The sequence below is a fragment of the Talpa europaea genome (genome assembly GCF_964194135.1).
Source record: "Talpa europaea genome assembly, chromosome: 6".
NCBI lineage: Eukaryota > Metazoa > Chordata > Mammalia > Eulipotyphla > Talpidae > Talpa > Talpa europaea.
In genome coordinates, this window is record NC_140072.1 from 54,229,120 (window position 1) to 54,351,960 (window position 122,841).

The 122,841-nt window shown below is 43.4% G+C and overlaps 2 protein-coding genes across 3 annotated transcripts; one reads left to right on the top strand and one right to left on the bottom strand.

Moving 5' to 3' along the window:
- Positions 1-14,467: 14,467 nt before the first annotated feature.
- SLC4A5 (solute carrier family 4 member 5) lies at positions 14,468-88,550 on the top strand (the record flags this gene model as incomplete). 2 transcript variants are annotated; one of them, XM_084234440.1, is made up of 25 exons in its annotated part: positions 14,468-14,546; positions 18,909-19,100; positions 31,642-31,771; positions 43,871-44,031; positions 44,587-44,742; positions 46,149-46,244; positions 47,123-47,178; positions 50,296-50,453; positions 50,851-50,938; positions 51,803-51,957; positions 52,310-52,501; positions 54,114-54,288; positions 56,202-56,335; positions 56,950-57,221; positions 61,889-61,947; positions 62,979-63,179; positions 67,556-67,669; positions 69,234-69,395; positions 70,214-70,392; positions 71,540-71,612; positions 80,835-80,903; positions 81,574-81,747; positions 83,830-83,985; positions 86,447-86,514; positions 88,388-88,550. In XM_084234440.1, 25 exons carry the CDS (start codon positions 14,468-14,470, stop codon positions 88,548-88,550), a joined length of 3,462 nt encoding a protein of 1,153 aa, XP_084090566.1. The 2 variants fall into 2 exon arrangements, with proteins under 2 accessions (XP_084090566.1, XP_084090567.1); XM_084234441.1 differs by lacking the exon at positions 88,388-88,550 and adding an exon at positions 85,413-85,497 and having other exon boundaries at positions 86,447-86,481.
- Positions 88,551-91,858: 3,308 nt separating this feature from the next.
- Positions 91,859-105,203, bottom strand: MTHFD2 (methylenetetrahydrofolate dehydrogenase (NADP+ dependent) 2, methenyltetrahydrofolate cyclohydrolase; the record flags this gene model as incomplete). Its single annotated transcript, XM_084234600.1, has 8 exons — positions 91,859-92,022; positions 92,764-92,889; positions 94,136-94,228; positions 96,270-96,377; positions 96,822-96,974; positions 97,228-97,350; positions 98,482-98,666; positions 105,103-105,203. 8 exons carry the CDS (start codon positions 105,201-105,203, stop codon positions 91,859-91,861), a joined length of 1,053 nt encoding a protein of 350 aa, XP_084090726.1.
- Between the last annotated feature and the right edge of the window lie 17,638 nt (positions 105,204-122,841).

Consider the following 122,841-nt stretch of genomic DNA (forward strand, 5'->3'; position numbering starts at 1 on the left):
CACAAAAATCTGCAAAGAGCTGATGAGACTCAACAACAACAAAGAAAATAACCCAGTCAAAAAATGGGCAGAAGAGCTAAAAAGAAACTTCTCTGAAGAGGAAATGCAAATGGCCAACAGACATATGAAAAAATGTTCAACATCACTTGTCATCAGGGAAATGCAAATCAAAACTACCATGAGATACCATCTTACACCAGTGAGAATGGCACATATTAAAAAAACTAGCAACAACAAATGTTGGTGAGGTTGTGGAGAAAAAGGAACTCTTCTGCACTGTTGGTGGGAATGCAAACTGGTCCAACCACTATGGAGAGCTGTGTGGAGATTTCTGGACCTACTAAACATAGAGCTTCCATATGATCCAGCAATTCCACTCCTAGGTATTTACCCAAAGGACACAGAAACATCAATTCCAAAGAACACCTGCACCCCTATGTTTATAGCAGCACTATTTACAATAGCTAAGCTTTGGAAACAGCCCAAATGCCCAAAAATAGATGACTGGATCAAGAAGATGTGGTACATATATACCATGGAATATTACTCAGCATTCAAAAAAGATAAACACATGCAATTTGCAGCAACATGGATGGCGCTGGAAGGGATCATGCTCAGCGAAATAAGCCAAAAAGAAAAAGAAAAATACCGGATGGTCTCACTCATAGCAGGAATCTAGAAAACTTAAATAAGGGATCAGGAAAATGAATAACTATAAGAATGTGAAAATCAAAATCAACAAAAAACTATGAACCAGAGACACTTTTTGGGGGGTGGGGGCCAGGAGGGGAGGGATTGGGGTCAGAATGGGGCATGTGCAGTTGTATGGGGGAATATAAAAATAAAATTTATTATTTTTTAAAAAAATAAATAAAATAAAATATAACATTGCCATAAAAAGATCACCAAGTCACTTTCAGTAAATAGTGATAAGCTGAAAGCAGGAGGAAAAAGAAGTGCTATATTTTTAGGTTAAGAGCTTTACATTTAATGCCAGACTTATGAGTAGCAAAGTAAGAGAATTAGTATGTATAAGATACCAACAATAAAATCATCACCATTCTTTGATTTACATATTGCATTACAACTTGCAATCTCCTACATATATAAGCTCATTTGGATTTTTCAATATTTCCTAGATATAGTTGTTGGTCTGCTCCTATTCATTTACAGTTAAAAACTTAAAGGCGGGGCCTCCCCGGTGGCGCAGCGGTTGAGCGCTGGGCTGTGAGGCTGCCCGCAGCCTCTGCAGCGCCAGTTCGATCCCCGGCTGCTCCCCTGCCACCGGAGGAGGGTCCCACATGGCGCGCAGACCTCTCCTGCCGCCCGCTGCCCCCCTCAGCAGTGTACTTCGGTCCTTCTGCCTGCTCTGCTCCCCGCTCCGGCTCTGGTGAATTCTCTCACCCCCCTGCGCTTCTGACTGTACCCAGTGCTTGTATAAATAAATAAACAAATCTTTAAAAAAAAAAAAAAAAAAACTTAAAGGCTCAGGGGCCTCCCTGGTGGCGCAGGCGGTTGAGCGCCGCACTGTGAAGCTGTCCACAGTCTCTGTAGTGCAGGTTCCATCCCCGCCAGCCGGCGAGAATCCCACATGGTACCGCAAACCTCTCCTTTCTCTCCCACTTCTCCCCTCAGCAGTGTATTTCATCAGTCTGCCTGTTCTGTTCCCCACTCTGTCTGTGGTGAATCCTCTCACCCTCCTGTGCATCTGGCCTGTACCCCAGTTCTTATATAAATAAATAAATCTTTAAAATAAAATAAAATAATAAAAAAAAGAAGTGATTCAGAGATGGAGATCATCCAACACATCAACAAAAAGAAAAATAAAAACCATATGATCATATCAATAGATGCTGAGAAAGCATTTGACAAACTCCAACATCCATTTATGATGAAGGCCCTTGAAATTCTCCGGTTAGAAGGAACATACCTTAACATGATAAAAGCCATATACGACAAACCCACTGCCAATATTATTCTCAATGGTGAAAAGCTGAAAGCCTTTCCTTTAAGATCAGGAACAAGACAAGGATGTCCTATCTCACCACTGCTCTTCAATATAATACTGGAGGTCCTAGCCAGGGCAATAAGACAAGAGAAAGACATACAAGGAATCCAGATAGAGAAAGAAGAAGTAAAACTATCACTATTTGCAGACAATATGATAATATACATAAAGAATCCTAAAACTTCACAGAAAAACTACTCAAAATAATCAACCAGTTCAATAAAGTAACAGGATACAAAATTAACACATAAAAATTAGTAGCCTTCCTATACACAACACTCAATCTGAAGAAGAAGAAATCAAGAAAACTATCTCTTTTATAATTTAAGCAAAAGAATCAAATTCTTGGGAATAAACCTAACAAAAGAGGTGAAAAACCTATACAAAGAAAATTATAAAACACTGTTAAAAGAAATAGAAGACACAAAGAAATGGAAAGACATCCCCTGTGCATGCATTGGAAGAATTAACATTATTAAAATTTCCATCCTACCAAAAGCAATATACAGATTCAATGCTATTCCAATAAAAATCTCAATGACATTCTTCAAAGAACTAGAACAATACTGATGAAATTCATATGGAACCACAAAAAAAAAAAAAAAAAACACGAAAAGCCAAAGCCCTACTGATAAAAACAAGGAGAAAGGAGGTATCATACTTCCAAACTTCAAGCTATACTACAAAGCCATAATAATTGAAACAATTTGGTATTGGAACAAAAACAGACACACAGATCAATGGAACCAAATAGCCCAGAAATAAAACCACACTTATATGGACAACTGATCTTTGACAAGGGAGCAAAGAATATGCAATGGAACATGGACAGTTTGTTCAATAAATGGTGCTGGGAAAACTGGACCACCACATGCAAAAAAATGAAACTAGTTTCATTTGCACCAAAATCAACTCAAAATGGATAAAAGAACTGGACATAAGACCTGAAACCATAAAATATATAGAAGAAAATATAGGTAAAACACTACAAGACATACATCGCAATAACATCTTTAAAGACTCATCACCCAAAGCAAAGAAAGTCAAGGAAAACAAATACCTGGGACTACCTCAAACTGAAAAGCTTCTGCACAGCAAAAAAGACATTAACCAAAACAGAGAGACACCCCACTGATAGGGAAAAAAATCTTTGCAATCCAGTCAACTGATAAGGGACTGATCACAAAGATATACAAAGAACTCACACAATTCAACAAAAACAAAATAAACAATCCAGTCAAGAAATGGGCAGAAGAACTTGAAAGATATTTCTCCAAAGAGGAAATGCAAATGGCCCACAGGCTTATGAAAAAATGTTCAGCATCCCTTATAATAAGGGAAATGCAAATTGAAACCACATTGAGATACCACCTTACACCAGTAAGAATGGCACATATCAAAAAAACAAGCAACAACAAATGTTGGCGAGGATGTGGTGAAAAAGGAACTCTCCTACATTGCTGGTGGGAGTGCAAACTTGTCCAACCACTATGGAAAGCTGTCTGAAGGTTTTTCAGTCTACTAAAAATGGAGCTACCATACGACCCAGAAATTCCACTACTAAGGATCTATCCAAAGGACACAAAAACACAAAAACAAAGATTCAAAAGAACACCTGTACACCTATATTTATTGTGGCACTATTTACAATAGGTAAAACCTGGAAACAACCCAAATGCCCAAAAATAGATGACTAGATCAAGAAGACATGGCATATATACACAATGGAATATTATTCAGCAATCAAAAGAGATAAACTCATGCCATTCGCAGCAATGTGGATGGAACTAGAAGGAATTATGCTCAGTGAAATAAGCCAGAAGGAAAAAGGAAAATACCGGATGGTTTTACTTATAGCAGGGATATAGGGGAACCAAATAAGACATCAGTGTAAAAAAAATAGTAACAGTATACAACACAACAAAGCAAAAACAGTTATAAATCAGAGACATCCTGCAGGGGAGGAGGCGGGAGAGGGATCAGAGGGAGGGAGGGAGGAGCACAGGGGACTGAGGTGATGGTGTCTGGGTGCATTGGTGAAGGAAACTCCATGGGGACTACACCTGAGGGGGTGGGGGGAAGCAAATATTGTTTAAAAATGAACAATGATGTAAAAAATAAAAAAAAATATATTAAAAAAATCACCAAGTTAAAAATCCAAGAAATTTAGAACAAAGATATCTTATGATGGTGGCCTGCTCTGACAGATCTGGCACTACCCTGGTCTGTCAGCTAGCCAGCCCTCTGTCCCTTCCCCTGCAGCAGTGTCCCTCCCCCTCCCTGGTCACAAGGCTGGCCACCACTGAGCCCAAGTCAATCTCCAATGCCCCAAATACATTCAGCTTGGAAATCACAGAGGGTCCTTCTTACTACCCAACAGCAACTGTCCTTCCTGAGCTTTGGATCCTGTTTTCCAGTGCTAAGAGCGTAAAGGTAAGCTTGGAGCTTCAGAGATAGCAGGCAAAACTGCAGATGAAGGAAAACATGCCTGTTGACCATATGAACACTGAGTGTTTGGGAGTGAGCCTCACACACACTGAGACGAATACTATGAAAACTGGATAAATCCTCCAAATAAGCACTGGATATTTTATTTGCCTTTAAAAAAATTATACTGAATTAACACCCTCATGCTGGGGTCACAAAATCTCCAAATTAACAGAAATGACAGGAGACTCACTCTCTGACACCCTGGTAAGTTAGTTCTTTTTTGTTCTTGTCTGATGCAATTGAAAGGCTTTTCCTTCTAGGCACATGAATTTCTGCCATCTTAGCCAAATTTGAAAGACTGTCTGAAATATTAATGAAGTAAGCAAAAACCCTGACTTGCCTCTTCCCCAGAAATCTATAGGAAATATATTATATGGGAATAGATTATATTTGGTAATGTAACATCTTGGAATAGAAATTAAGTAGTAGTTATCCTACTTTCATTTCACACTTCTGTTAGATTTTGGTAGGTACCTAGTTTTGTTGGTGGTGGTTTGCTTAGAGATATTTTATTGGCTTGTTTGGTCTTTCCTCTCTGGGCATGCGTGGGTGTGGTCTGAAGGACTCAGAAAATATGGTTAAGACATTGGTTACTTGAGTAACCTTTCTTTGGCTTCTAATTTAACTTTTTTTTTTTAAAGATTTATTTTATTTATTTATACAAGCACTGGGTACAGTCAGAAGCGTGGGAGGGTGAGAGAATTCACCAGAGCCAGAGCGGGGAGCAGAGTAGGCAGAAGGACCGAAGTACACTGCTGAGGGGAGCAGCGGGCGGCAGGAGAGGTCTGCGCGCCATGTGGGACCCTCCTCCAGTGGCCGGGGAGCAGCCGGGGATCGAACCGGCGCTGCAGAGGCAGCGGGCAGCATCGCAACCCAGCGTTCAACCGCTGCGCCACCGGGGAGGCCCTAATTTAACTTTTTAAAAGCAAGCATCACCCCATGTCGTTCTTGCCAGTTCAGTTCTCAAAATAATCCCAGATGAGCCATCAGGGATGTCCTTTTCTGAAATACTTTGGATACCATGTTGGGCTGGTCCCATGTTGAGTAGAATAAGGCCAAATGTCTTAAGAAATGGGGTAAAAGAAAAGGCTGACCAGTGAATGTGGTACCACCTATTTCCTACTGAGTTGTCCTCCAGGGATAGCATGTCTTTTCTTCATGTTTTGCCCTTCTTCCCTAATAATTAAATTTTAGTTATGTTTCCAATGTCTAGTGCAAATATCTGGAACAAACTGAATTTGTTGGATTGAATTTGTTGGACTGATATGCTATTGTGGATGGTGTGTGTGTGTGTGTTTGTGTATGTGTGTGTAAAATGACAGGTGATTAAATCACCAGTTCTAATGGCCAAAATGTGCTGTCCACCCCTATCCCCACCTCCTTGCTGCAGTGAACATGAAGGCTGTTTGGACAAGGTCCCTGAATGACTGCTCACTTACATGCACTCTGTTCCTTAGCCTTACATGCTTAGGGACTTATTTTGTAAGTAAGGTTTAGATTTTCAGGGATCCCAGATGTCGTTCGAGGCTGGTATTGCAGGGGCAGGAAGTGGAAAGGAAACCTGAAGTGACTCAGAACAGAAAAGAGCCTCACGATAAGGCCATACCCACTACCAAGACAATCTGTAATCTAAAGGTGAATGGGAGAATAGTGAGTTATTTGGGCAGAGGAGGTGCTGTGTGACTGCTGTTGCAAGTTCTTGTGTTAGAACAAGAACTGGTCTGTTGCTAAAACAATTTCTTTGTAGTGCGTGGTTAATATCTTTCAGATGAAAGTAATTCAAACAAACTGAAGTTAGCTGGAGAGAAAGGGACTGCTTATATTAAGGGACTGTTTATATTGGGAATTTTTGCTGACGGGAATTCAGCTAGACCTCAGGATGGGCCTAAAGCTCAGAAATGTAAGCTGTCAGAAACACCCACCAGATCCCCTCTATCTCTCACTTCTTCCTTTTATCTCCTTGTTTTTCTCCTTGCTGTCTTCCTTCCTTTCTTCCTTGGGTCTGGTAATCTGAGAGAATCCATTTAGAATCTTGGCTCCACCATGCCTGATTTGTGAATCAGGAAAAATCACTTGACTTTCTGACCCTCCATTTCCTCATTTGTAAAAGGGGAGTGAAATTATATACCTCACTGAACTTTAGTGAGGATTAAAAGAGATTATAAGAGCAAAATACCTGACATTCTATTAATACACATTATATGAAATGATGAAGATAAAATTCTGTCTCATGGGTTCAGTAATTTTTATGATGGGCTGGGCAGATGCCAGTCAGAGCTATAGCTAATCTAAACACTTTCTGTATGGCCAACACTCTGCATCTCATGGACAACTTCTTTTGAAGATGAGCTGGGGCATGCTGAGGTCTTCTACTGCTCTTACTCCTGGAAAGGAACTTCTCTCAAGCTGTGAGGAAGGAGACCTATCACAGAGGATGTGGAGGGACTGGTCTCAATTAATGCAGGACTGAGAGAAGAGCATCCACCTGCATATTAGCTACATTATATCCCAATTCTTCTGTAGTTTTGTAGAGATTTCATCCTTTGCATTTGTATTGTCAATTTTTATTTACTTTTTTAAAATTTCCAATCTGAACTTCAAAACAGTACTTCAGATATGAATAACACATTCCCTTTTTTTTTAAGCTAGCAAATCCTTTATTTATTCTTTTGTTATTTTTGCATAGAAGAACTGGGGTGTAGGCCAGAGGATTCACCAGAGACAGAATGGGGAGTAGAATAGGAGGATTGCTGAAATACACTGCTAAGGGGAGCAGAGGGTGAGACAGGAGAGGTCTGCTGTGCCATATGTGGGTTAGCTTCCTGGCTGGAATTTAGTCTGTTGTGATAGCGCTGAGACTTAACCCCTAAGCCACCAGGGAGGCCCAAAGAAGAACACATTTCTAAAGCATGCTAGAAAATTATTTCATTTGTATCAGTCAGGAACTGTTGACTTCAAGTGTCAGAATCCCAACTCAAACATGAGAAAAAATAGGGCGAATTTATTAACTCAACACAACTGTGAAGGTCAGTTCAGGGGAGTGGAGTGTTACTGTTACTCTTTCTCATCCTTCTTGGATGCGCTCCTCCACTTAGCAGGCAAGATAATAGCTCCAAAGCTTCTCAGCTTACAGGAGCAGAGGCAGTATTTTTGGATGGACCAGGTAGAAATGTCTTAGGAAGAATTCTTATGGGTACAACTTTGAGTATGGGATCTTCCTAGTCTCTGTGACTGGGAAGTGAGGAGTGTGTGATATTGATCGGGGTAGATCACATGGCCTTTCCTTTTTGGGGTTGGGTCCAAGTATCAGCCCCACCGAAATCAGCCCCACCTAAACCATGTGGAGATAGTTCTCTGTAAGAAAGAGGATCTGCTTCCCAGCTTCTCTTTACTCCTTACAACATGAGAGAAGAGGAAGATAACAATTCTCAAAAAAAAAAAAAAAAAGAAAGAAAAAGAAAATCACCAACCTATTTGACACTTCCAGTGAGTTCTTGCTAAGCATACCAATCCACAGTGCCCAAATCTGTGTGAAGAGATGTGATATTGCTGTGTGTGTAAAGTTCACCTGAAGCAAACTCTGTGTATGTTGATTTAGCTTAATAGAAACATAATTTAGCAGTTATTTCCTTAAAACAACAGTTCTCAAAGCGTGGTCCCTGAATCATCAAGAGCAGCATCAACTAGAAACTTGTCAGAAATGCAAAATCCTTGACCCACCCCGGCTACTGAATCAGAAACTGTGAGGTGGCCATCTAGGTTTTAACCAGCACTCTAGGTGATGCTGATGCCAACTCAAGTTTGAGAACCACTGTCTTAAAGGTTCTTTGTTTTCTAGTTCTTTCGCAGTTCTGAGTATTTTATTTTTTTTTTATTTTTTTTTTTTTTTAAATTTTCTAGAGGCATGTCATATTTATTTATTTATTATTTGTTTGTTTGTTTGGTTTATACATGCACTGGGTACAGTCAGAAGCGCGGGAGGGTGAGAGAACTCACCAGAGCCAGAGCAGGGAGCAGAGCAGGCAGAAGGACCGAAGCACACTGCTGAGGGGAGCAGCGGGCGGCAGGAGAGGTCTGCACACCATGTGGGACCCTCCTCCGGTGGCCGGGGAGCAGCCGGGGATCGAACCGGCGCCGCAGAGGCCGCAGGCAGCTTCGCAACCCAGCGCTCAACCGCTGCGCCACCGGGGAGGCCCAGTTCTGAGTATTTTAAACGTGAATTCACTTTGAACAAATGATTAATCCTGGGTTTTCAGGGGATTCAAACCATCACAGAAAATGATATACAATACACATGGGAACATGTGTCGTATTAAATTATTTGCCTTAAAATATTTTAAATAAAAACAACAGTCATTATTTAAAAATCAATTCACACCATTTAAGAGCTTATAATAAAAAGTAAGATAGGTGAGTATTTAATTAAGTCATACCATACCCATATCCTCTTCTTTATCTTCCCAATATAGATATATCATCACTGTTTTCAGTTCATGAAAAAAATCAATGTGTAGTTTGGTGGAGGGTGAATGGAGCATGTGCACATAATGATGGAGCAAAATGTAACCTCCAAAATTAAAAGAAAAATTATAAATAAAATCAGTGTACATACTTGTCACATTGTGTTACAAGATGGCTGCTTCACCCAGAAGTCTTGTGCCCAAGGTCTGTTCAGGAAAAGAGTGAGGGTAAAGGGTAAAATGTGCATTCCAACTATCTCTGGCACTTTTTATTAGGCAAGTGAGAAAATTTTCTGGAAGCCCAATTCAGTGGACTTTCATTTAAATCTCATTGACACCTATCTACATGATTACTCCGCAGATCTGTTACTGACCAAGGACCTAAGATTAAAGTTAATGCTTTAGACAGATCACAACTCATGCCTGGAGTTGGGAAAGGTGTCTGTGATAATCAAAGATCCTGTGACTGTCTAAACAAAATGGGGGTCTATAAGCAGGCAAAAAGAAGGAATGGATGTTGGTCGGAAAGTGTTGCAGAGTCTACTAGATGAACACTCAATGCTCATTCTCCCTGTTTTCTTTACTTACAGAACCCAATATCACTTGCCTGGTAAACAGTTCCCCAGTGTTTTGTCTCAGGTATGGTTTTGAGTAATAGAAAAATTATAATAGTTTTAAATAAATTAATGATTTGTTCTCCACAATAAAAAGCCAAAGTGCGGGCTATCCAATGGTGGTAGAATGGCTTAGTAAAGTCATTAAGAAAAGGTTCTTCTGGCCTCCCTGGTGGCTCAGGGGTTAAAGTCTCAGCGCTATGGCATGGGTTTGATCCCTGGCCAAGGAGCTAGCCCACATGGCATAGCAGACCTCTCCTGTCTCGCTTGCTGCTCCCCTCAGCAGTGTATTTCAGTCAGTCTACCTGTTCTGTTCCCCACTCTGTCTCTGGTGAATCCTTTCAACCTCCCACACCTCTGGCCAATTCTTGTATGCATAAATAAATCTTAAACAAAGAAAGAGAGGAAGGAAGGAAGGAAAAGAAAAACAGTCCTTCTTCACCCTTGTATCCATAGTTAGCAGTGGATTTCACACCCATGATGACAGTATGACTGCTACACTTCCAGGCACCATGTCACTGCTCAAGATAAAAAAGCAGTTTGGGGCCTCCGCCGGTGGCGCAGTTGTTGAGTGCTGAACTGCAAAGCTGCCTGCAGCCTCTGCAGCGCCGGTTGGATCCCCGGCCACCAGCGAGGGTCCCACATGGTGCGCAGACCTCTCCTGCCGCGCCCGCTGCTCCCCTCAGCAGTGTATTTCGTCGGTCTTCCTGTTCTGTTCCCTGCTCTGGCTCTGGTGAATCCTCTCACCCTCCCACGTTTCTGACTGTACCCAGTGCTTGTATAAATAAATAAATAAATCTTTAAAAAAAAAAAAAGCAGTTTGCCCAGTTAAATTCAAATTTCAGATTAACAGTGAATTTTATTTTTTTAGTTTAAGTATATTCCAAATATGACATGGGATATATTTATACTAAAAATATCTGTTTTGCATATGATACTCAAATTTAACTGAGAAAACTATATTTTTATTTGCTAAACCTGATGATCCTTTCTAAAGAGAAATAAGAAGGAAAATGGAAGGACTTTTCTTCTGCAGAGGCTTTATCCTCACATCTATTCCTATATCTCTTTGGCCAGAAATTGCTGAATAGCATCTGGGTAAAGTGATTATTTTTAGTTGGGCACACTGCTGCCCTGAACAAAATCAGAGCAGAAAGGGGAATGGACTGAGATGCTCTAAGATGCATCAGTGGCTATTTGAGCTCTGCAAGTTCTCCTCCTCTAGGGACTCCCTATATCAGTCTCTTACAGTAAATCTCTTTTTCTGGATGCCATATTCCTTTCTTAGCTGCTCATCTTGCTGATTTCTTCCTTCAATTACTTTCTAAGGAAGGGTGCATAGGAAGTAAAATTTTGAAATATTTCCTGTCTGAAAATGCCTTATTATATCCTCACAGTTGATTGATGGCTTGTTAGGACTGAACTTCTAGGCTGGAAATAATTTTCCTCACTTTTGGATGTTTGACTCTACTGTCTTATAGCTTCCAGTGTGGCTATTCAGAAATCTGTTACCAGTTCTCATGTATGATTATTTGTTGGTTTTATTTTCCTCTTCTGGAAGCTTTGAAGGTCTTCTCTTTAGAAGAGAGGGGCATTGTAGGAGAATAAAGCCTAGGAGATAGAAGGAGAGAGATCTGAGGATTTAATAAATTCATTACTGAAATTTTCAACCAAGTCTATTTTCCGCCCCAACTTACAGCCTGGTCTTCAAATATACCTAGTGTTTAGAATTTCCCTTTTTTTCTATTTTTTTAAAGATTTGTTTATACAAGAACTGGAGTATAGGTCAGAGGCACAGGAGGGTGAGAGGATTCACCAGAGACAGAGCGGGGAGCAGAACAGGCAGATGGACCGAAGAAATACACTGCTGAGGAGTGCAGCGGGCGAGACAGGAGAGGTCTGCCATGCCATGTGGGAATCTCCCTAGGCAGCGGGAATCGAACCTATGCTTCAGAGGCTGAGGGACAGATTCGCAGCACTGCGCTCAACCCACTGCACCACCGGGGAGGCCCCTATTTTTCCATTTTTGAGGACCATTCTGCATAAGTTAGAGATTATCTAATCTTTGGAAATTCAGATAAACTAGGGAAAACTATTTGTTGCTGGTGCTTATTTTTCTTTTCACTGTAGAAAAATTTCAAACACAACAAAAGTAGAAAAAAATAATATGAGGGTAGGGAGGCAGTTAGGATATTGGTTGGTATGGGTGGTTTGGTGGAGGGTGAATGGAACATGTGCTTATATAGAAAGACAAAAATGTAACCCCCAAAAAAATTAAAACAAAAATTTAAAAAATAATGATATAATGACCATTTTTTTGTATCTATAACCCAACTTCCATAATAATCAACATAAGTCATTGTGATGCCTTTTCCATAGCCATTTCAATTGGCTATGGTTATTAATTCAGGTTTTCTAATTCTTTTAACTTTTTTTTAATTTTATTTTTATATTCCCCATACAATTGCAACCCCCTTATTTTGGCCCCAATACCTCCTTTCCCCGCCCCCCCCCCCAATCGTGTGTCTCTGGTTCATAGTTGTTTGTTGATTTTGATTTTTTCTTTCTTATATTCTTTTTCCTGGCCCCTTATTTAGGTTTTCTAGATTCCTGCTATGAATGAGGCCATCGGTATTTTTCTTTTTCTTTCTGGCTTATTTCGCTGAGCATGATCCCTTCCAGCTCCATCCATGTTGCTGCCAATTGCATGTGTTTATCTTTTTTGATTGCTGAGTAATATTCCATTGTGTATATGTACCACATCTTCTTGATCCAGTCATCTATTTTTGGGCATTTGGATTGTTTCCATAGCTTAGCTATTGTAAACAGTGCTGCTATAAACATAGGGGTGCAGGTGCTCTTTAGAATTAATGCTTCTGTGTCCTTTGGGTAAATACCTAGGAGTGGAATTGCTGGATCATATGGAAGCTCTATCTTTAGTAGGTTGAGGAATCTCCACACAGCTTTCCATAGTGGTTGGACTAGTTTGCACTCCCACCAGCAGTGCAGGAGAGTTTCTTTTTCTCCACACCCTCCCCACCATTTGTTGTTGCTAGTTTTTTTAATATGTGCCATATTCACTAGTGTGAGATGGTATCTCATTGTAGTTTTGATTTGCATTTCCCTGATTGCAAGTGATGTTGAATATTTTTTCATATACCTGTTGGCCATTTGTATTTCCTCTTTGGAGAAGTTTCTTTTTAGCTCTTCTGCCCATTTTTTGACTGGTAATTCCTTTAACTTTAATTTTAATCATTTCTATAATTTTTTAATAAGATTTTCATTTATTAACCTTGTGGCTAAGAGCTATGGTTTGAGAAATAGACTGTCTGGGTTTGAATCTCTGTTCTTCCATTTGAGCAGTCATTTAAGCTCTCTCTGCCTCAGTTTCTTCATCTGCAAAATAGTAATGATAATGTTATTTATTTCGTATGGTTGTGGAGAAGAGTAAGTTAAGTCATATATACAAAGACTTTAAAATTTTGCCTGGCTATTATTATTGTCTATGCTTAAATGTCTTAGCACAAAGTGTTCCAACACTTGTAATTTCTTAATTCTCTACTATATTTTCAGTTGTGTGCCATTTTTTAAAAAGATTTATTTTATTTATTTATGCATACAAAAGCTGAGGTGTAGGCCAGAGGTGCAGGGGAAGAGGTGAGAGGCAGAGACAGAGTGGGAAGAGACAGAGTGGGGAACAGAGCAGATGGATCTATTGAAATACACTGCTGAGGAGAGCAGCTGGTGAGCTAGGAGAGGTCTGCTGTGCCATGTGGGTTAGCTCCCTGGCTGGGAATGGAACTCGTGCTGCAGTGGCTGCCCATAGTGTCATAGTGCTGAGATTTAACCCTTTGCACAACCAGGGAGGCCCCAGTTGTGTGCCTTTTTTTTTTTTAAGATTTATTTATTTATTTATACAAGCACTGGGTACAGTCAGAAGCGCTGGAGGGTAAGAGAATTCACCAGAGTCAGAACGGAGAGCAGAGCAGGCAGACTGATGAAGAACACTGCTGAGGGGAGCAGCAGGCTGCAGGAGAGGTGTGCGCACCATGTGGGACCCTCACCCGGTGGCCGGGGATTGAACCCGCGCTACAGAGGCTGCGGGCAGCTTTGCAACCCAGCGCTCAACCACTGTGCCACCAGGGAGGCCCTGTGTGCCATTTTTATTCCTAAAGTTTTCACTTTTGAAAATCCTTTCTTCCTTATGATTTCATGCATGGTTTGCCTATTTTAATAAACATTTCAAATAACTGCCTTTTGGATTTCACCATTTCTATGCTTGTATTCTATTTTTTTCCCTTTTTATCTTTTATATTATCCTACTTTCTTTGGATTTTCTCTTTTGCTCTTTTTCTAATTTCTTTAGTTAAATGTTTATTGCTTTTATGTTTTTTCTTCTTCCCTTTTTCCTTCCTCTAAGTATGTTTCATCCCACAAGTTTCAATATGTAGATTTTTTTCATTTTTTTTACATAATTTTTCATTTTTGCACAATGTATGCATTTTCATCTTGGTTATATAACTTAACAGTTAAAAAATTACTAATTTTCACTTTGATTTCCTATTAAGCCCATGACTATAAATTAATTTTCAATCACACACACACACACACACGCACACACACATACACTATAGAAGTATGATATAGATTCTTTGAAATTTACTAAGGCTTTTCTGGGACTTAGTACATGTGCTCTTTTTTAAAATGTTTCACTTGTACTGAAAAAGAATTGTCTATATGTGGGAGCTTTTCCAATTTGTACATTCCCCTGCCTTAATTTTTTGATTACATTAATGTCTCCCACCATGAATGGGGATTTGACTATTTCTCCTTGAAGTCCTACCCTTTGGCATAGTATATAATTTGAAGCTGTGTTCATCTTTTACCCTATAGTTATGAAGGTGGAAGAGGAAAAGGCTGGAGTAGAGAAGCTGGACCCTGCTAACTACAGAAGACCATGTCAGGATCAGGAAGGTAAGGTCACCTTGAAAATTTGATGCACATCCCAGGAGGGACTGAGGATTCCTTCAATGTCTTTATAATTGCCCTTCCATCTGGAGAAATTTAGAGTGGCTCCTTTTCCCTGACATGTGTCTAGATGTGTCTAGATCAGTAGGACCAGCTTTCACTGTGTTTTAAAGAAGCCACATGATCAGACTGGAGAAAAGAAACTGGCACTTTGCCTGTATGAATTAGGGCATAGCTTCCCAAAGTTAAAGTCATCTAATTTTACATGATCTAAAACTCATGATAAATGCCAAATATTGACATCTTATAGATTTTTAAAATAGCAGCTCAGTTAAAACCAATGCAAGAGGCTGCTGAGAGGAGTTGTTCCTGTTGCTCCAGAATTGAAGATTCAGAAGTCCTAAATATACTGCAGACTAGAGAGAGGCAGCCATAGGGTTTATGAAGAGGCAACCAGGCAAGCTGCTGTCCTGCCACTGTCCCAGCCCCACTTGGAGTGAAATACTAGTATCACTGCCCTCTGGATGCTTGCTGGGCTGCAGAATGAGTAGAGTCACTGTTTCTGTTGATGGATACAAATGCCATGAGAAGTTCCTAGAACTTGGCATTGTACTGAGCCAAACTGCAAGAACAAAGAAGGAAGCTTGGGGGAGTTCTAGCCATTCCCCACAGTTTACCAGCTACAAAACCAAACTCTGATGATTACAATAGGAAAAAATGGGACAAATTAGATCTACATCAGAAAGTGAACTTTTCCCTGACAGCTATCTCCCCTGATTCCTTGAAAGAATGTATATAGCCCTTTACAATTCATGTTACCATACATAATCCCATTCTGTCTTCTCAAAAACCTTGCCCAGCCAGTAGAGAAAAGACTTTCATTCCTATACTGTGGATGAGGACACTGAGTCCCAAGGAGGCAGATGTGCATGGCCAGAGTAAGTGAAGGACGAGTTAGGGAGCACCCAGAGCAACTGACTCTTGAGTCTAGAGACTTTTCTGATATATCTGGTGCTTCTCGCTCCCATTCCTGGTCTCAAAGGTAGAGAACAGAGATTTGTTGTTGCAGGATCCAGGAATGCTAAGCCCTTAGACTAGAACTACTTACAACTAACTTACTTAAAAAATCAGTGCAGAGCAAGGGAAGTCACACCATGAAGGAGGAAGAAGAGAGAAAAAAGGAGGAGAAACAGTAATTTTGGTACTGGTCCACTAGAGAGAGAGACTGCTCTTCATAAAAACCTTCACCTTACATTCCTTACTCCCAAGAGAGACTAAGGTTCAGAAGAGCAATCAGAGGAGTGAAGTGGGGTGAGCTGGGGCTCTAAAGAGATTTGGATCCTGGCATTTGGGCAATCTGACCCTGCAGTGCCTAGGAGTACACCAACCACTCAATGTGTCTCTTAAAAGGCTTACACATGCTTTTCCAAGGTTCAACTTGATGTGGTTTCGATGTCATATCTGTAGTCAGTGAATGTATCTTAAACTTGAATTTCAGGAGTTTGAGCCAAGAAGTCCTCTCTTCAGGGAAAATAAATCAAGTTAATGTTGACCTACATGTAAAAACACAAAGTATTTCCCCAGTGTGCTATAGACTTTCAAATTTTAGGTGCTGTTTTGGGGCTTCAAAAATAATAATGATAATATTGGTTGACCAGCCTGCCCTTGGAAAAATTGTCAACCTGAGATTCCAGACTAAAATGTATTTATTAAGATTTATTCCATTTATGCATACAAGAGCTGGGGTACAGGCCAGAGGTGTGGGGGGTGAGGGGATTCACCAGAGACAGAGTGGGGAGCACAACAGGTGGATCTACTGAAATACACTGCTGAGGGGAGCAGTGGGTAAGACAGGAGAGGTCTGCTGGGCCATGTGGGTAGCTCCCTGGCCAGGGATCAAACCGATAGCTTCATAGTGCTCAAACTCAACCCCTTACACCACCAGCGAGGCCCTCTAAAATGTATTTTAAATCAGTTGTTCTTTTTTTTTTTTTTAAGATTTATTTATTTATACAAGCATTGGGTACAGTCAGAAGCATGGGAGGGTGAGAGAATTCACCAGAGCCAGAGCAGGGAGCTGGGCAGGTAGAGGGACCGAAGTACACTGCTGAGGGGAGCAGCAGGCAGCAGGAGAGGTCTGCGCGCCATGTGGGACCCTCCTCCGTTGGCCGGGGATCGAACTGGCACTGTAGAGGCCGCGCACAGCTTCGCAGCCCGGCACTCGACCACTGTGCCACCAGGGAGGCCCTAAATCAGTTGTTCTTAAACAATTTTACTGCAGTCCACTTTATGTAAAAGAAAAGGTCTTTCCACTCACCTCATCCATTCTCATGAAACAAAGTGTAAAGGTCCAAGAGAGGAAAGTAGCTTTCATATTCAGCAGGTGAATGAGTCACGTTATAACGGTGACACCAAAAAAATTATAAATGAAAGATATCGTTGGTGCCAATTGTCATTACTATGCATTGTAGATTAACTAGTCAATCCACAACAACAATAACAAAAAAGTGGTCCTTCCTGTGGCTAAATGAACATAAATTTTTAGAAGAGAGAGTAGTAACAAATAAATCTTAACACCAAGAGTTCTGGTATCCACTTTGACACATAAAGAGCTTCAGAGTCAACACACCATCCTCACAGCAACAAAAATAACTGGACAAACTGAAAAAAGAATTCCACATCATAACCAAATGGAATTTGTTCCAAATATGTAATGTTGGTTCATCATTTGAAAATCCATGTAATCCATCACATTAGCAGATTAAAAAAGAACATACATGCCAATGGGTTATTTTTCAGTCATGATAAAGAAGGAACTTCTGCCATTTGAGACAATATAGATGGACTTTGAGGGCATGATGAATTAAGTCAAAGACAAATACTATATGAGGGGCCTCCCCGGTGGCGCAGCGGTTGAGCGCTGGGTTGCGAAGCTGCCCGCGGCCTCTGCGGGCCCGGTTCGATCCTCGGCTGCTCCCCGGCCACCCGAGGAGGGTCCCACATGGTGCGCAGATCTCTCCTGCCGCCCGCTGCTCCCCTCAGCAGTGTACTTCGGTCCTTCTGCCTGCTCTGCTCCCCGCTCTGGCTCTGGTGAATTCTCTCACCCTCCCGCGCTTCTGACTGTACCCAGTGCATGTATAAACCAAACAAACAAACAAATAATAAATAAATAAATAAATAAGACATGCCTCTAGAAAATTAAAAAAAAAAAAATAGTATAAAAAAAAAAAGACAAATACTATATGAGCCCACTATATGTGGGGTACAAAAAACCAAACTCACAGAAACAACAGATTGGTGGTTGCCAGAGGCAGGGGGTGAGGCAAGTAGGGAAAACGGGTGAAGATGGTCAAAGTTACAAAGTTCTTGGTGACTATCAGAAACAATACTGTATTATATATTTGAAAGTTACTAAGAGAGATCTTAGAAGTTCTCATTAGAAGAAAAAATTGTAACTATGTGAGGTGCTGAATGTTAACTAAATTTGTGATAGTTGTTTGCAATATGTAAATATATAAAATCATTATGTCATCTACCTTAAATTCTTCCATGTTATATGTCAATTATATCTCAATTAAAAATAACAGGAAAAACAGTGGAGTTAGGGGTTGGGGGGAGTTAGTGGTTGGGGGACATACATGGATGTCTATGTACTATTTATTCAATTATTCTGTAAATCTAAAACTGTACTAAAAAAATCTGTTAATTACTTTTTAAATTGTTGACTAACTCAAGACAACCCTTGTAAGAAACTAATAGTAGGATTTCTACCTGAGAGCTGAGGGAATTCTAGCTGCTTCTATGTTCATAGCCTTTGTGGAGACTTTACTTAGTAGTCAGACTTAAGAAGAATTCTGAATTAGGGTTCTTGGTAACCGCAGTTCTTAAAAATTCTGGTTTACTAAAATACCTTTGAGAAACCCTTAACTCACTTTTCTGACAAGTACTTCACATAGTCCTTGGTTATTAGTGAAAAATGACCCTTATGGAAATGCTTAATGACCAAAGGGAAACCTTGGCGTTTTGGACAAAATCTATGACCTACAAGGGCCTCTCTTTTGTTCCAGGTGTCATAAGCCATATGTGATCATCTCTGCTCTGGACAGACAAGAAAGGGGAGAAGGGAGTTCTCTGTTCATTCTAATGGAATTCTAACTATAACACCAAGGGTCTCCCTTCTAACAACTGTTGAATAGTTCAGATATGGAATTGTGTTAAAACCAAGCCTTGGGACCAGTGAGTTTCCCCAGGAATCCTAGCCTTCTGTTCTGCTTTGGTGTACCCAGTTCTTTCTAATTGGGAGGATATTAAGGGAAACTGCCAGTTTTCAGTAAATCTGCTTCCCTGTTTTTTCATGCTATGCCACAGATTGCAGATCCATCCACATTGGACTTTCAGTCCCCAGCTACCCTCAAAGGAAAAGAGACCAGAAGGGATGTCTTCCCAGCTTTCAAAAGGTCCACTGGGGCCTGCATCTGGATAAGCCACAGTCAGAACTGACTGGAGCAGGAAGCAGGGGAAGCAGCAGGGATGGCTGCGTGGATCATGTCAACAGGACACGTGAGTTCTTGAGGAGCACTTGCTGGGGAGCCACTGCTGTTGGGTCCAGATGGGGCATGTCAAGAGTGTTGGGGAGAGTCTGTGGAAAATGTATCAGCCCACATGGTTCAGCCTTGCCTCTTAGGCCATCCTCTGCTCTGCTGCCACTGTGGGCCACCCTCTCTACTCAGCGACACATTTAGTCAGGTTGAGTCCCCATCTCTCTCTGGTGACCTTGAGACATCTGTTATGATGCATTCTGTACTGATTTCATGGTTTAATTCTCAGAATAATTTCTGTCATTTCCAAATTCCATATCCTATAAGGGGTACTCATCATTAAGAAGGTAATTTTATCACAAGGGTCAGAACCCTACTTGAGCTGAGTTGAGCAGGGAGGGGAGTGTGTGTGTGTACGTGTGTGTTTACCCAGGCTCAGTAGATAGACATGGCACCCTTTCAGGCCCTCTCAGACTCAGGCCTCATGCCCCTGCTTCTCCTATAGGTCTGCTTCATTCTCTCTCTGCAGTCTCTTCTACCTCTCTGAACCCTTGGCTTCCAGTTTATGTGTTCTTTCTCCCAGAAAACACTCAGCTATCTCAGAGATCCAATTCAAAATTTCCACACTCAGGTTGGATGCTCAACAAACTGTCCAATTGGTTATGGCCAAGGGACTCAGGCCATACATTAAGATAAACATGACTGTCAGAGGGCCATCCTTTTGGGGAGTGGCATGAGCTGGCAGACAGCCCCGAAACCATCTACAACAGGAGGGATTCCCATAAACACTACAGGTGGGCAGATTCTCTCCTCTTCCTCCCTCCATCCCTCCCTCCCTCCCTTCCTTCCTTCCTTCTTTTCGCACATTTGGAGTTTATGAACAGTTTTCTAGAAAAAGAAGTTTATTGGCCATGAAACTAGGACTTGGGTCCACCAAGCGTTCTCTCAAAGACCCATCTCACACAATGGCAAGCATGACTTTAAAACACTCATGATGTCTCCTGCTCCCCTGTACTCTGTGGCCTTGAGCTACCCAAAGCACACCCCACCCCCAAGTTTGCCCCTAGGGTGCTAGTTCACTGTTTTGGCTCCTTTCTTGCTGAGGTTAATCCCAGTTGATATGCTCATGAGTGTTAATCAGTGAAACTCATTCACCCAGCAAATATTTATTGAATGCCCCTGCTGTGTGAGTCCTGCATTGGGAGCCAGCAGCACGATAAGAAACACAGTCCCTGACCTGGAAAAGCTGTCTAGAGATTCCTGTGGAGCCTAAACGAAAGGGAACCTCTGAAAAGAGGGCAGAGCCAGGATCCTGAGACCAAATCTTCATGCTTTTCCCAATGGTCCTCAGCACCTCCCAGGTCTTTACTAGGAGTGGAAGGCTTGCTGTCCACTAGATAATTTTGTGCTTTGCTCACTTAATGTCTAGCTTATCCCCACCCAGTAAAAGCATTTTTATTTATTTATTTTTGAATATATTTTTTTATACAAGAACTGGGGTACAGGCCAGAGGCATGGGAGGGTGAGAGGATTCACCAGAGACAGAGCAGGGAACAGAATAGGCAGACAGACCGAAATACACTGCTGAGGGGAGCAGTGGCCACAACAGAAGAGATCTGTTGCTCCATGTGGGAATCTCCCTGGCCAGAAATTGAACCCGCGCTGCAGAGGCTGCAGAGCTTCACAGCGCTGAGCTCAACCCACTGTGCCACTGGGGAAGCCCAGTAAAGGCACTTTTAGTGTGGCCTTCTTTTAGTGTGCCTCCCGAAGCTTGTTCCTGCTGAGAAACTTTTCTCCCAGCAACTGCTGGTTGAGTCCATTCGTACAGTTGGACTCTGAGCTATCCACCAGAGGGGCCACTACCTGTGGCATTTCTCATTATGTGGATTAACTTCTGATGGTGCTGCATCTGTGTGGGGCCCTCAGTGCCTTACAGTCACCCTGATCCATAGCCCAGCATGTGGTATGCTAAACCTCCCAGGGGTGGGGGAGGGGCAATCAGAGGGAGGGCTTTCAGGGTGAAGGGGCAAAGGGGTATCATAGGAGTAGTATGAGTATTTAGAAGCAGAAAAGGACTGAGCCCTTTAAATGTCTAAAAGGGCCAGGTTAGTGGCTGGTTGAAGGCACAGAGCAGGTTTTCTATGATCCAGGCAGATGGGTAAAGGAGAGTCCTGGAGCCCTCAGTGGATTTTCAGGCTTTTATTGAGCTTTTACCAGGTACTGGGCAGGCAGGGGTATGAGGGGGGGAGGGGGCCTGGAGGTTGGCAGGCCTCCCAGCCCCCAGCGAAATCTTCACTCTTCCTTGGCTCTCTGGTGTTCTCTCGTGGGCTCTGCTGTTCTGCTGGTTCTGCTCTCTTCTCCTGGTTCCTCTCGTTCTCACTCATCTCATTACTCTGGCATCCCGTGTCGCCGCCCTTATAAACCCAGTCTCAACCCAGATGTGCCCACCTATGCATGCCCACACCTTACTCCAGGTGTCCACCATCAAGCATGCATTTAGGACCACAGGGATTCATCATTAATCCTAATGTCAGGAGGGCAGAAAAGCCTGATACTTTTTCACTTAGCCTACACTGGTAACAGGGAAGAAGGTGTCAGACTTGTTGGCAACAATAATAGCGATAGCATTTACTGGGTGACCAGTATCCATGAAGCACTGTGACAACCACATCTCATCTATGATCCCACGTAATCTTCACCACAGTCTGTGAGGTAGGGGTGATTATTCCACTTTATAGATGGGAACATTAAGTCTCAGAGAGCTTAATGCCTTGCCAGCCTCCTACTGGTAGAAATTAGCAGTCAGGATTTGAACCCAGATCTGGGCTCTGAAAGCACCACATGAATAGAGAATCCTCTGGCATCCTTGGATCTCTCTCTTTGGGCATTTTTCTAGGGTGTCAGTGTCACCCACAGATCCTGACTCAGTATAACACACAATGACTGCCTAACAGTGTCCAGGAGGACAAGATAGGCTGACTTCAGCCACAGTATGCTGTTTGCTCTGGAGCCTGGGACCCTGGGGGAGGGGGGTGCCCAACCCCTCACATCTGGCCCTGCTCAGAAATCCAGAAAAGCAGAAACTCCTGTGAATCTGGCATTCACTTGGCGTCCAGCATCTAAGCACAAGATCCTGACCCTTTGCTTCTGTTTTCTCAGCTTTAAAGTGGGCATACTTGGTCCTCATGCCTCAGGTATGAAAACGTGGTAAGTGGAGCCAGCCAAAAGGATACATGTGGTGTGGAGAATATCAGCTGATTTCACTCTGCTCCAGGCTCCCCTAACCTGGGGTCTGAGGCCAGGGGGGACCTGCCTTATGTGAACTGGGTCTCAGTTTTCTCATCCATGAAATGAAGGGTTTGGCCTCAATGATCGCTAAGCTCCCTCCCGGCTCTAAGTCCAGGCAAATTCAGGATTCAGAACTCTGGAGCAGCAGCCACTCAGTGACCTCTAATCAACCTTGGCACATTCTAAGTCCTCAGTAAGCACTTGTTGAACCAAACCCAGGAGATTAGGAGTTTCTCAGCAGAGCAAAAATAATTCCCCAGGGGAGTTCACCACACACCCTGAAGTGGCCAGTTCCCACTGTCTATGGGCTCTCAGAAACACCAACTGAGTAAAGACATTTGGCACTTTGTCTTAGAAGTGGATGAAGAGGGAGCGAATCAGGAGTTTGGGTTTAAAGGATCAGGAATTGGGGAAGGAGGGAAAACAGCTACATGGAACATTACTAACCAAGTGTTGGGTGCTTGAAACCCTCCCCCCAACAACTCCACCTCCATCCCTGGGCTGTGTGGCTGAGAAAACCACTCACCTGCCAGGCACTCTCCAGCCAACTCACCTGTGGCCAAGGCTCTTAAGGGGCCCCTGGGAGTCTCATGGCAATTCCTACCTTGCCTTTATAAGGAGACCTTACCCTGAGGTGCCTGGGGCTCCTAGAGCCCCCAGGCAGGACTGGGAGGGCTCATGGAGGAGGGAAAAAGGGGCAGTTCTTCCAGTGCTCTCACAGGCCAACAGCTGCCACCGCCCCTGCTGCTGTGGAGACCTGCTGCCTGTCTGAGTTCAGCAGCTCAGCTGCAGCCACTGAGCCCTCTCTCTGAAGGCAACTGAGGTAGCTCCTCTCGCCGCCCCCCCCCACCCCCCAACACACACACACACACACACACTTCACACATTTCTCTCACACTCACTGTCTTTAGTTCACTCAGTAGTTTTTCTTTTTCTCACACAAAATTTCTCTCATGTATCACATCTCTTTTCTCTCTCATATATAACCCTTTCTCTCCACCTCCCCAGCCTTTCACACATTCCTCCTCTCTCTCACACTGCCTTCATCTCCCCCTCCCTTCTCTCCACTCCCACCCCTCCCCTGGTGCTTAACTGGAAACAAAAGTGAGTTTATTGTGCTGGTGGGAAAGAGGACTGTGGAGCAGCATTTCAGGTGGCAGCAGCAGAAACAGGCTGGGGCCAGAGGCAGTGCCAGCAGCCGGAGACCCCTGCACTCAGCTGTTCCAGGAGGCAGGTAATGCCCCAGACAGGGCTGCTTCAGGTGTCTTGCTTTCTGCCCGGTCATATCTCTCCGTGATTATTCCATTTCTTTGTCTTCTCATCTGCCTTATCAGGAGAAGGGGGTTGCAGACTTAGGGGATGGTGGGCACAAAGGTCCAAGGAGTGGTGTGCCTTCCTCTTCACAGAACTGCGTGTGGTCTGATGTGGCTGGGGCCTGGGACGCCTGGGTGAGTGACATGATGGAACCTAGAAAGGCAGGCTAGAGCCAGATCCATCACAAGGGATATTCTGAGCCATGTCACAGGCGCTGGGCTTTCGGTGTTCGAAAGCCATTCAAGATGCTTCACTTGGAGAGCAGAACTCTGATCCCTTGGAGAATTAGTGTACCCCCTCAGAATCAAGCAGTCATAGTCTTCTAATTTCAAGAAAAAAATAAGGATATCTATTCAATTGTTGTTCTTCTCTGCAAATTCTTTAAAGTTTCAGTGTCTGCTAGTGAGTGTCAGAAATCAATAAGCCAATGAAAAGGATATTAGCTTAAAGTAATAGAAAAATTCAGAAATAAAATTAATTTAAATAAGATCTATTAAGCTATATGCTATATTATATTAATAGTATTTTTCTTAGTAAAATTATCTCTAACTTATGAGCACAATATTTCATGGCATTGTCCTAAGAGCACCATGACTCTTAGGAGTAGACCACGAGAACATGTTTGAAATGTTTTAAAAGCAGACTCTGCTGCTACCTAGGGAATGCATAGATGGAGCAACCAGAGCCAGGGGAGCTATCAGCAGGTACTGTAGTGATGGGAGCCTGGACTAAGATGGTGACCATGGATAGGGGGAAAAGGGAGAGAGTTAAAAACATTTTTTTTAAGTAGTTAGTGTCTAATTGGATATAGATGGTGAGAGAAAAAAAGGCTCAGGAGGGAGTCCATTGTTTCTTATTTGAATGCTTGGGTAACTACAAGGGTTATCAAAACAGGAGGGCTGGGTTGGGATGTGGCAAGAAGGGCCACAGAACTTTTTTTTTTTAATATATGAGGTTGATTTGAGAAGTCTGGAAACCATTTGGATGGAGCAGTCCAGTTGGAAGTTGCTCAACACAGGCAGGACCTAGAGACATGGGTAACCTGATCTATAAGGGGACACCATAAAAACACGATATGGCCAGAAAGAGTGTGGAAAGAGAAGAGAAAGGAAGGTCATAGACGGATTTAAGTGAGTCAGGGAAGAATATCCAGGTGGAATCCTCAAAGAAATAGGAAAAATTTCAAAAAAGTGTTGAGTTATCAGAGCCAAGAGTAGCATTTCAGTTTAGAGGGAATAGGCAACAACACAGATGTCCCAGAGAAATAAGCCAGACCACTGCTTTGCAGTTCTATTGGTTTCATTGGATTTTATTAAATTATTGATTTGACAATAATAAAAGAAACCTGAGGGCAGGAGTTATGATCTCAGGTGCAAAACACAAGTGAGATTGGCAGTAGGGACTATAGCAACCTAAAATGCATATGCCCAGCTAAAGAAGGTAGCCAACACTCTAATTGCCAGACAGGAATGTGAGCACAGTCATGAGAGGAGCTGCATTTTCAAGAGAAACCAGAAATCTAGATTTTTATATAAATACCACAATTTTTTATGTGAAAAAAAATTTCAAGGAAATTTATGCTTTGAGGGCTGCATTAAAATCACCTTTGAGCTGTGAGTTTGAATGTTCTGCCTTAGTCAACATCACTAGTGTGTTAGGGCAGAACCAGTTGCAGTTTGGGAAGTGACTGGCTAAAGAGGAAGTTGAGGCAGTGAGTGTGGAGCGCTCCATCAAGAAGTTGGGAGTGGAAGAAGGGAAAAAGAGCACAGGAGGGCTTGGAAGGCAGGCAAGATGGGGGGAGTGTTTTAGTGTGTTTATAGGCTGAGAGAAAGAGGGTGGAGAGAAGTCAAAAAACTTTCTTGGTAAGGAAAGGCTAGGTGAAGAAATGTGTCTGACAGAAGTGGTTGATGGATGGGACCTGAAATCAGGCTGAGGAAGTACTTCTTTGTTCAGAGAATGAGTGCAACAATGGTAAAAGACACAAAAACAATAGAATGGAAGAAGTTGATGCATTTCATGCCTGGAGGCTCTTGTTTTCTTGGTAAAGTGAGGTAAGAAATGAATCAAGAGGCTTGAAGAGAAGAGCAAATTCAAGGAATGCAGGAAAAGGAGACTGACAAGGATAGGTAGAAAGTGGCTGCGCTTCTGAGAAATGCTGAGTGGAAACCTTCCATATGCACGTTTGGGAGACTGACAAGGATAGGTAGAAAGTGGCTGCGCTTCTGAGAAATGCTGAGTGGAAACCTTCCATATGCATGTTTGGGTGGTTCTCTCCAGAGGGACTGATGAGCCTGGGTGCTGGGGTTGGTGGTGAGGGGGATTAGCACTGTTACATTCCAGGCCCTATGTCACATGTGTTATTTTCCTTATCTGATTTATTCCTTCCAACTACCCAGGTCAATCAGACTGAGTTCACTCATAAGTGGAAATTCTAAGATTCACACCCAGTCTGGCTGGATTGAAAGCCCTTATACACCCTGCCTCTACCATGCCACTATACTACACTGTATCACCAGGACACACCCCAGAGATGAAGACTGGGTCAATGAATTCTTGTTTGGGCATTATCTAGCTGGTGTTATTAGTAAGTTAAGGAGTAGGAGTGTGGAGATTGTGATGGAAAAGCTGTTGAAATGATCACCCAGGGAGTCCAGGGAGAAATAAGTGAGGGCCTGAGGGGATAATAAACTGTGAAGACAGACTAGAGGAAAGGAAAGATTTTTGAAGCCCAGAAGACAACACTCAATAAAAGACTGAACCAGGGCAGGGACAATGGGATAGGTGAGGAGGAAATGTATTCTTAAAAGCTTTCAATATGGAAGTAGAAGTGAGGTGAAGGTGACTGAAGGGTGTCTAGTCTGTACAGTTGGATGGACAGTTATGCCTTTATTTTTATTTATTTAATGAAACACCCACCACCATCCCTTAGATCCCTTCCACCCTTGCTCCTCCTCCCCACAATTTTTCCCTCTGAGAACATCAGTGTTGTCTGTATCTACTGGTTTATTTTTGTTTTGTCTGTTCATCTGCTTTGTTTCCTTTTATTGCACATACAGGTGTAATCATTCAATATATGTCTTTCCCCTCCTGACTTATTTTGCTTCACATAATCCTTGCAGATTCCTTCCATTTTGCTACAAGTGGCAAAAGCTCATCTTTTTTAATAGCTGAAAGTATTCTATTGTGTGGTCATACCACATCTTTATCCAATCATCTATTAATAGATACTTAAATTGTTCTCATATCTTAGCTATTATAAATAATGCTGCAATAAATGTTTTGGTGCCTATTACTCTGAGTAGACAATTTCATATTATTTGGATAGATACCTAGAAATGGGATTGTTGGATCATATGATAGCTCTATTTTTAGTTTTTTGAGGAAGCTCTGTACCATTTTCCAAAATGGTTTTATCAATTTACTTCCCCCAATTTGATGTAGTCTCAATTTTGCTTTCATTTTTCTTGTCATTGGAGTTGAATTATCAAAGACATCTCTAGCAGTGATATCTTGGAAAGTGTCATCATGTTTTCTTCTATGTGTTTTCTGGTTTTGGGTATTACATTCATGTCTTTAATCCATTTTGAATTTATTTTTGTGTGTGGAGTTAAATAGTGCTCCAATTTAATTACTTTGCATATGACTATTCAATATTCCCAACACCATTTTGTTTGAGGTTTTCCTTTTTCCATTGTATGGTTGGGTGGACAGTTATTCACGGCTCCTTTGTCCTAGATTAAGTATTGCTATTTGTGGGGGTTTATTTCTGGGCTTTCCATCATTTCCCATGGATCTCTGTGCCTATTTCGATTCCAATACCATAGTTTTAATTAATGTTTCTTTATAATATATTTTGTAGTCAGGTAACACGATTCCTCTATTTTTCATTTTCTCAGGATTGCTTTAGCGATTCAGGTTCTCTTATGACTCCATATAAATTTCAGTACTTTTGTCCTATTTCCTTAAAAAGTCAGAATTTTTATAGGGATTGCTATATTTTAATCTGTGTATTGCTCTTGCTAAGATAAGCATTTTGATTGTATTCTTTCCATCCATGACTATGGACTGTTTCCATTGTTTCATGTCTTTTTCTATATCTTTTAATAGTGTCTTATAGTTTTTGTTGTATATATGTTTCATTTCTCTGTTAAATTTACTCCTAGAGGGCCTCCCCTGGTGGTGTAGGTGGTTGAGCGCCGCGCTGTGAAGCTGTCCACAGCCTCTGTAGCACAGTTTCCATCCTGGCCAGCCGTAGAGGGTCCCACATGGTGCAGCAGACCTCTCCTGTCGCACCTGCTACTCCCCTCAGCAGTGTATTTAGTCAGTCTGCCTGTTCTGTTCCCAGCTCTGTCTCTGTTGAAATCTTCTCACCCTCCCACACATCTGGCCTGTACCCCAGTTCTTATATAAAATAAATAAATAAATCTTAAAAATAAATTTACTCCTAGGTATTGTATTTTTTTTGATGTGATGATAAATGGGATGGTTTTCTTAAATTCTTTTTCTTCTTGTTCATTATTTGCATATAGGAATACAATAGATTTTTGTTGCCTGCCACTTTATTGTATTCATTTATTGTTTCTAATAATTTTTAGTGGTCATCATATCATACTAAAATAATCATAGTTTTACTCCTCTCTAATATGGATTCCCTTTATTTCTTGTTATGTAATTGCTCTGACTAAAATCTCTAATACTAAGTTATTAATATTAGATCTTGAAGGAAAAAAACATTCAGTTCTTTGCTGTTGAATATATTAGTTGTGGGTTTGTCATAAACGGCCTTTATTATGTCGAGGTAGCTTCCTTCTATTCTTTTATTCTATTCTTCCTTCTAGCTTCATTTCTTCAAATCTATTGATAAGATCATTTGATTTTTGTCATTCTTCTTATTGATGTAATGTCTGATATTAATTGATTTGTGTATATTAAACAATTCTTGTATTCCTGGAATAAATCTCAATTGGTTATGGTGTAAGGTTCTATTAATGTGTTGTTGAATTCAATTTGCTAGTATTCTGTTGAGAATTTTTGTATCTATGTTCATCAGAGATAATGGTCTGTAGTTTCTTTTTGTGCAATATCATTGCTTGGTTTTGGTATCAGGGTAACATTGGTCTATAAAATGTGTTTGGGATTATTTCCTCTTAAATTTTTTTGAAGAGGGCCTCCCCAGTGGCGCAGCGGTTGAGCGCTGGGTTGCGAAGCTGCCTGCAGCCTCTGTAGTGCTGGTTCGATCCCCGGCTGCTCCCTGGCCACCAGAGGAGGGTCCCACATGGCGCGCAGACCTCTCCTGCCGCCCGCTGCTCCCCTCAGCAGTGTACTTCGGTCCTTCTGCCTGCTCTGCTCCCCGCTCTGGTTCTGGTGAATTCTCTCACCCTCCCGCGCTTCTGACTGTGCCCAGTGCTTGTATAAAACAAACAAACAAATAAATAAATAAATCTTTAAAAAAAAAAAAATTTTTTTGAAGAGCATGAAAAGAATAAGCATAAGTTCTTTGAAGTTTTGGTAGAATTCACTAGTAAAGCTGTGTGGTCCTGGACTTTTGGTTTTTGGGAAATTTTTGATTACTGTTTCAATTTCCATACTTGTAATCTGTTCGCATTTTCTCATTTCTTTCTGGTTCAGTTTTGCTGGGCTGTATTGTTCTAAAAATTTATCCATTTTTTTCTAGACTATCAAATTTATTGGCATATAGTTTTTCATAGCAGTCTCATCCTTTGTATACCTATGGATATGCTATTTCTCTTCTTTCATTTCTGATTCTTTTTATTAGAGTTTTTGCTCCTCAAACCTAGTTAAAGTTTTGTTGAGTTTCTTTATCATTTTTGGAGAATCAGCTCAAACTCACTAGTGTTTTAAATTGTCTTCCTGATCGGTTTCATTTATGTCCACTCTGATTTTTATTGTTTCCTTCCTTCCACTAACTTTTGGTTTTCTTCTTTCCAAGTTGACTTTGTGTATAAGGATAAATTGTTTGAACCGGCGCTGCAGAGGCTGTGGCCAGCTTCGTAAGCCAGCGCTCAACCACTGCGCCACCGGGGAGGCCCTAGCTTCTCTCTTAATACCACTTTTGCTGTATCCCATAGGTTCTGATGACTCGTGTCTTCATTTTCATTCATCTCCTACTGCTTTTTAATTTCTGTTTTAATTTTCTCCGACTCTATGATTGAGAAGCATGTTGCTTAATCTCTACCTGTTTGAAGTTTTTCCAGTTTTCTTTTTGTGGTTGATTTCTAGTTTTATAACTTTGTGATTCTCTTAGTATCCTAGTGTTCTCCAGAGAAACTGATTGTGTATGCCCATCTCCAATGCAGTCCCCAAGTACTAGGGTCCCCAGTGTGGCATGAGCCCTTCAGTCACAAAAAATAAGAGCCTCTATATTGCAGCCATCCCTCCCTCTTTTGGGTCATGTACTCTGGTGGCAGTCCAAGTGAAATTAAGTTATAGCTTTCCTTCCCTCTCTAATGTTAAAATTTTCTCTTGTAAAAATGCTGATCCTCGAGTGTTCTGTCTTTTTCAGGAACTATTGTTTTTTTATCTACATGTTATTTTGTTGCTTATGTGGGGAGAAGATGAGCCTGATTCTTCACTCTCCTGCTGTCTTGCTGGAATTGCTCCCCAATAATTCATTAACCAAGGCAGCCAGCATCATGTCACATTTTTCTTGCTCACCATTCTCTAGACAATGACCAGCACATTCCCACCTTGGGTTCTTTGGAACACATGGTGCGTTCTTCTTCCAGAAGTGGCTCATTCTTATCTTTCAAGTCACAATTCTAATGCCTTCTACCCTCTCCAGAGATCTTGACCATGCTTTCTAATGTAACTCCTCAGTCACTTTAACTTTTTTTCCAGAACATTTGTCATTACCTGAAATAACTGTTTATGTATTTACTTGGATTTTTTCTCTGTCTCTGCCACTAGAACACATGTTCAGTAAAGCAAGTTTTCCAATACCTAGAACAATGCCTGGCACATAGGAGACATTCATTAAATATTCAAAAACAGAGGAGAGAACAAACACAGAAGAAGCATGTTTGGAGAAGGGTACATGTTCAATGTTGAAATATTGACTTTTGCGGTAACCGAGAGATCTCACCCAGGTCCCAGATATCACTGGGAGGGAATATCCAGGAGGCAGTTGGAAAGTAGACTGGGAGTCCAAGAAAAAGGTTGCACCTGGCCCACAAAGAAGGTGGGCCCAGGTGACAAATCAGTGCAAGCTCATCTTTTCATATAGCTGACTATTCCTTCAAGGCCAATGTGGGGAGTTGACTGGTTTGGGGCCCAGTGTAAAAAGGGATCCCTGTGGGTTTGTTATGCTGAAGTTTAGTGAGAGTTTTTCTGATTCTGCTTTTTTAAAAAAAAAAAAAAGATTTATTTGTTTTATTTTATACAAGCACTGGGTACAGTCAGAAGTGCGGGAGGGTGAGAGAATTCACCAGAGCCAGAGCAGGGAGCAGAGCAGGCAGAAGGACCGAAGCACACTGCTGAGGGGAGCAGCAGGCAGCAGGCAGCAGGCAGCAGGCAGCAGGCAGCAGGAGAGGTCTGCGTGCCATGTGGGACCCTCCTCCGGTGGCCAGGTTGCAGCCAGGGATCAAACCGGCGCTCAGCTTCGCAACCCAGCGCTCAACCGCTGCACCACCGGGGAGGCCCTGATTCTGCTTTTTTATTCTAATCCCTATTCTTGCTGCCACCCTGGCTTTGGCCATTTTCCATTCTTCTCATTGTCATCTACCCTGGAATCTGAATGCAGACTAAATTCTTTCATCTCTTTTATCTCAAAGAAAATTTAACCACACACAGAGACAAGTCCACCTTTGGCCAGAAGCTGAACTTAGTTTTACTGAATTAAGAAATACTTTCCCCTTGCACTTGACTCCTGCTTCTTTTGGTGGGCCTTGTGGTCCTCTTCCTTCCATGAGACACTCAGAACACACTACTGCCTCCTTTTGTAGGGTCTCCAGCTGCTGAGCAGCTCCAGAACATCCTGGGGGAGGAAGATGAGGCTCCCAACCCTACCCTCTTCACAGAGATGGATACTCTGCAGCATGATGGAGACCAGATGGAGTGGAAGGAGTCAGCCAGGTGAGACAGAGTCCCAGGAGGGAGGTGAAGGAGGGCTTCCTACCCTGGTCTTCCCAGAGGCCCAGGCTGGGTCCACCACCTGGTGGGAAATACCACTGGTCAGTGGCATCTCCTACCTTGACTTCTACCAGGGTGCTTCCTGGCCCCTGAAGATCCTCCCAGCTGCTTGGTGTGGGAACTGGGTTGGACACTAAGGAGCAAACAGAAATTCATGAGTTTGTCTTCATGCTCAAAGAAATTAAAATCCAGCTGGAAAAGCAGATCAGATACCCATGAGACAATGAGTGAATAATGCAAGGGCATATAGTCTTTCATAGCTCAAATTAAATGCTGTAAGAGAAGGGAAAATACCCAGCAGAGGAGCATTGCTGGCCTATACCTGTCCTGGGACAGAACAACTTCTAAATTGAACTGGGCTGGTCAAAAGCACCAAATCCTGCCCAGATTGCAGGGAAAAGAAAGATGATGGTAGGAGGCAGCAGAAAGGGCTGATGAGAGGAGGTACCACCTGGAAATTGAAAGAGACTAGAAGACAGACTATACCAATGTTTCTCAACCTTCGTTTGTACTAGCACCCTGCCCCTGAGAAAAATATAATCCAAATTAACTTTATTAAATTAAAATTTAATTTATTTCTAGTAAGAGACATTAAGTACTAAGGAATAGATTTTTGTCAGATAGGTTCGAGCTTTGGAATGCCACAAACCTTTGTAATATCTAAAATCTTTTTGTTGTCCCAAGAACCATTTTTTGCATCAGTGGAACTGAAAATTGCCCCTGTTAAGAGTGCATAGACCAATGGCCAGCTGTGCCCCAAATGGGCTTGGTCTAGGGTGCCACAATGGCACCTGAAACTCCAGCCAGGGCTCCTCCTCACCCACCAACCTCACTTACCTGGGTGTGATTCTGCAGAGTGAAGAGGAGCAGGTTTCAACACCCTTAAATCTCCCCTCTCCAGCCTCTCCTGGCTCCTATAATAAAAGCCATTGGGTCAACTAGCAAATCCCTATAGGCTTCAGGGAGGAAATGAATTCTTAGTCTCCTGGATGGGCCCAACCCCTGCCTGGAAGCCGATGAGTTGTTCCTATGACACTATTGAATGAACCCTTACCCTTAAGAATTCATAGGCTCATTTCAGCCAAGCTGTACAATGACCCTGAGGAGGTAGGAATTATTATCATCTCCAATTTATAGATGTGGATACTGAAGTTGAGTGGGGGTAAATAGCTTGCCAAGCATCAGAGCATGTGATAGCTGAGTCTGGATTTTAGTCCATGTCTGTCTGATCCCTCACCTTGAGGGCTTATACCCTTGGTCATGCTCTTCCCATTTTCTTAGCCCCTTTTTCCCCCTTCCTCCAAATTCTAGGGACCCTGATCCCAAGGGAAGATATAAGTTTGGAGGCAATTTACTGGGGTGATAGATAAATGGGGTCAGCTACAGAGCCTAGAATACATTCTGGGGATGGTAAGAAAGGGGACATTTCAAGTGATCAGGACCCAGTCTGTGCTTTTGTGACTTAATGCCTCTGTGCAGCTAGTGCCGCCCTTTCCTGCCCCAGATGGGCAAAAAGAAGGAAAGTTGAAATGAGCCTTCTCAGAGTGCCTTCTCCCAAGCCTGGGAAAGGGAGCATTTCCTTCAGCTGACAGTCTGTGGGATCCTCTGGGGGAGCCAGTTCTCAGAAGCTTTCAGAATCTAAGAATCAGCATATCCTAGTGGATTCTGGGTCTCTTGGAATAACAGGAAAAATTGGTAAGGAGGGGGCACAACCCCTCAAACATGCAAAGCCTGGGAGCTTATAGATCTATAGCCACATCAAAGTGAATAGGGGAGGAGGCTCTTTAATGAAAGTATTTAATTTGCTGTAGGAGTGTTGGCTTTATTGAGTTAGGAGATTAACAGAGTGAAAATCTCAAATCCTCAAGGAATTTGGTGCTTTTCAGGGTTATTAGTTTGGGGGATGTTTCAGGCCCTTAAAGAAAGAGTTACTCCTTGATGGATTTAAATGGCTTTTGAGCTCCCCTAAGCCGTGCTCCTGCCTGCATAATAGGGACTGTGTGTGCTGGCGTCACATCTAAGTGATCAATGCTGGTAGGTCAGGCTGTTAATTAGATAGATTTTTATTAACTCGATCTTTTTAGTAGTCCCTCAAGGGAAATGTGGCTGGCTATTTGCTGATACTGACCTTGCCTGAAGGAAGGGCAGAATCAGGTGGGTTGGGGTAGGGTGGAGGTGCCTGCCTCCCCACCCCCACTTTGAGAAACAATTTACCCAGAGTTCCACCCTCCCTCAAGTCCCAGGTAGCCTGGCTGCAAGGGAGGGAGGGAGGGAAGGAAAATGACCTGGGCTGGATTGCACCCAAGTGTAGAAAGCCCTTTGGGGTTACTCAAAAATAGCCAGAGCTTAGAGCTTTCCAGAGCTCTGAAAGCAAGCCCAAATCCAAACTGCCTCTGATCTCAACTCAGAGCAGACCAAAAACATGAACTTGCCAGAAAGTTCTTATGTGACCTATATGCTCTGAGATCATTTCCGTGATGACTAGGAAAGGGCAGAAAGAGGGACAGGACAAGTGAGTCAGCTTAGTTGCATCAAACCAGATCAGGGCATTTTCAGAAGCCTGAATGGTTCTCTGCACATGGATAGGGTTGCTTTCTTACGCTGTGCATGATGGATCAGAGTCTGAACTTTCTATCTCAACCTTGAAACTACTCCCACTTAAGATCCTGTTTAATACCCTCCAGATATCACTTACAGTCTTAGTATAGGGCAGAATGCACTCCAGGCCTCAGGTCTTACCACTCATCTGGAGTCACCCTTGTAGGGTCAGAGCTGCCCACTTTCTATGTAAAGCAAAATCTGAGAGCACCTAGAACAGAAGTCAATAAATCTCATTATTTACTAAGTGTGTATTTTCTGCAAACCCTGAATCAGGTGCTAGAGATACAAAAACAAACATAGCAGATGCCATCCCGGCCTATATGGGCTCTTCGTCTAGAAGACACAAAGGTGAATAAGTAGGCATTTGGTCATGGGGTGCTATGAAAGCACAGCATAAGCCATCGGCATTTAGGTGGAAATCAAACCCATAGAAAAGGATATGGTTGCCTCTGAGATCTGTAAGTAAGGAGAAACCCAAGACAGAGCCCCTCAAGAACATTAACCTTAGCTATGGGCAGAGGAAACAGAATGTCTCACAAAGGAGACTGAGAAGGAGCAGGTAGAGAGGAGGGAGGGGAACAGGAAGAGGACATTTCAGATGAAGAGAGTAGCCAACAAGTGGGGAAAGAATTGAAGAGTCACAGAATGGAGCAAAGCAAGAAGTCTCCAAACAGAAACCAGAAGGCAGTATGTGGAGAAGAGTCAGAAGGACGAAGGTGGGTTTCATTGGACACTTTTTGGAAGATGCTTTTCTGTGAAGGGCAGGAATTACAGAAGTTTCGAGAACGTAGGATCTAGAGAGGCTATTGGTTTTTGTTTTGGAGAAGGAAGCCTATTGAATGTTGATGGAAAGGAGCAGGAAAAAAGATGTTTAAAGATGCAAGATGCAGCAAGAGGCTGTTGGATAGAGGGTGCAGGCCCTGGGCACAGTGGGGGTTCTCCCAGCTAGGTAGGTCCATGTTTCTCCCCTGTGAAGGCCTGAAAGAACAGAGGGCAGGGCGCTGCAGTGATGTCTGGGGCTCCTAGAAGGGAGTCGAGAGAGTTCTGAGCTACAGGTTTCCAGACTGGTCTGTTTGAGGTGAGAGGAGAGTAGATGTTCTGGAAAAGTTTCAAGTTGCAGAGGTCCTGAGGAAGGCCCCATGACTGGCTTGTCTTATTACAGTGGACCTACATGGAGATTTATGGTCAGATGAAAGTTCTCAGGGTTGTTTGTCTTAGACTTGATGCTTATCCACTGGCCTGAGTAAGCATACTATTTGTCAGTATCAAGCAAAAGAAGGGAGCATCAGCAGAGTACAGAAGGGTCAGATCTCTCAAGTTGTGGACTCAGGAAGCCTTTCTCTGCCTCCCCCTAGATATCATCTTTACTCTTCTGCAGTAGGCTTCTGCTCTATTCCAGGAATCCTCCCAGAATGCATGGCTCTTCCTCAACCCTAATTCCTAATTCTTCGAGGAGAATCTGATTTGTCCAACTTTGGTTGTCTCAGACCTGTGACCCAGACTAGAAATACAGGGAGGTATAGAGAGAGCTGGCTATAGCTTGGGGAGTACATCCCCATGGTTGGAAATCCGCTAGACACCCCAATATGTCTTTTACACATGTGTAGTAGTGAAGATATGTCCTTAATGTAATCTGTTAGTTTTGCCACAATTGGCCTAGAACTTGCAGAATTATTTAAGTCATCTATGAGCATATAGTGGGTGAAGCTTTGCAAACATATATCCGTCTTGGGGGTATACTCCAGAGATCATGCTCTGCGTTTACATGTGCACACATATTAATGCCGCTACAGCACTACATCTATCCTAAGGCAATGGAAAAGTGGAAGTTCTAACCTGTGTGTATAGGAGAACTCAGCAAAGTTAGTCTTATCCACACCTTCCTTTTCATTCTAAAAATATTTTCGGTGGGTTCATGTTAGACTGTAGGAGAATTAAAATGAGTAAAATGTGAATATGTTCTTGAAGTGCTTATGATCTACTTCAGGTGTCAGCCAATTTTTTTTTAAATTAATCTCATTAACTTTTTTTTAAGATTTATTTTTTTTATTTTATTTTTTTTATAGAGGCATGTTTTTATTTGTTTGTTTGTTTGTTTGTTTTGTTTATACAAGCACTGGGTACAGTCAGAAGCACGGGAGGGTGAGAGAATTCACCAGAGCCAGAGCGGGGAGCAGAGCAGGCAGAAGGACCGAAGTACACTGCTGAGGGGAGCAGCGGGCGGCAGGAGAGGTCTGCGCACCATGTGGGACCCTCCTCCGGTGGCCGGGGAGCAGCCGGGGATCGAACCGGCGCCACAGCTTCGCAACTCAACGCTCAACCGCTGCACCACCGGGGAGGCCCTTTTTTTAAGATTTATTTATTTATTTATACATGCACTGGGTACAGTCAGAAGCGCGGGAGGGTGAGAGAATTCACCAGAGCCAGAGAGGGGAGCAGAGCAGGCAGAAGGACCGAAGTACACTCCTGAGGGGAGCAGCAGGCGGCAGGAGAGGTCTGCGCACCATGTGGGACCCTCCTCCGGTGGCCGGGGGGCAGCCAGGGATCGAACCCGCGCTGCAGAGGCTGCGGGCAGCTTCGCAACCCAGCGCTCAACCACTGCGCCACCGGGGAGGCCCTCAGCCAACTTTTTTTAGGGGCCAGAGAGTGAGTGTTTTAGGCTTTTTGCCCATCTCAGATTTCTACTTCTTCTTCTTCTCCTTTTTAACAATCCTTTAAATATGTAAAAACCATTCTTAGCTTGTTGGCCTTACAAAAACAAGCTATAAGACTCTTTTAACCTACAAAGCATGATTTTTTTCAATCCTTGATTTAGTGTAAAAGACAGGTGTGTGTGCCTCTGCACAGATAAACGAAGCCCAGGGCAGTATGTGTGACATGATGAGAATATGGGCTCTGGGGTCAAAGATTTACCCTCAAACCCTGTCCTTTACAAGCTGTGTGATCTTGGGCAGAAATTCTAAGAGTCTCTGTCTCCTCACCTGCACACTGAGAATAGTAACAGACCTTGTACATGGGATGGATTTGGGAATTAAATAAGGTAATATATAGTAAGTACTTAGCATAGTGGCTGTCATGCAGAAAGTGGAGAGTAAGTTTTACCCATTGTCATTATTTTTAAGTGCTAATGATAAATGACACAGTGTGATGTAAGTCAGAGAAAGGTGTCATTCCTCCACAATGGGTCCTGGAGAGGCTGCCTATAGAGGATGCGGCCATTGAACTAGGCTCTTAATAGCAGAGGTGGAAGAGGGAGCATCCAAGTAAAGGAGAGAGCTTCTGAGGGCCAATAAGGAGGTGTCAGCAGACTCTGGGGGAGGCTGACAAACTATAAATAACAGTCCCGTGGAGTAATTGCAAATACAAGTGGCCCTGAGAGCAATCTGGCTCCAGAAATCTTTTCTGGAAGGAGCCAGGAATCTGTCAGTAACTTTGCCTGATGGCATTCACTTAGCTGTGGGCTCCCCCTTGCCCCAGAATGAAACAACAGTATGCAGCAGGACATAGCCCCCTCCCCCATTCTATTCACTGCAGCTCCTAGAATGCCACACCTCAGCCCATCCTTGCCAGCTGTACCACCGATTATACTTTCTAGAAAGAAGTGGTTCTCCAGTAATGCCCAAGTTGCTCTGCATAACTGAAGATCTGTAGAAACTCCTAGGCCATCAAAAAGGACTTTCAGTCACAGGGAGTTATTTAAGTTAGCCGTGGAAGTGTGTGGGGTTCATTCCAGAACAGTCTAAGGTAGAGACCCTCACCTGTCTAGTCCAGCCCTGGGCACATCTCATCTGCAGGGATGCAGAGACTTATCCTGAGTCTATTAAACATTTGAATCACTTAGGTAATGGGCCTCATTCTGATTCTATATCTTTCTGACTATTAATATGACTTTCCTTCTATATCTGCCTAAAAAGAAAAAGGCAAGGGCTAGAAGTTAAGTTAATAGTTAATTAACCCCAACTATTGTAAATCTCTTTGTAAATTAAGTAAATTGGTCTTTGAGTAAGCATTAGTCAATATTTCTGGACCTAATCATCTTTGGGGCAATAAAAATGCAAATTTCTGAGTCTGTTCTAAGGTAAATACCCCAAGAGGCCTGTGAGGGCTTGCTGATACTTATCAGTCTCTCCTGGTACTTCTGAAAGTTCTGCATATCACTGTCGATCCTTGACCCTGTCTGCTCACTCAGTCTTTTATGCCTTATGATCTTTCAAAAGATCATTGCCAAGTTTGGCTTGTAAGTGTGCCCATCATATGTATAGTTTTAATAAGTTTAGAAATATTTTGTGTTATTTCACATATATTTTTAAATGTATGCATATATCACTAAGTTGTAAAAATTTGCCAAATTGTAGGAATGAGCAAGAATTTGCTTAGGGGATCCCTTTTTGAAAACTTTCCTCCCATAAATCATCTGTTGGTGCCTTTCTTAAAGAATGAAACTAGGGAGTGTTTGATGTTTCCTTAGACATCTGTAGGAAATTTCTTCATTGGCTCAGAAGAATCAACACTGGCCTTTAGTTTCTGCTAGAACATTCAGGGTGTTGATATGACTCAATATGGAGTTGAGTAGTTTTACTGTGTAATGGAGAAAAGCTCATTCACATTTCTTTTAAGAAATAAATCTGTTTAAGAAATAAATCTGTAATTTATTACAAACAGACCTTAGGCAGAAAGCACAAACTCTGTCTTGATGCTTTGTAACTAATGTGCAGAAGTCAAATTTATGGCTGGTGGGTGGTGGAGTAGGGATTGGAGATTTGCAGAATAAAGTCAGTGGGGCCACATACATAGAGAATCACCAGTGTGTGGGTGTGTATTGTACAACTTTCTGGTGAATAAGCTTGACTTTCTCCAAGAAACAAATTTGCGGAACTATAATTCTTAAAACAAATGTTTATAGGCAATGTAATCCTAACATTAAAAGTTGCTTTTTACAGATTTTTTTGTTTTGATCTATAAAATTGGGATTATCCTTAGGGGAATTTTTGCAAACAAACTAACCAATTATTGATACGTAAAATAAATAGAAAGAGCCTTTGCTCCAATCACAACGTTTATATATATTTCCAAATTTTCTTTTTGTCTAACCAAACTTAACAACCTGCTCACTGTTTTGTCGTCTGGAAGACCTGTATCTTCTTTTAAAAAGTACTTGACATTTGATTCTCAGGCACCTGAGATTATGGAATCAGACTGGGGATGTCAGGATTTGTAAGAAGCTCCCAGGTGGTCTAATGAAATAAAGGTGGAGAGCTGCTAACTCATATGCTTGACAGGACAGGATCAGTGGGGTTTATAACCTAAGTCTCTTTCTGAGGTTTCTTACTTTTCAGATCCTAAAAAGAGAACCTCCCCCCTCTCATATCCCATGGTTTGAGTGTTGGGAAGCATTGGCTGTACCCAGTAACTATCACTCTTGGTACTAACTGAACAGCAGTTTCCTCTAATCATATCTGTGATGAAGTTACTAGTCACAGAAAAGGACTTAGTTCTTTTTTTTTTTTTAAAGATTTATTTATTTATTTATACAAGCACTGGGTACACTCAGAAGCTCAGGAGGTTGAGAGGATTCACCAGAGCCAGAGAGGGGAGCAGAACAGGCAGACAGACGGAAATACACTGCTGAAGGGAGCAGCGGGCAGCAGGAGAGGTCTGCGCACCATGTGGGACCCTCCTCCGGTGGCCGGGGAGCAGCCAGGGATCGAACCGGCACTGCAGAGGCTGCGGGCAGCTTCGCAACCCAGCACTCAACCGCAGCGCCGCCGGGGAGGCCCAGAAAAGGACTTAGTTCTGAACATCCTTTGTGTAACAGAGTTGCTTTTTGTGACATGTCACTCTTCAAGTTCCTTGTCAAGTCCATCCCATCCATCAGAGGGGCACCTGGCGCCCACTAGTGGCCTGGACAAAATCCCTGAGAGTCCCCTTACCAGCTAGGAGATTTTTCATTCTGCTTGAACTGTTTCCACAATTCGAATTTCCCACTTTTGAAATCAACCATGGGATAAAGGTCACTTTGCAAAGAATTACTTGAGAGATTACACATTAACCATTTTATCAGGCTTCTGACTTTGGTCAGAGGCTTTTTGAAGAGCCTGTTCCTTTATTTATTCCAAAAAGAGGTTAAGCATTTTATTGTGGAGAATTTAAATCTATATAAAAGTGGTGTGAAGTAAAATGAACCCCCACATAACCACCACCCAATTTCAATGGTTACCAGTTAACTCACGGGCAATCTTGTGTCTCTGTCCCCTGCCCACTACCCCAGACACACACTGGAATCATGCATGATATTTGTGAAGAGAATAGTCAGAAATAACTTAGATGTCCACCAAGTGAGGATTGCTTGATCAATTAAGTGATAGGAATACCTGTAGACATTTATAGACATGAAAGGATGTTCACTTGATATCATGTCCTGATGGTGTCATAAATTTGTATGGTATGTGTGTGTGCATACTTGTATATCTGTGCATTCACACACACACACAAATATGCAATGATAGTCATCAAAATATTAACCATGGAACCTTCTGGTTGGGAGAGCTTTGAGTGTCTTTACTTTCTTATTTCCAATATTGCAAAAGTATTATTCTCAATTTTTACATTAATAGCTAATACTAACACTGTTTTATGTGCCAGGCACTGCTGTAGTTACTATTGATATCTACTATCTTTATTCCTAAAGAAAATAAAGATGAGGAGAGATTATGTAACTTGTGAAAGGTCCCAGATAGTAAATAATAAAGCTGGGGTTCAAAACCTGGTCATCTTGCTCCATAGGTTGTGTTCTTACTAAACTAATTAGCCCAAATAGAGTGAAAGCTCCTTAAATCTTCTCCCACCAGTAATTTTACCCCTCTCCTCAGCAGTAACCATTGTAAACCATTTGACAGATATCCTCCAAAACTCCTACTGGCGTTTTTGAACAAGAGTATGTGTTTTCATTATTATAAAATGGAATGGTATTGCCCATCCTGCCAGTACGTATTGGTTACCCTCATATTATTTTCCTCTGAGGGATAAATCTGCAGCATGGACACACGGATCAGTATGATCATGCCTCTATTAAAAATCGGTGCTTCCCAGCTCTTCAGCCTAATGGACAAAGCTGTAAAATATGTAATCTTGGTATACATATTACCATGTGCGGGTATGTGATAGTATTCCTGTGATAATTTCCTAGAAATGGAACCACTAGTCAAAAGACATACTTGCTAAATGTGGAAAGAGCTGCCCAATTCCCCACACCAAGAAGATGGTATTGTTGCACATCACACACATGCAGTGTGTAGGTACATGCAGTGTGTGAGCGCCCCCTCCATGTTTCCACCAAAACGCCAGCCTTTTTCATTTTTGCCAATATGAGTAATGAAGACTGTTGTTTCATTTGCAGTAATCTAAATGCCCTTGATTACCAGTAACGTTGAGCATCTCTTCATGTTTACTGCAATCTTTCTTCAGAATTTTTTCTGTTTAGTTGGGCAATTTGAGTTTTTCTTGCAGATGTGAGGAACTGATATGTTAATAAATATCAGTCCTTTGATGTCCTGTTTGTTGCAAATATTTTGCAATATATTGCCTCCCACTGAACTTCCTTTTTTTGTCTTATTTTGTTATCCAAAGTATTTTATATAAATATATTTTTGCTATACAAAATTTATTTTTATGTTAGAAAATCAGTCCATTTTTTTCCTTTATGGTTTGATATCTTGCTTAGGAAGTCTTTTTCCAAGCATATAAATATTCTTTTCAATCAAGAATTTAAGAACACTCCCTATATTCTCTCTGACCTACATTTTTTATTATAGATTGCTAATATATTTAATTATGATAAAAATATATTTCGTAAACTTCACCATTTTAACTACTTTTAAAAGTAGCATGCAGTGGACTTAAGAACATTCACACAGTTGTGTAACCACCATCATCCTCCATCTCCAGAATGTTTTCATCTTGCAAAACTGAAACTGTCTCCTTTAAATGTTAACTTCCACTCTTCACCCCCTCATTGGCAGGCAACACTCCTATTTTCTGTCTCTATGAATTCAATCATTCTAAGTCCCTCATGTAAGTGGAATTATATGATATTTATCCTTTTATGATGGTTTATTTCACTTAGCATAATATCCTCAAGTTTCACCCATTTTGTAGCATATGTCAGAATTTCCTTCCTTTTTAAGGCTCTAGAATATTCCATTATAAATGTGTTTTTATGTTCAGACTTACTCCATGTAGAATCTAATATCAAGTTTGGTGAGAAGTAGGAACTTAACCATTTTATGTTTCAGTTGGCAATCTTTTAACCAGCAACTCTGTCAAAACCCAAATCCCCATGGGGGTTCCAGGCCTTTTTCTGGACTGTGGTCTCATTGTTTCATTTGTTTACTCCTGGACTGGGAACCCACTGCTTTAATTATTCCAGCTTCTCAGCAAATTTGTGTATCTGTTAAAAGCATGTCCCGTCCCCATTCTTCGTTTTTTGGCTTTCTCCAAGTCTACAATTTTTAGAATTTCTAACCACTCTCAACTTCACTTTTTCAGAGGAACTTTAGAACATGGCCCAAAAGTACTTCCTTAGACTTTTGATTGGAATGACTTAAAGCTGCCACTGATTTGAAGTTAACATTTTACAAAGCTGAGCTAGCTGGTCTTCAACCAGGAAGATCTGCTCTCTCCTGGCAGGTCTCTGGGCTGTGGGTGCTGCCCTCTTCAGGGAAGTACAGGCTGGTGCTGCTCTGTCCAATTGCCCAAGGCCTTCCCCTATGATCCCCTCTGTCCCAGCCTATGATTCCAGGGCTTCTAGAATATGTATCTTTGGCTTAATTTCCTTGCCCAGATGAAATTTAGGATTTTAACTTGAACTTTGAGAACCAAACTCCAGAGTGGGATATGTGCAACCCCCAGGCCTTGTAGAGAATCTTGGGGAAATATTTTGTCAGGGAACGCTTTCCCTGACCCCACAAACCACACCCCAAAAGGCAGACGCTGGTGACCAGGTTACAGCTGACTTTTTTTTTAAGTTTTATTATAGAATTTATTATACCATATATATTAATATATTAACTTTATTATTAATATATTAATTATTATTAATATATTAACTTTATTATATCATCAAGTTCCCTCATTTAAAGTGTGCATTTTAATGATCTCCAGTAATTGTATAATCGTGTCCATTTTAAAGAACATTTCCTAAAAGATCCTTCTTGCTTAAATGTAGTCATTCTCTGGGTGTCACTTTGACCTGAGCATTACACATCTGGAGCAGTGGAGAAAGGTGAGAGGGTTCCCAAGAGACCCTCTGCCTGTGCATAGCACCAATGCCCCAATAACGTGCACAGCGAGACTTGCAGAGAGCATCCCTTTCCTGGGGAAACCCCAATAGGGGATCTTCCTGAGGACACTGGCCATGCTGAGCCCCATCCTTATCCCTTCCAGGTGGATAAAATTTGAAGAAAAAGTAGAGGAAGGAGGTGAACGCTGGAGCAAGCCCCACGTGTCCACACTGTCCCTGCACAGCCTCTTCGAGCTCCGGACCTTCCTGCAGACCGGGACAGTGCTGCTGGATTTGGACAGTGGCTCCTTACCACAGATCATAGGTGAGGCAGGGACCTCTGTGGCCCACAAACCAGGGGTGGGACTTCTTGGTGTGGTTAGAGACACTATATTCATGGCAGCCTGTTTTTGTCAGGGTTAACGATCATTATTCATCAATAATGGAAATTAGCTCACATTTAATGGAGTTGTGAAGGAAGAGATTGATTTGACTTATTGATCCTAAAACTTTCTGTGAATTTTGTTATAGTGCTTCTGATTTTGCCAGAAGGACTTTGCCCAAAATACTTTTCCAAAAATAATTCATGTTAGAATAAAATCACTTAGCACAGTGCTTTGGGGCTTCTTGGGTTACTTTCATATGTACTATTTCATCTACTTTTCACAATGGCATTGACGGATAGAGCAGAGAATTCAACATATACACACATGTAAGGAGGCTGAGGGTTTGTGATGTACAATTTACCAGTTTGTGGCTACCACTACATGTCCTGTCACCCTTGGCTCACTTTTAATCCCACCAATAACAAATGAAACCAAAGACCCACCCCCACCTTTCACCACTCTGTGCTGATAGGGCATGTTTATTTCCCATTTAGATGATGTTATTGAGAAGCAAATTGAGGATGGCCTCCTGCGGCCAGAGCTCCGGGAGAGGGTCAGCTATGTCCTCCTAAGGAAACACCGTCATCAAACCAAGAAACCCATCCACCGTTCCTTGGTTGACATTGGAAAGTCAGTCTCCTCCACCACTAGTGAGTCGAGCCATACCCGGGGGGTACTGGGCGTGGGACCTGTTGTACCCTGGTGCCCAGGTAAGCACATCATGGTAGCTGGAATATCTTGGCAACTTGGAGGCTTCATGCACTTCATGATTCTGGAGAAATTCTGAGGTTCTGGGGATCCTTCAGCTTCTTTCTTGAACATGCCTGCAGGGACCCCAGGCATACGTCAACCTTGTCCCTACCACCAGAGTAGAACCATTTCTAGGAAGAGTAGATTCTCATCCTTAGTTGCATATTGCAACAACCTGAGGGTATGAAGTGTCCTAACACCTACACCCCACCCCAGAGTTAGATTCAGTTCATCTGGGATATGGCATCTGGGATATGGCTGGGAACAGGGAGAGTCTCAAATACAGACAGGGTTGCAAAATGCTAGTAGAGATGGCTTGTTTATGGAAAGGGTTTAAAGTTTCCAACCAAGCCCTCAACAGGAGCCAAGAGCCTCAGCAGAAAACAAAATGCATCAAAGTGGTAGAAGGGGCTGGGCTCAACTCAAGGGTGCCAGGGCCCAGATACCTGGCAGCTGGTGTTATTCCAATTAGCAGAGTATGGGGCCCCTAGAAAGAGTGGGTTGTTCCATGCACACATTTCAAACCCACAACCCAGAGTCAAGATGTCCAGACACTAGCCTTGCTTGACCTGTCAGATAAATCAAATAATCAGAACAAAGCTTTTAAGTATGTATGAGGAATCTCTTTAGATGAATTGTTTTAAAATGGAAAATGACCAACCATTTTGAAGAGTTAAGATATATCAAAAGAATGGATTCAGACAAACATTGTCTTTTGAGAAAAACTTGGAAAAAACAATTTTAGAGAAGATCATTAAATATACAGTTATGCACACATGTATACTTCTTGTTGATTTGATGAATTTAATAAACTTGTTTGTTGAATAAAAAAAATAAAATGGAAAACATTTAGCTTGTCATAGTAACATTAGATACATACTCAGCACTTAACCATGATCTGGACACTGTCCAAGTGTTTCACACGAGTTAACTCAGTTCATTCTCACAATAACCCCGTAACAAGGTACCATTTTTGTTATCCCCATTTTACAGATGAGGCGCCTGAAGCACAGAGAGGTTAAGTTAGTTGCCTAAGGTCACACAGCCCAGTAAGTGGTGGAATTAGGGATGTACCCAGGCTCTCTACAACACTTGGTGCCTATTTAATCAGCTGTCTCTAGTTCAAATAGTACAAATATTTTCTTCATAATCTTATTGAGACTATTAACTTGTTTCAAAAACCCCTTCTTCCTGGAAGGGAAGAGACATGTTTTACAGCCTTTGTTTAGGTGAAATGATAGGAATGGTATACTGCGCTAGCGTTTCAACAAAGCTGCTAAAGCCAAATCCCTGCACTTCATCCCAGATCGCAGCCCTGCCCGCAGCCCCACAGCTGGCCCAAGCCTACACCGCTCCACTGAGGACCTGAGGATGCGGCAGAGTGCAAATTATGGACGTCTATGTGAGTGTGTTCTCTGTCTCTGTGTGATAGGGCTGTGGCAGCTGTAGAATGTCAACTTCCATAGGCAGAGGAGATAAAGGCCATGATCTGTCTAGAATTCTTAGTATAGTCTTCAAGAAGAACCCAACTTTTACCTAAACCTGGACTGTTTTCTGGTGAGGCCTTGGAGGAAATGAGGGCAAGATAAGACCCTGAGGAGAGCCCGGCAGGAGAGACTCCTTGTTGCAAATGGAGGGAAGCCAGGGAGTGCAGAGCTCTGGAGCAAGGGGACACCACAGAGCCCAGAATGCCAGGAAATAGCTGGTCTGTGTGGGTCCACCAGATTTGGCTGCTGGCGGGAAGTGAGTGTGGACTTTCTCCTGCTTTAACCAAGGAAGGATCAATTGAGCAGTTCAGATAATTCACCAATACTATTCTCCCCATAGAAAGCCCTGCCTCCCTCCCTATGCCATCCCAAATTCTCTGTCACCTTTAAAGATTCTTGAGTCATAGCGGATGTACATGAAATTGATCTCACTCCAACAAAGTCCAAGCTTTGAGGCACCTGCCATGTCAGCTGATAATATGTCTCTGCCTCTCTCCACCACCAGGGTCTGGCACAGCCAGCAGATATCTTGGTTCTGCTCAGGAAAGTGACACAGAGGGGCAGATGCAGTGGGAAGGAAGAGGTGGAACCTGGAGTCTAGCCACTTTTTAAAGAAAGCTGCCTTTGAAGGGGAGAAAAGAGTGAATGCTAGCTCAAGGGGGCTGCAGGATTAGGAAAGAGGTGGGGTCTTGCTTTGGTTATAAGATGGGAGAAACACATTAGGGAACACAGAAAAAGTATGTATGATGGACCAAAAGTTCCTCTAATGGACTTTCTTTTCCTTCTCTCCTAGGTCATGCCCAGAGCAGAAGCATGAATGATATTTCTCGCACCCCAAACACAGACCAGGTAGTAAACTCACTGCACTTGGCTGAAGTGGAGGGCCAGGGAAGAGAGAAGCCTTGGTTTCAGGGGTAGCGAGCCCCAGAGTCAGAATTCACTCCCATGGAGCCAAATCCCCAGAAATGGCCAGGGTAGGGGCTGTGGGTTGTCTTGGCAACTCTGCCCATCCCATCAGTTGGTTACTGATGAAGCCCAAGGTACTGGATCTGTGCAGGCCCTGGAGGGGTGGGAGGCAGAGAGGCATGATCAAAGGAGGTACTAGCTGCCCCAAAGCTTGGGATTTGTAAGAGAGAGAGCACTAGCACAGTCTTATCTCTTTCATGACATGAATACCTTTAAAGTAGGGACTTCGACTGGCAGAGAAATAGTAGGGGCAGCAGTGAGAGTAAATTAATTGAACTGCCAAGAGTATGTCTTCTCCTCATCTGGGACAGGATGAAGTCAAATTTTATGTCCTACCAACTTAACAGAACCCCTCTTGATGAGATCAGAATCTTGTAAACAGCTTGAGTCCAAGCACTAAGGCCCACAACCCAGAAAGCCGATGACAATGCCCTCTGCACACTTCAATGATAGGTCTCATGCTTCCCTTGGCTGTGCCCTCGGAAGTAAGAAGATAAGTGATGAAGGAAGCCTGAAATTTGGTAGGGACTCCTTGGAGCCTGGTGGCCTGCAGCCCTTTAGGGCATCCCCAAGTTTGGTAGAAGGCAAAACAAAAATAGGCCCTCAAGTCAGTGTCTCAGGAGCCTTTTGGCCAAAATAATAAAATAACAACAATAATAGCATCAACTAACACTTAAGGTCCACACACTGCAGTCACAATACCATGCTGAGTGTTTACTGTGCGTCATGAAGGTAGTATTATCCTCTCCATTCTATTGATGAGAACTTTGAGGTTTAAAGCATGAAAATAACATGTCTAAGATCTTGTGGCTGAAAGGTGGCAGAGCCATGATTTGGCCCAGGCATTCTGACTGCAGACCCCTTAATTTAGGAGAGATGTAGCAAAGAGTGTACTGGAATATTTAGAGAAAAACCTCACTTTACTATAGTCTCACACAGAGATGGCAGAGCCCCAACAAGAAAGCATTGCCTAGTAAATCTTTTACTATCTATCACTCTCCCCAGACAGCGCTGCCTTAATGTAAGGATTGGAGCTCAGCATCTGGCATCCAATTCCAGTTCTCCTAATTGATGGGGTGATGCTGCTGCTTAGTATTTGCAACAGTAGTGGCTTCTGTGGGGACAACAGTTTGCATGAATGACTGTGGTAGTGCCTTGGCAGAGCTGGACCAGAGTCCCTAGAGGTTCAGAAAGGGGGTCAAACCCATGTGGCTTGCCCTTGGTTGGGCAAACCCATGTGGCTTTTGGTCAAGCCAGAGTGGCCAGAATACCAGCATGGCCCATTTCTGGGAAGCTATTGCCCAGCCTCCTTACCAAGCATATCACAACCTTCAAGGGAAGACCAAGGCCATGTTTCATTTTCTCTCCTCTCCTGGATTATAAGTGTGTTTTGTGAGTGGTCTACCCCAAAGAATTGTTGTTTTCAAAGCCTCATTCCCAGGGCCCTCCTGTGACCCGCTCTTCTCTTCCTGCTCCCTGGACCTGCCCCCTGCCTAATGCTTGGGGACATGGAGCTGGCAAGGGAATGGCAGTGGCCCTGGCATGCTAAGTCCTTCATCCTGAAGAGCATTGCTTACAAATCAGCTGACTGGCTTAGGACAAAGGGACTTTTTCAGTCATGAGAATTCTGGTCTTTCTCTTAACTCCTGCCCCCGCTTATTCTCACCTGTCTTTTGGACTGTTGCCTGGGAGGTTGTAGAGTTTGTTGTTTTGTTAATTGGATTTGAAAGATTATGAAGGAGCATCCCTTGCTCACATGCCTTTGCTCAGGCTGGATGACCATGCAGCCCAATGTGTATTACAGCCCCTGAGTCAAATCAGGAAATGGCAGTGAGCCCAAAGGGGCAGGATCAACTGGCCAGGCCCAGGCCTGCAATTGGTCTCTCTCCATGAACACAAAGAAACTCTCTTCACTGAGCTTGTGAGAACAAGCTGTGCCCCAAGAGAGACTCTGGCAGAGGGGGGATAGCAGCCAATGGTGGCATCCAAAGGATCCTTTGGTGCTCACCTCCACCTTCTGGGCCCTTTTCCCTTGTGTCAGCCACTGTGGACTTCCACCAGCCCCCTCCCCAAATACTCCCTCTCTCCCTTCTATGAAGTTATTTCTGTCCCTTACCCATCCTCTTGCTGTGCTGAGGAAAAGTGATCTGAAAGTAAATGAATGTGCTCTAAGCTGTTCAACACTAAGAGGAGCACACACGAGATGTCCTTGGGAGAATTTTCATCATAAAAGAGGGCTCCAGAGGAGTCCGCATCTTACCCTATGCATGGAGTTGTAAACTAAGAGAGTGGAAAGAAGTTTGGGCAGTCGATTTGCCTCCAGTACCTCTCCCGCTGGACCCTGTTTGCTGTGCCTATTTGACCTTCCTACCCTGAACAGACTCTAGTCAGAGGGACAGGAGGGAGGGCACCTTGATAGTCTCAGTTACATATTCTCAGAAGATATGAGATTCTTGGGAGGTCCCTGGCAGTGACTTGGGAGCCCAGAAGTCTTTCACAGACTTGGAGGTGGGGTCCAGGGGTGACTCTCAGCCATGAAGCTGTTGGTAAAGGGAAAGCAAAAGCATTCCACCTGGCTATAAGAACAGCCTTAGTCCTTCCTTCAGGCACCCAGGTGAAGGTAGGGAGGGGGTTCTGGGCAGCTGGAGTGCATGGGCTCCAGGAGCCTGGGGGATGAGGCCTGATGGCCAGCCAACTAAGGACATTCTTTTTCAACCCCTTAGCTCACACTTCAGTTGAGCAAGGTTTTCACCCATCAAGCCTGCCTTGGAGGTCACATCATTGAGTGTTCCTGCCCATGTGCAAAGGCTTAGTTTGTCCCCCAAGACTGAGCCTCATCTGCAGAAGAGGGGAGAGTGTTTGGCTACTTCTCAGTCTCTTAAGAAAGCAGGAGAATTTTTTTAGCTAGGCCTCCACAGCAGTGTGAAAGGGGGTAGGAAATGAGAGTTGAAACTACTACGTGGGAGTATCCATGGACATCTCATCTCCCTCCCCACACAGCGGAAAAACAAATTCATGAAGAAGATCCCCAAGGACTCGGAAGCCTCTAATGTGCTCGTGGGCGAGGTGGACTTCCTGGACCAGCCGTTCATTGCCTTCGTGCGTCTCATCCAGTCGGCCATGCTGGGAGGAGTGACGGAGGTGCCTGTCCCCACCAGGTGTGAGCTGTTGGAATCTGCCCACCACACCAACCCCCAGACGGTCCATGTGTTATTGGACAAAAAAAATAGGGAATTGGCTAGAGAGGGAAATCTTCTGCCTAGGGCAGGGTTTTAGAGTTCATTTAAAATAATCATTAAAAAGGAGCCAACAGTTAGGGGAGATGCTGTTGGGTGGTCTCTGGGACACCAAAACATGGTAAAGATGCTCAAGGGGGAGCTAATGAGTGTGAAGGGAAACGTCCAAAGCAAATGAGGGTTCAGAGGAGGGAAGGGACAAGTCTATGGCCAGTTATAGAGGTAAGAATGGATACTGTTTAAAGCCAGAAAAACCTTGTCTTCACTTGCTTCTAATTTCCCTTCTTACCCTCCTCTTCCTCCTTCATCTTCTTTACAGGTTTCTGTTCATATTATTGGGACCTTCTGGGAGAGCAAAATCCTACAATGAAATTGGCCGTGCCATTGCAACCCTCATGGTAGATGATGTAAGTGGTAACAGGAAGCACACTGCTGAATGTCATGGCTCCTGCCTCAAGCGCTGTTTCATCTACTCATTTACACAACAGTCACCTTTGAGCACCTACGCTGCCCCAGGCCCAGGCCCATTGCAGGGTTCTGAGGATGATAACAATGGGTTAATAGTCACTTCCCTTTAGAAGAAACAGTCAAATGGGAGAGACAGATGTATACTCCCAGCATGAACCATGTGTTGCTTCCCAGGTAGTCAGGGGAGGCGTCACACATGAGGGGGCTGTAAAGCTAAGAAAGAACAGGCATAGACCCAGAGTGAGCCTAGGAGGGAGGCATTCCAGACAAAGGGAAGAGGGGCCAAGTCTTGGAGATGGAGAACTAGAGGGAAGTGGCCTGATATAGGCTTGGTGTAAGAGCTTCAAGGGCAGGAAAGGATGCCAGAGAGATGAGCTGGAGACTACTCAGCCTTTGGCAGAGCTGAGTTCACACAAGTCCCCAGAGTGATGGGAGCCAAGGGGATTTGAAACACAAGCATGACCATCAGATCTGTAAATCACTGGCTTTCTAATGAACTGGCTCTGAAAAAAGCTGAAGACAGAAAGGTTCAGTAACTTAACCAAAGTCCTAGAGCTAGAGTATGGAGACCTGCTCTTTAGCCCCAGGAGAGTTCATCTTCCCACAAAGCCTGCTATTTCCCCTTGTGCCACATCTCGCCTGCTGTGTTCTCATCCCAAGAATAGAGAGCAGATTGGCACAGGAGCAATGGGTCAAAGTGATTTTCTTTGAAACTATGTGCAGTGTGCTCCCAGGAGGTGGATAACAAGGGCACATCAGCATGAGAGCTGACCTTTCTCTTCTTCATCCTCTTGCCTTCCTAGCTTTTCAGCGATGTAGCCTATAAAGCCCGAAATCGGGAGGATCTGATCGCAGGAATTGATGAGTTTCTGGATGAGGTCATTGTTCTCCCCCCAGGTGAATGGGATCCAAATATACGGATTGAGCCTCCCAAGAAGGTGCCTTCTGCTGACAAAAGGTGTGTATGTGAATGGAGGGGAGAAAGGGAGGCAGTGGTACAAAGGAGGCTGCACATCTCTCAGCTTCCTTTTGTGTGTGTCTGCTTTTAAAAGATGTCAGCATGCATGACTTTATATTTTTTTCTTCATTTTGTTTCTCTAAAAATAATTAGAGGCAAATATGCTGAATGTGAATATCTATGAAATCTGGCCAATCTGTATGTAGATATTGTAGGTACTATATTTTTCTCTGTTTTAAGACATTTCTTGATTTGTGTTGGAAGGTAAGGGGTATTCTGGGAACAGCCCTGGAGTAGCTGAAGTCTTCACAGGACTCAGAGCCCACAGTTCCTGTCTCCCTTCTCCTTCCAGGAAGTCCGTCTTCTCCCTCATGGAGCTTGGCCAGATGAACGGTTCTGTGGGAGGAGGCAGTGGAGCAAATGCAGGAGGTGGCACCGGAGGCAGTGGTGGTGGAGGTGGTGGCACCAGTGGAGGGAGCAGCGGAGATGATGGAGAGATGCCAGCCGTGCATGAAATTGGGGAAGAGCTTATCTGGACAGGAAGGTGCCTACTCCAGACCTGACAGTGATGCCAACTGTCCTTTAGACTTCTTACCTTCTCTCACACCCTGTGGGAACTATAATGGGCCTGCAGGGTCCACTGGGGGCCACAGCATCTCATTACTGCACTCCTCATGGCAGGGTCTTCAAAGATCCTCCTGGATCTGAGAAAAGGGTTTCCTCAGGAGAGGGAAAACAGGGCCCAACACAGGAGTGGAGGAACCCAAACCTTACTGTAGACACCCTTTGTTACCTGCCAGTTTTCTAGGGCAGTTATAACAAAGTGTCACATACTTGGAGACTTAAACAATAGAAATTTATTCTCTCACTCTTCTGAAAACTAGAAGTTCCAAATCAAGGTGCAGACAATCCCATGCTCTCTCTGAGACTGTGAGGAAAATCCTTCCTTGCCTCTTCCTCACTCTGGCAGTGGCTACAGTCCTGGGTGGTCCTCAGCTCGCAGCTGCATCACTCCAGGCTCTGCCTTTGTGGTCACATGGCCTTCTCTCTGTGTCTCTGTCTTCATATGACATTTTCTTTTTCTTATAAGTCATATCAGACTTAGGACCACTCAGTGACTTCATCTTAATTTGATCACATCTGTGAAGACCTGATTTCCAAATAAGGTCAGCTTTATAGGTACTGGTGGTTAGGATTTCCATATATATTATGTTACCTAGTCAAAAAAGTTTCTTTTTTTTTTTTTTTTAAGAAAATGGTAACACTCTCGTGGCTTGGGTTTCTTTGCCAACTCTTGGCCTAAAACTCAAGTTGATCTAAATTTAGGAAAGGACAAGGCCCTGCAAAGCTACATGTAAGTCGTGACTTTGAAAATGAAGACACATTTATATGCCAGCCAGTGGTTCTCAACTGGGTACAATCTTGCCTCCCCTCCACCCCCAGTCCTCAACCAGGGGACATTGGCAATATCCAGGTCATTTTTGTGTGTCTAATTGGAGGGTAGCTGCTACTAGAGGACAGAGCCAGGAATGCTGCTCAAAATCCTACAATACACAGAGCAGCCTCCCATAACAAAGGATTATCCAGTCCAAAATGTCGGTACTACCAAGGTTGAAAAACCCTGCTGTATGCCAAGCCTTGTATTAAGAACTCTGGGGTATAGCATACCCAGTAAACACTGACCCTGACCTAAAATTCCCCACTCAGTTTTTCCATAGAGCAAAGAAACTGATTATGAAGTTCAGAATCTATCATTGATGAATCTGTGTTATAATCTCGGAGGTCTGTTTCCTAAAGTTGGACACACCTGGTGTTTACCAAGCGCAGGTACCCTGTGGGTGATCAGAGAATTGAAGAGGTAGCCATCTGTGAACCTAGGATTTCCATTCCCCATGGGATATTATGTCCCCTAGGACATTATGCATTTCCTCCTCCATCCAGGTTCTCCCTGAATACCCTAACTAGTGTACATTATATTGACCTACAGTCAGTCCTGAGAGAACTCTTTCCTGATACTAAATGTTCTTATAGAAAGATCCCTGTTCCTGTCCACTTCCAGCAAAGTTTCCTTCCTTGACCAAGAGTCTGCAGGCTTTTGTAAATAGCCCTACCCTGGTACTGGTTGTGGTTAAGAAAGCAGCCACTGTCTCAAGCAGATTCTTCGGTGGCCTGTGTTTGGATGTCAAAAGGAAGCTGCCTTGGTTCCCAAGTGACTTCTACGACGGCTTCCACATTCAGTCCATCTCTGCCATCCTATTCATCTACCTCGGCTGTATCACCAACGCAATCACCTTTGGTGGGCTTCTGGGGGATGCCACTGACAATTACCAGGTATGTGAAACACACTGTGTGGGCTGTGGATGTGAGTGTAACTGTCAGTAAAATCTGCTGCCATGAGCGGCAATAAGGAGCTTCATCCCATAATCCAAGGTTTGAAATTCAAACTGAAGTTTTGATTTCATCTACCATCAAGGTTCAGACCATCACTTTTAGTAAACTTTTACTCTTCAAAAAATAGTAACAAGCCAACATTTACTAAAAGATCTAGAGCCAAATCATGTTACTAAAGACCAAATTAAGAGGTGGTATAAATAGGTCTGAGTTAAAGGGGAATCATTTATTTTGTTACATAATTTTCCCACTGATGCTTGAGTGAATTTAATCAGCACAGCTGAGTTGCTAATTGTAGCTTTCCCCCTACACTTAATTTTTTATTCAATCAATTAACTTGGAGTTAAGACGTTTTTGTAGAAAGTTGGTAAGCCATTAACTTTGACAACAACATAGGCCTCCCTGGGGAAAACAGTCATTATCCCAAGATCCAGGCAAGGCCAGGCTTTTCTCCCATGCTGTATTCAGGGTGGAACCATTGGAAGCTCAAGCACCAAGGTGAAGACCCATTTCCTTAGATAAATTGAGATGAGTGCCTCTCTCCAGCTCATACAACTCTCCTGGGCTGCAGGTCCAATATCCAGAAGCACTTGCTTCCTGGTTGCATCCACTTTAAAGGACAGACATTGCATTTATTATCGTCCCTCTTTCCCCATTATGCCCCAAACATAGCAAGTGATGCCATGGTCACCCAACAATTCATGCATCAACTTTGATTCATAAATCCCAGCTTTACCATTTGGTCTTCGTGACAGGCCCTATTTGCCTCTGAAGCCTCGTCTCCCAATATTCTTTCTCAGATTCCCATTCTTTTCACTGATTTGGCATTGTTTTCTATCAATCCTAACCTTCTTTCCGTTCTTTAAAAACATACTCCCTGCCAGCTCCAATCTTTGTAAACACTGTTTCTACTTCCTGGGATACCCTTTTCATTCCACTCACCCTATTCCGATCAATTCCTTGCTCAATTTTTGGGTCTCAGCTTTCATGTATCTACTTCCCTGGAGGCCTATCTGACTAACCCTCAGTCCTACTGGGTGATTCTCTGGCACCCAGACTTTACTCAGACTTCTCACACTCTTTGGCAGTTCTCAACAGTGGAAGACTTACCCCAGGAAATACTGGGTAATATCTAGAGGTTGTTATAACTGGGAGGAGTGGGTGCTACTGCCATCTGGTAGGTTGAGGTAAAACATGCTGCTGTACATCCTACAATACACAGGTTACCCCACAACAAAGTGCAGGGATGCTTAATGCGAACATCTTTAAAATCTGGGCAGTCTATATGTAGGAATTGTGGGTACAGTAGGTATTATCTAGCTTTAATGTCAGTGGTGCCGAAGTTTAGATACTCTGCTGTATAGAAATTGCTTGGATACTTGCCTGTATCTCCCACTAGACTGAAGATACATTATCTTGTTCACTGATAGGTCTCCACTACTAACACAATGACTGGTACATAGTAGGCACTTAATGGCGTTTGAGTGAATGAATGATCTGACCTCTAAAACCTAACAGAAGTTTGAATGACTAAATGACTGGAAGGATGAATGGGCTGTCCTCTGCAAGTAGACCGAGATAAGCACATCCATCTGCAGTCCTATTTTCTAGGACTTAGGATGCCAAAAAGAAGTCACAGGACCTTTAACCAAGTGGAATTAGAGACAGTGACACAGGCATGGGGGGAGGAGTTGTAGAGTTGGAGATGGGGAGCAGAATTTAGGGGAGAAAAGGGCCCGGAATAAAGGGTAGTACTATGACCTGGGCTCCTGGTGAGATAATTAGGTTCCAAAAAGGGGCCAGGAGCCCCCTTTTCCTGCCTTCACTGATTCTCACAATACTCATGCCCCCAGGGAGTGATGGAGAGTTTCCTGGGCACTTCCATGGCTGGCTCCTTGTTCTGCCTCTTCTCGGGACAGCCTCTCATCATCCTCAGCAGCACAGGGCCCATCCTCATCTTTGAGAAGCTCCTCTTTGACTTCAGCAAGTAGGTGCCCCTTGGAGCCCCCATACCTGCTTTCACACATGGCACAGTCTGCCAAGACTAGGACAGGGGACTAGCTCCAAAGGAGAAGTGGGGGTGAGAAGGTACCAAAGCTGACTTTACCTATGGGAAGGACAACCAGGTGGTCACTTCTGATCCAGGCAGGACAAGAGAAGAGAGTTTATACCACTCTACTCATGAGCAATTATGATTAACAAGTCAGTGCAGCATGTTAAAAGTCTTGAGCTGAAGGATAGAAGCTACTCCCTGGCATAGACAGCTCCAAGCTCCATTTCATCCATAACATGAGGCCTTTTTAGGGCCTATCCCAGCTTCATTCTAGAATTCCTTGCTTTTCATTTATTCTGGGTGTTTGTTACCAAATGGATAAAAACTGAAATGTCTTAGCACCTTCCACATGAGATACTTTCCCAGAAATCTCAAAGACTAGACAAGCCCTCCCAGGAATTGTCCCTATCTCCAGTTCTTTCATAGTTTCTAGGAGGGCATCTGTGTTACAAAAGGAACAAATGTACTAGCTACTATGGGTGGGCCTGGGGAGTCGAACACAGTCAAGAGCACTGGGCTGGAGGCCACCTCTTTTCTCTGCCTTCCAGAGGCAATGGCCTGGACTACATGGAGTTCCGCCTCTGGATTGGCCTACACTCAGCCATCCAGTGCCTTATCCTGGTGGCCACAGACGCCAGCTTTATCATCAAGTATGTTACCCGCTTCACCGAGGAGGGCTTCTCTACCCTCATCAGCTTCATCTTTATCTACGATGCCATCAAGAAGATGATTGGTGCCTTCAAATACTACCCCATCAACATGGACTTTAAGCCCGATTCCATCACCACCTACAAATGCGAGTGTGTCGCTCCTGACACAGGTGACCGGTAACCCTAGAGGTGCCCTGGGCTCCCACCCACTTGCTCTACTCACAACCATAGTTTTTACTCAAATCCTGAAGAGTAAGCCTGCTTGGGAGAGGCCACTCAGTCAAGATTTTACTGTCCCAAAAGAGCAAATGTGGGGTTTTAAAGGAAGGAAGGAAACCAAAGGGATAGTGGTTCTGACAAGAATCACAATTCCAGAGCCCCAGAAGGGAGCAGGGATAGCCCAATAAAGGAAAAATGCAGGTTTTGTCTCAGTGTGGGTGGGTTTGTAGACATCACACCTGTCAGGATTGCTCCCCAGGCTTTCCTGCTTCAGGTCAGAGATAGACCTGATGGGGCCTAAAGTTTGTGCCAGCTCCATGGATACATGACACCATGAGCTCTCCCCTACACATTGCTGACACATGCACTGTAAGGGATCCAACTCCAGAGGGATGAGCATCCCTACAGATGGGTCACACTAGAATGGACAGCTGGTCATGGTGGAAGGGAGGGCCTGGCAACCATATTGTTTGAAGAACAGTTGAAGAACCTAGGGTTATTCTGTCTAGAGAGGTGTGAGAGAAGGACCATCTGTCACATAGGGCCCAGACTCACCCTACAGATATATCTACAGGACACTAAACAAAGACTGAAGAGTAGAGGCTATGGAAAACCAGGTGCTGGCTGAATTCAGAGAAGAACTTATAATGGTGGGAGCTTCCACCATGGGAGATATTGGCTTCCTTTGGTGGTAACAAGTTACTTGGATACTACCTGTATCTTCCAGGGGTATTTAAAAAGGATCCCTGCACTGAATGAGAGACTGATTCAGCCAACTGGTTGACCTGAAAATACTCAGAGCCATTCTTGTAGAGTACCTTACTGACCAAAGAACTGTCACCTGTAAAGTTAGGGTTTACATAGTCTAAACTCCTGGTATTTTTCATAGTCATAATCATGTCTCTAAGAATCATCAGTGAGATATGCTTGGAATACCCAGGATACTACAGAGCAGGGAACACAGATTCATCACATGTCTCTGGGTACTCATAGAAAGCAAACTAAAGTCCAGGGACCACCTAAGGTCATACTGAAACTCAGCTTCTCTAGCTGTGAAAGAGAAATATCAATGCTGATCCTGCTGGTCTCACTGAACTCTTGTGAGGTTTTCAAAGGTATACCTAGATTGGGTTGGAATTTAACATAAGATAATAGAAATTATAAATTAGATGTTGTGTTAGTTAGCCCCTTAGTACCTATTATTGATTAAAAAATTGACCACAAGTCAATCAGAAATATTTGTTGCACAATAATTGTGCACCTTACTTTAAACTAGGGCTTGTGGAAGATAAAGACGCTCAGCCCTCAAGAACTATAGTTTTTGTTTTTCCCTCTTTTCCTCTGTCACAGCACTCATTTTGCAAAGATATCTAGACAATGTTTTTTCTTTTTTCCCTTTCATCAATTTTGAGTTGCTCCATTAAAATCCAATGATAGGTGATGCTACCCTCTGTCCTGAGCCAGAACGCATTGCTTGCCCAAAGGATTGAGGAGATCCCTTCTGCAGGCCTGTTCATTCCCCATCAGGGAACTCCCTTCACTGCTGTGCCTTCTGGATGGTGGAATTAATGCACTGAACACAAATGTTCACACAGACATGGCCTTTGGATGTACACATTTTTTGTCCTTTTTAGAATCTATCCAAATTCCAGGGCCAAATGTCGATCACCTGTCCGCAGGAGAAACCAAATTTAGGGGTGTCCTAGGAAAAGGGAATGCACAAGCATGTAAAATAGGATATGAGGTGCATATTGGAATCCACCTGCCTCCAAATAGCATCCTCTCTGGTCTTGGCAAGGTGTCTGATGTCACCTGTCCTTTTGGGCCCCACTATTGCCATGGTTCTCTTAGTGTGGTCCCCAGACCAGCAGCATCAGCACTATTTGAGAACTTGTTAAAAATGCAAATTCTAGGACCCTACCCCAGATCTTCTGAATAAGCAATTCTAGGGGTAGGGATAGATGTATAATAACAGGTAGTTCTGACATGTGCTTAAGCTTGAGAACTACTGCTCTGTTGCACTACTTATTAGTAATCTGAGCCATTATAAATCTCAGATCTAGTCAGGCTAGATTTTGACTTTCCTCACAGAATGTAAAGGAACTATAGAAAAGACAAGTTAGTGTTCATTAGGAGAATATAAAAGGAAAGTTCTATATATTTAGGAGACTGGGCAGAAGGAGGAGACTAACTGAACAAGTTTTCTCCCAGTCCATGGGCCACTTGCTTACTAATTGTTCCATATTCCCAGCTTTACTGCAAAACCCACTCTGACCATGCAACATTATCACTCTTAGTCACGCTTCATCATAAGAGCTTTTGGGGGGCACACTTTTTAAAAATTTAATCTGTTTCCATTGTAACTGATTTGTATTCTATTTATGGATGCTGCACACACTGATTTGGCTGCTTTCAATCCCAAGTGAGTACCATTTTGTAAACACTAGAATTTTGAAGTAGTTGATACTTGAACTCTATCTGGAGTTTTCCATGTTATAGTTCTTCTTTTTTCATCTCAAAATGGCTTTCATATAAACACTACAAAGAATGACTAAGCCTAAGCAGAAGACATCAAAGAATGTCTGGTCTGATAACCTTGGCCAATGGAAAGTTGTCTCAACTTTGCCAGCTCAAGCGTTAGCTGGGAGTCCTCTAGCATCTGTGTGGGTAGCCCAATGTCAGCCTTGTCACACACTCTGCTCTGTCATTAGTAGTACATCATGTTCTCTCCACCAGTGGTGTGAGGAAAGGCAGATGTTTCTGACTTCCATTAAGTGATGTTTAATAGCATCATTTATTATAAAATAATTGTACCAAACCTCTTGTATTTATAGACCTAGGAATATTCTACCTTGAATTCCTTAGCCACTCCACACATTGGGCAACACAGATGGGTGCTGTGATATCATCCAGCCCGTGACAGTTTGTTGGAGGTTGAAGGAAGTTCTCTTCCCTCTGGATTCCTCACCTATCACGAATAGGAACCAAATGGAGCTTGCAGTGCCTTTCAGATTTATTAGCAAACTGGCTGGCAGGCCTTCTCTCTCCCTTGCCAAACCCTCCGTGGACATCTACTTAGTTGGCCTTCACTTAGAGGAGGAAGAAGAAGACCTAGTCCTTCTGCACCGCTTCATTCAGTGCAAAAACAGGAGAGAGAGCAGCCCTCCAACACCCCCAGGAAGGAGGTTACACTTCCTCCCAACTCTTTTACTGCCTCCTGAAGAGCCTTCACATAGCCCACTTACAATTAGGGATACCAAGGCTGGGGAAGGGGAGTGCCAGACACGGTTTGCAGAATGAACTGGTGAAAGTAGCCCCTTTGGGTTCCTGATTCTCCTTCAGGTCCTAGTCCTGGCTTTCATTTTCCTCATTTTGCATTCGAGGGTCAGATTATGGAAAATAACCAGCAAATGCTTACAGGCCTAAGTGACCTAAATATATACAGAGAGAGACAGAATGGGAGAGACGGGAAGTATGTATGGAGGGGAGTAGAGGATGAGGGGTGCTGACTGTGTAGAACCAGGAGCTGTACAGGCTCTGCGACATCTACTGTGGATCATGGCTCCAACTACCAGCTGTGTGACCTTGAGCAATGGGTAGATTACTTAACCTCTCTGGGCCTCAGTCATTCACCTTTAAAATTGGGAGACTTCTCAAAATTGGAGATTCAGAAACTCAACAAGATAATGTGTTGTTGCAAGGAACTTTGTTGCCACTTTGTAGTGGGAACATGATGAGGGACACAAGAGCAGTGGAGCAGGTTTGCAAGGCAAGACTCTGCTACTTGAGCAGAAGTTCTTGTGCTGTTTATTGAAAGCATACAGGCTAGTAAAAGCTGATCATGTGACAATGGTATGAGGAATAAGGTCCAGAGGGTGGGAGAGGAATGGGGGACAAGTTTTATGAGGGAAAGGAAAGGGGACAGGGAAGGGGACAGTGTGACCATACATCAAGAGCCATTTGCATCAGCAAAGTATTTGCTGTTATCACAGGCAGAGTTATCCCAAGACCACCATGGAGATAGTCACATCATCAGGTCAACAGCGGCCCAGGTGCCTTGTGATACACATTATACTCCGTAGGTAGTCAAGGAATGCTCCGCTGTGATTTGCAGATAGCAAATAGGTCATAGTTGCCTGTGAGTGGACAGCTAGTAGCCAGCTCATAGGAACCCACAATGTGCGTTAGGATTTAGCACAGTGCATGGTGTAGAGTCAGTTGCTTGAACATATTTCTCAAGTCCAAGAACACAGACGTGGACCTGTGCCTGATAAGGATTCACAAGGCACTTTATTGACCAGTTGGTAATAGCACTTTTTCTTAGCAGCAAATTCCTTACTGTTTTTTAATGCCAGTCCTTCAGCATCAGATATGTCCTAGCCAGGCCCAGCTGCTCTGTCAGAACTATAGCCTGGTCTCCCTCCCACCACCTTTACCCTCCTGGGCAAAGCAAGGGCAGTGACAAGGGTAGGGGTGTGATGAGTCATCCTCACAGTGGAAGCCAATCCTTGGCTCTAAGGAATGGGAAGGAGATAGGTGAGGGTTGCAGGGGCAGGGAGGCTCAAGCTCCTGACCCAGCAGCTGCTGACCCTTCCCCATGTCCTGTGCTTGTCCACAGCAAATATAACCACATTCAATGCTTCAGTTCTGCTGACACAATACACCAATACTTCTCTGGTAAGTCCTTTCTTCTTACGCAGACATTGGAGGGCTTTTATTCGCCAGGAGAGTGAGCGGAGTTGGGTAACAGACCATCTTATGACCCAGGCTTGCAGAGGTCAACCCCAGCTGCCTATCAGGATCACCTGCCAAGCTTTGTAAATGCATATTTTTATTTTAAGTATATACTGTAGAAAGCCACTGAAAAACATGCTTCATTCTATTAAAACCACGTGTACAAATTTCACATGCATGAAGGGGAGGTAGATGTAAGGAGCAGCAGGTAGGAATACACAAAGCTATAAACAAAGCTTCCCATTCATCTTTCTACCTTCTTCCTTGCCTTTCTACCTAGAATCCCAATTCCCACCCAACATGCCACCCCAGAAACAGAAAATTTATCAATGTTCTCCTCACTGAATCTCATCTATCTTTTGTACTGCTAATTTAATATGTATTAAATTTTATTATAAATTTCTTGGCTTTTATCACACTCAGAAACATGTATATGAGTATATGTATTATATAAATATATGTATATATATATCTACACACATACACTTAAGTACATATATGTGAATATATTTTTATATTACTGGTTGTTACGCCCTGGATTTTAAGCATCTGGTACACCAAAAGGGGAAGTGATTAAAGAGAGGTCTGGCAAGGGTGAGGTGTGAGCCCAAATAAATGAAAGGGTATGCATGGGGGAGATTAAATGTGAGACACTCTGGGAAGGAGGCACCAACACGATGGTTGATTGACTTATCTGGGAGCCAGGTCGGCTGAGGGGCAGGGCTTCACACACTGTGCCCTTTTCCCCCTCCCTAACAACACATTGCATGCTAGGACACAGTGAAGAAATGTGTGTTCAGCTCCTGATCTTCCCAGAAAAGCTTCTGTTTGTCATTCCTTAAAGCAGCCTGTCCTGAGAATGTCACTCTGCTGGTCAAGTTGGGCGGATGGGTTGTAGGGCTGCCTAGTGGGGAGGACACAGCCAACTTACCAGAAAGGCCCTGACACTTTCTCTCCTGTGCTTGGTCTCCAAGTACAACCCCCTTAACCTCACAGCACTGGACTGGTCCCTGCTGAGCAAGAAGGAGTGTCTGAATTACGGTGGCCGCCTGCTTGGGAATTCCTGCCAGTTCATCCCAGATCTGGCACTTATGTCCTTCATCCTTTTCTTCGGGACATACTCCATGACCCTGGCCCTGAAGAAGTTCAAATTCAGCCGTTATTTCCCTACCAAGGTAAGCTCACCCTGAAGTTAAAGGATGGCCTACAGTCAGGTTATAAGGAAGCCCCCAGTGAGTCTCCCAGAGGGTTCTGGCACACTGCTAGAATGGATACATGAACACTGGCTCACTGAGGTTTTTCAAGTTTAGAGCATAGACTTGGAATCTGAACTGGATTCTCTTCTAGTCAAGTGCCCCTTGACAGCACTTGGTTTTGTCAGACTTTTATCTTTAGTCTTTCTGTGCAGTAGTATCTCATTGCAGTTCATAAAATATTCTGAATAGAAACCTCTTTGTGATCATGTGTTGCAGATGTCTCCTGCTCTGTGACTGGTAGCTTTTGATTAATAGAACCCTTTGTTTCTACTGTAACCAAATGTATCAACTTTTTTTCTCAAGGAAAATACTGCATAGAAGATATTCTTCTATGCTATCTTTTAAAAATATCATTGTTTTTCCTTTCATGTTAGATCTACGATCTACAGAATTCCTTGTTTTTTTTATAGATAGTCAGTTGTTCAAGCACTTTTTTTTTAAAGATCATCCTTTCCCCACTGCTCTGCAATGCTTTCTTTGCCATATATCGAATGTTCACCTATGATGGGGCGTGTTTCTAATGTCTTTATTCAGTTTCACTGGCTTATCTATATACCAATATCACCATCTTCATTTCCATAGTTTATTGCCATAGTATCTACAGCTTATCAAACTCTCCTTGTTTGTCCTTTCTTTTTTTAAAAGATTTGTTTATTTATGCATACAAGAACTGGCGTGTAGGCCAGAGGTTCAGGGGGTGAGAGGATTCACCAGAGAAAAAGTGGAGAGCAGAACAGTCAGATCTAATGAAATACACTGCTGAGGGGAGCAGTAGGCCAGACAGGAGAGGTCTGTGTGCCACGTGGATCACCTCCCTGGCCAGGGATTGAACTCGTGCTGTAGTAGCTGCTGATTACTTCATCATGCTAATGCTTGACCTTTTGCACCACCAGGGAGGCCTCATTTGTCCTTTTTAAATAGTGCCTTGGACCTTCACATTTCCACATAAATTTTAGAATTATCTTGAATTTCACCAAAACAAAAACTTGTAGAATTTTGACAAGATAAATTTGGGGAGAATTGGCACCTTTCAAATTTTGAGTCCTTTTATTCATGAATAGAGCATATTTTGTCTGTTATCTATGTCTTCCTTCTCTGCATAATGTTTTATAGGTTTTGATCTTGCGGTCTTAACCAAAAATCTTATCTCAATTTTTTCCATAAATTTTTCACTACATTCATTCCCAAGTACTTCTTTATGCTGTTGTGAATGCTATCCACTAGTTTTAATTTCGTATTCTGCTTTGTGTCCAGATCAAATATTAATCAAACAGCACTTTGTGTGTGTGAACATATGTCTTCAGGAGGGGCACTCAAAAGAATTTCAGCATCTCTCTTCCACCACAAACCTCAGGAGCACATTCCCACAGCCATCGTAAATAAAAATGCTGCTACTACTAGGAATAGTAGTAGTAATGATGGTGATAAAAGTCTTTGATTTGATGTAAATAATTGAATTTTCCCATTATTTTTATAAAAATAAAAGGCTCTGTAGGGGCCTCCCAAGTGGTGCAAGGGGTTAAGATGCTACCTATGAAGCTATCCGCAGCCACTGCAGCAGGAGTTCAATCCCTGGCCAGGAAGCTACCCACATGGCGCAGCAGACTCTCCTAACTCTCCCACTGCTCCCCTTAGCAGTGTATTTCAATCTGCCTGTTCTGTTCCCCACTCTGTCTCTGGTGAATCCTCTCACCCAATATACCTCTGGCCTGTACCCCAGCTCTTATATGCATAAATAAATAAATCTTAAAAAAAGAGATTTTAAAAATAAGTAAATAAATAAATAGACAAAAGGCTCTTTAGCAAGATTTTTAGTATGCAAACTGAGTGACAAATAGTGTTCTTGCAATACAAATGCTTCCTCAAGACAAATCCTCTTATTTCCTCCCCTCTTCCAACTAGATCATATCACTAAATCACCTCATGTAAAAATTCTAGAGTAGTGACTGTATTTGGAAATGTTCTGTTTCCTGAAGTATGAACACATAGTATGAAAGTCATAATTTCCCATCCCCTCAGATTACTTGTAAATCACTCTGTTGCCTTCTAGAATTCAATGTCACAGCAAACAAGAGACCCTACCATTTCACATCCATTAGACAGGTAAAAATATAAAAGTCTTAGAATACCAAGTGCTGGAAATGAAAAGAGTGTTGGGAAAGTAAACAGGCACATCCATCTAGACAGCAGTTGACATTCTTGATAAAGCTAAACACAGATGTGCTCTTCAGCCCACACTTCTGCGCCCAGGTGTACACCCTAGAGAAATCTCATATGCATTGCTTCATCCTAACAATGAAAATAATTTACATTTATCTATCAATAGGAAATGAAAGTATAAGTGGAAAATAATCATACAAACATTAAGCTGCAGTGCATATACACAGACTATAGCTAAATTCATCTACAAAGGAAAAAAAGTCACAAACATAATGTTAAGCAAATAAATTGTAGAAGATTATAACTAACATGATATCACTTATGCAAAGTTTAAGAACATGCAAAACAATGCCTTATTTTATTTAGGGATATATCTTTAGTAAAAGTTTAAGGACATTCATGGGAATAATGAATTCCAAAGTCAATCCTGTGCATCTCTCTAGAGAGTAGGGACAGAGATGCCACTGGATGACAGAAAACACACTGAGTAGATACATTTTATTTCTTCAGCTGGAAGGGAATCCACAGATTTTTTTATAATCGTACTTACATTAGGTTGAACCATGTGAAATTGCATACATTTGACTGTCTTGACCTACAAAAAAATGGCTAATTCATGTAGTTTAACTTAATAACTTTTTAACCTGGATACCAGGTTAAGGGAAATGTAAACCTAGCACAATCTGTGGTTCTGCTGTGACCACATATGGTAATGATAATCTAAAATTGCTGTTGACTTTCAACTTTTAGATAAAACACAAACAACACATGTTTACATAACAGAATGAGTGTTCTCACTTTTAATTAACTGCATGTTATTTTAATAACAATTTTATTTTTTTAAAGATTTATTTATTTATGCATACAAGAACTGGGGTACAGGCCAGAGGTGTGGGAGATGATAGGATTCACCAGAGACAGAGTGGGGAACAGAACAGGCAGACTGACTGAAATACACTGCTGAGGGGAGCAGCGGGTGAGTCAGGAGAGGTCTGCTGTGGCATGTCGGTAGCTCCCTGGCCGGGGATCGAACTCATGCTGCAGTGGCTGCAAAAAGCTTCATAGGTTTCATCTTAACCCCTTGCACCACAAGGGAGGCCCTTCATAGCAATTTCATTTTTTTTTAAAGATTTATTTTTCATTTATACAATAGCTGGGGTACAGGCCAGAGGCACAGAAGGGTAAGAGGATTCACCAGAGACAGAGTGGGGAGCAGAACGGGCAGAGAGAGCAAAAGCACTGTTGAGGGGAGCAGTGGGCGCGACAGGAGAGGTCTGCCACGCCATGTGGGAATCTCTCTCTCGCAGGCCTGGAATTGAACCCACGCTGCAGAGGCTGCGGACAGCCTCACAGCACCGCGCTCAACACACTGCACCACCAAGGAGGCCCCCTTAAAAGCAACTTTAAAGGGGAATAGAGGATATAGGAAAGGAATTCAATGTGATGTCACCTGCCCGTGCCCTTCCTAATTCCTTCCCTTCTCTGTTTTTCTCTGTAAATTGCTATCTCTGAAGAGATATAAAAGGTGGCAGGATAGAAGTTGGTGTGGAAGGGCAATTGGAGGGCAGGGAACTGACATTCAGAACCTGGCCAAGGATGGGTCCACTGAAAACAGAGAAACAAGAGACTAGGGCTGTCAGCAGACAGAAGGTTTGAGTGGAGCCCTGAGTCACCAGCAGAACTGGGGAGAGGTGAGGCCTTCCTCCCCACCAGGTAGCCTTGCAACAGTCTGTCACACATTTGGGGGAAGTTTAGCCCTTACTCTCACCTACCCCTGAATGATTGATCACCTGGTTCAGTCTATCAGACTAGAAAATGTCTTCTGCATCATCTGCCTGCTGAGTGGTTAATAACAATTCCCACTTTGATTAATATAAGCCAAGCACTCTGAGTGTCTTAGCTTACTTATGCCTATGAAGAAGGTACTGTCATTATCTCCATCTTACAGATGTGGAAACTGAGCTTCCAAGAGATGACGTGTTGCCCAACGTCACATAACTAGCAAAGGTAGAATCAGGATTTAACCATAGATCTGCTGGCTCAGGGCTCACTCAGGCTCTTCATTTTCTCCTCTATGCCTGAGAACTGAGTCCTCCTAGACGGGTACTTCACTCACTCACTCATTTTTTCTGCAGGTCCGGGCCCTGGTAGCTGACTTTTCCATTGTCTTCTCCATCCTGCTGTTCTGTGGAATTGATGCCTGTTTTGGCCTGGAAACTCCCAAGTTGCATGTGCCCAGTGTCATCAAGGTTTGCTCTGGGCATTAGCTCTACCTCCCCACCCACCAGTTGCAGATCCCTTCCCTTCCACACTGATCAAACTTTCATCTCCTCTCAGACAAGTGGCCATGTTGGTTCTCTCTGCATTCTCCACCCTTCCTCACCCAGGGGACAGACCTTTGCAACGCTGGGGTGGGGACATAGTCACATGAAATCCTGCTGTGTAATCAGGAGATTGATGAGGTACTTGAATCCACACTGCAACCCAGCTGTAGCCCTTGGATTTCCACTTGATGCTCTACAGTTCTCTGGCCTGTGGGTCTACAATTCGGGCCAGCTTGGGATCTGCTGAAAATGATCCCTTAGAACAGCGATTCTCATTGTTGTCCCCAGAGCAGCACCACATCATCCCTGGGAATTGATTAGAATTGTGTATTCTCATCCCCGCCCCAGACCATGTAATCAGAACCTAGGGGTAGGGCCTCGTGGTCTGCATTTTAACAAGCCCAACAAGGGTTCTGGGGCAAGCTCAAGTTTGAGAATTACTTCAAACTGGATTCTCAAAGGCCCATTTTTATCTAGTACCTTAAGCAATGCAGTGAATTCAGGTGTGGTCAGCTAAAATTGATGGAAGATGATGTTGAATACAAAGGAAGAGAGCAGGAGTGCTGGTCACTAACATGCATGTATCCCCTTTGCTGTGCACTGGGCTGAACGTTGAATGCATTATCTCATGTGATCCCGAAATCCCAATGGGTTGGATTTATTATATATCCAATCTTAGTAAAGAAGCAAAATGACTTTCCCAAAACCATAAGGCCAGTAAGTGGTGTCAGGAAGCCTCACTCCTCAGAGCCTGTTTGCTTAGTCTCTATTATTAGAACAAGAGAGAATCACTACTTCAGAAATTCCCTGTCAGCCTAGAGTGAGTGCCCTGCTACTGCACAAGAAGCACCAGCCATCTAAACTGGGCTGGGGAGTACAGGGTCTAGAAGTGACCTTCCCTGCCTTTGAAGGTTTGACCTTCGGGGTATTATTTCAGGATCTCTTAAATAGCTTAAACACAGCTCATGAAACTCATGTTGGTCTTGAAGATTAAAGTATCTTTTATCCTTAAATAAAAGATAAATTTCAGCTCAGTTACTACATAAATCATCCCTTCTCAGTTCTCAATATGCAAGCCTGAATTGATGTTTGATGTTTTACAGACAATCCCACAATGTTCCCCAGAACGGTAGCTCAGGGGAGATGCAGAAGCATCAGACACTGGCCCATCAAATTCTTTATTCTTGACAGTTGGGCCTCATGTTAGTATCTGGAAGCTGTCTCCCAGTACTCTTTGACTCTTCACCTCCCTATTTTTCAACCAACCCAGAGTGGCTGCTATAAATGATCTCCTTAGTTTCACAGACACCATGTCCCGCCCATGTCTGTCTTCTTCTGTGGTCTCAGTAAAGTTGCAGGTGCCTTAATGTCTTTAAGGGAAAAGTTCTCGAAGTAGGGAGTGGGGACAGCAGGGAGCATGGGGGCGTCAGACTGCACATGTACTGGGACACAGGAGAGAGGAAAGGCCCTCTCCCTTTACTCCGCTCAGCCCACTCGGCCTGACCGGGGCTGGTTCGTGGCCCCCTTCGGAAAGAACCCGTGGTGGGTGTACCTGGCGAGCATCCTGCCCGCCCTGCTGGTGACCATCCTGATCTTCATGGACCAGCAGATCACGGCCGTCATAGTCAACCGGAAGGAGAACAAGTTGAGGGTAAGGCTGGTGCTAGGAGCAGGTACTACCTCTTTCTTCTTACCAACTCAGAGGGATGAAGGAGAGAGATAGAGCATCCTTCAAAATTTTGGGCCATTTGTGAAGCAAAATATAAGACCTGAAAACTGAAATTCTGGAAAAGGGGCGGGTGGAAATGTGACCTCCGGATTCGGAGAAGGCCAGCAGGGCCAGGGTGACTACTCAGTATCAGGACCCCCAAGGGTGGACAAGTGGTACAGGATCCTTGCTTCTCCCAAAGTGACCCTCCAACTCTACACCTCCGACAATAAACTTGGGAATCTAGCAGATCTAAAAGGGCAATGTGACCAAGAACCATGAGTCAGAGGAGTATCTTTAGCTCTCCTTGTTCCTGCGACTCCCCTCCTTGCCTCTGGGTCTGAAGAGATTCATGCTACCTTCTTCCCCTTCCCAACATGAACCACCCTAGGCTTGGTCTAGCTTCCTGTTGGGATCCCTTGTTAAGGAGCCAAAGACATACTAATGGCCACTGGTAGGAAGCCACCTTCCCTGGGACCCAAATCCAGGACCTTTCCAAGCCTGAACACTGCTCTCCCCCCTCACCCACGTCCCCTCCCTGGTTGATGCTTTCAGTCACCGTGACAACCAAAGTCACCTGTGGGGTTTGTGAACACCCCAGGACAATGGCCCCCTGAGAGTACCCTTTAGAAAGCCAATGGGAACCCTTAAATCTTCCACAAAATAGCTGCTTTGGGGCGATTTATGTCTCCCCCACAACCCACCAGTTGGTTAGGAATAGGTTCCTTCGATAGCTTCTCCCCTCCCACCACCCACTGCAGAAGGCTGCTGGCTACCATCTGGACCTGTTCTGGGTGGGCATCCTCATGGCCCTGTGCTCCTTCATGGGGCTCCCCTGGTACGTGGCTGCCACAGTCATCTCCATCGCCCACATCGACAGTCTCAAGATGGAGACAGAGACCAGCGCCCCCGGGGAGCAACCCCAGTTCCTGGGAGTCAGGTAGGTGGGGGCTGGGTCCTGGGGATCACTTGAACAGGAGTGGTCAGAATGGGGGAGAGGAAGCAGGGTTTTTTTTGGGGGGACACTTTCTCTGCTCTGAAGCACAGGGGCAGGAGTGATATTCCTGAAGGCAGGGGGAGGGTGGCAGAAATTCAGTTCCACGTGGTGCTTTTCCTTACTAGACCCCAAGTCACACATCACCACCTCCTAGACACACTCACCTGTCAGGCTGCATAAGAGCCCCACAAGCCCCTCTGACCTGTCCTTTTGTCTCTTCTTCAAAACCCCCTGCTCCCTCTGTCCCCCAAAGCCCTTCTGTGGGTTCAGGTCTTGGTTATTCTCCATTCCTTTAAAAAGCCTACCCAGGCCCTCTCCTATTCTCTGGGCTGTGGTCCAGGACCTATCAGTTCTGTTCTTTTGCTGGCCACTCCTCTCATGCCCCGTGTCGGGTATGGGAAGCACATCTTCCAGTTCTTAGGGCCTCTAAGTGGACCCACAGTACACTTTGGCATTCTTATGAGTGTCTAGCAGAAGAGCTTCTCCCTGCTGCTGGAACACCTCGGTGGCCCAGTTTGTTCCGAGCAAGGTATCTCTGGTCAGGGCAGGTCATCTCAAGGGCCCCTCAGCCACAGCCAACTGGGTCTTAGGAATATGCCACTGAGCTCAGGCTCCCACCTGGGTTGTAACTGTGTCTGGCACTCAGGTAAACATGTGTACCCTACCAGCTGCCAGGCCCCAACTCCTCACTCATCATGCCTCACAAACAGGGTCTTCTTATAATCAAAGGCAAGGATAATAAGCACTTTACATCCCACGCCATCCTATAACAATCTCCAAGATAGCTATTATTTCCATTCCACTGAGGCTGAAGACAGGGCCTTAACCTGAACCAGTAAGTGGTTCATCCAAAGTCAGTCCAGCTTTTAGACACTACAGTTAGACAACCTCCTGAATCTCCCCCTAATGCCCTTTCTTCCCATGTGTGGGTCAGCTAGGCATCAACAGCAGGTTTACTGTCCATAGTGGGGCAGCAAGGCAGACATAAGGGCCTTGGACTCAACCTTCAGATGCCCACAGAGGACTGCAGGGCTGGAATGGTCATGGAGCATCTAACAGTCCCCCCTGACCATGGCCTCTTCTCTGCCAGGGAACAGAGAGTGACCGGCACCATTGTCTTCATCCTGACAGGGATCTCCGTCTTCCTGGCTCCCATCCTGAAGGTGAGGCTCTGTACCCTCTGCCAGGGCCCCATCCACCTGACAGAGCACTAGACTAGCTTGCTGCCTCAGACATGGGGAGAGGGTCCCCACATGGCCCCCAAAAAGGAAAGATCCAAGTGGACCAAAGTGATATTTCACTGTCATCACCACTGTTTTCTGTAATGCTGCTGAATAATATTTATTAGCAGCACCAGACAATCCTCAGTGTTCTTTCCAGTCCCTCCTAGGGCTCACCCTCACCTTTCTGGAGGATACCGGTCCCTCAGAAAGTTCTGTCAAATTCAACCCTTGCTCAGATCAGGAGCTTTCCAAGCTGGTTGTGTTCCCAGCTTGTGGTTTATGGCCCACTATAGAGACATTGCACTCATCTTTTCTGAAGCTTAAAACTTGTATGGGGAGGTTTCCGTGCTGTTCTAGATACCCTGTTTTCTGTTGCTCTGTCTTGAATGTCTTGGGTACATAAGTGACTTCTTCCCACACAGTTTGAAGCTTCTCTTGTGTCCCTCCAGACCAACTGGAAGAATGGAAGCATAGTCAGTGCACGTGTCCCCCAGACTGGTCTCTTTCTGCTCAGGTTTCTCCATTTCTCCATTTCCAGCCACTCATCTGTTGTATTAGTCTGCTCAGGCTGCCATTACAAAGTACCACAGACCAGGTGGCCTAAGCAACATGCAGTTCTGGAAGCTGGAAGTCCATGATCATAATGTCAACAAGCTTGGTTTGTCCTAAAGTCTCTCTCCTTGGCTTGCTGATAACCACTTTCAACCTGTGTCCTCATGTGGCCTTTGCTCTGTGTGCATGCATCAGTGCCCTAGCCCTTTCTCTTACGAGGACACCATAAGGCTTAGTCTACCCACAGGTCTCTTTTACCTTAATTACCTCTTAAAAGGCCCATCTCTGAATTCAGTTATATTCTGAGATACTGGATGGAGGTTAGGATTTCATCATATGAATTGGGATTGTGGGGGAGGGGATAAAATTTAGCCCTCAATACCTGTCAATGGCCCTTTCCCTTAATCAATGTCTATAAAAGACTCTCCTTTCTTGAATTAAACTTACTTGTAGTTTTGTCAAATTTTTGCAGATGTTTAAATATCTTAAAACACCTTGTTTACGGATAACCTTGTAAAAAAGCAAAGACTAAACAACTCTGATGTTAGTTGATCTGGCTTGAGAGTAGGTGATAGGCACAGCCAAGCAGGAGGCTTGAAATGGAATATCTTTTTCAGGAGGTGTGGAAACATCTCACTCCATCAGATTGCATACAGGCAGGCAGGCATTTTATTTAAATGGCCAGGGAATATCTATGTTTGTGGCGAGGGATCCAAAGAGCCATAGTGCTTTTCACTCTGGAATCTGTTTTACAGAAAAGCATCTGCATAAAAAAAGCTCAAATTTAAGAACATCCTACTTCAGGGGCTCAAAGATCCCATAAGCCTTTTGCAGATGGCAGATGCAGGGACATGTGAGAGAAATGGACCTCAGGCAACTCCAGACATGCTGCCCCAGCTATTGCGTATGCTCAGAGATTTAGTCATTTCATGTCAACTCTTATTCATATTGAGTAGAACATAAAACAGTCAGAAAATTTAGTAGTTTCCCTCTGTCGTTTTGTTCCATTTACAATATGACCAATTATGGACACATTTATTTGGTATAAATTTTCTCTGCTTTTGCCTTCATAGGTTTGACGTATATGATTTGAGTACATGTTTGGTTTTACACGAATATTGTCTACTTAATATAAATAGTATGCCCACAGAGTATAGGTCTGTGCATAAGATTTGACATGGCCAAAACCTTTAGTGGTCTAAATGATGTATAGTCACACTGCTTATTCTTGGATGATATGTTTAATATGTAATATTAAATATTTTAAACAGTAATGGAAAGTCCTTCCTATTGTAATTTTTGTCTCAAATGTTGTAACTTTTCCAAGGTATGGACTATGTTTTTGTATCAATTTTTATCGTCTAAAGATAAGTGGACTCCTCTATAAATAGGGTAGGATACCAGATGTGGGGAAATGTTAAGTATTACTCTGGCCATCATGGACATTTTCATAGGCCACATCTGCCAAGTGATCTGATGTTGTCTTTGTACTCCATCACAAGAGGATTTTAAAAATCTGCCTGTATGCTCTTGTTCTTTTACAATAAGCATGGAAAAATGTAATATTTTAAAACACCAATTAATCTATTTGTTAAATTTAATAGCTGAGAAGACCTATTTAGCTTTCTACTGATCATAAGATTTAGGACCTCTGATTTAATTGTATAGACTTTCAAAATTATTAAAGTTAAGTGATTAAAGCATTCTCACTAACTGACACCAGGACTAAATAATAGATTGATTTTAGGTTAAAGAAAAGATATTTGGGTAAATACCTAGGAGTGGAATTGCTGGATCATATGGAAGCTCTATCTTTAGTAAGTTGAGGAATCTCCACACAGCTTTCCATAGTGGTTGGACCAGTTTGCACTCCCACCAGCAGTGCAGGAGAGTTCCTTTTTCTCCACATCCTCCCCAACATTTGTTGTTGCTAGTTTTTTTAATATGTGCCATTTTCACTGGTGTGATATGGTATCTCATTGTAGTTTTGATTTGCATTTCCCTGATTACAAGAGATGTTGAACATTTTTTCATATGCCTGTTGGCCATTTGCATTTCTTCTTTGGAGAAGTTTCTTATTAGCTCTTCTGCCCATTTTTTGACACAGAAACATTAATTCCAAAGAGCACCTGCACCCCTATGTTTATAGCAGCACTATTTACAATAGCTAAGCTTTGGAAACAACCCAAATGCCCAAAAATAGATGACTGGATCAAGAAGATGTGGTACATATATACCATGGAATATTACTAAGCAATCAAAAAACACGTGCAATAAACACGTGCAATTTGCAGCAACATGGATGGAGCTGGAAGGGATCATGTTCAGCGAAATAAGCCAGAAAGAAAAAGAAAAGTACCGGATGGTCTCACTCATAGCAGGAGTCTAGAAAACCTAAATAAGGGACCAGGAAAAAGAATAACTATAAGAAAGAAAAAATCAAAATCAACAAACAACTATGAACCAGAGACACACTATAGAGGGACAGGGAAAGGAGGGATTGGGGTCAAAATAAGGGGGTTGCAATTGTATGGGGAATATAAAAATAAATAAATAAATAAATTATCCAATAAATAAATAAATAGATACCACTTATAACCCTTCCCCCAAAAAATATATTTGGCATAAACAGTTCAAGAAAAATAAAACTTAGTCCAGATCTAAGTTCCTAGATTTAGCCCCAGGTTTTATTTCTGTTAAAGAAGAAAGTGACAGGTCCAAAATGAAGAGCCTTGTGTTCGACCCACCAAGACTTAATACCTAACCTAACTGCAGTTCAGCCTTACCCAGGAATCAATATGGAAATTATTGGTCAGCGCCGAGGTAATCTTGTCTATTCCCCAAAGGAAGATGATAAAGATAATTTGCTCCACAGGCTTTTTCCTTTCCCCAAGATTTTTTCTACTCCCCATAAGTGAGTTACCTAAGCCTGTAATAATTCCCTCTTCCTTATCTTGTCCTCTTTTTTGCCTATAAAACCCTACATTTTGTACAGCTCTATGGAGCACCTTTCTGCTTGCTACATGGAATGTTGCCTGATTTATGAATCATTTAATAAACCCAATTAGATCTTTAAAATTGGTTGAATTTTTATTATTTAACGTTTCCAATCAAGAAATTTTCCCATAAAACTCATTTATTTTTTTTCCACTCTAAGTCTGTCCATGACTGTCAAATTAGTCAAATTAGTCATAGCTGAATGCTAGACTCACAGAGAACTCACATCAGAGAGCTGTCTATCCAAGACCAGAGTTTAGTTTGAATCTTTAATTCTTATTTATGTAGCAATCAGAGAATGCTCTCTTGTGCTACAGATTTTAGAAGGTATAAATTGGATTCCAGTACTAGTGGTTTCATTTTTATTAATGTTTCTATATTGTGTATTAACTATAGATGATTTTGCATCAGTTTTTTTTTTTACTTTGAAAATTCTGATTTTATTTTCTGAATCAAAAGAAATATATTCATGTTAAATTTAGAATGTTTAACTTTTCCATTATCTTTCAAAATACTTTCCAGATATTGTTGAGTGCTCAGAACTATGCAGGTTAACATCCAATACCACATTTTAAAGAAAAAAAGGTTTAAATGTAGGACCTTCTCAAGGCATTGGCAATTCTGATTTAAAAAGAAGAGAATCCTAATCATTACTGGAAGTTTAAGTGACAGTTGGTTTTCAAGAGCTAAAAACCAGATCTCATTTAAAACAGAAAATTTTTTAATTTCTCAGGGACTCATATCTGACAACTTCGATTAAGTAATTCTTCCCCACCCCAACATTATTAAATGCATTATTTAATCTTGAAACAGGAAAATTATAAAATGGAATTTTAAAGTTATGCTATATATAGATATCTATATATCTCAATACACCATGTTTGCTAGCAGATTATGAGATTAAAAACAAATTCTACATTCATGGGAAAAATGACAAATGTTCTTTCATTGTTTTATTTAAAGAGTCTGACTACACTTTTTCTTTTTTTCTTCCCTCATATATTAAAAATCATGATCAAAGGGCCTCTCCGGTGGCGCAGCGGTTGAGCGCTGGGTTGCGAAGCTGCCCGCAGCCTCTGCGGCGCGGGTTCGTTCCCCGGCTGCTCCCGGCCACCAGAGGAGGGTCCCGCATGGGTCCCGCATGGCGCGCAGACCTCTCCTGCCACCCGCTGCTCCCCTCAGCAGTGTACTTCGGTCCTTCTGCCTGCTCTGCTCCCTGCTCTGGCTCTGGTGAATTCTCTCTCTCACCCTCCCGCACTTTGACTGTACCCAGTGCTTGTATAAATAAATAAATAAATCTTTTTTTTTTTTTTAAAAAAAAAAAGCAAAACACAACAGTTTAAAAAAAAAAAATCATGACCAAAGACCAGGTGTCAATCCATCTACCTGAAAGGAATAGGTAATAGGTCCATGTGTGTCCTTTAACAAGCCTAGTGCTCAAATGGTGGGGGGATTTATAAGAACATGATTTAGACACTTTAGAATTCTCAGGTGACTCTGACATCCATGTTCCTAAAGCCTATGAGACGTCTTAATAGGCTATTCATGTGTACTGAAGCATGTCCAGCATGCAGGCAAATTTATTGGTTCAAATTGAGGTAACACAGACAAAAAAGAAAAACCCAACTTAATATGAACAGAAACTGTATAATTAAAACTAACCTGCTGCTGCTTAGATTTTTAAGTTTTCTCACAATTTCTCCAATTTTAGTCACCCTCAAAAGGAAGCTTCTTTTTTCAAAGCCATTAGTAAAGAATATTTTGAAATGAAGAGAAAATATTTTTCCCCAAAATCTGCATTTTGTACAAAATCTGCAATTGTACTTTCATACAATTTCATAGTACTTTATTTTTCAAATTTAGCAAGAACTCAAGTCTGAGCACTATTTGATATTTTCTCAGATACCACGCAATACCAGCAGGATTCATAAATATGATCTTCTGACACAGGGAGGAAAGTGCTAACATTTACAAAATGCCAACAACTCTTTTTCAAGCATAAGATGGCTGAGATTTAGTAGGTGTTATGATCAATTTTGGGGTACAAATACAGATTTAAATCTTGATTTCTTGCCAACATTTTAAATAGTCAAGTTTTACTCCATTTTCAGGTTTCAAATCAAAACAAAAAAAAAAAAACTAATAGAAATTACCTAACTGGCAACAAGTCCCATATTTCAATATTATTTTTAAACGAACAATTATAACCTACTGCCAGTAATTATTTTATGTATTTACTTGTTTTTATTAAATAAGCACTGGCCAGTATATAAAAGAATCATTTGCAAGAATAGTACTTGGCACTGGGTTACCTTAATGCTTCTGATATAAATGGAAGCACTTAGAAAATACCAGCTCTTGGCCCTCCCCGGTGGCACAGCGGTTGAGCGCTGGGTTGCGAAGCTGCCCGCGGCCTCTGCGACGCCGGTTCGATCCCCCGCTGCTCCCGGCCACCGGAGGGGGGTCCCACATGGCGCGCAGACCTCTCCTGCCGCCCGCTGCTCCCCTCAGCAGTGTACTTCGGTCCTTCTGCCTGCTCTGCTCCCCGCTCTGGCTCTGGTGAATTCTCTCACCCTCCTGCACTTCTGACTGTACCCAGTGCATGTATAAACAAAAACAAAGAAAGAAAGAAAACATGCCTCTATATAAAAAAAAAAGAAAAGAAAATACCAGCTCTTAAGCATTTTTTTAATCTGTAATTTGAATATCCAAAAGCATTTTGTAAATGTTACTTCTCCATTGATAGAGTCTAGGGAGTCTAGTCCCAGCTAGCCTGGTTGATTTAAAAAAAAACAAATAAATCCCTAAGACACATGATAATAGAATACTACACTTGCTTTTTATACCATATGGAAAAAGTTCCAGGCAGACCAAAAGTAGAAGAAAATCTGCCATGATTTTGCATCAGTTTTTCCAGAGGTTCTGTTCTAATTTTTCTCAAACATTTTAACCAAATTTTGTTGATTTATCCCTCATTTACAAAGCTACATAATTTCAGGATTACAGCTTCACACCTTGTTTGGTGTATATGCTTCATTCACACATACCAAAGTCAAGATTTTAATGTGTACACAAATCACTTGGGAATCTTGTTAATTGAAGATACTGATTCAGTAGGTCTGGGTGGGACCCATAATTCTGCATGTTTAATTAACTCACAGGTGGCACCTTGTTGGTCCATAGAACCACACTTTGAGCGACAAAGGGTGCTCTCCCTCCCTTCCTTTGCTCCCTCTTCTCTTTTCCCCTCCCCCTCTCTTGCAAGCTCTATCAATGAGTGGTTATATTAACATTACACAGTAATATTTATTGTTAGAGGATCGGTGAAAATCTTCTGTTCTTCCATCACCAACTAGCAAATCTTTGGTTATCTTGCCAAATGAGGAAGGCACTGGGGGATAAATGACTTGTACATTCAGGTCTGCAGATTAAACCTTACCATGGCTCTTCAGGACTACAGGTTTCTGTATTCTGCTTCAGAGGAATTCCTGACCACATCAGAAGATCCTCCTCTGGGTCCCCTGTTATTCTCAAGTCTCAGCCTCCAATCACATAGGAAGGTTGTGGTGTCTTTATGTTTCTGGCACTGTGATCGTGTTGACTGCTCAAACTCTTAGTATAAAGCTGATGCTAGAGGCACCTTTTGTCACTTTACTGTGTCATTAGTATTCTGAAAAGGGCGTTTTCTTGAGGATCCAAGGAAGATTTGTGCCAATTGAGAATTATAGATCAAAGCCCATCACTGCTCAGACTGTGCTATGATAGGACTTTGGGATTTGCTGAGGAAACTGCTTAAGCCTGCAAATGACAGAACTGAAGACAATTTCCTAGGCTTGATAGTGAGGAGACTTGATAATCAGTCACTGGTAACTACAGATGCCTAAGACTTAGTGTGAATTCTCCTTTGTGATGTGTTTTTTACATCCATTAGGGCAAAAGGGAAGCTATATGCCAGCTTAAATCTGGTATTACAAATTCTGGCTAAATTTTTTAAAGTTTATTTCTCTGTCAATTGTTCCCATAGTTGAGGATGATTTCGATAGCGCTGATCATTGAAATTTTAACTTGTTTCATAATTAGGCAAAAATCTCATAAGCCAGGTACAAATGGAATGGTGCAATGACCCCATATTTCTTTCCTAGTTCCAGTGTCTTGGTTGCATTTACAGCATATGGGACCAAGTCATGTTTTGTGTTACAATATGAACACAGACTAATTTATTGTAAAAGAGAAGCTATTTACTTGGTATAATTTGTTGGCATTCTTAAATGGTGTATAAGAGTTGGGCAAAGTGCTTTGTGTTCTCCAAGTATTCCAACAGGACAACCCTACCTGCAAGCAAGGTAGAGCAGCCTTGTTTGCAATGGAGAGCCACTGGTGCAGATAAAGGGAAGGATGAAAGAAACAGAAACAGTGGGAAATTATCTTACAAGCCTTCTAAAGAGTATAATGATGATTGTGGAACAGAAAGAATGATGTGATCCCATTGTTGAAAAAGCAAACAAACTTCAGGTGATATTTGGAAAGATTAACCATTTGTGGTTAGTTGGTTATTCATGGTATTTAGCTTATGCAATTTTGTTTTGCTTTTTTTAAAAAAATATTTTACTTATTTATGCATGCAAGAGCTGGGGTGCAGGACAGAGGTGTGGGGCTGGAGAGGATAAGGAGCAGAACAAGCATATCTACTGAAATACACTACTGAGGGGAGCAGCAGGTGAGACAGGAGAGGTCTACTGTGCCCTCTGGGTTAGCTCCCTGGCTGGGATCAAACTCCTGCTGCAGTGACTGCTGATAGCTTCATAGTGCTGAGACTTAACCCCTTGCTTTGCATTTTAAAATCTGACTGTGATCCATGGTTTCTTTAAATCAGCAGGCACTCAACTCACTAAATGTGTCTGAGCAATACAGCTGGGGCTGGGGGTGGGAAGAGGCCAGCAGGAATAAGCAGGAGTCTTTTTTTGTTTTGTTTTTGTTTTAAAGATTTATTTATTTATGCATACAAGAACTGGGGTATAGGCCAGAGGTGGGGGGGGGGGTGAGAGGAGTCACCAGAGACAGAGTGGGGATCAGAACAAGTGGACTAAAATATACTGCTGTGGGGAGCAGCGGGCAAGCCAGGTAAGGTCTGCTGTACCATGTGGGTCAGCTCCCTGGCCAGGGATCAAACTCGTGCTGCAGTGGTTGCCAAGAGCTTCATAGTGCTGAGACTCCTTGTGCCACCAGGGAGGCCCCAGCAAGAGTCTCTCTATGTATCTTACCCATGTTCCAAAAGGTGTATGTCTCTAGTCAAACCACATGAGTTCTAAAGGGCCCACAGGGAGGCCAGACTGGGAGAAGAGCTGCATGCTGGGATAGCCATCTGGCTATAGAAGGGGGCAGGAAAACCCCAATGACCCTCATCTTCCACCCCACTAACACTCTAGTTCCCAGATCTGCTCTTGGATCCTCAGTTCCTCCAGCCATCCAGCTCCTTCACTGCTTAAGGAAAGCCTAGGCAGCCTGGGTTGCCTTTGTGGTTTGGCAGACACATCACCCAGAACAGGGTGGCCCACAGCGTGCCACAGCAGAGGCCCACTCCAAAGCTCTCTCTCTCTCTTTCTCTCATTTCAGTTCATACCCCTGCCAGTACTGTATGGTGTCTTTCTCTACATGGGTGTAGCCTCACTGAATGGCATCCAGGTAAGTCTGTAAGGCTGTAAGGCTCTCCCCTCCCCGGGCTGACATGACAGTCAGCCCTGTGGGTTCATGTCAGCATGTACGGGTTCATGTCACCAAAATCCAAGTGTCTGCTTTCCCAGTTCAATGAAAGGATACTGGTAATAATGATAGGACTGTTTACTGTGTGTTAAGTAAAATAGCTATACCAGGTACTTTATGGGTGCTACATAAATTAATCTGTATAAGTAGGTCCTCTGAGACCCATTTTACAGATAAGGAAACTGAGGCTCTGAATTAAAAAGTTAGATTGGGCTTATTCCAATGAGCATTTCCCTATATCTCTCTAACTCCACCAGCTGAAAAAAGCATTTTGTTTTGTTTTGCTCCTCACTTACCATAATACACAGGGTGTCTTAGATAGTTTGTGCTGCAATTACTTTGCCTTTGCCTTGAATATGGACAATATTCATCTGCAGCCAGCTGCAGGCCTGTACCTGTCACACAGGGCTCAGGCCTCCTGCCCTAAGATCTTGCTGTATGTCCTCCAGTCTCCCTTCTATGCATCCTTAAAGTGTAGCCAGGGGTTCCCTTCTATGAGACCCCACCATAGCATCCCCGCCCCCAGTCCCAAGCCCCCAGCAGGGTCACCCAGGTCTATTCACCTGGCTGAGCGCTGTGCTATCCTTACTAGTTCTGGGAACGCTGCAAGCTCTTTCTGATGCCTGCCAAGCACCAGCCGGATCATGCCTTCCTCCGACATGTGCCCCTTCGCCGGATCCACCTCTTCACCCTGGTGCAGATACTCTGCCTGGCAGTGCTCTGGATCCTCAAATCCACAATGGCTGCCATCATCTTTCCAGTCATGGTATGGTGGGCCAGGTTCCTCCTCCTACTGGGGTGGATTCATCCTGGGCAAATATCCATGAGAAGTCCACTTCACCTTCTCACCGGTAGCCTGATTCTCTTGGGGCCACAGAGGCAGGCACAGAACACATTTGTGAGTCTAGACAAATGAAGCAGGGGAAATGAAGAGGAGGGAGCTGAAAGGTCTGGACAGTGGCGGGGAAGAGAGGGAGAATGCTGCAGTGTCAGCCCAGGAGCCTACCTCCACCCAGCTCGGGTCCCTGCAGCTCAGTAAGAATGCAAGTCACCCCGCTCCCCACTCTGTGGAGGGATGGAGAAGTTGGGCAAATTCGAAAAGGAGACAGAGTTCCCCACAGCCAAAATTCAGAATGCAGAAGTAGTTTTGTACTAAATATAACTCATTCATCATTTAAAATAACTGAATTTGAAGATTAATTGGAGGGGGAGGTAGAGATATGGGGGCACTAGAATCAGAAATTTAATAATTTCAAAGTCCATTGTCATTAACATGACATTCAGTGAAGTTGGGGGAAGCACATGGGAGTTCTCTGAGTATTCTTGCAAATTTTGTGTAAGTTTGAAATTATTTCAAAATAAAAATGAAAAGCAGCCGACAACTTGTTGTATTAGGCCACTCAATAACTCCACCAAAGGGAAGAAGTCGCGAGGCCCTTCTGGGGGCTTGAGGCCCTGGCCTAATGCTTGGAGCAAGCCCTGGATGGACTCAAAACTTACAGGAGCCAGATCAGGGGCCATAGTGAGGTAGAACTTGACATGTGTGTTCCTGGGGGGGGTCCAAGCCAAGGGTTCTCCATCCTGACTGCTCACTGGAGCCACTTGGGAACTTCATAAAGCTGTGCATGTCTGGCCCTACCCCAAATCGGAATCTGTTAGAGAACTCCAGGTATTTGTATTTGTGGTAAGGAAAATGGATCCTCCCAAAAAATTTCCTCCTGGTGAGGGTTCAGAGGTGATGAGTAAAGATAATGATAGTAACTATGAGCAGGTATGGCATACTGTTTCATTTTAGCCCCCGCAAGCCCTAAAGGACTACTAGTAACTCCATTGTACAGGAAGCTGAGGCTCAGAAAGCCCGTATGAGTGACCCGAGTGACACAACTAGTGGTCTGTACCCTCCCCCACTGATTTTTTTTTTTAAGTTTGCATGTGGTAAAATTCACTCTGTGGCTCTGAGTTTCGACAGATGCGCAGAGTAGGGATTCTACCACCCAAGTCCTAAAATTCCCTCATGCTGTCCCTATGTAGACAATGCCTCTCTCTACCCCTCTCCCTAGCAACCACTAATTTGTTTTCAGAGCCAGGATTTTAAAAAACCAGTCTGTCCAACTCCTGAGTCTGCTTGCTCCCAAGGAGCAGGGTCAGCAAGGAACCACTGTTAAATGCAGCTAGACAGTTTTCTTTCTTTCTACCTCATTTAATGGACAGTTCTTGGCAAAAGGACTATACTTATAACTGGCCACCCTGAGTTCACTGGGTTTATTGAGAGGTCAATGTTTAATCTTCCCCAAAGAGCATGTTTTCCCTTTGTTTATCCTGAACGCAAAGCTTTCTAGACTTTATTTAGCTTTAACAGACAGATTGGCAGCTCTCAGAAATGAGGGCACAGGGACAGTGGACCTCAAAGTGTAATCCCTAAACCAGCAGCAGCAGCATCTCCCGGGAAACTTTGTTGGAGATGCAAATTCTCAGGCTGTACTCCAGATCCTCTGAATCAGAAACTCTGGGGAGACACCCAGTGGCGTGTTAACAAGCCCTCCAGGTGATTTGTGATGCAAGTTCAAGTCTGAGAACCACTCATTTAAAGAACTAGCTCTCTGGCCCATGCCTCTGCCCTGGCTTCCCACCTCAGCTGTCACAAACGGTCACTGGAGTCACTGGTAAGTAGTGTCACTCAACCGAGGAGAGTTAGATGAGAAGAACCACGATGGGGGCTAGTTGGTAATGGTTTGGGGAGCTTTGCGGTGGCTCCAAAGACAAGTTCCTGAATACAGCTGACAGGGAGAAAAAACTGCGCCCAAATATGGGGCACTGAGCCCACAATTTTTTCTGACTCCTACCACAGATCCTGGGCCTCATCATCGTCCGCAGACTTCTGGACCTCGTCTTCTCCCAGCATGATCTGGCCTGGATTGACAACGTCCTCCCAGAGAAGGAGAAAAAGGAAACAGATAAAAAGAAGAAAAGAAGGAGAGGGGCACAGGAGGACAGTGACGAGGAGGTGGGGAGAATGTGAGACCTGGAACTAGGGAAGAGATTGAGCCTTGACCTCCCCCCCACTTCTCCCGGGGCCAGGCAGGGGGTGGCTTCTCAGGTGCTCAGCCCTGGGTTGGGCCCTCAATCTCCAACTCTCCCATTCTTTGGGCTCTCAGAGTCATTATTAACAGCATGCAGTTCACTGATGAAACCTGCTCCACCATGGAGATGAGGTGGACTGACCTCCGTAGAATGGAGCAGACCTCAGGGGAGGGGCTTATTAGGGCTCATCAGAAAACTGGACTCCTGGACATGTCAGAAGACTGGGGACAAGGTTTTCTTGGTCCTTCCCTCAGGGGATTAGGGAGGAAGGTGGGGAGAAAGGCATGTTTTCACACGGGAGTGGCTATCTTTCCCTGATGCCTGGGGGCCGCCTGACAGTGCCATCTAGCCCTCTTTTTGCATGCTTCCTCCCCACCCCACCCCCAAATACTCACGGAGCCAACAGACTAGAAGTCAGTCCAGAGCTTACAGTAAATAACAAAAGATTGGGTAGAGAGATTGCCTAGCTCAAGTGTTTGTTGCAGATGATGAAACTGTCCCTCCAAAGAGAAGTGATGCATCCAAGATGGACACATAGCTCACTGTCCAAGAGGGAGCTAAGAAAACCTTTGCTGACTGAACCTGATCATGTTTAATATACTAAGCTGCCTGTGCCATCTCCTAACACCACACCTGGCTCCCATTCTTCTAATTTGACCTGAATCCACATCCCTACACCGCCCTTCACCTAGTAATCTTGCATTTTGCACATCAAACTATTTTTAAGCAAATCCTTGCTGATTTATTGGTGGTAATTAAGCCATCTTCTGTTGGTAGCCATAGACCACAACTCCCCTGGTCCTAATCACTGTCCTCTTCCAGGGAGAGAAGAGATTCATATCCATTTGCTTGTATGTCATAGGTGATTTGCCAAGGTAGGTCCTGATATACAAGAAACTGAAAATTTAAATGCTTTTTAAAGACAAGTTATTGTTTTATTGACTCAATAAATAAATATTTCAGTGGCTACCATGTGCCAGGCACTATTTCAGGCTTGAGGAAAAGCATCTCTGGATTGTGATATATTCAATGGAAAAATAGGACTGAATTTACATGGGTTCATTTCACATATGTCTTTACACAGCTGTCGTGTGAGGTTCATTCCCAGGAGAGTGTTTACCATGACAGTTGAAATTGTTCTGATGAGTAACATTTATGGAAGAGGAATGTCCTGTCTATGACTCCCCCCTCAGTGGACCCTAACATATTTGCAGCACCCTGAAGTGTTCAGTCTGGATGTGGAGAGGATGGTGGTTTACACACTGGATGAATGTAATTTCCATCTTGACAAGAAAGCCAACACTGTTGTATTGGTCATGTTTATCAGTTTTTCCCACTGTTTTTCTCCAGCCCCAGTTCCCTCCTCCCTCAGTTATAAAGATTCCCATGGAAAGTGTCCAATCAGATCCCCAAAATGGTATCCACTGCATTGCCAGTAAGTAAAATACATGGTGTTTCTCCCTTCCTACTTACCTCCACCTCTCCCTGGAGGAACTTTCATCTTTAACTCAATGGTCTTTCAATCTAAGGGTCTTACTTGCTAAGGACTCTTATGCTAAGCAGAGTTTGTAGAAACTGGGCCATGAGGATTGGGACTCCAGCCAGACGAAAACCCCAAATCAAGCTTCACGTTAGTTCAGGCAAAGCCCCACATTCCTTTTCCCTTGGTGCCCCCAGATGCCTGTGGCAACACCTGGCCCTCTCCTGCATGCTTTCAGACCACATTGATCCAAACATGACCCCTGAGCCTCTCAAGCTTCTCAGTGGATGCTGAAATGAATCGTCCCTTTTAGAGAAATAGGTAGCATCACATTTGGACTATACATTAGAAGTAGTTTAGTTACCAGTGGTTGGGCTGATAATATGTGAATCACAGGCCTCTTCCACCTGCTAAAGGAAGTCTCCCTGGGAGGGACCAGGCATTTATTAGAGCCCAGCCTCAGCTTCCTATTGGACAGTCATCCAGTCATACCTGTCCAGTAGTCTGAAAGATTCCAACCCTGGTGTTCCTAATAAAGGGCTTGTCACTTTCTTCAAAGACCCAGACTCAAAATGCAGCCAGCCCCTCAGAACCCCTGAGGACTTCCTATCACCCTCAATTTTTGAGTTTCCCACCCTTCACCCCCTTCCCATCTATATACCCCCATCACCCTTGCTTACCGTTTCCTAACCCCCCCCCCATGCCTCATATCCACCTAGCCTGGCTATGAACTCTTTGGATGAAGGAATAACGGAGCCAGAAGGCACCCAGCCTTGAGACCCAATAACCGCTCCTATGTAGTGATGGTCATGAGGTTAGACAATAACAGTGGGTGAGAAAAGCACTGGAGAAATAGGATGTTCTCAAAACTGCCCCACATCTGATATTTTAATTTTCCTGCCAGGAAAAAGATCTTCCAGTTGGAGTTACTCACTTTGATTCTTCCTTCAGTGACTCAGAACTCAATCGAAGGTAATCGCCATGAGATAGGTTTCTTGAGTATTAAATAAGAGGCTAAGCAATGGCTAGGGAAGTTGAGGGGTTAGGATCTCCCAGACTAGCCTGTCTCAGTAAAAGTCTTTGCTAGTCCACCACAGGAGACAAAGCCAAGCAGGCCGTGATTATTGTGTGTGAAGTAATAAATCTCGTCTCACTGGCATGACACAATTACGTGATACATAAAGATATTCAACTTTAGAAAAGGAAGTTATTTAAAAACATTAGGTAGACTAAAAATTGACAGTATATATTGAAAAAAAAATTAGACATGCTTTGAGTATATATTACTGAAAGCCAGGATAAATGATCTAAGGATCAAAATAGCAGGTACTCTACTACTCTGTGGAATAAAAGAACAGCATGGTTAGCTAGTAAAGAAAGGGTATTGAGGAAAGCTGACTAAATATCAAAGATCAAGTGGAGACAAAAAGTCAAGGACTCAAGGCTGTTTCCAGGAGACCTCATGCCAACAATGTGATTCCTTGGTGATATTATGAGAAGTCACCTGTGAAAAGTGGGACTATTTGATGACTGAAAACAAGGTGGGGTGGGGGGAGAGCTGAAAAGTGGAAAGGAAGAATTCAGAGGCAAAGGCCACCTCGGTATGGACTAGGGAAGATGACAGGAGCAGTCCCGCTCCTACTGCTCTAAACTGGACAGAATCACTGTACAGTATCAGACATGTGAAAAAGCACAGCCTAGTCCAACAGAGGCAGATGAACCTCCCACATTAGATGGCAACCATCCAAGAGATTTAAAGAATGGGATCATCTAAGTTAAAAGTGAAAGCTGTTACCACAGTACCTGGATAACACCAATATAGCCTCCTTATCACCAATATAGCCTCCCTAGGCAGAAGGCTCAGGGCCTCCCTAGCCCAGGAGTGCCAATGTGCAAATTATGTCTCTTCCTGCCTTCTCATCTCACCTCCCCAATCAGGTTTCCTATGCCCTTAATGCCACAGGTCTTTGTTAGGGAAAAAGCAATCTGTTTATCCTTATTTTCATTTTAAAATAGCCTACACTAAATTCAGTTTCTTAACTGTCCCAACTTCAGACAGTGGAGAAAGAATTTGGACCAGGATAGGACGTTTCCAAAAGTCTGTTAAATTGCACAAAGCAAAGGGTAAGGTCAGCAATGCAGATGAGTAACTGGCAATGGTACCATCTACTTTACACTTGTGTTTCAAGTCTCTGAAAGCAGATAAAGTCAAAGACCACTAAGTAACAGGAATCCATTTCAGTGAAGAAAATGGCTCAGCAATATGATATAGTTTAACAAAAGTTAATCATCCATATCTTCTAAGCATAAAGCTTAATCCCAGGGATATATAAAGACAGGCCTGTAAACCAAGACACAGTGGGCACATACAGAGAAGGCTCATTGTTTCAAGGGAGGGATTGCCTTATCTGGAGAGTCTAGAAAGAAATAAGAGTCTGCCAGATGTAAAGAAGAGAGAATGGCATTTAAGGCAGTAGGAACAAGCATGAAACATTTGAAAACAGAGGGTGAAGAACAACACCCTGGCAGTCAAACTAGAAGTAGACAGGAATGCGAGCACAGAACCCGTCCTGCCATGCTATGGAGTTGGGATTCTATTTTGTGAACAGCGGGGAGTCACCATCAGATCTGTGATATACAAAGTTCACTCCGGCAACAACCTGAATAGGTTGAAACAGGGTGAGACCAGTTAAATGCAACAGCTGAAAGCCAAGCAGATAGGGTACTGCTAGTTCCAGTGATAAGGGTTCAGAAGCAAAGAGAACTTTTTGCATTGAGACTTGCCCTAGGGGTTAGCATTAAAGACATGAACACTAACCATCCTTCCTTTTTTCTTCTTGTTCAGCATCACGTTGCACTTCAAAATTTCCTGTTCAGCTTCACCTGCTTTCAACTATTCGCAGAGCCCAGTGTTCTTGGTGCCACAGGTGAAGATAGAAATGGAGTCAGACTGTGACTTCACAGACAGGGACAGATATGGAGAAGTTGACGGTGAGACCACCCTCTAGGAGGAAGCAGTTTCCCCCCCATCCCCCGGGAGGCACAAATAGAGAAGAAAGTTCAGTCTTCACCGTGAGTCTGGGCCAAAACACTTTCTCTGAGCCTGGTTCCACATTTACCAGAGGGCATCATTATGCTTTGATAGAAAACTGGGTATCTGTCAATGAAAAGCATTACTTACCTGTAAAGTCTCCCCTTCCCTTTGTAGTTATGAAAATAATCATAGCTAAATGTGATACCCTTATTTTCTGAAATGAAAAAATGCTTGTTTCCCAAAGCCAAAACCATGAGACAAAAGCCAGTTTCTATTTAAAATATCTCATTTAAAAAAAAATTAAAGTATCTAGACAGTCTAGAAAGCTATTAAAATACCTGTACTTCAAGAGACACAGGTTGGAGAATTTGTTTTGTAATTTACATATTAAGAAATGCTGTAGAGGTCCTATCTTTTCTCTCCATCTCATTTAGTTTTCTAAGGATCATATGAAAAGGTCAAATCATTATGGGCCTGGCCCCAGCAGAAGTGTGTCTGCAGCTTTCTTAGACTGTAAAAGTTCCAAAAGCCTTTTAATGAAAGAACCGACATATGTGGGTGGATAAATGTTTCTAATATTTCTAAAATAAATCTTATTAAAGTGAAATTTCAAACCACATACTAAATCAACGAAATGATCCTTTAAGTTGATATCTATAGTTTTTCATGTCCAGGATCAAATTTCCTTATGCATTTTGGGTAGGTCCTTCCTGCAAGTTTTCAATGGCCTGATTTCCAAAGCCAAACTCCCATTCACATGCACACTGCATATGTCAGGCAGAGTTAATGTCAAATTTTGGATGATATGATCTTTGAAATATTAGACTAGTATGTTAAAAGAAATTACTGGAAGCAAGTTGGGTAGACCAAATCCCGTTAATGATGAAGCAAACCCTTTCTTCATGAAACCTAAGATCAGTTGTTTAATATTTAATCCACATTTAATGAACACCATGTTTATTTAATGCCTACCATGCACCTGTGAGCCACAATGCATCTGACGTTTACCTTCTCCAAAGCACAATGGTTGGGATCTTGATGAAATCACTTTGGTTAGGATTACGACACTTACCCAAATTGACAAAAGCAGATTCTTTTTCTTTATTCCTTTCTAGTTTTTAAAGATAAATGACTCCAGATCATTAACATCTTAAGTTACCAGAACAGTTAATTGCCTGTAGAATCCCCAGTGCTGGTGCAGTGCATGGTCGATAGAAAACGCTCAATAAATGTTTATTAAATCTCAGAGCTCCTTTCCAAGGGATACTGCCAAGAGTAAAGTTCTAAACGTCTACCATGTCTACTGAAAAAGCATAATTACTTAGCTACTCACCAATCCAGAACCATCCTCCACGCTTAAATACAAATTCTTAATCTTCATCTGCAGCAATCCTCAGAGAGGTAACAATCTACCCTGACCGTTTCAGTTTTAAAATCTGGCTGATTTCCAATAGCAATAGACAGGGGTCTAAATTAAATTGTAGAAATGTTAAGAATTCAGGAATAAATGTGCTTGATTAATTGAACAAACTGAAAATTACAATGTTAATTTTTAGTTGTTTTTTAAATTGTTCACTGTAATTTTCAACTTTTGTCATTTAAATTGTGTATATACATGAACATTTAATTCCAGTAGCTTTTAACATGTTGATATATTGTTACTTTTCCATGCAGTAGTTCAGTACTTTTTCCCACATGTAACTACAATTCAATAAAACTGAATCCTGTCTGCTCATCTTGCTCCATGTGTGATAATTTCTGTTAAATCAGAGGCATGATTTAGGGACATCAGCTACAGCTCACTTACAAAAAATGTCTCCTACAAGTTATCATCTTTTCATCTCCTGCAAACTGTAGACAGGCTAAAGTCAGCTGCAGAGGAACAAGGAGGGAATAGCTCAGCTCCCAATTGTTCCCCTTCAGTCTAAAGCTGCCTAGAGGAAGAACTGCTTTTGCCTGCATGAAAGCCAAAATACACAGCCCTGGTGGATGATGCACAGGGACCTATCCTAGCCTCAAAATGTGTACAGCAACACCTTCCAATCTGACAACTCAAATTAGTAAGATGGAATCTCATAGAAGCTCCTGACCAGGGGCAACCTGTTGAAATGTAAGACCAAAAGGACCAGGCTGATTTCCCCACAGTTCTTTAAACCAATTTGTTAAGGCATAGAATTGGATGCTACCAACTACAGAAACACCTAAATTGATTATATCCAATGAGAACAATTAACTGTGGTAAAAATCACAACTAAAATAGCAGCAGAAAGATACAGTATTTCAGAAACTCATCCCACACTTGTGAAAAGTATTTTATTTAAAAAAACAAAACTTTAATCAGAAAGTCTGATTAGATTCAGTATTAACTCAAGCTCTCAAAAAACTTATGGGGCTGGGGGTGGGAGAAGCCAACAGATGCATCAGAGAAAAGCAGGCAGCTGCTGACAATTCTTTGGTGGAAAAGTAAGTTGCATACTTATACAAGCTGCCCTAATGATTATATCAAGCCAAGTTTTGTTTTTCAAAAATAGGCTTCAAGATATACCAAAGAAACCATAGACACCTCCAACGATACAAAAATGTGACAATGAAGTCTGAGGAGATAAGAAAAGTCAAATGTGACAATACACGTGAATAATTTATAAAATGAGACTTCAATCCTAGAAAACTGAAATGAGACCTCATGAAATGGTGAGATACATAAACCAAGGGCTAATAGCAAATGGAACAACTTTAAACATTTTCCCAATGACTAAGCCATGAAATGATAGCTTACATACTATGAACATGTACTTTTTCCTCTGGTTATCAAAATTTTATTTTCCACCGAATCACCATGTTTCTTTCTTGTTACCTTTTCCCTAATTTCCTCTTGTAACATTTTTCCTTTGGTTTGACTAGTTGAACTCAAAAGGTTGTGAACCTAAAGTGAGCATCAACTAATTGGAATAGCACTTGGGAAATGCAATCCTAGAAAAAGGCAATTTTAACTGAAGTGGCTTGACAAAGTTAAGCATCCATTTGCAATGTAATGATGTCCCCAGGTTAATCATTAGATTAATGGCTTCAGGAAGCTAGATGGCATGACCCGCATGTCGGGTGCTCCCTGGTGAGGTACTGCAGAGCCATGTGCACAAACGCCCACCCACTTAAGTTTTCAATAAATACAACGCATTTTAAACCATTTCAGTTAGAATAAATAAAAAATATTGCATCTCTATTGACCTGTTTTGCTGCTTGAACTGGCTTGAAGTGCAGTTCATGACACAGAAGACAAAACAGTTAATTAGTTGCCACTCCAAGCTCCTTAGATTTAAGTGCTTCTCTCTCTTCAAGCCTCAGCACTTTTTTGGCAGCAATAATGGTATTTTTCATTAGCATCGCCACTGTCATGGGGCCAACACCTCCAGGCACCGGCGTGATGTAACCAGCTTTCTTCCTGACTTCTACATAGAAACAAGACAGGGAAAGGAAATCTAAGTATTTTAACAGATCATGGGAGAAGCATTCAAAGAAACAGCACTACCTCAATTCTGCCTACAACTTTTCTTAATTTTACTCCATTTATTATATTTAACTATACAGTTTGCCCAAAGCACCAAGCAAAGTAATTTTCTGGAAAGAAGTAAGGTTTTGTAAACCCAATCTTAAAGGAAAAATACCTGGCTAGTCTAGGCTTGGGTCTGTTCAATAGAAACAGAAAATTAGAAATAGATTATCAACAATTATTCAAATACACATGTGAACTGAGGAGAGATCTAGCATATTCCAAAATGTCAAGAATATGTTTTTTGGGGGGGCCTCCCTGGTAGCGTGAGGGATTAAGCACAGCACTGTGAAGTTATCCGCAGCCTCTGCAGCACAAGTTCAATCCCTGGTCGGCCAGGGAGCTACCCACATGGTGCAGCAGACCTCTCCTGGCTCACCCACTGCTCCCCTCAGCAGTGTATTTCAGTCAGTCTGCCTGTTCTGTTCCCCACTCTGTCTCTGGTGAATCCTCTCACCACCCCGCACCTCTAGGCCGTAGCCCAGTTCTTGTATGCATAAATAAACAAATCTTCAAAAACATTTTAAATGCCCTAACAAGGTAACGTAAGTTTACAAGCTAAAGAAGAAGTAAATGATGTGTCCTAAAATGTCCACTTAAGTAGTAGTTACTGGTTTTATATTTTCAAAAACTTCATTACCTTCAAAATCCACATCTCCTACCAACTTGGGTTTAGCAGTTATGGGATCTTGAACTCTGTTTATTCCCACATCAATGACAGTGGCTCCTTCCTTAATCATATCTGCAGTGATCAGATTTGGAATGCCTAGAGATGGAAACAGGAGTGATCAATTGAGAATTGAAAAGAAAATATCACCTGTCAGATTCTTATTTAATTTTAATTTCAAGAACTCTGGAAGAATTAGCTTGTTTTACAAAAACTATTAATCAAGGAATCATTTAAACTTCCTATAATAAATATTTTGAGGCTTTACAAATAATATTTACCCATCAAGTCTACAATGTAATGCCAGAAACCAGTATTTCATCCACAACCACTGCCCATCTTTGTAGGCAGTTCACAGTATCATTCCTAGGGGAATGGTGAATGGAATGGCAGTGAGGCAGGCAAGCTCTAAGACAAGGGGTCCAGGGCCTCCCTGGTGGTACAAGGGGTTAAGATGCAACCTATGAAGATACCCGCAGCCACTACAGCACGAATTCAATCCCCAGCTAGGGAGCTACCCACATGACGCAGCACATCTCTCCTGACTCGCACACTGCTCCCCTCAGCAGTATATTTCAGTCTGCCTGTTCTGTTCCCCACTCTGTCTCTGGTGAATCCTTTCGCCCCTCACATCTCTGGCCTGTACTCCAGTTCTTGTATGCATAAATAAATAAATATTTTTAAAAGATTTATTCATAAATCTTTTTTTAAAGATTTACTTACAATTTTTTATTTTTTTTTAAAGATTTATTTTTATTTATTTATTTATTTGTTTGTTTGTTTGTTTATACAAGCACTGGGTATAGTCAGAAGCGCGGGAGGGTGAGAGAATTCACCAGAGCCAGACAGGGAGCAGAGCAGGCAGAAGGACCGAAGCACACTGCTGAGGGGAGCAGCGGGTGGCAGGAGAGGTCTGCGCGCCATGTGGGACCCTCCTCTGGTGGCCCGGGAGCAGCCAGGGATCGAACCGGTGCTGCAAAGGCTGCAGGCAGCTTTTTTTTAAAGATTTATTTATTTATGCATACAAAAGCTGGAGTATAGGCCAGAGATGCGGGAGGTGAGAGGATTCACCAGAGACAGAGTGGGGAACAGAACAGGAAGACTGGCTGAAATACACTGCTTAGGGGAGGAGCGGGCAAGGCAGGAGAGGTCTGCTGCACCATGTGGGTTGCTCTCTGGCTGGCCAGGGATCGAACTTGAGCTGCAGAGGCTGCGGATTGCTTCACAGTGCAGTGTTTAACCACATTTGCCATTGGGGGCCCCAATAAATAAATCTTTTTTAAAAAAAGACAAGAGGACCATCCTCTCTCTTCTGAGGCCGTCCGTCCTCCTGAGTCAGCCTTACCTGCAGCAGAGATTACAATATCTGCAAGAATTGTATGTTTCTTCAGCTGCTCTTTGGGCGTGTATCGATGAGATATTGTAACAGTGGCATCACCTGCAAGTCACAAAAAATAAATGTTTTTATTTCAAAGTTGGATTGGATTAGGCCTCAACTAGTCAAACAATTGTAGAAAGCCAACCTCTCTGAAAAAAATAACTGACTTACTTCATGTGCTTATTTTCTGGACAGCTAATTATCATTTACTTTTTAAAAATGAATACATGATTTGGGGCCTCCCCGGTGGCGCAGCAGTTGAGCGCTGGGTTGCGAAGCTGCCTGCAGCTTCTGCAGCGCCGGTTTGATCCCCGGCCACCGGGCGAGGGTTCCACATGGCATGCAGACCTCTCCTGCCGCCCGCTGCTCCCCTCAGCAGTGTACTTCATCATTCTGCCTGCTCTGCTCTCCCCTCTGGCTCTGGTGAATTCTCTCACCCTCCCGCACTTCTGACTGTACCCTGTGCCTGTATAAATAAATAAATAAATCTTTAAAAAAATAAAATAAAAGACATCTGGAAACACAATTTTGTACTTGTAATGTAATCATTGTGTTCATATTATGTGGGTCTGCTAAACTTAAGCAGCCTGTTCGGCCTCCACTATGGCTATCTGCAGTTCTACATTCCTATACAAGGTCAGAATTGCCTTCAGGACCCGTCAATCAGCCATAGGAGCAAAATCTTAAAAGGTGCCTTTCAAATCAATCAAGAGTAGAAAGCTTGATCACCCTGGAAAGGGTATGCATCAAGAGGTATGACTGGTAATGCCTGGGGGAGGGGGGGTGCTGATGACGCATGCATAAACTTACTCCGAAGTCACACATCATGAGGTATGACCGGGTACACCCAGGGGGCCGAGGACCGATGTATGACAAGGGACCCTAGAAAGCTGATCAGTGGAATGCCTTGTTGATCAGATTAGGACCGTGGCTGGGGGTCTGGGGTCTGGTTTCAATTACAACACTTGGTCGCCAAGCAGATAAGAATTATCTGGTCAGCAGACTCATGTCCCCCCGAAACCCTAGCTGACATTCCTTAGTTTCACCCCATCCTTTTTTCTTTGTCCTCCTAACCCACGTAACTGATGCTGTATGATTATTCTATCAATAAAAACAGCCAGGATCTTGCTCTTCAGCAGTAATCTGCATTATGTAGCCTGCTCCACAACTACTGTCTCTTTATCAGTGTGGTGTTGCCCGACGCAACAATATTACAATAACCACGTGTGATAACTCTTGATTTATGAGGCTCATTTGCAAATTACAGAACTTGACATGACAGATGGCAGTCATATCAATTCAATCCTTTGGAATGGCCTAAGATTTTTTTTTTTATACCAAATGATAAAGAATGGGACACCACTTTGAATAAACACTGCTTTTAGTTCCAGCTCTCCAAGCCACTACTGAAAATCTCTAACTGCCTACAAGCAAGTTTATACTCAAAACCAAATTTACTTCTGAGGTGTATCAATTTCTGAACTAGTTCCATAATGAGTCAGTGAATCAAAAAAAAACTCAAGCGATACCGAATACCGCGTAATCTACAAAAATTACTCCCTAAATATCTGTTAACAAAATTACAACAGGGCCGCCTTGGTGGCACAGGGGTTAAAGACACAGCACAGGGCCTCCCCTGATGGCACAGCGGTTGAGCGCTGGGTTGCAAGGCTGCCCGCAGCCTCTGCAGCGCCAGTTCGATTCCCGGCCACCGGCGAGGGTCCCACAAAAAAAAAAAAAAAAAAGACATAGCACAATCAAGAGATCGCCGGCCACTGCAGCACGAGTTCGATCCCAACCAGAGAGCAACCCACATGGCGCATAGACCTCTCCTGCCTCACCCGCTGCTTCCCCTCAGCAGTGTATTTCAGTCAATCTGCCTGTTGTTTCCCACTCTGTCTCTGGTGAATCCTCTCCACCCCCTACCCCACACACACACCTCTGGCCTGTACCCCAGTTTTTGTATGCATAAATAAATATTTTTTAAAAATTACAACAAATACAAAGTTTATAATAAGGTTAATAGTCAGAGGACAGCCTCTGTAGTTGGCATAGTAGAGAACAGGCCACTCTCCTGAAAGCAGTTTCCTAGTTTCCTTACCTCCAGGTCGTTCATGGGCTCCATCAGTGTGCAGTAACATTGCGATGGGCATTCCAACATTTTTCGACCGTCCAGCTACAACCACATTCTTTCCTAGGGTTGGAATGCCTGTGGAAAAATAGATATTTGTATTAAAAGCAGTGCTAGACTGTCTTGGAATGAGCTCCAAAGGAAAAGGAAGGCAGATGGCCTGACTGAGGAGAGGAACCTAAGTCTGATAATGAAGGAAGTCACTAAGCACACTGCCTTCCTTGGTCAATGGGACTATCACTTGCTACCCACAGTGAGGTCTAAAACAAAACTAGAAAAGCACCAAGTAAGCTACAAAACAGTATATGAATGTGCACAATCACCACCATTAAAGCTTAAGTTTTCTTCATGGAGACTTCTGGACTAAACAGCAAAAAAACTTTTAGGCACCTGCCTTGAAAAAGAAGCTCGGGGGAGTAAGTCTACAGGTTGAGAGGTAGGAGCTTCCACTCTTGGCTACCATCTGACCTTACCATCTGCAAGCATCACTTTTATAACACTGACAGACATGTATATACTTACCGGTTCGCTTAATAATTTCCCACACACCCCACGGGGTAGCCGGTAACATGGAATACTGGTCCAAACACATTCTCCCAACGTTAATCACATGAAAGCCATCAACATCCTTGTCTGGAGAAACAGCATTACAGATCTTTCTCTCATCAATGTGCTCTGAAAAAGAGCAGAGACCTTAAAGACACCGTAGTGAACAGTTAGCACAGTTTGACTCCCACTTACTCACTTGTCCCAACAACTTACTCCCCTTCTACACTCGCCTCCATGATTTACTTCGTCATCTACACAGTAGGATCCCCACATCAAGCAAAGCCGAATGCCAGAATCAAAGGCAACATCCTCTCATAATGCTTCCCTCCACTGTCTTCTATAACAAGATCTAAAAACCAAATCAATGAGTAATACTCACCTGGAAGAGGCAGCTGAACAAGGAGGCCATCTACATTATCATCATTATTTAGTTTATTAATTAAATTCAATAGTTCATCCTCTGAAATTGAAGCTGGCTTCACAATTGTCTCACTGTTGATCCCTACAAGAAAATTTCAGTTAAAGGAAAAAAAATTCCAGAATTAGTGAGCAATGCTATTACCTGCCACGGTCGTCTACCATCACACCCACCCTGGTAGCTGAAAAGCTTGAATAAATCCACAAGGAACCTAAAAAAGTAACTTCTCAAGTTTATACACTAGAGAATACTAGCATGACAGCTTCTATACATTATTCTATGCAGTCCTCATTAATCTCATTTTATAGACAAGGAGACTGAGACTCAGCAAAACTGAAACACAAACCAGCTAGTACTGAAGCCTGTCTTTCTAGTTCCAAAGTCTACAGTTCTTCCCACTGCACCATGGCACCTCCCAATGTCTTAGAAAGCCACAGCCTGCTATTTTTCTAGAGGTTCTAAAGGTTTTTCAATGAAAGGGCAGGAGGCCTCAGTCCTCAGTGGTGATTAGCATGTATCAAGGACATACAGTTCAGTAACTCTGCCCAGCCACACCATTGGCGTCACAGCCATTCAAAAGGGAAGGACACCTAGTGCTCATACCATTGACTTGGATGAACAGGCACAGCTGAGTCCACCGACCTCTGGCCACTGTCTCCCAGAGTCTGCAGTGAGACCCAGAACATAAACCTCGCTATACCCAGACCTAAGTCTCCTGCATTCAAAAACTCCAGCCACTTCCAACTCCATGATTTAACTGGCTTACGAAAGTTGGTAAAGAAATTGAAAGCTATTTCTCAAAAGCCAGAGTCATTTCCTTCACACCTCTGGCTGTGTTCTAGGTTACATCACTGAGATCTGCTCAGTATTCCCCCAGATACCCACGCCTTAAACAAAACAGCAAATGACCAAACATCCCACTCAGTGACTTTCATTATTGATCTAGGAAAGCAAATGTGAACTGTGCCGCCTGTCAAATGTTAAGACTAACAGAATTTACCTTACGTTCCAGAATATACTGAGATCAGTCTTATCTCCTCTGCCCTAATTTGTAAGCCTCCCCAATAGATAGTCTGATCTCTTCCAAGTTTTGCATACAGTTCAATCACATTAGTCTCTTCTACTTGGGTTTTCTTATCAGAAAAAGAAATAATTACAATGGAATTTCCCTCAGGTAAGCCTCAACAGCAGTGAGGGTCCGGGAGTGACACCTACCCACATCTGCAGCAGCCCTGGTTTTGTTGAGGACATAGGAGTGGCTGGCAGGATTCTCACCAACCAGAACCACACTCAGGTGAGGCCGCCTGTTGCCCGCTGCCACCCATTGCTCCACCTCCTGTTGCACTTCCTGCTTGATCTGCTGGGCAAGTTTCCTTCCAGAAATGACAATGGCTTCATTCCTGCAGAAGGGAAATAGCTTAAATTTCAGTAAAAAAGTAAAGATCAGGGGCCTCCCTGGTGGCGCAAAGGGTTAAGCACCGCACTATGAAGCAATCCACAGCCTCTGCAGCACGAGTTCGATCCCCAGCCGGCCAAGGAGCTAACCCACATGGCGCAGCAGACCTCTCCTGACTCGCCCGCTGCTCCCCTCAGCAGTGTATTTCAATGAATCTGCCCATTCTGTTCCCCACTCTGTCTCTGGTGAATCCTCTCACCCCCCGCATGTCTGGCCTGTACCCCAGCTCTTGTATGTATAAATAAATAAATCTTAAAAAAAAAAAAAAAAGTAAAGATCAGGCTGCAAAGCAATATTAAAAACTCTAAACTGAAAAAAGTTAGATTAAAATGCATGGTGGTGAACCTAGGAGAAGACTGAAATCTGAAGGACATGTTTAAGGTAGTAAATTTGTATCCAGCTACATATTTAGATTACATGTTGATATGAAATAGTTACAATCACCAATCTGAAGCTCAGAAGGTTTAAGTAACTAACAACTAGTACTAGGCAAAGTGGGGTCTCATATTCTCCTGAATGCCTCCTGATCGCTGACAAATTGACAGGCAAAAAAATAAATAAATAAAACCATTGTTTTAAATTGCATTTCTTTGTCCCCTCATCACTATAAGGTTAAATCATTTTTTCTATTACTTACATACCATTTGTAGTTTGTGTTTTATCCGTATTGTTAATGTCCATTCAGATATTGTTTTTAATTTTTATGCCGCTTTTAAATATGTAAATTGTTATGCAGTTAAACCATTCAACAACATATTGGACAGGTCAACTTTCAAATGCCTACTGTCCCCTCAGCCCCTCCTAAGGAAAACTTTCCTGATAACAGGGGTTGGGAGGGGCACTAGAGAAAGCTCCATCTCCTAGGTGGCTGTGCATCCCCTCCACAACTAGCAAACCAGGGAGTATCTGAAGCCAAGGCCAACAATTTCTAGGCTGGCTGACAGTCCAGCTAGTACAAAAGCTTAGTACAACAGGAGCCATGGTAGTGAAATAGGCCAGGAAGAGCTTCTCTCCTTCACACCCTAGACCCATAGGCACACACTAGAAACCACAGAGGACCTGTTGATAGAAGCAGCAGGAAAATAACACAGAAAGATGCAGAAACAAACAGAATAGTAGTCACATTCACAGTAGAAGACAGGATGAGAAAATTGCTGGGGAGTGTCGGGGGCAATGGGAAAACTCAGAATGATCTAGAAGAACCTTCAGTTCAGATCTCTGAAAGGCTACTCTTCCCAGTAAGAACTGGTTATGCAGCTCTTTCTGAGTTCCAATGTGGAAGATGCCTAGTTACCTTATTTCTACACATATCCTGATAATAAAGCTCCCAATAAAGATGGATAATCGGGCCTCCCTGGTGACGCAGCAGTTGAGCGCCGCACTGCGAAGCTGTCTGAAGTCTCTGAAGCACCGGTTTGATTCTCCGCCAGCCAGGGAGAACCCCACATGGCGCGGCAGACCTCTCCTGCCTTGCTCGCTGCTCCTCTCAGCAATGTCCTCGGTCTGTCTGCCTGTTCTGTTCCCCACTCTGGCTCTGGTGAATTCTCTCACCCTCCCATGCTTCTGACCTGTACCCCAGTTCTTGTATAAATTAATAAATAAATCTTTAAAAAAATAAATAAATAAAGATGGATAATCATCTGTTCCTTAAGCAAAAGGATCCCACTGAACCTGAATGCAATTCTTTCTCTTTATATTTCTGTCCTTGGCATCCTGAGGAATGCTCCAGTTTCAAGACCAATGAAACAACTGTTTGAAACATAGAAACAATTTCCCCTTATAAAACATATTTAATTCTTAAGGATAAGGTCAAGGTATTGGACATCTTGGAAAGTCAGTTATGATTAATTCTAAAGAGGACTGTTAGTTAAAATGAAATTTTAAAGCTTTCACATTCCTTAAGCCTTCAAAATGCTTACTTTTCATTTGCATTATGATTACATACCTACTCTAAATCTCAATGTCTTAGACATAATGCAGTAACTTTTAAAAACTTTTATATATATTTTATATATATATATATATTTTACATCATTCTTCCTTTTTGTGCAATGTATGCTTTTTCCTCTCAGGAAGCTTTTTTTGAAAGACTTTATTTGTGCATAGAAGAACTGGGGTGTAGGCCAAAAGTAGGGGAGGTGAGAGGATTCCCCAGAGCCAGAATGGGTAACAGAACAGGCAGATTTACTGAAATACACTGGCAAGGGGAGCAGTGGGTGAGACAGGAGAGGTCTGTTGTGCCATGTGGGTCACCTCCCTGGCCGGGGATTGAGCTCAGTGTAGTTAAGGGTTGAGATTTAACCCCTAGGCCACGAGGAAGGCCCCATAATGCAGTAATCATAAATCTAAACCTTATATTAATCTGTATTTACATCTAGTGAGGTATTGAGACATCATTTTTTTTATAGCACACCAAATACTTTAACCCAGATTTTATGTAATGATACTAGCACAGCACAAAAATACATAACATTTCATGTGTACCTATGGCACATTAAAGTATTGAAAACATGTTAATATTTTCTAATCCATTTCAGGTTTAGAGTTATCTGGTGGGGCTCACAGATGCAAATATCCTTAGCAACATTCCTGATCTACATCAGTACCAGGAATACCAAATCAGAAATACATCCCCAAAACAGGAACATGCAGAAGGAAAGATGACTTAAAAAGGCCTTAGGTGATGTAAAAGGCCTGTGACCACCACAAAGGAAGGAGGAGGATCGGCAGAGAAGTAATAGCTAGGAGTGGCACTGATCCCTCAAAATTTGATCAAATCTATTAGAGTTTGATCAAAGGGTGTTAAGGGGAAATGTTAAAAAAAGGAAAGAAAGAAACCCGAAATGGAGTTGTTCATGCCAGAGCCCAGGAAGACTTAATACCTAACTTAGTTGTAGTTTCAGCCTCTCCCAAAAGTGGAAAATTAAACCAATCAATCAGGAGTTCCCTAATCAGCACTAGGGAGGTAATCTGTGCAGCAAAGACATTCTACCTTTCCCCCATAGGAAAGTGGCTTTGCCTGAAGTAATCCTTTTCTTTCTGCTAATGACCTTGTCCCAACCTCTTTCTGATACCAAAAAAAAAAAAAAAAAAACCACCAACCCTCATTTTGAATAACTGTTGTGCCTTTCTACTAGCCAGATAGAATGCTGCCCATTCATGAATTGGTTAATAAAGCCAATTAGACCTTTGAAATTTAACAAAATTAAAAAGGCTTAGGACAGTCATTTATACAGAATTAAACATCACACAAGGTGCCAGACATATATATTCAATAAGATTATTTTTCACCCTCTTCTGTTGATTAAATTTATACATACACATATATATATATACACATACACATATATCTGCTTAATATATACTTATCTAGGTACACTCATAAGGAAATATATGCATATATATTCACTAAGAAGGACTTAGATTGCACTTCATTAAAAAGTTTCTTTTGACAACAACAAACAGAGAAAATGGTAGCAGCACATTTGGTCTGAGAATGACATACCAAAAAGTTAAGGACACAAAGTTTTGGGAGAACTCAGTGTTCCAAGTTGCAAAGGCAGGTTCTGGATGTTATGCCAATTTGCTTAAAAAAAAAAAAAAAAAAAGCCAAAAAGTAACAAGAACCAAAAACAAAGCCACAATGCAATGATTATCTTTCATAATATAACTAACTATCTTAGCTCTCCTCTGCCTATATGCCCGCAAGATGCGAAACAGGGAGTGGAGTCAGTCATCACCTAACTTCACATTATTTCTGCCAAAGGGCAGATAAAGTAACTGTCAGCCCCAAATAAACAGAAATGAAAACTCAGCTCTATCCCACAGAGAATTCACATTTTATTAACTTATTAGTTAACACTTACTTAGGAATTAATATTTATACTGGTGTGTTTAGAACAATTCCCATTAAAATCCCATGAACAGACTATAAAGAAAACTTTTCAAATAAAATTCAAAACTGAAATCCTAGTCAGTAGCATCTTCACTTCCCTCCTGCTAATTCAAAAACTTAAAGTACTGTAATTTTCCATGAAAAGTCAATCACATACATTTTGTAATTCATGATCAAATTATTTGGCAAAATTATCTACTATTTAATAAAAATATTAGTGAGTGAAGACACAAAGATGGGAAAGGTAAACGCTGGGTATTACTCTACTATTTTACTGTTACCTTGGGGTATTAAATCATCTTGTTATAAACAAAGAGAAAGTAGGAAGGGCAGAAGCCAGATTCAAACACAAACTTTATAGATAAAAAGTACAGGGCCTCCCCGGTGGCGCAGCGGTTGAGCGCTGGGTTGCGAAGCTGCCAGCAGCCTCTGCAGCGCCGGTTCGATCCCCGGCTGCTCCCCGGCCACCGGAGGGGGGTCCCACATGGCGCGCAGACCTCTCCTGCCGCCCGCTGCTCCCCTCAGCAGTGTACTTCGGTCCTTCTGCCTGCTCTGCTCCCCGCTCTGGCTCTGGTGAATCCTCTCACCCTCCCGTGCTTCTGACTGTACCCAGTGCATGTATAAACAAAACAAACAGATGAATAAATAAATAAATAAAACATGCCTCTATTAAAAAAAAAAAAAAAAAGTACACTTTTTATCTATACACTGCCTCCCCCCCAACGACTCTCTCTAGCCCTGAGGTTTAGGTTGCCGACAACCTCACATCCCATCCCAAAAAGGAACACATGCAGACTCATATTTTACAAATATTTGTTTTACATTTACCAGCCAACAGTGTTCAAAGCAATACATGAGAACCACAGGGCCTCCCTGGTAGTGCAGCAGGTTGAGTGCAGCGCTATGTAGCTGTCTGCAGCCTCCGCAGCGCAGGTTCGATTACTGGCTGGCCAGGGAGATACCCACATGGCACGGCAGACCTCTCCTGTCTCGACCACTGCTCTCCTCACCAGTGTTTTAGGTCCATCTGCCTGTTCTGCTCCCCACTCTGTCTCTGGTGAATCCTCTCACCCTCCCACACCTCTGGCCTGTACCCCAGCTCTTGTATAAATAAAATAAAAATCTTAACCACCAAAAAAAAAAAAAAAAATGAGAACCACAATACCAAATGCACCTACCTATTGCCTTCACAGACGTGGAAAAGCCTACTTGCTCACTCAGAAAAGAAAGTGAAATGAGGTCATTTGTTAATGGTCCTGTTCTTTAGATAAAGAATTAATGCTCTTTACAAATTTCTTCTCAATCATGAAAGCTACAAACGCATGTGACTCAGGAAGGGGAAAGTGAGTGATGCCTGGAAAGTGATGCAAGCAAGATGGGGTTGGAGAGGCAGGCAGGGATCAGACCAAAATAAACCTCGAATGTTCCTTCCCCAAGTCTTTTTTCAAGAAGACATCAACGTACCTTCTCCCAAGCACCTTGGAAAGGTCTCTTCTCATTTTTACACTGAATGGAAATCGCACGTGTTCTGCCTTTTGACAACTAATGAGTGCCACTAAGCAAAGCACAGAAAGCAGCCCTGAATTCGCACAGCCTCAGAGGAAGGGGCTGCTATTACAAGGTTTAGGTCTCTCGTCATTTAAAGGCTCATAGCCTGACAAGAATGTGCATATAAATATGCACACCTGACAAGGGTGTGCATATTTAGGTAGAGAAATCACAGACATTTAAGAATGGAAGTTTGAGGTCCAGGGAGACGAGGAAACACTATTACCTCCCTATGAAAAAGCCAAGAGGTGGCCTTCTCGCCCTCCCGGGTCCAGATCACCTCCGCTCCCTCAGGCTGGCACCAAGTCGGCTCCGGGTGCGCCAGAATCAAAGCGCATTTAATTCTCCAGGGGAGCAGAGGAGTCAGGGGAGCCCATCGAGCCACACCCACCTCCCGGAGGCGGAGGGCAGCGCGAGCACCCGCAGAGCAAGCCGACCCCGGGATTTCATCAGACTGCACCAACCCCCCGCGCCGCTAGGGTCCCGGGGAGGGGCAGCTCGCCGAGATGCGCGTTCGGAGCCCTTCCCCGCGCTCGCCCCATCGCCGTCACCGCTCTCCCAGGGCCACTCTCGGCGTGACCGCCCAGGGCGGCCGGCAGGTACCGGCCAGCAGCCTGCGCGCCATCCCCCGCACATGCCGGCGCCGGAGCCGGCCCGCGCCTTCGCTCGGCCCCGCGGGCCCTGTCCAGCGAGCGCACCGGCCCCGAGACGGGGCGACGCCCTGGGCCGCCAGAGTGCGCTTCCCTCCAAGAGGCGTGCGCCAGGCTCCAGCCCACCCCGCCGGGCAGGCGCCCAGGGCGCGGGCTGCGGCCGCCACGTCGCCCGGACGGGGATGCTCAGGTGAGTCGTCCCGGGGTGGCCCTCCGGGGCCCGGGCAGCCCCCTCCCTCGACTCCCCTGGACGCTTCGCGTGGACCCAGCTCCTCGACCCTCTTTACCGAAATGCCGAGAAGTGGAAGGGGCGGTGGCGGACGCGGCAGCTCTGGGCGGGCCGGAGCAGCCGGGTGACCAACGTGGACACGAGACAGGAGGCGGCCATGGCCCCCGCCGGTGCCCGCGCCGGGAGAGAAGCGCGCGCGCGGGCTGCGCGGTTATACCGCGGCCCGCGTGGCAGGCCCCGCCTCCCAGGGGCACCCATTGGTCCCTGTCGCACCCCACTTGCTGTCTGTTGGGCCTGCTGGAGCTAAAGGAGCCAATGGGCTGTCTTCGTGAAACGTAAGCGAAACCCGGTGAAGCCGGGCTGGGAGCTAGAAGGGGACCGGCGGCCTGGGGGCGGGCAGGAGTGGCTGAGGAGGGCGAGCCCCCTGCCAGGCCCCGCTGGTGGCGCCCAAGCCCCCGGCTAAGCGACCGTCTGTTCATTCATTGACGAAACAAACTTCTGAGCATTTACGGTGCGTCGGGCACTGTAAAGAATGGATGAAAAAGACAGGGAGATAGAATGCCAACTAACGTGGAAGAATGATGGAGTTAGAAAATACCTATTTGGCAAAATCGTAGTGAAAATTGATTCAGAATCACCAAAGGATATCAAACAACTGCGTGAAGTCGGATGAAGAACAAGATATTAGAAGATGTGGTGTATATACACAATGGAATACTACTCAGCCATAAAAAAGATGAACTCGGGCCTCCCCAGTGGCACAGCAGTTGAGCGCTGGGTTGCGAAGCTGCCCGCAGCCTCTGCAGCGCCGGTTCAATCCCCGGCCTCTGGGCGAGGGTCCCACATGGCGCGCAGACCTCTCCTGCCGCCTGCTGCGCCCCTCAGCAGTGCACTTCATCACTCTGCCTGCTCTGCTCCCCGCTCTGGCTCTGGTGAATTCTCTTACCCTCCCGCGCTTCTGACTGTACCCAGTGTTTGCATAAATAAATAAATCTTTTTTTTAATTAATTAATTAAAAATCTTTAAAAACAAGGTATTTACATACAGGGTTGCCAGATCTTGTGACTAAAAATGCAAGATACCCCCATAAATTTGAGTTTTAAAGAAATATCTGTTAAATATTTGAAATTTAAATTCAGCTGGACTTTCTATCTTTTATCTGGCTGCTTTATTTGCATAGTCTCAAAGTATCTTTCAGACAAAATGCAAATTAATACAAAGGGGGAGGGCCTCCTTGCTGGCGCAAGGGGTTAAGCACAGCACTGTGAAGCTGTCTGCAGCCTCTGCAGCTCAAGCTGGATCCCCGGCTGGCCAGGGAGCTACCAGCATGGCACAGCAGAGCTCTCCTGTCTCACCCGCTGCTCCCCTCAACAGTGTATTTCAGTAGATCTGCCTGTTCTGTTCCCCACGCTGTCTCTGGTGAATCCTCCCACCCCACCCCCACCCATATAAAAACACCTCTGACCTGTACCCCAGCTCTTGTATGCATAAATAAATCTTTAAAAAAAAGTTAACACCACAGTGATGGGACAAGCACATGCTTTGTGCCTCCACATGTGGATGCATTGAAGACCTATCACACAAGTCTGAAAATTGAATGAATTGATTTTCCTAAACTAATTGAGATCCTTAGACAAAGTTGCAGTTTTCTCATTTACAGTTGAATCACAAACCTGGAATGTTAATACAGTCCAGAAAAAAAGTCATATTCCTAAAATTTTGGACCATGCTAGTAGGTTTTAATCAAATCACGAGGGAGGAAGACTCAAATAAGCCCAAACCCAGAGACAATCTGCAAGAAAAACAGCCTGTACTCTGAAAAATCCCAAGGTCATAAAACAAAAAATGAAGAATTCTTCTATATTAGAAGAGTCTTAACCTTGACAATTAAATGTGATGTGATTCTTCTTTATTCTCTCTCTCACATACACAGTGTAAGACAACTGACAAAATATTAATAAAGTTTGTAAATCAGCTAATAGCTTTGTCTCAATGTTAATTTCCTGATTTAGCTAATCATTGTGAAAGCATGTACTTGCTTTTAGAGATAAAAGAACATTATATTTGTATACTATCAAATGTCCCAGAAATATACATATATATACAATATAGTAAATATAATATCAATATTGGTTTGTTAGAGAAGCCATAACAAAATACCATAGGCAGAGCGCTAAGCAACAGAAATTTATTGATACGTCTTTGCATTTCAGGAGGCTGGGAGTCTGAGAACAGGGTGGCAGCAGGCCAGGTTTCTCCTGAGGCAGCTCTCCTCCCTCCCAGCCTGTGGCTGCCCTTTTGCTATCCTCAGTGCCTGCTCTCTGTGGCAGCACACTCTGGTGTCTGTATATCTTAACGTGCCCTTATAAGGACGCCAGTCACAATGGATTAGGGCCCACTCTAATCACCGCATTTTACTTTTATTGCCTTTTTATAGGCTCTATATCCCAATATAGTCACATTCTAAGATATTGGGAATTAAAGTCTCAAAAAGGATGGGGAGGGGTCACAATTCAGCCCAGAATAAAATAAACACAGAAAGAGAAACTGATAAAGCATGTGGCAAATGCACATCTGGGGAGAGAGTAACATCTGGGGTGCTGAGGAATATAATCTTGGAACTTTTCTTGCCTCCTATTTGTGTGCCTAAATTTTTTTCAGAATAATTTTATAAAAGAACAGTAAAGCAAATATACAGTGTCTAAGAGAAGAATCTAAAACAAGAATATGGTACTGTACCCTCTATGCAGCAGGCAAGAAAGGCTGTTCAGGTCACATTATGTCGCGCAGGGCATGCAGGACTGGGCAGAAGGTGATTCTCGAAGCCTGTCCCCAGCGAGTTGCAGAGAGCAGGCTCTTGCTCACAGAGACCTTACAGAATGTCTGTGAAGAGGGAATGAACTAGCCATGCCCAGATTGGAAGGTACCTAATCCTCTTACCACTCTGAAAAATATTGGAAATTCTCTTTTCCCAAAATGTGACTTTTGAGAGCAAAACCATGAGAACATTACTATATGTTTTTAATATGCTTAACAAAAGGTTTTGCTTCTGTGTTCCCATAGTATTACATAGAAATATCATTTTTTTAAAGATTTATTTATTTATTTGTTTGTTTATTTATTTATTTATTTATTTATACAAGCACTGGGTACAGTCAGAAGCGCGGGAGGGTGAAGAATTCACCAGAGCCAGAGTGGGGACAGGACAGTCAGACTGACGAAATATACTGCTGAGGGGAGCAGTGGGCGAGACAGGAGAGGTCTGCGCGCCATGTGGGACCCTCGCTGGCTGCCAGGGATCGAACCGGTGCTGCAGAGGCTGCGGGCAGCTTTGCAGCCCATAGCTCAACCACTGCGCCACCTGGGGAGACCCAGGAATATCATTTGTGTAACAAAAATACTTAGACTCTGATTTTAAGTCTGTGGGATAAAGGAGCTCAGGCCCTTCTACACAGAAAGGCCTCAACTCGTCTTTCTGTCTACTCTTTTTGCTCAGCCCTCCACTGAACACATCTGTATTTCTACCTGGTGTTGGATTGTCCTCATTTCTTTGCTCCCTAGCAACACTTATTCACCCCTCAAAGCTGCACCCCCTACCCTAGACTGCCTAACTTAAAGCCATGCCTCTAGGCCTCCACTTTAAGTGACCCCAAATATTTCATAGACACATAGGAAGAATCAGGAAAATAGAAATTTTGCTCTAACACAATACAGACAGAATGAATTACCCTCTCCTCTGGCCTGGCTTACATTATTTCAATGTTCAAAATCACATAAATAGTCACATTATTTATGCACCTGCCTATTTCTTCTGATTTAACCAAGACAATTCATGTGTCATAACTCATTTGTGCAAGCACAAAGCACATTAACAACCAAATATCTATTAATAATCATTCTAATAATAGCTGAGCTTTATCGCACACTTACAGCATATCAGGCACTGTTTTAAGCACTTTGTGTCTTTTATCTCATTTGATTCTCACAATAACTCCATAAAGTGCTATTATTATCTCCATTTGGTGGATGGGGAAAATAAGGCACAGGAAGTCTAAGGAGCCTGTCCAAGGTCAGAGTGGTAGTAAAGTGGTAGTAAAGGGAAGAGCAAGGATTGAACCTAGATATGCTGGCTCCAGAGTTCCTGCTAGAAATTAGCTACCCCAGGAGCCTCCCTGGTGGCACAAGGGGTTAAGTCTCAGCGCAATGAAGCTATCTGCAGCCACAACAGCGTAAGTTCTATCCCTAGCCAGGGAGCTACCCACATGGCGCAGCAGAGCTCTCCTGTCTCGCCCGCTGCTCCCCTCAGCAGTGTATTTCAGTAGATCTGCCTGTTCTGCTCCCTACTCTGTCCCTGGTGAATCCTCTCTCTCTCACACACACACCCCCCCCCCCGCATCTCTGGCCTACACCCAGCTCTTGTATGCATAAATAAATTAAAATAAAATTAAAAAAGAGCAAATACTGGGCCTCCCCGGTGGCGCAGTGGTTGAGCGCTGGGTTGCGAAGCTGCCGGCGACCTCTGCGGCGCCGGTTCGATCCCCGGCTGCTCCCCGGTCACCGGAGGAGGGTCCCACATGGCGCGCAGACCTCTCCTGTCGCCCGCTGCTCCCCTCAGCAGTGTACTTCGGTCCTTCTGCCTGCTCTGCTCCCCGCTCTGGCTCTGGTGAATTCTCTCACCCTCCCGCGCTTCTGACTGTACCCAGTGCATGTATAAACAAAAAAACAAACAAAACAAACAAATAAATAAATAAACATGCCTCTATTAAAAAAAAAAAAAAGATTTTAAAAAAAAAAAAGCAAATACTATTTTTCAAAAAAGAAATTAGCTACCCTGTAGTGAGCATTTATTCTGCACCAGAGTTCAGCACTGTTGCTTTAATCCCAACATCTCTGTGAAATGGTTTTTTTGTTCCCCATTTAAGAGAAAGAACTGAGATTCAGAGACTTAGTCATTTGTCTGAAGTCACTCACCAGCATGGTAAGGCAGCCTACACCCCAAAATGGGTCATGACTGCAGTCTTCCCTTTCGCATGGGCCTGAGTGTTTCTAGACATGAGTAGTGGTATCAAGACACCCCACCAAAAAAACTTGAAATTACAATAAGTGAGAGAACGGTTGGGTAAGGGAGGCTCTGGTGGAAGGACCCTCACAGTTAGCAGCTAAACACAAGCGTGTTCCATGTCTGGTAGAACCACAGAGCTTATCAACTCCAACCCAGCCCATTCCTCCACCAGTCAAGCTTCCATTGAAACTGAGTCACCCAAAGAAATCAGGAACCTTTACCATCTCATAGCATTTCTGAGAAAGGGTTATGCCAGGTGCTAAAGTTTCACCCCCTCAAGACCTGGAGCTCATAATATTGAAATATTTCTGTACCAATTGCTAAAACCTGCTCTCCCAAGCCCCGACTATCTCCCACTCTCTAGGGCTCCTCCATAGAGAAGTTCAATAAAATTAATATTGAGCTATGACCCTGCTTCCACATGAGGCCACCCTGAGCCATGCCCATTCATTCTGTGTTCCCTAAATTTCTCACAATCATAACATACTCATTTTGGCCAGCGTGCTTTCTGTTTTAATACCATTGACGTAGCTAACACTAAAGTAGGATAGCCCCGTTTCTGAAACAGAGAGCCATGCCTTTTTTTCTTACTATAAAAGTAATTCATAGCCTTTGAATTACACACACACTCTGGAAACTACAAAAAACAAAAAAACTAATAAGTAGAGTCAAAATGATACCCACCAGGGCCTCCCCTGGTGGCGCAATGGTTGAGCGCTGGGCTGCGAAGCTGCCTGCAGCCTCTGCAGCGCCAGTTCGATCCCCGGCCGCCGGGTGAGGATCCCACATGGCGCGACAGACCTCTCCTGCCGTGCCCGCTGTTCCCCTCAGCAGTGTATTTCAACAGTCTGCATGTTCTGTTTCCCACTCTGGCTCTGGTGAATTCCCTCATCCTCCCGCGCTTCTGACTGTACCCAGTGCTTGTATAAATAAATAAATAAATCCTTTAAAAAAAAAAAATGATACCCACCATATCACCAACCAGAGTCACCCAAGATTAAAATAAAGGCATTTATTACATATATAATATACATGTAATATAATATATAGAGAACATATATATATTATATATATGATGCAAACATCCTAAATGAGCCCATACCAGTGGGATGGAAGACATTTGTATTAGCAATTGGGTAGATAAGTGACAGAGGTCCAGGGCTTTGGGGACTTAATGGAGGGACTTTGACCCACAGTCTTCTCCTGTCTTCAGACTCGAGTCTTCAGACTAAGCCATTGTGGCCACAGTGAAAGCAGAAACTGGGAGAAGGAAGCCAGGGAATATGTTTAACCTACTTGACAGGGTTTTAGGACATACAGAGAAAGAGAGACTTTGAGTTTCTTAGACAGTCCATCCCATCTCATAAAAAGCCAGAACTTCATACAGAAAACAGCACAAAAACTTTTAGTGATTACAGAGCCTCTTTGCATAGCTCCTTCATGGACCCGTGGGGGCAGACTGCAGCTGGTTAAGACCCTGTGGTTGGAGAATACTGGCCTCAGAATATCTAAGATTTAGGTTCTTTCTTGAAGTCTTCTCTGTCTTGACCTTTGAACTGAAGGTGCCTTCTGTGTAAGGAACTCCTCTGGATTTAGGAAAGTCTGTGTGGCACCCTAAGGAGATATAACTCAGGTTTTTTCTAATTTCAGGGGAAATAAGGGGCCCTCACTTACTTGACAGGCTAGAAAAGGGGTCAGGGAGTGAGCAGTTGGGGAAGAAGGGAACTTCATTGGTAGACTATTAACCACATACCAGAAAATGTTCTAGATACTTTCCTACACTCACTCATTTAATCCTGATGTCTTGTGAGGTCATTATAGTGTGCTCTCTGTATTTTAGAAGCAGAAACAAATTTACAAAGTAAAAGTAATTTGCCGCTTGTCACCAGGTAATAATGGCTGTGCTAGCATGCACACTGATGGCATCCTAGCACACCCCCCCACCCCCCATGAACACATGGATGGCATTTACAAAGCTTCTCTTCTGAGTCAGGGTAGAGGGGCATGAAGTTGAGAATGCTGTCAAATTTCCCCTCATAACCACTTTTATAAACTTTCCCTTCAGTTCTCAACTTACTGGAACTTTCAAGATCGTTCAGCACAGTCGACCCTTATTCTTAAACTCTCTTCTCTTATTGGTATAACAGTCCTCCTATTCAGTAGTTCCCTTCTGCTTTTCTGGCTACTCCTTTTAGCCTCTTATGCCAGTATCTTCTCTATTTGGCCTTTAAATATCAATGTTCTTCAAGTGTAGAATTTTTTTAAAGATTTATTTATCTATGCATACAAGAAGTGGGGTACAGGCCAGAGGTCAGGGTGGGGGGAAGGGGAGGGTGAGAGGATTCATCAGAGACAGAGCGGGGAGTAGAACAGGCAGACTGACAGAAATATACCACTGAGGGGAGCAGTGGGCAAGTCAGGAGAGGTCTGCTATGCCATGTGGGTTGCTCCCTGGCCAGGGATTGAACTCGTGCTTCAGTGGCTGGTGATAGCTTGATAGCGCTGTCTTTAACCCCTGCACCTCCAGGGAGGCCCAAGTGTAAAATTTTTTCATGATAAAGTACAAGTTGTAATTTATTTGTAATTATAAGGTGATCATAAGCAGGGACGTGATGAATTAGCAGCTAAGTAGTGACACTCCTTTCTGTCTTCCCTTGCAGTTGTAAATATATGTCCAAGTTTATCTTTATCCTGTCTCTTCTCCGAGCTCCAGACCTGTATATATCTGTATTGTTGGCATTTCAAAGTTAATACATTCGAATCCTGAGCTGCTTTTCCTCCCAGTCTTTTCTATCTCAGTAACAAGAACAGCCAGTGACCAGTTAGTTGCTTGTGCTAGAAACACGGGAGTCAGACGTGACTCACGTCGTGCTCTTCCTTAACACTTGTGTTTCTCCTCCAGAACATGTCACAGTTCCAACTACCTCTCTCCTTGAGTCCAGGTCAACTCCACATCTTGCCCAGACAACTCCAACTCCAATTGCCTCTCAGATGCTGCATCGCTTCAGCATCTGAAAGTATATAGGTGGCATCATCCTGCTTCAAAGCTTTTGCACAGGGGGTCTGAGCAGATCCCCTTCCCTCTCTTTTTTCAGCTAATTTGTCTTCTTGGTTCTCAGCCTATATGACATCTCCTAAGAGTAACTGTTATCTTCTAACACTCTCTTAATGTTATTAATACAATTATACTTTTCCTCCTAGTAGTACCTATGCAATTATATGATTAATATTTATCTTCTTCAATTGGATGTAGACTCCAGGAGGGCCAGAGAGCCATGCATTTTATTCACCAACATTTATCACTGACTGAGGTGTGACCTTGACATTTTCAAAGTATAAACTTTCTTTTTTAAAAAAAAAAAAGATTTATTGGGCCTTCCCCGTGGCGCAGCGGTTGAGCGCTGGGTTGTGAAGCTGCCCGCAGCCTCTGCAGCGCCGGTTCCATCCCCGGCTGCTCCCCGGCCACCAGAGGAGGGTCCCACATGGCGTGCAGACCTCTCCTGCCGCCCGCTGCTCCCCTCAGCAGTGTACTTCGGTCCTTCTGCCTGCTCTGCTCCCCGCTCTGGCTCTGGTGAATTCTCTCACCCTCCCGCGCTTCTGACTGTACCCAGTGCTTGTATAAATAAATCTTTAAAAAAAAAAAAAGATTTATTTTATTTATTTATGCATACAAGAGCTGGGGCGTAGGCCAGAGTTGTGGGGGGTGAGAAGATTCACCAGAGACAGAGTAGGGAGCAGAACAGGCAGATTGATTGAAATACACTGCTGAGGGGGGCAGCAAGCAAGACAGGAGAGGTCTGCTGTGCTATGTGTGTCACCTCCCTGGCCAAGGCTCAAACTTCCCTTGGTGCTGCAGATAGCTTCATAGTGCTGAGATTTAACCCCTTGCACCACCAGGAAGGCCCCCAAAGTATAAATTTGCACATAACTTCTTTATTGGGTGTTTTTCTGAGTCTGATAAATTGAGATTTCTCTTTTAAGATCTGCCACCTGGGAGTCCTAGATAACTGGCAGGAACAGCTCAACACCTTTACTGCCTGTTAGTCTTTTTTCACCCATTGGTGATAGGGGCTAAAACACAGTTGTTTTCCAAAACACCAATTAGCTGGGAGGGGCAGGACCCTTGCTGTGGTATGGTCCTGAGTGGGAAGAGACCTTGAGTGGAAGAGGTTGTTAGGGTAAAGCAAGAGTTTTGCAAATGATGAGACAGGACACTTAACCGGAATGAAAATGCAAGGTTGTGAATCCTGCCTGAGAGAACCGGAAAGAGGAACTGAGTGATGAATGGGGGTGGAAGAGGTCAGAAAACATTAGTACTGGTGACTTTACAATGTGCTGCTTAACTTCTTCTTTCAGCATCTGCTGTGACCAGATGGTATGCAATGATCTCTCGGGCTTACTGAGCCAAAGAAGGAAAGATAGAACCTCCTCAGTCTTTGTAAATTATAGGCTTTGTCTGGGGGAAACAATTGCCCTGCCAGTAATTGTCCTGTCTCTCTCTCTCTCTCTCTCTTCAAATTTTCTCTTCGATTCCCTAAGTGAACTGTAATATTGAACTAGGATTTTTTTCTAAATCCCTGAGGCCCCACCCCCCATTTAGTTATCCTGAAAGGTATTCCTAGTAAACAGCTGGCCTTTCATATCTTCTGTGATTCTCCAATTTGAAGAACAATCTCATCAAAAGGGGGAAAAACTGTGATGAGTGCACTTGCAAATATTTGCTGAATATATCCCATAATACAAGGCCCCAGAGTAGACATGTAAAATACAAAGATCAGTATGTCTGGGATTTGCTTTCAGGAAGTTGGTCATCTAATACAAAATTTCTTCTTCTTTTTTAAATACCAAATATGGATTGAATATCTCCATATTCTAAGAACTGAGTTTATTTTTTTTTTAATTTTTTTTAATAGAGGCATTTTATTTATTTATTTATTTGTTTGTTTTGTCTGTTTGTTTATACATGCACTGGTACAGTCAGAAGTGCGGGAGGGTGAGAGAATTCACCAGAGCCAGAGAGGGGAGCAGAGCAGGCAGAAAGACCAAAGTACACTGCTGAGGGGAGCAGCGGGCGGCAGGAGAGGTCTGCGCACCATGTGGGACCCTCTTCCAGTGGCCAGGGAGCAGCCGGGGATCGAACCGGCCGGCGCTGCAGAGGCCGCTGACGCAGAGGCTGCAGGCAGCTTCGCAACCCAGCGCTCAACCGCTGCGCCACTGGGGAGGCCCTCTAAGAGCTGAGTTTAATACTTAACTTGCTCAATCTTCACAGTCCTCTGAATTTGCCCCAATTTTACAGATGAGAGAACTGAGGGAAAAGTTTATGAAAATACTCAAGGTTGTATAGTTACTAAGCATCACTAGCAGGGTTTAAATCCAGTCACCTCCAAAAAATGAGCTTTAGTCACTATTCTGTTGTGAAAGCAATATAACTGGAGTCATATTAAAATAGAGATGGAGAAGGTCATCATAGAAAAGGCCACTTTATCATGCTCTTTAAACAGTACCCTTGGACAGACTGGGGCAAATCACTAGCATTCCAAGAAACAAACAAGAATAAAACTCACCAACAAGGACTGATAAAGGAACTTGTACCTACTTCTTTTGTGGTCTCTCCACCTGACCATTGTACTTTTTGACTCCTTTACCTGACCACTAACTACTACATCCTTTACCTTGTCTACCTTTTTCCTGCTATATGAACCCCCAATCTTTGCCCTCCTCTGGTCAAATTCTAACTTGAACCTGTGCTCCCCGAAAAGTTGCAATTCTTTGATCCCTATGCCTTTTTAATGTCCTCCTGAAATGAATTTTTAGGTTAAAACTGACTTGTTCTCCTTTAAAAAAAGTGAAGAGGGCCTCTCTGGTGGTGCAGGGGTTATGTCTCAACACTATCAAATTATCACCAGCCACTTTTGGTCTGAGTTCAATCCTGATCCCTGATCCCCAGAACAGGGAGCTGACCCACATGGTGCAGCAGGCCTCTCCTGTTGCTCACTGCTCCCCTCGGCAGTGTATTTCAGTAGATCTGTCTGTTCTGCTCCCCACTCTGTCTCTGGTGAATCCTCTCACTGCCCCCCCCCAATCGCACCTCTGGCCTACACCCCAGTTCTTGTATGCATAAATAAATAAAAAATAAATCTTAATTTTATTTTAAAAAGTGAAGAAAAATGTTAGTATTTTCTAATTAGAGAAAAATTGGAATATACAGAAAAATAGAAATATATATGTCCTACCCCCAACACAACTGTTTAATATTACTTTTTGACTTGAACTATAATTATATATTGTAAGAAGGCCATAGATAAGAGACTTTAGGGAAAGGAAAGAGTATTTCCTACTGGGTCTTGAAGAACAGGATAAGATATGGGTGCGTCCAGGATGCTATGAACTAAGAAGATAAAAAACTAAGCTAAGGACAAGTCATAAATAGCTTAGAATTCCTCTGCTTTTCAACTAGGCAATACTGGTAATACTGGTAGTACTAGTGAAACAGTATAATTAATCCTTCATAGAAAGGGGAGGTTCCAGTTTCCCTGACCCACCTGAGGAAGGGTGGAGCTGAGTGGAGAGGGGAAGCTAGAAAGGATTGGGAAGAAGGAAGGTAGGTAGGAAGAAAGGAAGAAAGGAAGGAAGGAAGGGAGGGAGGGAGGGAGGGAGAGAGGGGACTTCAAAGAGGCACGTGGAGCAGAGAGATGTGAAGGAAGAAGAAGCTGCACTTGCTTGGACTTACACCAGGTTCTGTGGAGACATGGAAGGAGACATTTAGAAGATATGTAGTGAGAGACCCATAGGAAAGCTGACAATGGCAACCTTTATCTTGACCTGTATTTTGATTTTGCGCTTTTTCCTTGCAAACTCTCTTGGCCCTCTGCCCCTTTCCTATGGTCCCCACCAGGAGGTGCCTTAGACTTGTGGCAGGCTTTCAGGCCTCAGCGGCCCCACTTTGGGCCACCCCTGTTTGGCTGGACATTTACCCACGAGGGGATGGGTAACTTTGGGTATTTAATGGGAAACTAGTGTAAGTATATTCTTTCTCTTCTCTTTATTGCACACTAATTGTATAAAGTTCTCTTCTATTGGAGGTTTTATGCACTATAGTATGTTTTGTCTTTATGCAGTGGATGGCAGAACCCATTTAGAGCAGGCAGGTTTAGGGGCCATAGGGTATCCCTCACTTTGCCTGCTAACATTGGTACTAATTATCATTTATTCCTAAGTTGATATCCTGTATTAGACTGGGGGTTCCCGTCTATATCTCCATTCATTCAATGAGCATTTATTGAGTTTCTGTGTGCCAGGCACTGTGTGAGAGGAATTCACAGTCTAATAGGAAAGGGGCTACAAAAAAATCCTGACTCAAGTAGACAATTACCAAGTCTGGCATGGTCTCTCCTTCTCTGTGCCCCCATTTCCACCTTTTTAAAAAATTTTAAAAATTTAAAAAAAATTTTTTTTTAATTTTTGTGTAGAAGAACTCGGGAGTAGGCCAGAGGTGCAGGGCGGGGTGTGTGTGTGTGTGTGTGTGTGTGTGTGTGTAAAAGGATTCACCAGAGACAGACTGGGGAGCAAGAAAGGCAGATCTACTGAAATACACTGCTGAGGGGAGCAGCAGGTGAGACAGGAGAGGTCTGCTGCACCATGTGGGTTGCTCCCTGGCCGGAGATTGCACTCATGCCATGGTGGCTGCCAATAGCTTGATAGTGCTGAGACTTTAAACCCTGTACCACCAGCAAGGCCCATAATGAAGTTCTTAAAAAATAAAATCACTGTGATCAAACCGAAAGCAGGCAAACCTAGAAATATAGGGAAATCCCAGCTTCATGAGTCCTCACCATTGACACCTCTAGTAAAACCAGGAGTTTGGTAGGATGGGTCAGGCAGAGCTAAGTGTCAAGTAAAATAAGTACTGAAAAACGCCCATGGGGGCCTCCCAGGTGGTGCAGTGGTTGAGCGCTGGGTTGCGAAGCTGCCCGCAGCCTCTGCAGCGCCGGTTCGATCCCCAGCTGCTCCCCGGCCACCGGAGGAGGGTCCCACATGGCGCGCAGACCTCTCCTGCCGCCTGCTGCTCCCCTCAGCAGTGTACTTCGGTCCTTCTGCCTGCTCTGCTCCCTGCTCTGGCTCTGGTGAATTCTCTCACCCTCTCGTGCTTCTGACTGTACCCAGTGCTTGTATGTATAAATAAATAAATAAATAAATAAATAAATAAATCTTTTTAAAAAAAATGCCCGTGGGATTTATAAACTGTGCGAGGGCGTGCAGAGTGTAGAATTTGGACTGACTGGTGTAGAGGACTGACTGGTGTCTCCCCCTGATGACATGGGGGAGACAGAAACTCTTTGAGGTTCTATGGCTCTTGGGGGGCATGAAATAATTTATAAGAAGATAAAAATAAAATTTGTTTCATGGCCAGTAAACATGTGAAAAGATTGCGACATTAGCCAATAGGGAAATGCAAATCAAAATCACAAGATACTACTTCATACCCAGGAGGAAGGCTATACCCAAAATGATAGACAATAGCAAATGTTACCCAGGATGTGAAATATTAGAACCTCAGACATCTTACGCAGAAATGTAAAATGGTGCAATTGATTTGGAAAAAATCGGACAGTTCCTTATAAAGTTAAATGTACAGTTACCATATGAACCCAGTCATTCCTAGTATATGCCCAAGAGAAATTACCACATTTTACCACATTTGTCCAAACACAATAAAAACAAAACAGGAAATGTTCACAGCAGTACTTTTCATATTAGTTAAAAAGTGGAAACAACCCAAATGTCCATTAACAAATGACCAAAAAATGTGGTATATTCACACGGTGGAATATTATCCATATAAAAAAGGAATGGGGGGGCCTCTCTGGTGGTGCAAGGGGTTAAGCACAGCACTGTGAAGCTATCTGCAGCCTCTGCAGCACGAATTCGATCCCCTCAGCTGGCCAGGGAGCAACCCACACGGCGCAGCAGACCTCTCCTGTCTCTCCTGCAGCTCCCCTCAGCAGTGTATTTCAGTAGATCTGCCTTTCTTGCTCCCTAGTCTGTCTCTGGTGAATCCCCTCACCATCCCCCTTTCTGCACCTCTGGCCTACACCCCAGTTCTTATATGCGTAAATAAATATAAAATCTAAAAAAAAAAAAAAAAAGGAATGGAGTTCTGATATATGGTAGTGTTAGGGGGAAAAGGATGTCCTAAAGCTAATTCCATATAGGCTATGAGGACTCCACCCCCACTCCAGACCAAAGCCAAAAGACATTGGGAGAGACAATCCCATCACCACCAAAGGGAAGGTTGCTGGAACCTGAGGGTGGGGTTAAGCAGCCAGATTTGGTATAAAACAAGACACGTGGGCTTTGGGGTGGGGGTGGGGGTGGGGGTTCCCTTTTTTGGCTCTCCGCCAGCTCGCAGGGCTCATCCAGCTCTCAGAGTGCCTTTGGGTTTCCAGATCTGCGGATCGGGTAGGACGCATTAAAGACTTTATTACCCTATTTTCTCCCTGAGTTGTACATTTCCTCATTTCCCTTTCCCTTGTAAATAAACCTTTTATTAACCTTTTGTTTGTGCTTGTAGTGGAGTATAAATAAGTCCCTTTAAAGCGCACTGGTGAGGGCTCACAGCCAGGCAACCCGTTTTTATATCGGGGCTGCTCTGTAACAGTAGGACACTGAAGAACCTTGACAGCATTATGCTAAGTAAAAGTGTTATAGGACAGGGAGAGGGGCAGCCCCAAAAGAAGCCAGTCACAAAAGACCATATAGCGCATGATTCCATTTATAAGAAATGTCAGGTTAGGCAATCCACATAAAAAGAAAAGTAGTTGCCAGGGGGTGGGAGGAGGAAAGCATGGGGTAGTGACTACTTAATAGGTTTCTTCTGGGGAAGTTGCAAATGTTTTAGAATTTGATAATAGTGATGGCTGCACAGCTCTGTAAATGTATGACAAAAACCACAGGGATATATTTGTATAAGGTGAATTTCATACTATGTGAAATGTGAATTATATGTTAACTTAACACTCAAATTAAATTTTTAAAAATTGCAGCGCTTAATAAGACCCCTGTGAGACATAAAAAAGCAAAGAAGCCCAAGCAGCTAATTGCCAGGCCAAGGCCAACGCGAGCCCCCCCTGGCTGAGCACCGCGCTTCCAGGAAGTCGGGGCCTGGAGGCCGCTGATTGGCTGAGCTGTGGGAGTGGGCGGGGCGAAAAGGGGCGCCTCCAGTCCCACTCGGCGAGGCGGGGCAGAGCGGAACTTCCGCTCGCGAGATTTCTCTGGTTCCGCATCTCGGGCCGGCGCGGTGGGGGAGGCGGGCGAGGGGACGCAGCGGCTTCACCGGCGCGCAGCGGCTGGGCACCCGGCTCGAGCAGCGGCGGCCCGGGCTTCCGCCTTCCGGGAGCTGAGGACCGTCCGCTCCCCTTCAGCTCCCGAGCGGGCGCCACTCCTGAGCGCGGGGCGCCAGCCGCCCTCCCCTCCCAGGACGGACGATGAGCTTCCTCTTGTGAGTGTGGCGGGGTCGAGGCGGGGCTGGGGCTGAGAGTTGGGGTCCGGGCGGGGGCGAGCGCGCGCCTCGGGCGAGGGCCCGCCCCGGGGGCGAGGTCGGGGTGGCTCGACCTGCTGCGCCCCGACTCGGGGCCTCGGGGGCGTCTGAGCCTTGAACCTACGCAGGCTGAGGGGAAGGTCGAGGTAGAGGAAACGGAGCGAGGAGGTGGGGTGTAGACAGGCCCCGGGGCCGGCAGCGCCTCCAAACTTTCCGCCCCAGCGCCCCCGGGGGCGGATCCCGGGGCCCTTCCGCAGGCTCTCGATGTCTTTCAAGTTTCTGGTAACGATCCTTGCTGACTTAGCTCTTACTCCACCGTGTGTCTAGTTGTGTTACGGTCGGTGTGAGTTACCCGCGAGGAGAAATCCCACCCCAGGAAAGCGTGAAGCGCCGCCGTTTGGGAAGCTGGAGGTCCGCTGCGGGCCTTGCAGCCGGGCGGTGCTCTGCAGTTGTGATTCAGCCCCCTTTGTAACTTTGCTTAATTCAGTGGCTTCTCGTAGCCTGCGTGAAATACTGTTTCAGAGCTACGGCCTGGGCCCAAAGGCGGCTTAGATGGAACAGTCTGTAACTTCTTTGATGATTCTTAAACCCGGTAAGGTTTGAGCAGCTTTGCTCCAGCACTTTGTTCCCAGGTGTATCTACCTTGTATATATCGTGTGGTCTCCTCCTTTCGTTATACACATCACCCACGTACTTGACTTAAACAGTATCTACTGTTTCATAACCAGAATTTACTTTGTTCCTTGGTGTGAGAAATTTGGATTCTTTCTAATATTTTGCTGTTACAATATGGGACTCCAAACAATATCCGAATCATTTTTTCTCTTTGAATTATCTTTTTTCTTTTTTTAAAGATGTATTTTTGCATAGAAGAACTGGGGTGTAGGCCAGAGGTGGGGTGGGGGGAGAGGATTCACCAGAGACAGAGTGGGGAGCAGAACAGGCAGAGCTACTGAAATACACTGCTGAGGGGAGCATCGTGCAGGCAGCAGAGGTCTGTGGTCTGCTGTGCCTTCTGTGGGTTAACTCCCTGGCGGGGATCTAACCTCAGGCGGCAGCGCTGAGCACTTGATAGCGCTGATACTTAACCCCTTGCGCCACCTGGGAGGCCTGTGATGTTGAGTATCTTTTTGTGTGCCTGTTGGCCATCTGTATATCTTCTTGAGACAGTTCCTTGTTTACTATATGTATCTTGTCATTCATTGCTTATTTCTAATTTAAAGGGCCATTTCTTTTAATTTAGTACTTCCCTATTAAATATAGGTCATTGTTATGTTAAACAGAAACTTCCATGTTTGATTTTCAGTGTTTTTGTAATTTCTTTTACTACTTTGCTCTTCAGAATAATCTGCTGCTGTACATTTGGCTTTCTCATTTATTTAATCATTTCAGATCTTTCCGTGTAAACACATGTAGCTCTGGCTTGTTCTTCTTAATTACTGTACGGTATTTCATGATGCGGATGTATCATAGTCTATTCATTCCTCTACTGATAAGCTTTAGGACTGATCCCAGGTTTCTCAACACTTAAAAATAATCTTAGGAAGTACATTCTTATTCATATCTGCAAGTGGAATGGATGGATTATGGAGGATTTCAGTTAATACTGTGATTATATGCCCCTTCCTAATAATTTCTACTTTCATCAATATTGTATGAAAATGCTTATTTCTCTATGCCCTAGCCCATACTTAATGTAATTATTTTTAACTTCTGACACAGATTAAGGAAAAATAAATCTTAATTTAATCGAGCAACTTTGTTAGATGTTCATTAGTCATTGTGTTTTTCTTTCAATATTGCCGGATCTCCTTAGCCCCTTTTTCTAAAAGGTTACTTACCTTTTTCTTAGTGATTATAGAAGCCTTTTATTATACAGTTAGGTCTTCGCAATAAACATTGTAGTCTTTTTCTGTTGTTAGAGAAGTTTTAATTGTTCTGATTAGAAATCTGCTAGTATTTTCTCAGTTTACTGTTGTGTTAGGAACGCCTGCCTTATGGGTGACGTGAGAGGGAAAAAAAAAAACACATTTTTCCTCAATAACTAGTTGTCATTTATTTATTTATACAGGAACTGGGGTACAGGCCAGAGGTGCGGAAGGGTGAGGGGATGCACTTCAAAAGGTTCATGTTACTTTTGTGGTTTGCTTTGATGGCATCACAAGTATTTTGACATTAGAAAGCTGGATTTTTGTGCT